This window comes from Manis javanica, chromosome 10 (genome assembly GCF_040802235.1).
Source record: "Manis javanica isolate MJ-LG chromosome 10, MJ_LKY, whole genome shotgun sequence".
In the NCBI taxonomy this organism is placed as follows: Eukaryota; Metazoa; Chordata; class Mammalia; order Pholidota; family Manidae; genus Manis; species Manis javanica.
Genome location: NC_133165.1, coordinates 87,789,503 through 87,927,629, shown reverse-complemented (window position 1 = coordinate 87,927,629; position 138,127 = coordinate 87,789,503). Strand labels below are relative to the sequence as shown.

General features: G+C 49.2%; 8 protein-coding genes and 1 long non-coding RNA gene across 30 annotated transcripts; 7 read left to right on the top strand and 2 right to left on the bottom strand.

Annotated features, from left to right (window-relative positions):
* Positions 1-5,523: 5,523 nt before the first annotated feature.
* Positions 5,524-12,809, top strand: AQP2 (aquaporin 2). Of its 2 annotated transcripts, none has more exons than XM_017678548.3 (4): positions 5,524-5,994; positions 8,723-8,887; positions 9,255-9,315; positions 10,027-12,809. In XM_017678548.3, the coding sequence occupies exons 1-4, from the start codon at positions 5,635-5,637 to the stop codon at positions 10,443-10,445; spliced, it is 1,005 nt and encodes a 334-aa protein (XP_017534037.2). In that variant the 5' UTR covers positions 5,524-5,634; the 3' UTR covers positions 10,446-12,809. The 2 variants fall into 2 exon arrangements, with proteins under 2 accessions (XP_017534037.2, XP_017534038.2); XM_017678549.3 differs by having other exon boundaries at positions 5,525-5,994; positions 9,255-9,335; positions 10,027-10,353.
* Positions 12,810-15,404: 2,595 nt separating this feature from the next.
* AQP5 (aquaporin 5) lies at positions 15,405-20,055 on the top strand. The gene is made up of 4 exons (XM_017678550.3): positions 15,405-16,930; positions 17,928-18,092; positions 18,500-18,583; positions 19,366-20,055. Exons 1-4 carry the CDS (start codon positions 16,166-16,168, stop codon positions 19,549-19,551), a joined length of 1,200 nt encoding a protein of 399 aa, XP_017534039.2. The 5' UTR covers positions 15,405-16,165; the 3' UTR covers positions 19,552-20,055.
* Positions 20,056-26,178: 6,123 nt separating this feature from the next.
* On the top strand, positions 26,179-32,134 carry LOC108408465 (aquaporin-6). 4 transcript variants are annotated; one of them, XM_017678513.3, is made up of 5 exons: positions 26,179-26,748; positions 27,500-27,658; positions 27,914-27,994; positions 28,625-28,879; positions 31,539-32,132. In XM_017678513.3, the coding sequence occupies exons 1-4, from the start codon at positions 26,386-26,388 to the stop codon at positions 28,835-28,837; spliced, it is 816 nt and encodes a 271-aa protein (XP_017534002.1). In that variant the 5' UTR covers positions 26,179-26,385; the 3' UTR covers positions 28,838-28,879; positions 31,539-32,132. The 4 variants fall into 4 exon arrangements, with proteins under 4 accessions (XP_017534002.1, XP_017534004.1, XP_017534001.1 ...); XM_017678515.3 differs by lacking the exon at positions 28,625-28,879 and having other exon boundaries at positions 31,539-32,134; XM_017678512.3 differs by lacking the exon at positions 31,539-32,132 and having other exon boundaries at positions 28,625-29,952.
* A 7,522-nt stretch (positions 32,135-39,656) lies between these two features.
* On the bottom strand, positions 39,657-63,336 carry RACGAP1 (Rac GTPase activating protein 1). 9 transcript variants are annotated; one of them, XM_073213545.1, is made up of 17 exons: positions 62,823-63,336; positions 56,404-56,492; positions 51,249-51,451; positions 50,120-50,256; positions 49,038-49,107; positions 47,364-47,417; positions 46,662-46,742; positions 46,135-46,252; positions 45,648-45,778; positions 44,827-44,991; positions 43,567-43,662; positions 43,284-43,482; positions 41,973-42,078; positions 41,668-41,800; positions 41,404-41,539; positions 40,227-40,335; positions 39,657-39,896 (listed from the first exon to the last, which is right to left on the bottom strand). In XM_073213545.1, exons 2-17 carry the CDS (start codon positions 56,486-56,488, stop codon positions 39,821-39,823), a joined length of 1,899 nt encoding a protein of 632 aa, XP_073069646.1. In that variant the 5' UTR covers positions 56,489-56,492; positions 62,823-63,336; the 3' UTR covers positions 39,657-39,820. The 9 variants fall into 9 exon arrangements, with proteins under 9 accessions (XP_073069646.1, XP_073069652.1, XP_073069645.1 ...); XM_073213551.1 differs by having other exon boundaries at positions 56,404-56,488; positions 62,823-62,926; XM_073213544.1 differs by having other exon boundaries at positions 62,791-62,901.
* An 18,620-nt stretch (positions 63,337-81,956) lies between these two features.
* Positions 81,957-107,095, top strand: ASIC1 (acid sensing ion channel subunit 1). 8 transcript variants are annotated; one of them, XM_017675290.3, is made up of 12 exons: positions 81,957-82,641; positions 83,471-83,848; positions 84,466-84,661; positions 101,056-101,206; positions 101,830-101,957; positions 102,246-102,399; positions 102,777-102,833; positions 103,294-103,447; positions 103,871-103,962; positions 104,473-104,552; positions 104,643-104,747; positions 104,904-107,084. In XM_017675290.3, the coding sequence occupies exons 2-12, from the start codon at positions 83,487-83,489 to the stop codon at positions 105,006-105,008; spliced, it is 1,584 nt and encodes a 527-aa protein (XP_017530779.1). In that variant the 5' UTR covers positions 81,957-82,641; positions 83,471-83,486; the 3' UTR covers positions 105,009-107,084. The 8 variants fall into 8 exon arrangements, with proteins under 8 accessions (XP_017530779.1, XP_017530781.1, XP_073069640.1 ...); XM_017675292.3 differs by having other exon boundaries at positions 81,959-82,641; positions 102,249-102,399; positions 104,904-107,078; XM_073213541.1 differs by lacking the exons at positions 81,957-82,641; positions 83,471-83,848; positions 84,466-84,661 and adding exons at positions 88,673-88,813; positions 89,524-89,588 and having other exon boundaries at positions 104,904-107,082.
* A 640-nt stretch (positions 107,096-107,735) lies between these two features.
* On the top strand, positions 107,736-119,886 carry SMARCD1 (SWI/SNF related BAF chromatin remodeling complex subunit D1). Of its 3 annotated transcripts, XM_017675277.3 has the most exons (13): positions 107,739-108,121; positions 108,730-108,917; positions 109,201-109,243; positions 109,335-109,457; positions 109,925-110,047; positions 111,104-111,220; positions 112,485-112,586; positions 112,870-113,031; positions 113,126-113,223; positions 114,904-115,039; positions 116,613-116,735; positions 118,040-118,141; positions 118,269-119,886. In XM_017675277.3, the coding sequence occupies exons 1-13, from the start codon at positions 107,945-107,947 to the stop codon at positions 118,320-118,322; spliced, it is 1,548 nt and encodes a 515-aa protein (XP_017530766.1). In that variant the 5' UTR covers positions 107,739-107,944; the 3' UTR covers positions 118,323-119,886. The 3 variants fall into 3 exon arrangements, 2 of the variants coding, with proteins under 2 accessions (XP_036848332.1, XP_017530766.1); XR_001855482.3 differs by lacking the exons at positions 118,040-118,141; positions 118,269-119,886 and adding an exon at positions 116,327-116,422 and having other exon boundaries at positions 107,736-108,121; XM_036992437.2 differs by lacking the exon at positions 109,925-110,047 and having other exon boundaries at positions 107,738-108,121.
* On the bottom strand, positions 117,124-130,704 carry LOC118967285 (uncharacterized). Its single transcript, XR_005054195.2, has 2 exons — positions 130,101-130,704; positions 117,124-118,264 (listed from the first exon to the last, which is right to left on the bottom strand). It is a non-coding gene; the product is annotated as an uncharacterized lncRNA (long non-coding RNA).
* Positions 122,547-129,739, top strand: GPD1 (glycerol-3-phosphate dehydrogenase 1). The gene is made up of 8 exons (XM_017675278.3): positions 122,547-122,835; positions 123,320-123,497; positions 124,304-124,444; positions 125,047-125,185; positions 125,415-125,527; positions 126,210-126,443; positions 126,665-126,771; positions 127,815-129,739. Exons 1-8 carry the CDS (start codon positions 122,795-122,797, stop codon positions 127,909-127,911), a joined length of 1,050 nt encoding a protein of 349 aa, XP_017530767.1. The 5' UTR covers positions 122,547-122,794; the 3' UTR covers positions 127,912-129,739.
* Positions 130,705-134,682: 3,978 nt separating the features above from the next.
* On the top strand, positions 134,683-135,092 carry COX14 (cytochrome c oxidase assembly factor COX14). The gene has a single exon (XM_017675279.2). It carries the CDS (start codon positions 134,691-134,693, stop codon positions 134,862-134,864), a length of 174 nt encoding a protein of 57 aa, XP_017530768.1. The 5' UTR covers positions 134,683-134,690; the 3' UTR covers positions 134,865-135,092.
* The last annotated feature ends 3,035 nt before the right edge of the window (positions 135,093-138,127 follow it).

The window sequence follows — 138,127 nt, the reverse complement described above, 5'->3', positions numbered from 1 at the left end:
GCCTTCTCCGCACCATCTGGGCCTTGGCTGGCAGGGCGGCCTGGCCTTTGGGGTGGGGCTTGGAGGATGAAGTCAGCCAGTCACTGGGCGGAAAGCCTGAATTTCTGAGTCAGACAGACCTGTATTCATAGCTTGTCTCTGCTGCTTAGCAGACATGTGATCTTAGGCAACTTTTATAACCTCTTGGGGTCCCCCTGTGTAAAATGGGGTTAATAAGACTCATTCCCCAAAAGTCCTTGTGAGGATTTACCTTGAAACCCAGATGTCCCTAGGCCTTCAGTCCTCTGGGTTCCCCTCTGCTTTCATATAAAATAAAATAGCGTTGCCAGATTTAGCAAATAAAAACACAGGGCACCCAGTTAAATTTCAATTTCAGATAACAAATAATTTTTCAGTGTGAGTATGGCCCAAATATTGCTTGGCATATACTTATGCTAAAAATGTAATTGTTATTTTTCTGAAATTTAAACTTGGGCATCCCTATTTTATCTGTAGAACCCCAACGTATGAGATTCAATAACTTCTACTTGCAACCCTACATAGAAATCCAGTGGCTCACGCTCTGCCCCAGAACTGCATGGATCTGAAACCTCACAATTCTTCTCAGATCTCCTGAAGGGCCAGACCCCGGGTGCCCCACTTTCCCACCAGCTGCTTCCTGGCGCTGCTCCCTGGCGCTGCTCCCTTCACTCTGTCCCACTTCATGTGACTGTGGATCTGCCCTGCCCCTTCTCCCTCATCCCCCAGATTTCCAGCCTCATAGGCTGTGGTGTGTGACCCACTTTTACCAACCTTGTGGGGAGGATGGAGAGCATTTGGCCACTTGACTCAGAGCTGGAAGCACACCTTATGTCAACTCTCAGCATTGGCCCTGAATTCTGTCACTGTGCCCCACATGGGTCATCCTCATTGGCCAGCATAGACACCCAGCTCCTTCCTCCACTTTTCCAGATCTCAGCCCCCTCCTTCGAGCCCCCAGCAAATGACACACAAATCCCTCTTTCTTTATTATTCAGAATCCAGCGTTCTTTCTCACTTCTCTCTGATCATGATTATTTCAGGGTGATGAGGTAGAAATTCCCTTTCACCATCAAAAAAGTCCTCTTAAAGCCAGACTCCTGGGGTTCTATTTCTGCCTTCTGACTTGCTAGCTGTGTGACCTCAGGAAAGTTACTTAACTTCTCTGTCTCATTTTCTTCATCTCTAAAAAATGAGATACTAAAAGGATTATCACAGGATTGCTGTGAGAATTGAGAGTTAATACATATAGGAATGTCTAGAGCAGTGCATGACAGAGTGAGCACTAAATATGTGTTTAATACTATAACTGCTACATTTCATCAATTCTAAGGTGTACCTTTTGTCTCATTTTAATGTTTCTTACAACTGTGGTATTTTACAGCAGCTGGAAGTGGTTGTTTCTACCTGTGCAGACTTAAGCTTGGCCAGGTGAGTTCCATGCCTTCTCACTCCTACATCTGCCCAGTTTAATTACCATTTAAAATGTTCAAAATGGCAGTATGGAAGATCCTCAAAAAATTAAAAATAGAGCTACCGTATTGTCTTGCCAGTGGGTTTCAGCCCCGGCCAAGTTCCCTATGGATTCAATGTGACCAAAGAAATTGATGGCAAAACATTCTTGGGGTGAAAGGGTTTTACCCAACTTTATTTCCAGGTGGCAGGTCAGTCACTAAAATCCCATTCACTCAGAGTGAGTCTGCGTGCAGCAAGCCGATCTCTGCCTCTGGGCCCCTCTGTCTGCACAGCCATCCTCTGGGCCCCTCTGTATGCACAGCTGTCCTCTGGGCCTCTCTGCCTGCACAGCTGTCCCACACAGCCATCCTCTGGGCCTCTCTGCACAGTCATCCCACACAGCCGTCCTTTGGGCCTCTCTGTACAGTCGTCCCACACAGCCATCCTCTGGGCCTCTGTCCTTGGCGTTGCCACCACTCCAGCCTCTGCTCTGCTCTCCTGCAGCCTTGCAGCCCTGCCACAGTGTCACGCACAGAGCCCTGGGCAGAGCTCTTTATATAGAGTCAACAGCCATGTATTGCCCACAGGTGTGCAGTGAGCTAGTCAACCAGGGCCAAGTGAGAATCCTGGCCACAGGAACTCTCATTTTATCCACACGTATGATCCAGCAATTCCACTTCTGGGAATACATCCAAAGGAAATGAAAATACTAGCTCGAAAAGTTATCTGCACCCGTATGTTCACTGCAGCATTATTCACAATAGCCAAGACACAGAAGCAACCTAAATGTCTATCTGTGGATGAATAGATAAAGAAGTCATGGTAGAGATTAGACAATGGAATATTATTCAGCCATAAAAAATAAAGGATTCTTATCATTTTCAAGAACATGAATAGATCTTGAAGGTATTATGCTAAATGAAACAAGTCAGAGGAAAAGAAATGCTGTATGATCTCATTTATATATGTGGAATCAAAAAAACAGAATATCAAACTCAGAAAAAGAGATCAGACTTGTGGTTACCAGAGGGGAAGGGGAATTGGAGGAAGGTCAAAAGGAACAGATTTCCAGTTATAAGATAAAAAAAGTACTAGGGATGTAATATACAGCATGGTGACTACAGCTGACACTGCTGTATGATACATAGGCAAGGTGTTAAGAGGGTAAATCCTGAGAGTTCTCATCACAAGGAGAAACTTTTTCTCTTATTGTATCTATATGAGAAGATGGCTGTTAGCTGAGCCGATTGTGGCCATCATTTCACAGTATATGAAAAATCAAGCCATCCTGCTGTGTGTCTCAAGTTTATGTAGTGATGTATGTCAATTATTTCTAAATAAAACTTGGGGGAAAAGTTTACACTGTGGTTTAGGAGTTGAACTAAGTTACTGTGTATGCAGAAAGACATGGAACTGAGGAGTACCGCAAAAATTTGACATTTAGTGAAGCGAGTAGTTATCATTGAAGAATGACCACAGTTCCATATTTACTTGCAAAACAACAGCCAAGTGTTTTGTGGGATCTAAGAAGAGTCCCACAAGTAGATGAAACTATGTTATGTTTTATTACTGAGAAAAGGGCAAAAAAATTGCCAGTCAGACCCATGACAAAGCTACAGGAGTATCTGAGATTTGGGAAGATATTCTGAAAACAGCAGTGGACAGTCTTGTAAGAATGGCACATCACTACACTCCTGACAGCACAGAGGGTGATACTGTGTAGAAAAATATCAGGAGCTCTGAATCAAAGAGGAATTTAGGAAAGCTGGACTCTGAATGTGATGAAATTTGGGGACTGTTTTAGCCAATTTGTTTTGCCAATGATTTCCTTTTTTATGCATGCACAGGAGTGATTTTGACTTTAAAAATGGATGTCTTAAATAAATCTGAAAGCCTTCCTTTAATACATACAAAACAGAAATTGTTTAAAAAAGAATTTTGGGGGTTGTTTTCCTTCACTGCTTTTAAAAGTTATTTTTAATTATGGTAAAAAACCACATAACATAAAACTTAACCATCCTGACCATTTTTAAGGACACAGTTCAATGGTATTAGGTACATTCATATTGTTGTGCAACCATTGCCACAATCCATCTCCAAGAAAGCATTTCTGCTATACTCCAATTAGTTGTGCATGATACAATTGATGGCACTTGGGACCTCATAAGACATGGCACGGTGGCCACTGCAGACAAAATGCAGCCCTTCCTGGGGAGCTCCAGCCCCCACCAGGAGCCACGGCACGAACCCCACTGGCTTAAACAGGCACACCTTCCTCCCTGGCTCAAATGGAAAACACAGCATAAGTAGGAGTCCATTCATGTTGGTGCCCTCCTCTCCTCCCAGCTCCAGGCCCAAACCAGAATGTGGGCAAGTGGCAATCTCTCTGTAGTTCATGCTCTAATCTGTAAAATGAGATACATAGGCTAGATGACCTCTAAGAGCCCATTGGTTCTAGATTTAGGGCTGTGTGACTGAATGGCCACATATACACATACACACATGTGGACTGGGGTTTAATGAGCCACAGAGAGAAGCCATGACACTTCTTCTGGGTTTATCGGCAGGTAAGAGATTTTCATTTGATGAGGTTAGGAGAGGTCCTGCCCACAATCAAGGTCCTTCTCTCTCTCAAGATCATGAACACCTTGACCAAAGAGGAGAGACGGGAAGGGGTGTGTAGTCCATCCAAGGGCACACAGCAGCACAGGGGGTTCTACTCTGCAGTTTCCAATTCCTCCCAGATTTCTATTCCTGAGACTGTGACTTGCCCAGGGATAGGAGGCAGAGCAGGGTCCAGAAGGGTCCTCATAACTGCACTCTGTGTCTGACCTTGCCTTCGGGTCCCTGGAGAGGAAGCAGGGCTGGAGAGGCCAGGAAACAGCAGTGGAGTGGCACCTGGGGACTCCAGGACCTAAATGTCTCCTAGACCCCAGGCCAGCGCAGCACTGACAGCAGGCAGGGGCATCACCCAGATGCTGGCCTGAGTGGTCGCCGAGGCCGGAGAGTCCCTTCTCGAGCATTGCAGCCTCCCTGAGCCTGCACAGCTCACCACCCGACAGAAATGTCCTCCACCTGTGGCAGGGGTGGCTCGCTCCGAGCCCCGTGGGGGGTGCCTTGAGTCCATCACAGCTTCTGAGAACCTGAACTGTTCTCTGCCTCAGAATATAAATAATGCTATTAATAATAGCTGATATTAATTGACAGCTTACCAAGGGTCAAGCACAGCTCTGAGCACTTTACATACCTGATTTCATTTAATCCAAAAACCAATCCCACATAGGTTTATTATTCTCTTTTTAAGGAGACAGACAAGAAAGGGGCAAGTCACAGAGATGGACCAGGTGATAGTGGAATGGAAGCCCCCAGCTGCCTTAGACAACCCCAGTTTGACTCCATCACCCAGGGCCAGGGTCCCAGGGCCACTGCAACCACCCCTTGCCTTCAGGCTATGGGGGCTGCCATTTGGCTGGAGTTCCAGGGAGGAGGGGAAGCCTGACAACCTATAGGTGACTGCGAGACAGCCAGCACAGAAGAGACACAAACAAATCTTTATGCTTTGGAAGGTTCACATCACAAGCCAACCAGTAGTTTTCCATCCCCTTCAAGAAGGAATAATTGGAGGTCAGACAGTAGGAAGAACTTCCCAATCACTAGATGGCGTAGCATTGACATCCTCTTTCATGGACATTGGGTGAGGTGTTGCCCCTGCATTGGCCAAAAGTTGGAGTAAGAGAGAGGGGGGTTGGCACAATTCCCTTCAGGAACCCCATCCGCAGAACTGGTGGGGGGTGGCGGGAGGTCCAGGAGCAGCAGCTTGGGGTAACTGAGGGAACAAACACGGAAAACCAGGGGACGTCAGTCCTTATCTGGAGCTCATTAATGGGGAGCGTTAGTCAGCTGTGAAGGCCTAGATGGGGTGATAGGCATGCGGGTAGGCAGGGGTGGAGAGTGGGGGCAGGAGGCAGCCATAGGGGAGCAGAGAGCCTGATCTCCACCTCCACCCCACGTGTCCAAATCGAGTATGGAATGACCCTATAAATGCCCATGGCCCAGCCTCCCCAAAGACCCTAAGACAGAGAGAAAGAGAGACAGGGACTGAGAGAGCTGCAAGTTTCCGGGTCCCGAGACCTCTGGGCCAGCCCACGGAAGGCTCGCGGCATGTGGGAACTCCGGTCCATAGCCTTCTCCAGGGCCGTGTTCGCAGAGTTCCTGGCCACACTCCTCTTCGTCTTCTTTGGCCTCGGCTCAGCCCTCAACTGGCCACAGGCCCTGCCCTCTGTGCTGCAGATTGCCATGGCCTTCGGCCTGGCTATTGGCACCCTGGTGCAGGCTCTGGGCCACATCAGCGGGGCCCACATCAATCCTGCTGTGACTGTGGCTTGCTTGGTAGGCTGCCATGTCTCCTTTCTCCGAGCTGCCTTCTACGTAGCTGCCCAGCTGCTGGGGGCCGTGGCAGGGGCTGCTCTGCTCCATGAGATCACACCACCAGACATCCGAGGGGACCTGGCTGTCAATGCAGTGAGTAGCCAGAACTCCATCTTTCCCGCAAGGGGCAGATCCTGGGGTGTCTCTGGTAAAGGATAAGAAGGAACTAGAGCTGGGAGAGAGTCTGGGTGGGGAGAGAGAGAAACAGAGAGGGACAGAGGGAGGGAGGGAGATGCCAGAGCCAGGAACACAGCTGACAGGAGTCGGCACAAGGAGCAATGAAGCCAGAGCAGGGGCAGGATCCTCATGGGCCTGCTGGTGCCTTCTGCTCTGAGCGACGTGCAGGAAGAGCAGCAGCATGGTGTCTGCTGATTCGAGGCCTGCATTACAAGGGCTGGGCAGAACTTGGCAGAGGGCAGGGCTCCCGCACAGACCTGCTTTCTGAGCTAGGAGGAACCTCGGAATGCAGGTCCCAAGGGTATTCGCCAGGGAGGAAGGACCCTCCATTTCTTCATCACCTATTGTGTACGGGCTTCATGGCAGGTCCTCCGCACAAGCCACACTCTGACCCTCACAACCGCCCTGTGAGGTATGGATGGGCATATCTGTTTCTTAAGGGGTTGGAAACTGAGGCTCAGAGAGGGCAAGCACCAGACCAGCCTTCAAAAACAGGCCTGACTACAAACCTGTGACCTTCCCACCTGATCACTGTTCTCTCCCTGAGCCATCATCTAAGCCTTGTTTTGCAAACAAGGAAACTGAGGCTCAGAGAAGGGAAGTGACAGGTGAAAAGTTCTGTAGTTTGTCAATAGCAGAGACAGCACCAGATCCCAGGGTAATGCAGAAGGGACAGGCCTCTCCAGACCGCGGAGAAGGGCCCTGGATCCCATGAGCTAACTGTTGATTATATGAACAGGGGCACCTGGGGAGCTGAGGGGGCTGCTGCAGCCCCTCCCCACCACCACATGCCACCCTCCGCCACTCCTGGGTCGTGGCAAGGCCTGGACATCTGAGGGCATGGGTGGGGACACTGAGGAGTGTGACCATTTCCATTGAGAATGACATTAATTCACTCTGCAGCAAGTAAAGGTCCAGTTAGACTGAAAGAGGGACTTCTTGAGAACATGACCAAGAAAGCCTCAGGGTGTGTGGCTGGGGAATCTCCTCTAATAGCTAGGCAATGGGAGTGCTAAGGGGCCATGGGGACCCTCAGTCCTGCTCCTCTGTCATTTCACAACTGACTGGGCCCTCAGAAGGGAAGGACCGGGGAAGCCTCCCCCAAGTTGTTGCTCGGCATTTACCATCCTGAAGAACTGGGGACAGCCCTGCCTGGGTGGAATGGGGCAGCAGTGGGGAGACTCACCCTGAGCTAGACAGAGCTACATGGCCCCCAAGGCTGTTCTGGGTGTCCTCTGAGGCCATTGGAAAGGCCAGCCTGGCCACCAGGAAGTTACCATTGAAGCATACCTGCTCTGTGCAAGGCCAGATAGCATCTCCTTTTTGGTACAACATTATAAGGTAAATTCTGTGATCCCTCTACCCTTAGTGGTAAATTGAGGCTTAGCATTCAATTGATTCAAATAACAGAATTCAAATTCCAAAAAAAGTGTCAGCACCTGGGAATGGACCCAGAGCTGTCTGACATCAAACTCATGTCCACACTCACCCCCTTAGAGCCACTATCTACCAGTGGGAATGGGGCTCTGGCTCTGCCCTTGTCATTTCCAGTCCTCCAGAATCCATTCGGTCACCCCCATTTTACGGAAGGACAGATTGAGGCTGAAGTAAATAAGATGCCACGGCAGGTCAGAGGCACCCAAAGTGGCTACCTTCAAAGCTCTTTTCACTGACTCCACTAGTGCCTCTGACATTGGATGGCAGGGTGGACTAAGGTTAGACCCTAGAGAGACCCACGGGAGCCAGCCTGATGGCGAGGACCCAGGAGAAGGAGCCTGGGAGCTGAGGGCTGTCACAGCTCTGCCCCGTGTGGTACCTAGCCCCAGGGGGCAGGATGTAGGCACAGATGGCAAAATCCAGGGTTGGATGTGGCCCAGTTGTGAAATCACCTCTTTGCACTGCCCCAAGTTCTTTGTTACCTAAGGCAGGGTCTGCTGGGACCACAGGCACCCCACGTGGGTGTTGAGGCATCAGAGTACAGGGCACAGTGTGCCCACCCCACCCTTCACAGGGTGTGCAGGGAGCAAATCCACAGGGCAAAACTGAGGCCATGTGGGGTGGGCAAGGTCAAGGGGAGCAGGCAAATGTCAGAGGAAAGAGTTGTTCACGGAACCCATGGAGGGTGGGCGCACACTAGGATTAACCCCAGACCCAAGTCCCTAGGCTCTGCCCCTGGGAGCCCTTTGACCATGGGAAGAAAGACCACAGGCCTCTCATTACACCACTATTTGTGGCCTAGAGAGAGAGGAAGGCCTTCCTGTTACCTGGCCTAAAACTTCCTGCTATAATCAAAACCTCTTCCTTTCTTGTCCTTCAGGAAACTGAAGTGCTGGACCTCAGCATCCTTTGCCTCTCACATTGTAGGCACACAACCCCAGCCCCCAAATCTAATGGGCTTTGGAGTCTGTTTTCCTACCTCTGGCCTGGGGACCATGAGCAGTCCTGGGGTCCATCTCTCTGCCTTTGGGCCACAATCCAGGAAGAGACTGTCAGTAGTTTAAACTAATATGGCCAGTGAGCGCAGCTGTTTGACTCCCAGCCTGGAAGTGTCTCTGGAGCTTTGACTGCGGGTGGGCAGGAAGATGGAGCCAGTGTGAGGAGCATGCTCTCAGCGTTCCTCCACCCACCTGCTCTCTGTCCCCAGCTCAGCAACAACACAACAGCTGGCCAAGCCGTTACTGTGGAGCTGTTCCTGACCCTGCAGCTGGTGTTCTGCATTTTCGCCTCTACTGATGAGCGCCGTGGAGACAACCTGGGCACTCCCGCCCTCTCCATTGGTTTCTCCGTGGTCCTGGGCCACCTCCTTGGGGTAGGTCATGGACACTGATTCCAGGCTCCCTGGAGGGACGAGACATAGAGATCTTCTCCCCCGAAAAAGACACATAGATCTCTCTAGAAACTGATACAGAGAACCCCCAAAAGTGACAGACACAAGACCCACAGAGGAACAGATGTTCAGAACTTCCAAGAGGGACAGCCACATGTACACACTTGAAGGGGCTGACTTTCAGACACCCTAAGGGGACAGATATCACTCCAGTGAACACAGAGCCCTGTAAATGTAACAAGAACTTAATTGTCCATCACATGGATTCCCTTCCGACAGAGGTCAGGCACTGGAGAGAGGCCCAGGGACTCTCCCCACTTCCTTCCTTGACCGCCTCCCCCCATTGCAGATCCACTACACGGGCTGCTCCATGAATCCTGCCCGCTCCCTGGCTCCTGCCGTCGTCACCGGCAAGTTTGATGACCACTGGGTAATGGCTGAAACCTCCCTGCCTTCCCCGTCCCCAGAAACCCATCTCTGCAAGGGCTGGAATGAGTGGGGTGGAGGACACGGCAGACCCTTCACGCTCTTCCTCCTGGGGCCCTGGGGGGCTTTGGGCTCCACCCCTCAGGTCTGCTATGGAAGACTCCATTTCCACATCTGTGAGGGAGGATAACAGCATTTGCTGCCTCCTTGGAGTTTTGGAAGGATTAAGTGAAGTTACTGGTATAGGACAGATCACAGTGCGTTAGGGCTCGAAAATTGGTCATATTTGTAGTAGCTAACACATATTTTAACTATTTAGCACTTACCTAGTGCCCAAGATGTGCCAAGACTCACACTAAGAGCTTTGCGAATATCAATCCATTTAGTTGGCACAACAATTGCAGAAGTAGGTAGGACTATAATCAAAGGAAACTGAGGCAGACAGGTAAGTAATTTGCCCAAGTTCACCCAGGCCATCCGCTTGGGAAGTCGCACCCTTAACCCCCAACTGACAGTCTTCCCTAACAGCGAGTGTTGACAATACGAATTGCACGAACACGCGTTTTATTACTTTAGTCGCGTGCGGGTCTCCCTTTCACACCGAGTGCGAGTGCGGAGCGGAGCGCATCTCCAGCCAGGAAGGCGCTGTCCGGCTGGCCCCGTGCCTGCCGCCAGCCGCGCTCTCCACTCCACAGGTGTTCTGGGTCGGACCCCTGGTGGGCGCCATCCTGGGCTCGCTCCTCTACAACTACGTACTGTTCCCGTCCGCCAAGAGCCTGTCGGAGCGCATGGCTGTGCTCAAGGGGCTGGAGCCCGACGCCGACTGGGAGGAGCGCGAGGTGCGGCGGCGGCAGTCGGTGGAGCTACACTCGCCGCAGAGCCTGCCCCGCGGCAGCAAGGCCTGAGTGCCTCCCGCCCGCCCGCCCCAAAGGCCCCTGGCCCGGGCCCAGCGGGGCTCAGAGTGACTGCCTGCGACCCCAGGTCGCGTCCCAGGCTCGGGGCGCCCACCACCCCGGCCAGGCCCGACCCTCCTCTCCTCAGGGCCAAAGGTGGCCCCCAGTGCAGTAGCTGCCTCAGGACCTGCGGGCTGCTGCGGCCAGGGCTGCAGGGGTAGCAGTGAGCCTGTCCTGAGGCTGAGGCAGCAAGTTGTGGACCTCCTGGCCCCTGCAGGGGTGGGGAACTTGGAGACTGAGCTGGGGAGAGAGGGCAAGCAAGCAGGCAGAGGAAGGCTCTGGAGAGCCAGCCCAGTTACTGGGGGTAAGGGGGCCAGGGTCTGCAGACCCCCCACCTTGGAGGAGGGTGGTCTGGGAATGGTGCATCAGGTTTTGCTAGTGTGCAAGTGTGTGTTCACCCATGAGGACCTCTCTGTCCCCAGAAACAGGTGTGTCTGGGGTGGTGCAAGTGTGTACTGGCTGGCAGCCTCTCACTCTCCTCTTGACCCCTTCCTTTCTTCCTACCTGTAATAAATCCACTTCTTCTACAGTAGATGAGTCCCCACTGCCAGTCCTTCCCAGGAGCTCTAAGAGTGTGATCCCAGGAGACGGGGAGGGGAGGGTCTGGAGGCCCCTTGCAGAGGGCTGAAAGGAGGCCCTGATTTCCAACCCCTAACCTGCCCCTCCTGGAAAATTCTCTCAAGCTGCAGCACTGGGCCCCAAAACTTGCCAAGATCCATTGCTAGTAACAGAGAGGTATCAAACCAGAGACTTGCTCCTGCAGAAGGGGCCTCTGGAGAAAAGGAGGGTTGGGTGGCCAAGGACCCGCTTTCTGCCCTGAGGGAGGCCCTCTCCAAAGGAGGAAGAAGGCATGTGTATGTGCATGCCTGTATGTGTGTGTGCATACTGTATATCTCCAGGGGGCTCCAGACCCAAAGATTAGCCTCCCCTTGTTGCAGAGAAAACAACAGCTCTTTGTGGGCCCCTGACCTTTGTCTTGGGAGAGGGGAGATTTGCAACTAGACACTTCTTGAAAGGAGACACTCAGTTTCGTAAGTGAGCCTTCTCACTCAGCGCACACCTATTGCTAGCTGGGCAAGGCACACTCAGTCACGCAACCACAGGCCCCAGGCAACACCCCACCATCACCCATCCCCAGGCAGCAGCTCTTCCCCCCAGGAATCTCTCTCCCCACCACCTCCCCTTTCTGATTCCCACCACAGTAGAGTTATTGGGGAGAGAGCAGCTTAGCACTCTCAGGACCAGAGAAAGGAAATGACTTGTCCAGGCAGAGGCACGTTTGTGTCTAGAGCCTGGGCTTCTAAATTTCCAGGCCAGTGCAATGGTTCTCAAATAACATTACCTGGGATTAAGTGAGATGATGCATGTAAAGATGCTGTGTGAACTGTATTCTTCATATCAATCATGCATTATTGGGATCATTTCATTACTTCTGCTTCCAGTAGAGAAAGGGCCTGATCCTTGGCTTCTTCTACCTCCTTTAATTGGTGGTCAGCACAAAGGAGTGCCCCAGGAACCCCGAGGTGCCGGCAGAAGGAGATGGGGTTGGCCTGGCTCCATCCCGGTCCTCTCCCCACCCCTAGGGTACCCTGGCTGTTCTCACCCTTCCTCCCTCCCACCACTCAGACCACCCATATTCTCCCTCTGCCTCCAGTCTGCTGGAGACTCACTTTGAGCCCCCTTCTGCATGCTGTCTGTTGCCTCCCTGATTTCTAGGCTTTTATCTGTGTCCATCCCACACTGTGTCAACCCACTGTACCTGGAGTCTCCACCCCATTCCTGCCCTCCACAGATGGACTGTGGATGTGGGGCATCTGTGTAATGTGCCCACCTCCTCATCTATTTCTTGACTAAAGCTCCCTTTGAAATCAGGAAAAGCCATCCCTGAGCCACAGATGCTATGGAGATGATTCTCCCAAACCACTGACAGGTGGTGACAGCCCCTGGCCTCACCACTTGGGGAAGGACTGAGTCAGAAACTGAAGTGACCTCTGGGGCTGTAGTCCTGGTAGCTGAGTGTCCTTGCTCTGAAATTTCAAAGGCAGCAAAGCATTGAGGTGTTAGCTAAGCCTTGATGTGTCCCCGGCACCTCATCCCCACCCCACCGAACCCCAACAGCTCCCTCTGGAAGTTGCCAATAATTTCTATGCCTGTTCCACTTCCTGCATTGCACTTCCCCTAAAACTAGATATGAGATCCCTACCACTTCCAATCCTGATTGCCCAGATTGGGGTCATTAAGGTCAGAAGTCAAAGCAGGATTCAAAGTGATGGGACTGGAGGGAAACTGACACCTATTGAGCATCTTTTGTGTCCCAGCTCTGTGCTGGCTGCTTTACATGCATTAGCTCACCTATTCCTCCTAAAACTTCAGGCAGGTTAGGGAAGGACAATGACCTCCCCCACTGTCAACCATGTAGGGTTTTACTATTTTCAAAGCATTCCCTTATCATCTCCTGTGATTTCTCCGAGCTTTGTGAGATAGGCTGAGCAAATATTGTTCTACCCATTTCATAGATTAAGAAACGGAAACTAAGAGACTGTCTAAAGTCACACAGCTGTGTGTGGTGGACTTGAATTCAGGTTTTCCTATTCAAAACCCCATGATCTTGCCACTCAGAACTCAGAGGAGACCAGGTATGGTCTGAGGCAAGTACTAGGCCCCTCTCGGGAGTCCCTGGCAGAAACCGAGCACACAACTGAGACTGTGAAGCCAACCTGCTGTCCTGTGGTAGACACAGACCTTGGGGATAGCCACAGCAGGGTAGGGAGAAAATGACAAAAAACGTGGGACTGATTTCTGCCCTTGTGGAGATCCCAGACTGGAGGAGGGTGGAGGGCAGACACACCCCAAACCAGACAGCGGCAAGGCAGCATAAAGGCAGGTGGACAGGCCTTCACAACCCCAAGCTGGGAACAGAGAAGGCTCTGAGCTGAGGGGTGGAGGTGGGTGACCACTGGGTCCCAGGAGCCAGTCCGACATTCCCACTTTGTGTCAGATGACTTTGCACTGCAAATGTTGCTTTGATGTCGTTTTGTATCTTTAAGCTGTGATTCTGTATGTATGCAATGCCTTCCAGCAAGACTGTCACCCCCATGGGCTGACATTCTCCAATACATCTTCTCTCATCTGTCTTGTCTAGCACAATGCTCTGAAATATTAAGCACTCAATATATGCTCATTTGCCAATAAATGCCATTTCTTCCACAATCTAAAAGTGATCAATACAGTCCAAAGTGCCAGAAGACAGACTGGAGTCCCTGGTACATCCTGAGCTCCTCAGAGCTGCTGTTAGGAATGGTGCAGAGGGGATTTCAATGCTGAACAAGAAGTTCAACTAAGGTAGCCTGTGGTGGCAAATTCCTGCTGCCATCATGGCCAAAGAGGGCATCCCAAGCTTTGTGACCCAGTGGCATGGTGGAGAGGGCACCGAGACATGGGCAGGCTGTGGCCTCTAGAGAGAGCCTCTGGGGCTGGCAGGGTAGGGTGAAGTGCTAAGGGCAAAGACGATTCCAGGACACAGCAGCTCCTGTTGTTTCTTGTGACAACCTGGAGACCAAATGGCCCTGATGATTAGAGAGAGATGGAAGGACCTCAAGCACAGGCTTAGGAAACATACCCAGCTGCTCGCTCTGAGTAACCTTGACAGATCAGACCCACAGGCCACTCCTGGCAATGCCCAGGTCATGGCATGATCCTGGGCCAGGCAGTAACCTCTGAGTCTGACTTCTTGACAGGTAGCTCAGAATCAAATCACACAGTGGAGGCCAAAGCCCTCAATTAGCTGTAAAGGACTGGACTCAAATTCTCAAATAGGAACTTCCCCTGGTGGCCCACTCTCCTGTCCTTCCCACTCTGAGACAATGGAGTTTGAGACCTGTGGATTCATGAAAAAAAAGTTGGATAAAAAACCTAAAAGGATAAAAAGATAAAAGGTTAAAAAAGGATAAAAAAGAAGTTGGGAAAAGTGCAGACTGGAAGTGAGTTCAACATTGAAGGGGCCTGACCCCCAAAGGCCATGGGAGCATCAGAGTCATTGTTCCCATCTGGCCCAGGCCCATGCGGTGCCCTGAACCCCAAGCCCAGATGGAAATCCTGTTCACAGGACCCATGGCACAAAGGACGGACAAACCTCCTGCCTTAAGAGGAGAGACATGGGGGAGGAGCTGCTCCAGCAGGAAACATGGGATAGAGGAACAATAGCGGGGTTTCTTCGGTCCCTGTTTTCTTTGGCCTCTTAGCTGCCACCAGGCACACAGCCTGCCCCTTGGCTTTCCTCCGGGCGCCTCCCCTCAGCGCCTGCCTGAGGGACTGCCTGACGGACTGCCTGAGGAGCACCTGTGCTCTCCCTCTGCTGGACCCTGTGGCTTAGCTCTGCGCACAGCCCTCAGGGGCTTTTTATGATACTGTCACAACACAGAGGAAACTTTACTAAGCCTTATTCTGGGCCAGGCGCTGTGTAAAGTGCTTCCCAAGGACATGTCATTGGCGGGGGTGGGGGGTGAAGGGAGGGATCTCTTTAGTATAACTACTCTCCTGAGATCCTATGGTGCAACCCCCACGTCTCCAAGTCCTGGAGGGCCCTACAGCCTCATTCCCCAAATGCCTAACCAGGGAATGGAAGAGGGCGGGGCAGGAGGGACTGTGGCGAGGAGCTGGGGGCTCTGACAGGAGTGGGAACTGGGAAGAAGTGTTAGCCAGTCCAGCAGCGGGAGGGCTTGACTTCAGGGGGATGGAGGAAGACCACATGTAGGACAGACATGGCAAATGAGGTAGAGACAGACAGAAATGAAGGTCACAGAAATTAAGAGGCGGAGGAAAGGTCAAATAGGAGATAGAAACTGAGAGATGAATAGAGACTGAAACAGAGACTGAGGCTAAGATTGTAAAGGAAAGAAGAGAAAAACAGAACTTGAAAAGAAAGGGAGGGAGAGGCAGAGCCTAAGAGGGACCAGACTGAAATGAGAGAGGTAGGGAGACTGACAGAGAGGACCAGACTGACAGAGGGAGAAGGACAGGGAGACTGAAGAGACAGCCCGAAAGGACTGAAGGAGAAAAAGGAGAGGTGGAGAGACTGCGAGAAGGGGAGAAGACTGGTTTCAAGGAAGAGAAGAGTAAGGAGGCTGAGGGGAGGCAGAGAAGGAGAACCTGAGGTCCAGAGTCGGGGGCTTCTCCCAGGAAGGCCAGAGAGGTCCGGCTGGGAAAAGGGCGGTCGGTGGAGCGCCTGCGCCCTCCCGGCTCCCCACTCCCAGGGCCTCTTGCCTGACCCAAAGCAAAACCGGACCCGGTCATGCCCTCTCCCATCCAAGGGCAAAGTGGACCCCCGGCCCCCACTCCCTCCGGGACTCGCTGGGATCCCACGGTGGAAGAGCGGTGCTGCTGGAGGGGCTGGGACGGCTGTCATGGGGAGGGCGCCGTCCAGGGTCCGCCGCCCGCTCTCGGGCCGCCCCGCCACTGGGCGTCGCGGCTTGACAGGCGCGGGGCCCGCTTTTCCCCATACGCCCCTGCTCCAAGCCCGGAGGCCAGCTTGGCCCCGGCCGCGGAGAGGCCGCGACGGCTGGACCTCCCCGCCCGGCCCAGCCCGGCCGCCCGCCCCCGCCCCCGGCGGGCGGCGAGCTGAGCAGCGCCGTGCTCAGGGAATCGCCTCACTGCCGCCCTGCCCGCCGAGGCCGGGTCAGGATGCCCGGGTCGCCGAGGTGAAGAAGGAGCTGGACCCAGGTCCGAAGGGAGGAAAAGGGCAAGGCCTCGCGCAGAGATGAAGGCCCGGCGGAGGTAGGCGCCCCGAGGTCGGCAGGACCCGGGAGGCTGGACCGGGCAGGACCTCCCGAAGAGCCGGAGCCAAGCCGCGCGGACAGAGCGCGGGAGGCGCAGGGGGCGCACCATGCGCGGGCCCCCGGCCGCGGGCCAGGGCTACACCGCCGCCTGGGTCTCGTGGCCCGCGCGGGTGCGCTGCTGTCCCGGAGGCGGGACGGGCGCCGGGCCGCGGGCGCGCGGAGCCCCGGGCCACGGCGAGCCCGCGCCGGCCGCAAGCTCCCCTCCTGGCGGGCCGCGCCGGCCCCTGGGCGCGGGAACCGCCCTCGCTCCCCCCGCGCCGGTCCCGCTCCGGGGCGCCCGCCCACTATATAGCGCGCCCCTGCCGGGCCCGCGCCAGGCCACCAGCCACGCAGCGGGCGCCGCAGAGCGCGCCGCGCCCCGGAGACAGCCCCCCGCCCCCAGCGACGCCGCCGCCCCGACGGGCGCCCTCCGCCGCCGCCGCCACCGCGGCCTGGCCCCTGCAGCCACCATGAAGAAGGAGGTGTGCTCCGTGGCCTTCCTCAAGGCCGTGTTCGCCGAATTCCTGGCCACCCTCATCTTCGTCTTCTTGGGACTCGGCTCGGCCCTCAAGTGGCCGTCGGCGCTGCCCTCCGTCCTGCAGATCTCTCTGGCCTTTGGCCTGGCCATAGGCACCCTGGCCCAGGCCCTAGGGCCTGTGAGCGGCGGGCACATCAACCCTGCCATCACACTGGCCCTCTTAGTGGGCAACCAGATCTCCCTGCTGCGGGCTGTCTTCTACGTGGTGGCCCAGCTGGTGGGCGCCATTGCCGGGGCGGGCATTCTCTATGGGCTGGCACCGGTCAATGTCCGGGGCAATCTGGCTGTCAACTCGGTGAGTGCCCTCGGGGCTGGGGGTGGGACAGGGACCTCAGGTGGGCTCCAGACCAGGCCCCCTTACCCCATTTCAAGAATGGGTGTCATAGAGTGGACCAGTGCACACCCTTACCAGGAAGGAGACAGCCTCCCAAAGAAGATGAATCCCCTCCTGCTGCCCCTTCTTTTTCTCACAGGAAACCCCTGCCCTTTCTCCTGTCTCACACCTGACTTCTGCTTTCCTCTTGAGCACCTGACTGTACCTGCCTGCTCTTCAGTGGAATGGTTTCATGGAACCATCAAAGAGAGATGGGTTGTAATCTGGGCTTGGCTGACCCTGGCCTCCCTGGGTCTTATTTTTCTCAGCCATTACATGCGTTGGTCATAACCTACCACAGCAGGTGTCAGGGGGATAATATTTAGAAACCATGCATATGAACTCCATAATGTGGTGCCAGTGCATAGGATCTCTGTTGAATATTGGTTTCTGCCCCTGGCCCCCTGCTGCCTCCTTCTCCTACAGCCCCAGATTTAGCCCCCATGTCCCATGCAAACTGGGTTCATTAATCAAACACAGAGGAGGATTTTCTCAGCCATTGTCAATCTGTGAGTCAGCCCCACCGGAGAGACGGGTTTGAGGTTGGCACCGGCAGCGGGTCAGGCATGGGCGGGAGGCAGGCTGGGAGTACAGCAGGCAAACTGGGCATCTGCCCAGAGAAGGGAGTAAATGCCTGCTTGTGGGGTTAGGGACTGGGCAGAACGGTGGACAGGACTGTGTCCAGGAAAAGCTCCCCCCACACTCTGCCCTTTGACCACAGGCCTGTGCTCCGGGCTTTGTGTACACTGTAAAGTACGTAGTCTCTTCGGCAAGTGACCAACTTGATGTGTCATACACGGGGCTTGGTTTCCAGGTGCTCAGGCTATAGGTGTCCTTGGAAACCAAAAGCCTCAACCCCCAAACCCCTGGCCATAGACCCAGAAGGAGGCAGGGGCCCTAACACACCCTCCCCTTGCAGCTCAACAACAACACGACCCCAGGCCAGGCCATGGCGGTGGAGCTGATTCTGACCTTCCAGCTGGCACTCTGCATCTTCTCCTCCACCGACTCCCGCCGCACCAGCCCTATGGGCTCCCCAGCCTTGTCCATAGGCCTCTCTGTCACTCTCGGCCACTTTGTGGGGGTGAGTTGTGCTGCCACTCGCCTGGGGTTGTGGGGAACCCCTTAGGGCAAAAAATGGGGCCTAGATCAGAACCCCTTCAGACCAATGAGCCCTGCAGTTAGGGCCTGGAGTGAGGCTGCTCTACTCTGGTCCAGACTTGATCCCCCAAAACATTCTCTAGCCTGAGGAAAGATGGGAATAAGTGGGAATTGGGGTAGGGCCAGGAAGTAAATCCAAGCCGAGGACAGAGATGAGGGGGGTGGTGCAAAGGGACCCGTGGAGGGAGAGGTCACTGGCCTAGGAACTGGAACACTTGAGTTGGAGACCTGGCTGAGCCCCTGAATTGCTGGATGACCCTGGGAGGGTCGGGACTCTGTGAGAGTGGACAAGCACATCACCCTCCTCACCGCCTCCCTGTCTCTGTGCAGATTTACTTCACCGGCTGCTCCATGAACCCAGCCCGCTCCTTCGGCCCGGCAGTAGTCATGAAGTGGTTCAGCCCTGCACACTGGGTGAGTCTGGACCCTACCTCGGCTCCCTGGCAATTAAGGCCTGGAAACCCAGCCATGCAGCCTAGAGCAAACTGGCCTTTCTGAATGCTGTGCACCCAGCCTTGGGGATAGGCCCCAGGATATGTGGCTGGAGAGAGCAGAGCATATGGTAGGGGATGAAATATGAAACAACCAGAACCAGGGCAGGGGTAGATTTATATGGTAGGTGACCCCGGTTGGCCAGGGTGGGGTGTGTGAATGTCTGTCCCTCTAGGAAAGGGAAGAGGAAATGTACTTCTGTGTTGGTCTCTGAGGATTTTCTGTCTGTCCTTCTGGGGATTTTCTGTCTGTCCTTCTGTGTTTCTATCCTCTCTGATGTTTTGTCCCTGCTGAAGGAGTTAGGAGAGTCTTCCTTTCTGTGGGTCTGTCCCCCTGGACAATCTGTCACCTCCTTTGAGAGCTCATGGTCTCTCTTCTCTCTCTGTTTGTCTCTCTGAGGGTCTACATGTCTCTTCCCTCTGAAGGTTCATTTATCTCTTTTTAGGGTGGGGTTGGAGGGGCCCTGTTCCTCCGGGGGTCTGTCTGTACTCTTTGAGGATCTGGGTGTCTGTTGTCCATGTCCCTGTCGCTGGGGAGTAGGGTGTCAGTATATATATGTCCCTGAGGTGGGAGGAAGTCCTTTCCTCTGGAAGTCTGGACGTCCATGTCTTCTGAGCATCCTTGGGTCTGTCCTCTGGTGGGGGAGAGGTCTTGGTTTCCGAGGCCTGGGGCTCAGCCCCCTGATGCTGCCCTGTCTCCACCAGGTGTTCTGGGTTGGGCCCATTGTGGGGGCTGCCCTGGCTGCCATCCTCTACTTCTACCTGCTCTTCCCCAACTCCCTAAGCCTGAGTGAGCGTGTGGCTGTCATCAAGGGCACGTATGAGCCCGAGGAGGACTGGGAGGAGCAGCGAGAGGAGCGCAAGAAGACCATGGAGCTGACCGCCCACTGACCAGCGTCAGGCAGGGGCCAGCCCCTCAGTGCCTGAACTGCAGGGGAAAAAAGAAAAAAATATGACAGTGAAGCCTCCTTTCTCCACAGCTGGGTCCGCTGGGCTGGGGAGGAGGTTCTGGCTCCCCAGGCCACACGGTTAGAGGTGGAGCAGGAACTCATCATGGGACTGTTGGGATGGGGGCCAGAGGCTTGGGGCTGGTGGGGAGGGGTCTCTCTGAGCCAGGGAAGACTGATGCTGTGAGTCAGTGCCAAGCTCACAGGCAGCCCCAGGGCCAAGCCAGGGGTGGCCTGCAGTCAGCATCCCTCCACTGTCCTCATCCTCTCCTCAGGAGGCAGAGGGATCCCAGCCCCTAGAAGAGCAGAGGCTGACCTTCTTGAGAGCATCTTGGGAGGGAGACGACCAGTCCATTAAATGCTGCCTTATTTATTTCTGTTCAAGAATGCATGGGGTAGAAATGCTGGTGTTTGGGGTGGGGGCTTCCCAATAAACCACTGACACTCATGCTCTGTCTTGTCTTTCCTCAGAAGCCTCGCCTGGGGACACTGGTTCATCACCTCTCCTCTTCGTCATCCCTCTCCCTCCCCCACCATCTCTACACTCCTCTGTAGAAAGACAGGAAAGCTGAGGCCCCGGGGAGGCTTAGAAAGTCAGAGAGATGGGGTTGGGAAGAGAAAGAGACAAAATCGAGAAACAGAGCTAGAGGTCAGGAGGGGGCGGTGGGCGCAGAGAAGGAGGGGTCCTCATCCAGTCGCCTGTCTGCTCACCCCTCCCACCTCAACTATGTCAAGTCCCTGCCACTTGAGGGCCTGGCACCAGCGCCAGGGTGTACCAGGCAGGGTAGAGGAGAATTGAACCAGTCGGCAGCCCCTTGAGATACCAAGGGGGTGACCAGCCAGGTCCGTCATTGGGAGGAGGCACAGATCTGGACTCCCCACAATGCATCTCAGTGTTCCAAGAAAATGCCAGGTTGGGGCCTGTGCTCAGAGGGAGAAACCCCCTGCCCCCTCCCCCATATGCAGAAGCCACTCCCGCCTAGCCCTATGTTCTCCCACCATCTTCCCCTCAGGGCCTCCAGCTCTGCCCTTACCGGTTCTTGTCCCCTTGCCACTGACATGCCTTAGGAAGCCTCCCTAAACTTGCTGAGCCTCCACCCCTTAAGCTCTAAAATGAGGATTAAAAATGCTTTCTTCACAGGGTTATGAGAATATGATGAGAAGAAGGAGGGAGATTCCTGGGATGGGTCTGTTCAGGTGGGGGGTGGGGTGAAGGGCAGGAGTTCCTGCAGATAAGCTACTCAGGACACAACACCGGAGCATAGTTAAGGAGTCTGGTTTGGAGTTCAACTCTTGGGCAACTTTGGTAACATAAGCTCTCTTTGTTTTAATGACCTCATCTGTAAGATAGGGTACTTGTACCCACCTCATGGATTGTTGTATGAATAAAATGAGACAATGGATGGAAGAAAAACGCTTGTGCAAACAGGGCCAGGCACCTCAGAGTAAGCACTCCACAAACTAATGGGAAAGAAGCCAGCACATGCATTTCTGGGGCCCCAGCCACATGCAGTCCAGGGTCTGTGCAGGTGGGGGTTAGTTAGGCCCAGAGGCTGGGGTGAGGTGGGGCACACTCCCTGGCCTTCATCCAAACTCGAGTCTAGTTGCTGTAAATGGAAGCTGCAGCCACCCCTGCCCTGCCTGCCTCATTGGCTTACAGTTAGCACCAGATGGCAGTGTAGGGCGGAGCCTGGGTTCCCCAGTAAAGAGCAGGCCCCCACCAGCCATCTCCACTCTGCCCAGGCCGTAGAGCCAGGCCGCAAGTGCAGCTCCGGCCAGCAGGGGGGGACCTCGACCACCGAATCCACAGCGGCTGGGCTTCCTCCTCAAGTCCGCGGTCTCGGCTCTGGCCAGCTGAGGCGTGGGGGTGGAAGACACAGGGAGTCGCTCAGGCCGGGGCCAGCAACCTCCCGCCCCAACCCCGCTGTCTGGGAGGGCAGGCGGAAGACAAGGGGATCCCTTGCCTACTCAGTCTCCGTAAGACGCTGGTACAGACACAGCCATGACTGGAGGCTGGCCTCTCTCTCCAACCCAGCAACTTGCGTTCCTTCATCTGACGGGCCTCAGAGAGAGCCTGACGGGGTGAACGGTGGGCCTGTGGGGGAAAGACAGTTAACGGTGGGTAGGAACCCCCCAGTGCGAGGGAGTTACAGGCCCAGCCAGAGGGCGAGGGCCCACCTAAGGCTTCGGCTTCACAAGTCGCAGCGGTTCGGGCTGTTTGGCCAGCAGAGGGCGCTGTGCTCCTTGTTGTCTGCTCCTCCCGACGCTGCTCAGCCCAGGCTCACAAAGGCCTGCGCACACAGGAGCACACACACGCTGACCCCGCACGTCTACACCACCCTTGAGTGGTACCCAGAGGATTGGGTCTTCTCGGCAAGGCCTGCGCACTCCGCGTGTGTGCAGAGCCACATTACCAGATCTGGAAGCCTGGCTCCAAGAGTTCTCTCCGAGGCACCTGTGCGTCACACCCAGGCACACACGTGGTCCGTCACCCCGCTGACCCTGTGCTCCACTTGACGATGGAACCCAGGAACAGCCTTGGTTCTTTTATAGGGGGCTTTCTTCTCTTCCTCCCCCTCCCCCTCTGCCCAGGGGCTGCCGGTTTTCACCAGATAGGAGGGTGGACGTGGTGACACGAAGGAGAGTTGAAGGACTAGAGTAAAGACAGAATGGACGGACGGAGGTTGGTTGTCGAAATGGATGGCCAGGAGGAGTTGTAGCGGGGAGGGCCAGCTCTCTCAGCCCCACGTTGCCTCGGCCACTTCCTCAGTCAGGTGTGGGGTAGGATATCAGACCGCCTTACTCTTCCACATTTTGTGGGGTTTGGTGGGATGATGCAAGGGAAGCTACCCGGAATCCTTCTATTTCTGACTTGCTTTCATTTTCACTCTTCTTCTCTCCCAGCACCTTCCTCCTCCCCTCTCGCTCCCCTACATCTCCAAGTGTGAGAGGACCTCAGTTGGGGCTCACGTTACCCTGTGTGCACAGGCACATACACCTCCCCACCGAGACGCCCACCCCAGTGGTCTGGGGAGACAGCCAGGTGTGGAGCCTTGGCAAATACCCCCGAGCATGAGTGGCCTCAGAGCTTGCCACTATAGCCCAGGACTGGCCGGGCACAGGGAGGTGCTGGTGGGAGCTGGAGCAAGCTGGGGCCAGTGCCCACCTGATCTTGGGATGAAGGGCCTTGTCCTAGGTCAGGCAGGGCCTGGGGGCTCTGCTGCAGGCCAGCTGGATACAAGGGCTGCTGCTGCACTTAAATCTCAGCTGCCAGGGCCTGGACAGGGGCTTCTGTACTGCTTGTTCTGGAGCTGCCAAGGCAACCAGGCTCTTCCCACCAGAGCCCAGCTACACACCTGTCTCACTGGAGAAGGGAGGGGCTTATAACCAACATTCCTGACTTGGAGACACTCACTTAGATATCAGCACCTTGACTCCTAATAAAACATGGGGAATTGGGAATTATCTCCAATTTATAAGTGGGGAAACTGAGGTCCAGAAGTTAAGCACGGCTCAGGGGTGCAGTATACCCAGCAACGTTCAAATGCTCTGACGTGTGTTGTCTTATCAAAGGCTCTCAGCAGATAGGTATTGCTGCTCTTTGATGCCTGGTGTGCTGAGAAGCTGAGGCTCAGTAAAATGTAGGCGCTGGTGTCGACCCGAAGCCATTTATGGCCCTGGGAGGCCATACAGGAGTCAAGGAGAGAAAGGTCTTTAAGGTTCCCTGGCGCAGCCCCAAAGCAAGGAAGCTACCATGCCAGGGAGAAATGTCACCCGCACTGCTCCACAGCCACATTCCTTCATCCCTTGAGCATTTATGGAAAGACTCCTTTATACCAGGCATGTATGGGAGTCTGCAGTGAACAGTGGAGGCAGTGAGGAGGCTGAAGCCTTAAGTAGTCATTGGCTTTGCTCAAGCCCAGCTTCTCTACGAAGTTTGCCCTGACTGCTGGAGAGGAAAATCAGGGCAGGCTGCCTAGAGGAACTGTACTTGAGTAGAATCTTGAAAAAGAGAGAACAAGGAAAAGCATTTCAAACCCATGGTCTCTCCGCTGCTCTGTGATTACCCAGGCACCTTATAAAGAAGCCAGTAAAGGGAGAAGTAAAGACCTAAGATGAGACGGGGGCTGGCTAAGAGATGGCCTGAGTCACTCCGGGGGAGCCAGAAGGACAGGGAGGTGGCACTGATTTGGACACAGGAGAAGGGCAGCCTCTTCTTCAGGGCCAGAGGGAAGCTGGTGAGGGCCTGGGGAAGCTGCAGAAGAGTTTGCGGCTGGGGAGGAAGGACTGGAAGACATCTTGGGGCTTGTTTTGCTTTCTAGGTGGGACAGGAGGCAAGTTGATCTTCTGAAAGAAAGCCAGAGGGAGTCAAGCACCAGAAGAGAGTGGGGGAAGATTCAAGCAGGCCTTGGAAGAATGGGAGAGAGGCGACTGGGGGTGGTGGAAGGCTTGCTGAGCAGAGCCGCGACCCCTGCTGAGGCCAAAGACCATGGACTTGTCATGGCAGCAGTCTGCATGGTTGGGCGAGTTTCTCCAGCAGTTCTCAGCAGATCAGATGGGGGCAGTGGGGTGTGGAGGAGAATGAGAAGGGAGAGGTGCAGGCGGGGTGGGGGAAGGAACAGGAGCTAGGACAGTGGGGCACTGATGCCAGGGGACCTGGCTGCAGAGGGAGGGTGAAGCCAGGATGGCTGGGTAGGGAGGGAGTTTTCTGGGACTGAGACAGGGGACAGAGGAAGGACAGGGGCTAGGATGGTTCACTTGAAGATTTCAGAGGGCCCAGTCCCTGGTGAGGACAGATGTAAGGCCCTACAAATAGGCAGCTGAAATGAAGCAGCCATGAAAGTCTCCTGCCTCCAGGAGGTCAACAAGCTTTTATTCATCTATTTCATTAATTGAACAAATATTTAATTATCACCTACTATGGCCAATCCTTGTGCAAGATACTACATGTAGGGTTCCTGCCCCCCAAGGGGCTCGCTGTCTCATTAGGGAGACACATTAGCACCATGACAATACCCTATGGTAACAGTCATGTATGAAAATGCCCAGGTGTGTTGGGAACATACAGAGGGGCCCTCACCCAGGAGAGGAGATGACATGGAAGCTGAGCCTAAGGGATGGGTCAGGAGTTACCAAGCAAAGTGGGGCAAGGGCTCTCCTAGGAGAAGAGGGAACATCCTCCAAGGAGAGCCCAGCAGGCAGTGCTCCAGAACCACTGGCCATTTGGTAAGGCCAGCCAGAGGGTAAAGGGCAAGCCAAGGAGTGGGGAGAGGTAGGTAGGAGGAGCAGGATGGCAGAGGCCCTTGTAGGCCAGTGCAGAGCCTGCAGAAGGGACAGGGAGGCTTTGAAGGGATTTTAGCAGGGGAGCAGCAGGATCAGATTTGCATTTTAGAAAGATCACTGGGGCTGCAGTGTGGATAATTGATTGGAGTGGAGCAAGGGAGCCGACAGAGAAAGCCTGCAGGGCAGCAGGGGTGGTGAGAAGAGGGCACAGTCAAGAAATATTTAGGATTCAAAATCAGCAGGACTTGGTGCCTTATTGGATGGGGCAGGAAGGAGAGAGGGGGTCAAGGATGCTTCTCAGGTGCCACCAGCTGAGCTGGAGAAAACAGGACGAGTGCATTTGGGAGAGTGCAGGGGAAGATGAGGATCTCATTTCCAGATAGCTTGCATTTGAGGAGCCTGAGGACAACCAAAGGGCACCCAGGGGGTGGGAAGATATGGCCAGGGATGAGGTCAGGGCACCTGAGGTGGCTAAGAGGGGGGATTGTATTATTTTAACAGCTGGGCAGATTCTTCTTAGGGAGGGAACACCTTTATCTGAGAAAATACCTTATGCTGCTGTAAGAAGGCAAAGCCCAGGGCATGGGCAACCAGAGGGCCGGCATAGCCACGAAAATGGGTAAGCTGCCCTGTGTGAGGCATGAGGAATTGTTTTGGCACCTGAGCAGGGAGGCAGAGGGAGAGGAAAGCAGGAAGAGGCAAGGAGAAGCTGATGAGGGACAGTGGAAATTCCCAGCTGGCAGGTGGCAGAGGTTCCCACAGCCATGCATGTCATCTGATTAGCTGTGGGACAAACCCCTCCCCCCTCTGGCCCTCTGTACCCACACACACCTGTCCTTAGTAGAGTTGACTATTCACATCTGCTTTCTGTGAGTGGGGTTTTAGGTAGAGGAGAGAGCATTATTTCACATCTAGGTTTATGGGGCACAGCAGTGAGCCCATTTGGAGGCAGAGGAGGCAGAAGAGGGTCCCTGGGAATGCACAGGACCCTCTGAAGCAGGTTCTGGACTTGGGGATCTGAGTGATCTTGCTCTATCTAAGCTGACACTGGGGAACGTGAACGCCCTGGCAACCTGGCCCACCGCTACTCCTGTGCCTGCACCCTCAGGCTGGGCCTCTCAGAGTTAGGCCGGTCCAGCCTGGAATCTTGCTGGGAAGTTCCAGCTCAGCATCTGGGTAGCCCCCGCACCAGATGTCAGGTGAGCTCAGGGTGGAGCAAGCATGTGAGCACCACCCCTCATTCCACCCACACACCTCCACCCACCCAGACACACTGAGCCCTGTCAGCTTGCTTACTGCCATTCTGACCAGTACAGTCCTTGGGGCAGCAGGTGGGGCCAGAGAAGCCTCTACGCAGTGAGACAGCCAGAGACAAGAGACCAGAGGAGACAGGAGATCGGAGGCAAGAGAACAGAGATCCCGGGAACAGAGGAGGTGACAGCCAAGGCACCAGGAGCTGGAAACAGTGGAGCCAAGAGGGCACAGCTTAACCAGGATGCTGATGGGCCCATTGTGGACAGCCATCAGCAAGGCGCTGTTTGCCGAGTTCCTGGCCACGGGGCTTTATGTGTTTTTTGGCGTGGGCTCAGCCCTGCGCTGGCCCTCGGCCCTTCCCTCTGTACTGCAGATCGCCATCACCTTCAACCTGGCCACGGCTATGGCTGTGCAGGTCACCTGGAAGGCCAGTGGGGCCCATGTCAACCCTGCCGTGACTCTGGCCTTCCTCGTGGGCTCCCAAATCTCCCTACCCCGTGCTGTGGCCTATGTGGCTGCCCAGCTGGCAGGGGCCACAGTGGGAGCTGCTCTGCTTTATGGGGTCACACCAGGGGACATCCGAGAGACCCTTGGGGTCAATGTGGTAGGTGCAGGGAGGGGCACCTGGCTGGGTCAGGAAGAGGGTATCCAAAAAGGTAGTAAGGGTAGAGGACTAGGCCCGAGGGGAGGGGACAGGAAGGTAACAACTTGGCCACATGCTCCATGCCAGTCTGGGCTGTACTCTGGCACCCAGGAGAATTGGACTGTGGCCTGAGTGCAGGCAAGACAGGAATGGGATTGTGGTACAAGGAACAGGTGGAGTGGGAAAAAGCCACACTAAGGAACAGGGGTACCAGGTATTCAAGGGTCAAGGTAGCCAGAGGGCTGGGGCTGTGGGTAGTGGCAGGGAACCCTGAGGGCACTCCATTCTCTCCCCAGCCTACCCTGTGTGCCCCACTCCCATTTTCCCATGTTCCTCCTCCCCCCCCCCGGGTTCCCCTCATCATCTCTCCTTCCACCTGCTTCTCTGTCTCTTTCTTCCACTCCTAGCCAGTCTCCTCTTAGTTGGCTTGCAAACACTCATCCCAGCTTCCCTTTCCCATTCCTGAGCCCCTGCCTCTCCACCAAACCAGTGGCCCCAAACAAGCGCTGGTGGGGGTGCCACTCAGTTGCACAGTGAGCAAGTATCCAGGGCTGACCTGAGCCCCCCGTACAGCTCTCCCCAGTCTGTCATCTCTGTAGGTCCTGGGACTGGCAGAGGTAAGGTGTCCCCCTTTACAGTGAGGAAATGAGGCCCAGGGGGTCACCATCCCCTGGCAGAGCCCCACAGGCTCCAGCATACCCCCCTCACCCAGGTCCGGAGCAGCACCTCGACTGGCCAGGCAGTGACAGTGGAGCTGGTGCTCACCTTGCAGCTGGTGCTCTGTGTGTTAGCTTCCACCGACAGTCGTCAGGCATCCGGCTCCCCGGCCACCATGATTGGGATCTCTGTGGCACTGGGCCACCTCATTGGGGTGAGGGACAGATGGAACGCCATGTACACGCACACATTGGTCCCCCCTGGGGAGAATGCAGGGGCTCTGAGGACCAGGAAGTGTCTTTCCCTGAGCCCCTCGTGCCTTGGGGCTGGGGCTGGGCCCCCACGCCCCGGGGATACTGTGCTGTGGTGACGATGCTGGGACCAGGGCTCTGAGGTAGGGCAGAGGGGACTGTCCTTTCCCAGGCCCGTCTTGATCCTCCTCACACCTGAACTCACGCTTGCTCCCCAGATCTACTTCACGGGCTGCTCCATGAACCCAGCTCGCTCCTTCGGTCCTGCTGTCATCATTGGCAAGTTCACAGTTCACTGGGTGAGACCCCCTGCTGGCAGCCATGGGGAAGGGAGAGGGTCTGGGTAGGGGCATAGGGACTGTGGCTGCACCTGTGCTGGGTCCACAGAGATCTGGGGGGACAAGTCTCCCTACCACAGACCATCTTGACCCCCAGAAGACCAGGGCGAGTATCCTAGCCTGTACTTCCTTTCTGCCCAGCTTCAGTAGCACAGGGTACCCAGTCAACTGGCAATAAATAGGCCAGCACGGGAGCTGCAGCCTTGGCCCAAGCCTCAAGTTCTGGCTTTTTCTTTATTCACTTTCTCCAGCTGGACCATTTTCCAAACTTGGGTAAAGAAAAGACAAACAGAAATAGACACACACCCCAGCAGAGACAGGAACAGCAGTAGCCAGGGCTCGTGGATGGGACAGGGTAGGCCAGAGGAGACCGGCAGGAGGGCTGAGGAGGCCGGCCCAACCCCTGCAAGGCAAGGTCCCCTCATCTGTGTGGACATGGGGCCAGAGCTTGTGCTTGTCAGATTTGCCACCTCGTAGAGAGCGCAAGAGCTCCTCAGGCATCAAGTCAACACTAGGGAGGGAGGTAAGGGTCTCGAGCCACCCCATGATCCTGATAGCTCATGGGCAGTGCTCATGTCTCTGCCTCCTCAGATCTTCTGGGTGGGACCCCTGACAGGAGCTGTCCTGGCTTCACTGATCTACAACTTTATCCTGTTCCCGGACACCAAGACCCTGGCCCAGCGACTGGCCATCCTCAAGGGTGCTGCGGAGGTGGACGAAGTGATGGGGGTGGAGCCCCAGAAGGAAGAATCCCAGTCCAGTTCAGGGGACACTGAAATGGGGAATGTGCATCAGATGGCATAGAACGTGGCCCCTGTCCTCAGCCTACTGAGACGAGCCTGGGAGGTGGGCAGCATGTCCTGTATGACTGGACTCTGGATTTTCCTGGGGGAAGGGAAGCTTGCAAGAGGGGATGGGGAGGCTTCGCCGCTTGTCCTAACAGAGTATGTGGGGGATGCCAGCTCCTATCCCTGCATTACATTTCTAGACAAAAAGGATCTGGGGAGCAAATCTGTTCAGTTTCCTCCTCCCACATTTCTTACTTGGACAGAGCAGAGGAAGGCAAGGGAATTCATGACTGCCTTCCCCGTCTCTCATCCATCTGGACTCCAGAATTGGAGCCCAGACAGCACTCTGCTTGGAGACTGAGGGCTATAGGAAGCTCAGGGAACCCTAACTTCTCACCCTACCCTTGGGGAGGAGGGGCCAGACTTCCCAGAAGAATCAGGCCCTGGGAGAGCCTCTGCATCCCTCAGAGGAATAGATCTGCTCCTGGGTATGGTTTGGGGGCTACGGCTTCTCGCTGCAGACTGGGGGCTTCCTGAGGACAGATTGCCCTCCCAATAGATGGTCATTCCCCACTCTTCCAAATTCAAGAGAGGACATCCACTTGAGAAAAGCTGATGGAGAGGAGCCTTTTCTTGGGCTCGCAGAGGGGCAGGATATAGGCAAGGGAGGTTTGGTCCAAACAGGCCTTTCCAGGGCAGGCCCTCCCCAGGCATTTGCCCACTGTCCACCCCACAGGCTCATTCATAGGAACAAGCATTCAGAGGGGGGAGTTCCTAGCCCAGCCCTCGGTCTATGACTTGGGGCCACAGCTGTCCCTAGCATCATTCTGTGCTCCACCAGGATCCCCAAAAATCTGTTAAATCCCAAGGAACTAGGGACTGACCCAGACAATGAAGATTTGCAATTAGGTGCCTCTGAAGGATCACCAGAGTCGCTATCAGTTCATTAATATTGACAAACTGCTGTGAATGTACTCTGCCTATGATTTGGGGTCCTTCTGGACCTCTGCTTCCTCAGCTGTAAAATGGGCACAATTCTCCCCCAGGAAATTGTGAAAGCAAGAGTTTGGAATTGTTTTTCGAAGTTAAAAATGCTAGAAAACAAACTCAATAAATGACGACTATTGTTGCTGTTACTGTACTTATTGAGTCTGAGAACAACTGCTGTTGGTAAGAGGAGGGAGGAGAGAAGAAAGGAGAGGGAGACAATTGAGAGGGAGGGAAAAGAGAGTCTGTTTTCTCATTTCATCTGCCCCACTCACCAGGGTCCTGCCTCCTCCTCTCCTGGGCCTCCTGACCTGGGGGCTTTGTGAGTGTGCGGAGTGCGGGGTTGCGGAGGGACCCTGGAGTGAAGAGACAAGCCAATAAAAGTCAGTTCCTCTCATCTCTATGGTGCCCATCACCATGGTACCCTGAGGTACTGAATCCATAAAAAAGATGGGTCCTTTTCCATGATGTCTCCAAAGGCGCTGGGGATGGGGGAAGGGCTGCCAAAGTCTTTCAAGGGCAGGGTGACAGGGCCCAGCCTGTGACTAGTGCAAGAGCTGAGTCCCCGAGGCCTGTGGCCATGGTAGCCGTCCTCAGTGTTCTGTAACACGGTCGGGGCCCAGCACTATTCACATCTCTCCAGGCTGGGCCCTGCTCATCCATCTCCAATCTCTCAGAGCCCAGGGCTTCTTGTGCCCTTTTAGGAGCAGATCTCTCTGTGTGTGTGGAGGATGTGATTGACTTGCTAAAGGTCACCCTGCTCAGTACCACAGCCACCTAAAGTCTCCCCTGCTCCAAGCTTAGAATTTTCCAAAGTAGAGCTCCAGGGGGCTTATACAAGCTGCAGCCAGGGGAAGGAAGCAGGAACTGGAAAGTTGAAGAGGGCAGTGGGGTGGAGCTCCTGCAATAGGCTAAGCTCCTAGACAAATTATTTCTGCATCCCCAGAGCCATGCACATGCTGGGTGCTCGATGTAAGTTTGACGAATGAATGCTGGGTGGCTGGGGAGGAAGGAGCGGCAGTAATTGATCAAGAGAATTCAGGAGTTACAGCTCCAAAGGAGCCGAGATGACAGCAGCTGAGAAACCTCTGCTCACGGGTAGGGGCTGCTGGGAAGAGGGTGCACAGCCACGCTTGAGCCCCCACCCACTACCCCAGAGCAGATTCTGTGATCTCTGTCCCAGGAACTTCCGGCACTGAAGGGTGTTGCCAGGAGAGAAAACTGGTGGCTCTTTTCACGAACAGTCCTTTTAAGCGGTGCTCCATCAGACTAAGGTTAGACTCTAAAGAGAATCCCAAGTTAGACCCCGGAACGAGTCAGCAAACGTTGGTGTCTGCTCCTCCGGGCCCTGTATAGGTCAGCTGCTGGCTATCTGTTTGGGTGAGGCAAGGGCTGGCCTCCCAGCAGCCACATCTCCGTGATTCTGGCCGGGGCAGGGCAACACACTTCAGTCACAGCCCCTGGGCCTGGGTGCGGGGTGGGAACCTGGGGAGGACAGAGACCCAACCAGGCAGACCCTTGATGTGCCAGCCCTTCCTCCCGTTTGCCAGGGAAAGTTTTTAATTAATGGTGGTTAATCTGATCTGGGCCTTCTCCCTGCTGAGCACTGCCTTCAATCAGGGGAGCCATCTGCAATTGCAATTCATAATTCTCCCCAAAGGGAGGGGGTACTCAGGACGGGTGCCTTGGTGATTAATACTATTAGCCTTTTATGTTGATGATTGTCTTAGCAGGAGCAGATGATGTGAGCACAGGGCCTAGGCTGTTGCTGCCCCATTGGCTGGAAGGAAGCGCCTCTCCACTTCCCACCCCCACTGCCACCTCCAGGGTGTAAAGAGGACACACTGGGACCACACTGCAAGGGGGAGACCCCAGAGAGATTCTGGGACACGCCTGGGCTCCTTGTACTGAGGGGAGAGGCGGACCAAGATGATGATCCAGAGACTTTCACTTTCCAAAGAAAATCACTTTGACCTAAAAGATCTGTGCAAGGTTTAAAGAAAAAAAAAAAGACGGGGGGCCATCAGGTGAGAATTTGGGGATCAACAGAGGTGAGGCTCAGAACCTCACCCCCCCTGCTTTGAGAGAAATCTTCTGCATCCGTGGATGTCTTGCTGCCCTTGTCTAGCCTGGATTAATACTTAGTCCATAGGCACACACCTGATCATCTGATCATCTACATTTGCCTTCTTAGAGCACTAAACTATGTTTTCTATCTTGCATCTACCTACCACTTCAGCATTTTATTAAAAATAAAAATAATAATAATAATAGGAGAAATGTGGGATCAACATATAAATCAAGTACAAAAATCAAACGAATATTCATGTTTGACCTGATTGTTTATAGGTCATAATGCATGATCAAAACCAAAAGTTTCTGTGATGAATGCCCTTGTACTGTTCACCATGTAAGAATTTATTCACTATGTAAGAATTCGTTCACCATGTAAGAACTTGTTCGTTATGCTTCAGAAGATTGGAGACTGACGAGAATTAGGCTTGAGATGGATTAATGATTGTACATTGAGCGTTGACCCCCCATACTGAATTTTATTGTTGTTAACAACCATTTGATCAATAAATATGAGAGATGCCCTCTCAAAAAAAATAAAATAAAAAAATAAAAATAAAAAAGACTACATAAAGGTAGAATAGAGGTTGAAATAGTTTAAAGGCCCAGGCACTTACAGCTGTGTGAACTTGAGCAAGGTACTTAAGGATCCTGAACATCACTTCCCTCAACTGGAAAATGGGGTCGATTCACACGGGGGCTTGGAAGAACTCCATGGGATGCATTCCATGCTGTGCTTGCCACACAGCCAGCTCTCCATCTCTGGAGGAGCCTGCGCCCTCTGCCAATGGGCTCAGCTGTGTTGCCTGCAGTTTCTAACAGACTGGCTATTGCTAAAGAAAGGATCACTTCCTCCCCATAACCAGGCTCAGCTTGAGCAGAGGAGAGAGAATGTGTGTGTTTGAGGAGGAGGATCCCAAGAAAAAGAGAGTCAAGAGTCCAACCCAAGACATATGGGCCTCCTCAGAACAGAGTTGGGCCGCTGCGGTGATCACGCCTGGGAACTGGACCGTGGGAGGCTCGGGGACTGAGGAAAGGAGGCTGGGGGCGTACACCGAGGTGAAGAGCAGCAGGACTCTGAGCCTGTGGGTTTCCTGTGAGAGCTAAGGAAACAAGGGAGCAGCCATCAGAGCTGGGGGTTTAAGAGGCAGCCCAGATCAAATTCTGCGACCTCTGATGTGTAATGAGGTCGAGTGATCTAAAACTAGCTGATTGCAAGAGTCCCCTGGGTCAGGAGAGGAGATCACCTCAGTCCCTCTGGGCCCAGAGGGCTGGAATACAGGACCTGGAGCAGATGGGAGAGCTCCCTTCAAGAGAGAGGCGAACCCACAGCCAATGCTGGGGCCCCAGCCACATCAGGCGGAAGACAGGGAGGGGAGAAGCTAAAGGCTAATCAGGATGAAGCGTTAGGCCAAGTGGTGGCCTCTCAGGGGGTCCTCACAGTCAAGATCTGTAATCACTTCTCAGGGAGGGGCAGCCACACCAAGGGGCAGTTACACTGAGCAAAAGCTGGAAGGCAGACATGGTTAGTGAATGGGCTTTATGAGCGGGGAGTCCAGTGGTATTAATAGGATGCAGTTAATGGGCAGAAAAGGGGGGAGTGAACAACTGTTTCAGACCTCTGGTTAAGTCAGATACAGGGCCAGTTATTGCCAGAGCTGGGGTGAAGAGGGCCAGAGACAGGGACAGGGACCAGCAACCACCCCACCACTCCAGACAGATGGATAAGGCCGGCCTCCGGCCACAGCCACATGAGGCCAGGACAGCAGTCGGGGGTGTCTGGTTATGGAGCACCCCCGGCTAAAAGGGCTTCCTTAGCCCAGAATCTGCTTCTGGCCCTCTCCAGCTGCCTTGTTCATATGGGATCTAACCTTATTGTCATTGCCTAAGACTCTCCTAAGCCTCCAGGTTCCCCCTCCTTTGAGCACCCACTTGCATTCTTGCATCTAACACACGATTTCATAGTTATTTGAACAGCTCTCTCTACCCAAGCAGGAAGACCTTCCTAAACAAAATTATATTTTACCCTACTTCTCATCTCAGGGCAACAGGTTCCTTCACTTGACTGCCCTTTTTCTGTTGGTCCCCAAACCACGGCCTTCCAGTTTCAAGGGAGCAAAGACCTGGTAATTCTGTATCTGGTAAGCAAATTGGACAAAGAATTGCAATAAATACTCCCAACTCCCTATCCAGTCTTTAACACCTCTAACCTCTTATGTGTGAAGTGTTAAGGTGCCCACATGTCTCCGTACTGTACTGTGACTTCAGAGCCGCACCAGGATAGGTACCATTTTGGTCATAGCCTCACTGATTCACAGTGATTTTTGCCCCCTCTGACTCAGGGATCAGATGTAACAGCTCTGGGGGCCATACCTGGACTGATGTCGATACCCCCCTGCAGTGCTCGTCTGCCTTTTCATGCTAGATGTCCTGGGGCTGACCCTTGCTTTTCCTCTGTGCAGCTTCCCTCAGACCCAGAGGAACCCCCTCTTTTAAATCTCTTTGATTACAGCTAAGTGGCAGGTTCCCTGGCCTCCATGTCTGGTCTGGCCCTCAGTCTATCCCAGTAACAGCTAACACTTCTAACCCAAAGAACATGGACAGTAAGATGCATCACTATTTTATGAGCCACTAAGAAATACTGCATTGTATTTTTAAGCTACCATTGATTACAGACATCCCAATTCTCAGAAATCTTAAAATATGTTTTTATGTGCATCTTACTATCAAGAAAATGACCATTCAAATCTTGGCTCACTAAATCAGATTTTAAAGGGGACTGGAAGGCCAAAGCGGGACCCACTCTGGAAGGTCTCAAGTATCCTCCAAGAGTGGGTACCATCGCCCTCACGGGCTCTCAGTACCTCTAGCACACCTGTTGCTCTTCTAGTTTTTAAGTACCCAGGCCACCCCCCATGGTAAACACCTCATCTCCCTCAATGCCAGGGAGTCCACTGAAGATCCCACTTTTTTCATGCAGGCAAAACATGCCAAGCTGGGACCATCATTTCAGAGGAGATAATCACCCAGCACTCCAACACCATTTACCCAACCACTTCCCACCCTACCAGGTTATCTTTCCCAGACCCTCCAGGCCAGTGCCATGAGAAGATGCTGAGATTACTCATTTCCTCTTAATCTGGGCTAAGACAGCTCCCTTAAGCTGCCGACTGCAGGCAGTTCCTGTTAAAGCAAAGCAGCTGGAAAGGGCTTAGCCCTTTAATGCCAGCAGCTGTATTTCCAGTGTGGCTGCTCTGCCGAGGGGCTGGACTCAATCCAGAAGCATCAGGCATTTAGCCCCAGTCAATCTCCTAGGAGGAAAGGGCAGCCAGCTCTCTGGGAGGAAGGGATGTGGTTCATTTAAGTACCCCTCCCCCAGGCTTTGCTTTCCAATGAGGAAGAAAATTCCCAGCCCCTTCATATCTCTCACTCTATTAAAACCTGGACAAACTATATCATCTCACAGGCAGAAAGAGTTTTCTCTGTGGCAGGAGCGACTCCCATTTTAAAAACTCCCCTAGGATAGATCCACTTTTGACAACAAAGACTTTAACCACTAACCACAGATTCATTCTCCTTTGTTTTTTTTGTCTGAAGTCTATTCTTCTGATCCTAGGTGTGCGTATGTGTGGACACAACAGACTGACTACCTCTTCTTAGCACTGGGCCCTAAGGTTGATGAGGGAGAAAGTGAACAGCCCTCAGAAAGCCCTGGCACACAGCAAGCTGCTGAAGAGATCACTCAAAGACTTCTTACTCAAAGCCAGATGGTGAGCACGAGACGGGGTGACAGCTAATGCCACTCACAGGGAAAGCCAATAAGCTAATCCGCTGATGCATTGCTAGAAGCAAGCTGATGGTTTTGGCTCAGAGACTTGCCCGTTCTTGGCTCTAAGCTTCAGAGCACACAAGATGCACATGGGTGGCCTGAGAACAAACTCCCACCAGGAGCGACCTCAAGTGCTCACACCAGGCTCATCCTCCTCCTTCCACACAGAAAACAGCTCTAGATCACCAGGCCCAGGTCTTCGATTCTACCAGACATTAGGACAATGCCCCAACCATTAGGACATTCTCCTGTCCCAAATACTTTTCCCAGCAGTCTGGGCCTCCCTGCTCTTTCTGGGTTACCTGTTGAGAGTATATGAATAAATCCACATACAGCCCTGAGTGGAATCACTTATGTACCCAATAATATATTAACAGGCCCCATGATGCTGAAGAAGTATCACAGCTGACCTCCAAAGTGGGAAATGCAAGCCCCTAGGTTCTCATTCCAGCTAAACTATGTGGCAGTTTGTGGGAATTTGAGCCAAAATGCCTTTCTGAATTTGTCAGTTGGGATGTCACCTATGCTCCCCTGCACATGGGTGTGGTGAGTTCAAGTAAGATGATAAATAAAAGCACTGTTTTTGTAAATCACACTGTACTTCCTAGAGGCTTTATGGGGAATCGGTTCTGAATTCCATCTTCATTCATGACCAGAGAAGATATTGACTGGCAAGTGCTCTATTAGAAGCCTAAATATACATTTACATGTGTCTGAGCTAAGCACACAGATGGTGTCCAACTGTGTGAGATGTGAGAGGAATCTGTATAAAAACAATGCAACTAAATGAAGCCTGGCAAGTTAGAGAGAGAGAAGGCAGACAAAAGGAGAAATTTCTGCTTCCAACTGAGTCCCCAAAGAGTGGCCTCCTTTCCCATCCCACAGGACTGCAGAGGACAAGGTTCCCACACACTACAAGGTCAGGTCTGGTGATGTCAAACTGTCTTCTGCCTGACTTCGTGAATAGAAACCATCAACAAATACAGACTGGGAGAACCAGAGTCTAATAAACTATACAAGTTAAGAACCCCCTGGCCTGGGGCCTTCACTTATTTACAAAATAATATAGCAGCTGCAGGGAGCAGGATCTTTTTAATTACTAAATTCTTCAGTTAAGTAGCCATTTTCCAAACGCTGTTTACACTAAAAGCACAGTGACTAACATGCCCTGACCCTGAAAGCTTAAAAGCTTTTGCACCAGTGGCTAAAACTTGAGTCATGATCAAGACCATCTCCAGAGCATATGGGTGGACAACCTTCCGGGTGAGCTCTGCCGACTTGACCACTGAGCTTCAGCCACCTTGCTTCTTTGCTCTGGACTTCCACAAGTGCTCTCCTGCACACGCTGGGAGTCCAAGAAAAGGGGATGCCTGATTAAACAAACCACTTGGTGTTCCAGGCACAGCAGTGGGTCTCCCAAAAGCTTTTCCAAGAGCAAAATCACATACCATACGGATATGCATATGTATGTGTCTGCCTATTTGACGCTTGAGGTGGGCAGGGAGGTCCTCCTGCAACCAACCAAAAACAGCATCCTAGTATCTCTGCCCCCCGCACTCACTAAGCAGTACTTATCCCTTTGAGTTGCTTGATAATTTAAGTATGAACTTAAAAATACAAGGCTCCTTTCCAGATGCCACAGGTTCGGTTCATAGCCAGGATGACTATTTTTGCCATAGTGAATCAAGTGAATACTCCATAGTCCTCTGATCAAAACTCATATGCCTTCTTGCCTTCTATTCTGCAAGCAATGAATGCACTGTCTCAAGGAAGCAAAGATCTTTAAACACCTAGTAGTAATAAATGCAAATTGGTGTTGCTGAATCAAACCATGTAATGCTTGCTCAGTTAAATAAACATCAAACTTAGTAGTCTTACACAGACTAATGGAAAATGGATTTCAAGATTTAAAGGTTAAAGTTATTAGCAAATGAAATAGTAAAGTTGAACTGCATGAAAGGCAGAGTGAGAGGCAGTCCAGGAGCAGAAATAGGAGATGGGAGTGACAGTCACTCCACTGGACCCTTTCCACAGATCTTACATCAGGTAGTGGTAGTATAATTTAATTAAGAAAGCCCTTGAAGTCAAATTGTTCCACATGAAGTACTGTTAAAGAAGCGAAGGTGGGTACATATTTCCCTTCGCTAACATCAGAATTATTTCCATGGCTAGGTCTCTTGGCCTAGCCCAAAACTGAGCAACTGGCTGCCAACATCTGACACACAGGACCATTTCCTTTTCCGTTAATGGGCCATCAGTTCCTGCATAGGGTAGCCTTGCCTTCCCTAACATTATACAATCCATTTACTTCCCCTACATTAGCGACTTCAAATGCACCTTGGGGAGATACTACTGAACAGCAGATATGGATCCAGGCCAACACGAGGCTTGCAGAGATGTAAGAAAAGTGAAGGCATCAAGAACAAAGTTTAAAAAAATAGAGCCCACAGGCCTGTGAGTGTAAAAGGGGAGCCTGGGGAGATGGGACCCATCCTCTGATGATTTGCTGAGGCAAAATCTCCCTGCTGTGAGAGCAGCCACCTCCTGGGAAAAAAGCCAGTAGGTTGCCTCCTCTCTCCACGGTTACATATTAAGCCTGCAACTGTTTACACTCAATCTCAAATACATTCTGTTCACCAGCTTCAGAGTTCCAAGTGCAGGTGCTCTCAGTTAATCATGCCAACTCACTCCAGAGTCACTTCCAGCCGTGAAGGATGTTTCAGGCAGCCAGGATCATTTTTTTTAAATTCTGCACCATTCTGGTCTCTAAAGACTCATTTTAAAAGTTTGTTTTTTGTTTAAAGTAGTTTCTTCAAACAAGAGGTAAGAGTCATAGGACAAATCTGGGACTTCAATTTGGACAATTAAAGATACTTGATGAGAAACGGAGAAACAAACTCCTGGTGGTGGTAAAGCTGGAATGGGAGAGGGATGGAGATGAACAGACTCAAAACACTCTGAAAAATATTTTCAAAGAAAAGTGTTGAAGATTACCTTTTAGGACAAGAAAGCCGACTGCACATTCATTTTGAAAAAACTATTTACTTTTTTCCAAATGTTATTCCAAATATGTGTTTTATAGACAAGGGTCACTATGGGTGAGAAACATTCTATTGAAGAAAACATTTTTATAATACTGGAAATAGTTTTAATGGAAGAAAAAGCTCATATTTATCCAGATGTGCTATGTTCCATAGGAAGATTTCAGCAACCAAAGTGCAAAGACAAAATGACTGGCTTTTCTGCCACACAAAATATTGACAATCTTCCCTTAGAGCCTACTTACTCTTAATTGTTAGTTGGGATGCCAAATAGGCAGCATACTGACCTTTAGAAGTAGGGCTCCAATGGACAAGGGGGTGGGGAGCCCAGCATCAGAATGAGTTCAGCTTAAGAACAAAATGGCTTTGACCCCAACAAAACCCGAAGTCCAGCCAGAGGCCCGTTAGAGATAAATACAAGTTGTAATATCACTTTGACAAGGTCATGCCACTTAATACTATTAAACCTAATCAATCCAAATTAAAGCTAAGTATATTCCCATTACTAGTTTCGTCTTCACCCCATCCCATTTTTAGGAAGGCTGCAGGTCATAACTCAGTTCATAATGGGGGAAGGGTGCCTCCAAGTTCTCAGAAGGAGCTGTTCAAAACCCTCTGTCCAAACTTTCTTTACCTGCCCTCCCCCGTCCCACTGAGATAAGTCAGTCTTACCAAAGAGGTAAGGCTTCTGCCATTGTCTCATGGATATCTGTTCTAAATAACACCAGAGAAAGGTCATTTCATGAATAGCATTTGGCTTTAAGCCAAAGGGATGCCCACCCCAGCCCCCAAAAAAATCATGATGAATTCTGTATTATCCCTTCCACCCCTGTAAAGATCTCCCATCTAAAAGCTCCCACCAATGACAGCACAAGGTGTTGATATTATGTTACTTGAGAAGCAGAGAGAGATATATATAGTTTTAATAAAACCCCCATGCACAATTAAACTTGATTAAAAGCCTGGAGAATGCTAAAAGTAGTAATGAGTACAGGAGGCTGCCGAACAGAGAGTACAGGTGCCCTTCCTTGCCGTCAGTAAATGCCAGGAAGTAACTGGAGACGTGACTTCACTTGAGCATTGGAGAGGCAAAAAAGTTGCCTTGTCGTCCTAGGTTTGTGGCAGACTTGCTCTTGCTCCCAAATCTAAAACAGAGAACAAATTGGAACAGTACTCTATAAAAAATGGTAAATAAACAACTCTAACATTACTTGATAAAATCAACCAGAAGTTGGAAACCCCCAACAGCTCCTCTGTAAGCTACCCTTTGAAGCCTGAGATGAGAGAGGGGAAACAGTAAATTCCTTTAGGCCCTTTTCAAAAAAGGGGGTCCTTATGGCTCCAGGTTTCCTTTTCAAGTCTAGCCACTATCTAAGATCTAATTAAATTTTTTTTTCAATACGCTTCAGTGTGATGGGAAAGAAGTTGAAGGAAGCAGTCATTTTTTCATTTCTAAGCAAGCCAGTTCCACATACCTGGGAGTGTTCTTGGTGAGGGTGGAGCGGACTCTCTGCGACAGGGAGCTAGATGAAGGAGTCTTGAGAAGCTGATGCTCAGGAGTGGTCACAGGGCCCAGTAAACTCACTTCAGTAAAAGTTAAGACATATTTTTAAAGGAGAGGGGATAAAAGCACCCTGTAGGTGGCTGGTTTTAGCTGAACACACTATGAAGCATTTAAAAAGTTAACGTTAGAGACCTTGCAAAGTCCCAGAGATCATTTTTGTCATCATTTTGTAACACACCAGTATTTCTTTTGAATTATGCAGGCAACTGCTCAATCAACAGTTGACATTCACTTCTTGATTTAGGCCATTCACAAACCCCAAACTTCACAAATCTAACATCTATTTGATTTACACCTACACTAGAAAAAAACAATATGCTCCCTTAAAAAGTAACTTTCAATAATGAAAGAATAGGTCTTTAATGCCACTGAATGAAACCAGCTCATACATTTTTGGTGGCAATACCAATTGGTGAAAGCTTTTTGGTGTAATACATCAAGAAACAAAAGTGTTCAAGCCCTTTGATTTAATTTATATAAATTCCCATCCTGGGAATTCATCATTAGAGGAAAGAAAGATATTACATACATAATGTTGATGGCAGCATTATTTATAATTACGAAAAACTGAAAATAACATTAAGACTTAATAGAACATTTCAGTGATTCTGTAACATCTTTCTATGTTGATAATAGTAACCGCACTAGAGGGGATAAGGATTTAATAATATGGGTAACTGTTGAACCACTGTGTTGTACATTTGAAACCAACATAAGATTGCATACGATACTTCAATAAAAGCAAAAAAATAAATACTTAATAGAACATTTAAGTAAATTACATTTTCTGACCATAAAAATGATAAATAAGATCACATAGTAACAGAAAAAGTTCTCACAATAAGCTAAGTGAAATAAGAACAAATTATATTTTAAAAATATCCTTATGGGTAAAGAAAGAGAATGTGGAAAAGTAGAAAAAGATATTAGAATGGTAGAACCATACAAATTTTCCTTTAAGAGTTCTCCAAAGGAGTTTAATATGTACTGAAGAATATGAATCTCAAATAGCTCTAGCAAGGCAGGAGAGGGCACATAACCCAAACTAGAGAGGGAGTCAGGCCCTTTAAGCATAACCTAGGGCTTACCTTTAATATCTGGTGTCTGTGGCGTAGAAAAGGCATTTGAGTTTTCAATGACATGCATGGGGTCAATGTTCTCTTGTTCCACCATCATGAACTGACTCCAGTATTCCAGGGGCAGTGAGAGCAGGCGTTCCACTACCTACCAGCCACGAGACGTGTTAGCAAACTTCCAAAGGCTCAGGGCCCACTCCTCATCATTCTCATGTTAGACAAATTCATATATATATATATAAATGCACACACACACACACACACACCTCTGCCTACCTTGGGCTGACGTCTGATGTCTTGTAACATTATCATTGGATCTGGATTGGGCACAGCATGGGCAACTATTGTAGGACCAAAGACTTTAGCCAGATTGGCAATGTCCATTTTGGTGCTTGGGCTCTGAGCCACTCTAAGCAAAAGAGCATTCGATTAGAAGACTTGTTCCTCCACTTCAATGAAGACCAACATGCACGATCTTTCAGAAAATAATTCATCCCTCACATTCCCTCCCTAACGTGCAACACGCATCTTCCACTTGGAAAATTCCCTAACTCCCAGAAACAAGTTTCTGCTGTACCCACCTCTGCAGATGAATCATGAGGAAAGCTAATGTGTCTCTGTTGGCCTGGGGCAGTTCACCAACAGCCTGGTACATGGCAGCTATGCTGTTGTCCTCATCTGCGATTTCTGTACATGAAAAGAAAGCACCAAGAGGCCTAGACTTCTTCTCCTTCACGGTGGGCTTCCAAGATATTGACTACAAAGTCTCATCTATACAATAAGCTTCTGAAACTTCTGATTTAGGTTCATGACTACATCAGACTCTAGTTTCATTATGAAGCAGGATACTGGCCAACAGTTCAATATTAGAAATCAGAGCCTTTAAGAAACCAGCTCTTGCAGTTAGAGAAAGCAGCTAGAAAGCCATGTTGCTAGGAAGGCAGACATACAACTGCAGTGAATACAATTATCAAGAAGGTGTTCATTTATAAAACATGTTTAAGGGCCTACTATGTACCAGGTAGTGTTCTATACGCTCAGGATAAAGCGGAATTGAACAAAGACCTTGCCTCATGGAACGTACATTTTTTGGGAGAGTTAATCAAAAAAGCAAGTATCTCTTAGGTAGTGATAGATATAATAAAATGAGGCAGGCAAGAAACTAGAAAGTAATGGGGGATGTTATTTTAGAAAATGTCATTAGGAAAGGAGTTCTGAGGGTTAAGATATTAAAAAAAAAAAAAAAAAAAAAAAGGAAAAAAAACCCCTGAAAGAAATAAAGGAGCAAATCCTGCAAATATCATTCCAGTCAGTGATGAGCCAAATCTTGTAGGATCTTTGGGCCATGTGAAGGGCTACAGGTTTTATCCCGAGTGACAGGAACTCCCTGGTGAATGTTGAGAACAGAAGGGGCATCACCGAATTGAAGTTTAAAAAGGACCATGTTAGCTACTGTGCAAGAAACATTCTCTATAGGGCAAGAGCAGAAACAGGAAAACCAGTGGGTTCTAATCACTGTCGGATGAGAGATGTCAAGAGTATTCGTAGAAGGAGTGACAAATTTCCAATTTAAGGCACATTTTACTAGACCTCTGCTGACCAGATTTGCCAGTGGATTAAGTATGGGGTGTGAGGAAAACGAATCAAAGATGGCTCCAAGTTCAAAAGGACAACCTGAAACTTGATCAAAAACAACAGGAAGCAACAACAAAAAGCCTGTTGGTGTCCTGCTGGTCAGAGGACAGGCAGGCGTGGGGAACACGGCTACAGCTAGTCATCCATCAAAGTACTTGAGCACCCACCATTTCAGGCACCGTACTGTAAACAGCACACAGACAGTCAAGAGTTCCTGCCCTGCCGGCCTCAAGTCAGCCACTGAGATCAGCCCTTACCTGCTGCTTCCATAAAGGTTTTGTTTAGCCGGAAGGTCAGAAGGGGTTCTTTGAGGTTTCGAAGGAAGTCTTTCAGGAGGCTACAGACAGCATGGATGTCATCCACTTTGCTGAGGAGGGGCACAGATTTCACTCTGAGGAATTTCTCTTTTAGCTCTTTTACTGTCCGGTCACAGCCTGAGATCCGATACAGGCCTGTCTGTTATCAAGATGACACTTTCAGTTAAGAACCTCCTAATTATTAACACATAACAAATTCACCCTCCCCCAGGTTGACTCTTACCTCAGTCAGCCCTCTCTGCTCAATCTCATTTACACAGTGGACAACAATGGAGGGGATCATTGGGGAAGTCTGGGACACATAATCTGCCAGCATTCCCTGAAAAGGGAGAATTTTAAATTATTATTTCTACCACTTAGATAAGCAGAGGAAGACCAGTGGGAAGAACCATCTCCAGACAAATACTCACGCTGGGACATCATGTCTATTTTCAAATTCTTATTCCCCAAGCATATATTAGAACAGAGACTCTCAATTACTTTCCCCCCTCCACACCAGGACTGATTTATGGTCACATATTCTTGCAAGAACAAGTAAATAAGACCACTAGCTACAACTCCGCCTCTGCTTCTCTTCTACTCAAGGGCATCAGAGAGCGAGCAATAATGACTTGTATTGCTCTAAAGAAGAAAATCTTTTTTACATTTAAATATTAATTACACTTAATTCTTAGTAAGAAAAATTATTTAACACAACTCACAGGTGACACAAACCTACCTGTAGGGAAGAATCCCATGGTTCTATATTAGAGTACAGAAAATTTGTAAAAAATTGCCTGCATGGATAAGAACTCTTTTAAAGAAAAGTAACATTTGATTTGCTGGGGGTTGGGTAGCAGCATAGTCATTTTGTTTTGATTCTTGCTATGTTGCTCGTACAATAAATTTCTTAATGGATTGACTAAATTTTTAGAAATGAGCAATCTAATCTTAATAGCCTAGTAATGGACTATCTCTAACTTAAGAGAAAGAATGTTCACAGATCAAATTATTTGATGAGTGGGACTTGCTTCAAAACATTCACTGTACAGGGCTGGGAGGAAGAGACCCCAGTATTAATAAATCAAGATTGGACATGAATCAGTATTCATGGAAGTTGAGTGATAGGAACCAAGGATTAGTTATCCTAATCTCTCTACTGCCATATGTTTGAAATTTCCCAATAAGATAGGATGGGGAGGGGAAAGAAAGGAAGAAAAGGAAAGGAACAGAAGAGAAGGAGGGGTAGGAGGAAAGAGGGAAGGGAGAGAGAAAGGAGAAGAGAAGGAGGGGAGGGAAAAGAAAGGAGAGAGTTTGGTTTGGAATGTTTACTAAACAGAGAAACCCAAACAGGACTCTGTTGCAAGTTAATATTTTATAATTTCTATTCATTCTTCATGGAAGGAAATGTACTTGGCATCATTAATTTTGGAACAAAACCTGATGTTAAGCTTTGGAAAAAGCTAAAGAAGCCTAATACACTGCTGGCTCCCACAGGTCATACCTCTCCGATCTTGACAGGTGTTCCTATCAGGGTAGGAATGCAGGGAAGGGGGCAGCGGTCCCGACACTCTGGATGAGAGACCACACGACAGTCTCGACACTTCAGAGACAGCTTGCCAAATTTTATCCGCTTTCCACATGGAACACAAGATTCGGGTTTAATAACCTGAGGATGACACAGAGTGGACTGAATTAGAAGAGCGTCGTCAACATCAACTAACACGGATTAAGTACGTGCCAAACAACTTTCTAATTTATGAATATTTACTTGTGTAGTTCTCAAAATAATCCTACAAATAGGATTCTTTTTTTTTTCTTCATTTTAAGATAAGGAAACAGCAGCAGAAAGAGGTTAAGTAACTTGGGTGTGGTCATCCACCTGAGGGGAGCAGGGCTCAGTAATGGAAAGAACTTGTGGACAAGGAGTCAGAACACCATGTTAACTCTGCCACTTATTTTCATGTGGCTCAAACACGCCAGTTGACTCCTGAGCCTCAGTCAATTTGCTTGGGTTTTTATGAAGAAATCAAATGCGATGAAGTTAAAACGTGCTATATTTAAGCATAAAATGTTAATATGTATCACTAGAAAGCACAAACAACTGCTTCTGAAAACTGCTTTCTTTTAATTCACTCTCATAGAATGTAAAGATAAACAACTGTAACCAGTAGTTACCGCTAGAGAGTGGGATTGGAAAGATAAAGAAAATTCAACATTTAACTTTATAACATAAGATACTTAAATGTGTATCTGGTATATATAACTTTCACACTTAAAATATTAAATGCGCCCCAAAGAAGGAGCAATCGCAGGTTTACATACCGTCTTAGAGACAAAGTCATGCAGGCGCATCCCTCCGTTACTCTGTGGAGTGCTGGGATTGTCTGTTTCACTTCTTGGCTCCAGCTGCTTGCTGCTCAAGGTGGAGTCACTGTTCCAGGGTTGTAAAGCACCTAGAAAACAACCAACTTTCAGCTTTGTGTTTTAAGTATTTTGTTCCTCCTCAATTGACCCCAATTTTGGTATATTTGATAGATAAACAGTAACGTGTAACCATTATGAGAAGTGAATATAATGGCTGTGCAAAAAAACCTTTTCAAGAATTACAAGTATGTATACGGCAGGGCATTGGCCAGGCTAGCCAGCCAGCCAAAAGTAGAGCATGACAAGTGCTCCAGCCCAAGTAAGCAGCAGGAAGAAAACTACCCAAAACATCCAATCCCAGCCTCAGCAAGGGTCTAAGGAACCAATTCTCCCCAGATTTTACCAGTTGTTTAACATAGGCAATTTAGCCACAAATGCAGCAGACCTGTCTTCCTCCGGCTTCTGGTCCAGTATGGCACTGTCTCAATGGTGGACATGGCTTCGATGGGCCCGCCATCGTTGGGAACAGTCACTGTAGTTTTTGCAACTATGGATTCATTCCCCTGAAACACATGTAATCATGAGGGAAGGACAAGCATTTGAATCTAATTTCCCTTCTGCTACAGGGTGCTTTGAAGTGGCTGAAAAAGTCCCTGGTCTGTCAGGATTGAAGGCTCCAGTTCAAAACACTCTTAAGTTGAAATCTCATAATTCAGAACAGAAATATAGGTCATGGGGGCATATATACAAGCAACTAAGAATCAAACATAAGCTAACAGCTGTTTACTTAATCAGAGTAATTTCATTCAAATGGATGCTAAGGATCCTATTACATAGAAAAACTCTCACCAAACAGCTCTATCAAAGTAAAAGGGTTATCATTATGCAAGGTTGACTCAGGGTTTTTAATGCTTGGGGCCCCTAATTTCTGATGTGTTCAAGACACAATGCTCTTGGCCTGACCATTCTTACCTGCTCTACTGTGGAACCAATGGAACGATTCTTCTTTATAGGTCCAGGGGGACCGTCAACAAACTGTCGGCTACTAGAACGCTAGAGATGGGGCAGAGACCAATAATTTTAGTGCCAAATAGAAGATCTGAAGCACAGAAGATAAAATGATTCCACTAGACAACTTGGATACAAGTCCTAGGTACCAGAGCTAAAGTAAATAACAATGTCCTCTCTCTCATTGCCTGTTTCCTATAAAGCTGAAGTTATACCAACACAAAATGCCCTCAGTGCCCTAGAAGAAATGAGCAAGCTTTGAAAAAATTTAGATGACAGCACCAGAAAAAGTAGGACTGTAATCCCATCTCAGGACATGAAGTCTTTGGAAACATATTAAGTACCCTAAACAAGTACATACAATAGATCTATGTATATCCCATTATATACACATTTCATTTGAAAATTGTGTTAAAGTCCTGCATTCTTATGACAACTGAAAACATACTTACGTACATCCCTTCCACTCAATGAACCGAGGGCAGCCCAGACAGTGAAATAGGACAGGATTCTGTCCAGAGTTACTACTTCAAAGAACATCAGTATCATATGTAGTATGTGGTTAACAAAGGCTAGAGAGACATGTCAGAATTGCAGCATCATGGCAAAATTTCTGGAGAAAATTTTTGTTACTTTGTAAAAAAGACTAAACAAACCAATACATACCCTCTTTTCTCTCTTCTTCAGTTTGAAAGTCTTTACCAAAGAAGAATCCCAATCCTGTTGACAATGACACTGTATTAGTTTATTTCTGTGGTTAGGCCTCCCCTAAACCCTGTGCAAATAAATTGACAGAGAACTTTAAAGGCTTTGTGAGCCAGACTACCTAACTTACATGCAGGAAGAGGGGGAAGAGAGGGTCTTAAGTGTTGTAGCTATAGAACTACAGTAAGTTGACATGCTTTCTTTCCAAAATTGAAGCTATTATAATAGAATCAGGAATCAATACCACAGAGGCAAGAAAAGGTTAAAGAATCAACTGCTGTTGTGATTATTTCCAGTGCCTGGTTCTTTATTTTTGATTATTTTTGTAATTAGTTTTAGATTTTACAGAATGTTTGGCACCACACTGATCGTGTTCGATGTGATTCTTGCTCTTAAGGGATTGCTATCGACTCCTCAGATGTTCTATACAATATAGCCACTTTAAAAGTTCTAGTTTAGGTTTGTCTCTCAATCATCCCTCTTCCTTGGGCCCTAAAAAAAGACATTCACCACTGAAGAATTATTTGTCTTATACTGTGGTCTAGTTTTACTTCACTTTACATCATTTGTATTCATTTTTGTAGCCACCTGTGACTTCCTTACTCCTGATAATCCCCGAAAACACAAAATCCAGAAAGAGTTGTACAGAGCAATAGTAGCTTAGTTAAAAAATTTTAGCCTCTCTAATTCATGGTCAAGTAATGTAGCTACTGGTTGTTTGATTCAGTTTTAGTTACAACAGATACCGTATCACAGATTTAGCTCCAAAATCAGCTAATAATATGTTCTAGTTTTATTATATATCCCAACCTATTCTATATCATTCCTTATTTTAAAAATGTGATTACCTAATATTCACATCTATAAAATGGCAATTATCTCCCTAAACACTTAGTTTGGACAGAAAACTCTTAGCCTATGTAATGGGTAGTTGTCACTTATTTTGCTATCATCAGAAGACCAACCACCAATAATCTCCTGATTTCACTGTTTGCTAGCTTTTAGCCAGTAAAACAGAAAAGATAACAAAAATCAATAAACTACCAATCTCCTGAACATCAAAGACTGAGATATCAGGAGATGTCCTTTTATGCAGAAACACAAGAGAAGGGTGCTTCCCTGCAAAAGCAGGGTAACAAAGAATTTAGACACGTTAACCGTTGCTGATCAAAGCATTCATAGTACCTAGAAACATTCATCAGTCTTCTGGCTGGAGATCTAGGGCACTGGTTTCCTTCTAATTGTGAAGTATGACTAAGTTCTACTCAAGAACCAAACTAATTCAGAAATAAGGCACAAGTCTATTCTCCCCTAGGAGCAGCAAATAAACCTTGCCTGGATAGAGCCTGGCTAAATTTTTTATTGCTAGCTGAGGCTTTAATAAGCCAAGATATAACCAATTAGTACACACAGCTCACAGATCCATTAAATAAATTTAACATCAGGCCAAATTCTGAAGTCTATACTCTCACTTCCAGAAACTAAACAAATACATAAGCCAGTCTGTTAATTTATCATTTTAAAAACATCAATTAATAAAATAATACTAAAGGAATTCCAGAAGAGATGACAGAGATTCCTGAGGGAACATGCATAGGAAAAATAAGTACTTATCAGAGATCAAATGTTCATTACCAGAGATTCATCAGTCTTGTCAAAGCTGATATCTGATAAAATGGAACCAGATTCATCAATAGTTGACAGTCTATATGAGTAAAACAACACAGTGTTAGACACAGAAGACTGTGGAAAGTAAAATCCGTCAACACCCAGAACAAAACACATTGGTCAGGTAACATAAGCAATTTCCCAGCAACCCTTCCCTACGAAGACAACTGCAAGTTCAAACCCCAGCTATGCTAGGTTACTTTTTATGTTTTTCATGGGAGAATATGTGCAAGCATGTGTGTACGTGCATGTACATGCACACACATGTACACGTGCAGCACAGCTGCTTTTGCAGCAAAAGCCTTAAACCAGTAGTTGGAAGTTACAGTCAGGGGTATGGATGCTCTTTCCTGCTGACTTTGTATTACAGGCTAGTTTGTATTACAGGCTACTAAAAATTCACAAGGCAGTAGAGGGAAGTTTAATTTGATCCCAATTGTGGTTGCTTTCTACAAAGAGAGTATTACCCAGCATTAGCTTTTTAAGAAATTAAGCCCATACATCTTCTTAGTTATAAAGATTCCCCATAAAACAACCAGGCAACAAAATAAATAGTTGTAAGAGTGCTGACCTTCCTCTATGTATTATATTGGAGGTGTTCAATTCAAAGCCAGGTTGAGACTATTTTAAACAGTGATGCTGTGGAACCAAAATTATCATCTGGCCTTGGCTCACAGAAGGCTTTTCTAAACCAGAGGAGCCACAAGAGCTCTCTAGAGAGTAAACACTGAGAGCACTGCTGAACTGCCACTTTCACTCTTAGGTTTCTCAGCAGTGTGCAGGATTAGTAACTGATGTGCAATTTAGCGCCAACATCAAAATTTTACCCATGGTGAAACAACATCCTAAGGAAAGATAAAAAAGACAAAACAAAACAAAAGAAAAAGGGAGGACCTGTGCCTTTATTTCCCACCCGCCCTTCCTTCAAAGTTGCTTTCTGCTTTATTCAGCACCCATTCCAGCAGCAGTATATTTAAGAGTTCAGATAACAGGAACTTCTGACAGCTGTGCTGCCTGTGGTCCGATAACAACAGATGCAGTTCCCCCACCTTTTGTTTCCAGCATTGCTGCTGGGTGGTTGGCCTCTGTTGAGAAAAGCCAGAGCTGATTTTTGCTCCTCACTTAGTTGAATGCTGCCAGATGTGTCACACATGAGCATCTCTCGTATCAGCTGAATCTGTCTTTCCTACAGACCAAAGCAGAGTAAAACATCCTAACTAACCAGGAGAGAAAGCTTCACCTCAAATTTATGGGCTGGGCAGACCAGAATACATTAAAATACAGCATTATGCAAATGAGCCTTCAGAAAGGCTGCTACACCAACAGCATATTAATTCACGTCAGGCCCAGATTGTGTCTGTGATTTCTGACTGGTAAAATGAACTCCTTCTAGAATAGTGGGCTTTCTGCTACAAGACTGCTTACAAACTGTTAAGCCAAGAGGAGAGTATTGCAAAATGAGAATCCCAAAATAGACTCTATGTAGCAAAAACACTTTAGTGTCATTTTATTGGAACAATTATTGGCTTCTATGGATCAAAGCAGCCCCCACCTTTCTAAATGGTGAAGCAAAATGTATTAAAATGGATACACAAAGCTGTGACACACTGGAACCAGACAATTTGAGCTTACTGAGGCATCTAACACTATACCAAGATAGATGAGTGCCTCCTAGTAAAGGCTTTCCTTTGTACCATGACCCACCCTGGTACATCAAAATGATAGGTTCTTTGTCACATTGCTCAACTGGTTCAATACATCTAGCCCCTTTACCCTGAATTAGGAGCAGTGATGAAGGAAATACTTAGAGCTGTCTGCCTGTATCAATGACAAAGTACTAGCTATTGATGTAAGGATGAGGATATTCTGGGTAGCATGGCAGATTAGACTGTATCTTGTGACAGATCAAGTATACTTGGATTTGCCTGACTTTCCTGATAATTTTAATTCTCTAAATTCTCATTTGAAATCTGCTGATAGTTTCAAGTCTAAAGGAGAAAAATTTTAAATAACAGGATTCCTACACTGCAATTTCAGCTCCAATAACAGACAATGGACAGGTTGCTTTTTGTTCTTTAGTGTGGAAGAAACTGGGTATATCTGGCAAGTGCGGACATTATCAGATGAAGCTTCCACCTGCCCCGCTGGCATGATTCTAGCACAGAAAACAATACACACCAGCTTTTCGCAGTCAGCCTCAGCTCGCTGTCTCCGTTTGATCTCTACATCCACTTGATTGCGGGCATGCTTCAGCTTAACATCCAGAGCACTACGCTCAGTTTCTGCTTTCATCAAGAGATCCTTGTATTTCCCCAGCTCGTGGTCTGTTCTCTGCCACCTTTTTCGGAAATCCTCAAAGTCCTTTGCTAACTGGATGAACTCTAAGGAAAGGGTGGAACTTTAATAAATGCAAGCACCAAACAGAGTATAAAGGCACTAAAAAATGAATCCTCCTGTTAGTTTTCCTCCAAATACATAATTAAGGGACCAGCTAAACATGGGCAAATCCACCTGAAAATAACCAGGAACAGATCCTGGATATATGTTCACCACCCTAGATGAGCTTTGTGGGGAGCAATTCCTTTTCCAATAGGCCACTTACTTTGGCTTAGCCAGTGACATCGACTGTGGAATACAGTAACTCATTAGTCACCTGGCTGGCTCCAGATGTAATACCAAAACTGAAAGGTCCTGAACAGACGGCAATCAAAGGGGAATACCTGTGGGGCAGCTGTCACGCACCAGGACAGTTACAGCTATAAAACAAAAACAGCCTCCTTTACAGTCATGCATTGCTATGCCAGAGAGATGTCAAACAGCAAACTCAAATGTAACTGCTGTAATATGCTCCAGTAGATGTAGATTAATATTATAAATGTCTAGGCCTGCAATTCCATTCAGTTATGTAACTATACAAATATTGATTTGAAAGTAAAGAGCCAATTTGCTTTTGCTGTTTAACACTGCCCTGAAGGGTATGTAAACATTCCAGTTGGAAAGACACAGGAAGAGAAAATTGTACTAGTTTGGGGGGACACACTTATAATGTAATGTGAACTCTTCAAATGTCTGCAAAGAGGGCATCACTTCCAAGGCATGATAACCCTGGTGGCATTCATTCTTACCACCTGTTATTGGAAAAGACGGTTCTTCTATAATGCATTACTATTTTCTACGTAACCTCAATCTATCTCTAAGCATCACTCTCCCAACAGTATCATGGACGAAGTTTCCAGGTGTACATGTGCTGCTGGTCAAACTAACCCAGTTTACAGTGGAAAAGTAGGCCAAATTCAGAGAAAGCTGGTAGATCCGTAAGATCACTTTTCCTATCTGAATTGAACCTAAGAGCATAGAAACAATGCCCTTTCCAAGCAGCTTTAGTAATTTGATTAAATTTCAAATTTACAGATTAGGATACCAATTTGATATAGAGAAACCATGTCTTACACATAAGGAAACCAGTTTTTAGCAAACAACAGGTTTCAGCCAATCAAGATATTATGACCTAGTTATCTTAGACAATGTAAATATCAAGGATCCAAAAAAACAGAAGGTATTATTGCAATTCAAATGGTTTTAAATAATAAGCTGGTTTAGTTAGCAGTTTGAAAGACATTACTAAGCTTTTTTTCCCCTTTATTTAAAGAAAAAGAAAATAATGTGTCCTCCTGCAAATTTAACTATTATGGATTCACAATTAAAAAACTGAAAAACAAAATCTGGTTCTTAGCCATGTTTACTCTGGCAATTCATCAAGTAGTACACTTATAATGTGTATACTTTTCTGATGTATGTAATACTTCAGTTTCAAAAAATAAAGAATAAGAAACACTTTTCAACTACACAGTCTAAAAACTTTCTAGCTCCTCATTGTGGTCAATTAAATGTTTCTAAATATAGTGCTGTATACACACTCCAATTACTGAATTCAAAAACAGTTTGAGAATGAAAAGATTTCCATTTGACCTAATTTTGCTGGTTTGTTTGTTCTTAGAACATTCCTTAAGAAGTCTTATTAAATTTGGGCTTTAATGCTTTTTCATTATTAATTGGCATATATTATAGATCTAACTGTTTGGACAATGGAATTCAAAGCAAATAAAGTATCAGCTCATTTCAAGGAAGGAGTTCCTATTTTAAAAGCACAAATTATTAAATTACTAGTTCAGCTTAGTTTATGGTAGACCAAACCCAGAACATTTCTATACCTAAGATATTACTGTTATGTACAATTCTGTTATGAAGTAAGTTTGCTAGGATGTGTCAAAAAGTCACTTTAGACTACAGACAGGAAAAACCTTGATACTGGAGATCAATAAACATGGCATTTTTTGGTCAGTTTGTGACTCACAATTTGACTTGGTACTAGTCCCTGTCATTAAGTACACATTCAAAAAATTTATTAAAATCAGATTATTCCCTTTAAAAAATTATGTGTATATTAACTTATAAAATACATCAAGATAGAGAAAGGAGAAGGGAAATGTCCTTAAAACAAATTGATAATCTTTGAATCATTAAAAAAAAAATAATAGAGGATTTGGTCCATAGTGCAGCAAACAGATTAAAGCAGTTCCAGAAATCTTGTTTTCTCAGTTCACTCCCCCTGGGACCTTTGCACAGGCTCTTCCCTTTGTCTTCCCCACTATCCTCTAAGTTTCTTAAGGGCAAGAACCCTGTCTCTTTTGCTCTTTTATCTCCAGTGCTTTGTACTCTGCCTAGCACATAACAGGCCCTTAAATATTCATTGAACAAATGAAGAATTGCTGTTCAGATCAAATTAAACTCCAGGCATCTAAGCCCAGCTTTCAAGTCTAATCAAACTTACCTCCCACCACTATGCAAGCCTTCTTTCTGCCTAAACCAGTTCGTCCCTACTCCCAGAAGACCCCCATGCTCATTTCTGCCTTTTCGCTTGTGATCAAGCTATGTACTCCAATGGCATGCCCTACCTACTCTTCTTTATGTACCATTTTCTGGTCTCATCTGCTCTATGGATCCTTTCCTAACCTATTTGCTCCACATTAAATTTGTCTATACTTCTGCTAAGTACATATTTTGACATTTGTAATATCTTTTGGTTTCATGAGAAAGAATCCTGTCTCAAATTTAAATACCATAATCTTGAAGGCACCATTATTAGACACACTTTGGTATCACCTACTGTACATAGCAGAGCACAAGCCTATTACGGTGTTGGTGTACAACAGTCACCTGAAATATTAAGTTACATTCATTCCTAATTTATACAACCAACGTCAAAAAAGTTCAGGCAGTTCATGATAAATAAAAACAGAAGATAAAAACCATGTAGATGGAAAACAAAGATAAAATACCTAAGCTATTAAAGTCATTTTATTTGAATATTGACCTTCACTCTGATCTTTCAGTACTCGGACTTAGCTTAAAAATAAACTATACAAAAAAGAGAAAAAGGAATGAAGTTATGATGATGAAAGGCACGAGTAAGGAGTCAGGATACTCAGGCATAGGAGGAATTCCCAAGACCAAAGAAAAGGACAGACACTGGGGTGGTTGCAGAAAGGAGATTCTAGAGTCTGGAAAATACTGAGCCACTTTAATTCCTCAAAAGCCAACGTTCCAAGATAGAGACTTGAAGAGGGAGGCAAAACACACCTCTATTTTATAACAGAAACCAATGGGAAGACAGAAATTTGCTTATAAAATCAGGGTACCTGTAAAAATTAAAATCTTGGGGTTTTTTTGGCATAATCACTTCCAAAGTATTTTCATAACTAGTATCTTGTTTTATCCCCAAATCCTCACAGCACTCCCACAAAGAAGACACTTAGAGTCCTATTATACAGATGGAGAAACAGACACAGAAGTAACAGCTAGAAGCCTCTTCCTGCCCCCACAGCCTATCAGGTGCCTCCTTCCCGGAGATCTTATCACCACTCTCTCTTCCACCCATTTCCCGGTATTTTCATCTTCACAACCACCATTTTAGTTAGGACCCCTAGTGCCTCCCCCCTGAGCTATGGCAACCATGCCCCACTCAGTCTCCCAGCCTCCACCTCTGCCAGGGTAACCTTCCAAATGCAAGCTCTGCACATGCCACTCCCCCTTAGTCCTATTCTCAAGTCCCCACCCTCTTGCCTCTACTCAGGTTGTTCTTTCACCCTAAATGCCCTCTTTCAGCAATGCCTGTTGGGATCCTACCTTACATCTAAGGCTCAACTCAAACCCTACTTTTCTCCTTGAACCCATTTAATCATCTCTTTCCCTGTTCTCTGAATGTGCAACAAACTGATAGGTTCTCACTAGATATTTGCTAAATGAACCTGAATTTTAAGCTCTCTTATTCAATACTCTTTCCCACTAGACTCCAAAGTAATCCATCTTCTGAGATGATGTGACCTCAAAAAGAAGCCTAATTAGTATGCCATTATGGTTACTGAGCTGGTCCCAGATGACAGGGTCACGCAACAGCTACTAGAGAGAGACAACAGAATATTGTTTTGAAAGGCCTGCAAGTGGGTAAGCTATTAAAAACATTAAATTAAAGAAAATAGTGAATGACATAAGCAAGACACCATACCAAGTACTGTGCATATTTTCTTAAAGTTTAAAACATAGTTCCTAATTACTTTTATGCCAATGAGGCTGACTTAAGAGCAACACTTACTAAATTAGGTATTAATGAAAATCTGATATCTGATATAGGAGAGGATGGCAACACAAAGAAAAGCTGGTAAAGAATAAATTCCAGGGACGGCTGATATCAGTGCTATCAGCCCCACCTTCCTTTCTCAAGAATTTACGTCCTAGACAACTATTGTATCATCACCTCCTTTTTTCCCCAGTTCTCTACCCAATTTCAGCCCTTCATTACTAAGCATCAAATACATAAAGTAGGTAAAAACAGATGAACAGTCCCTCCTTCAAAAATAAATTACACATTTTTCTCCTCTTCAACTGAAAAAGTTACAGAACACAGGGAAAGCACAGAATAAAAATGCAGACAGCCACTAAAGAAGAAAGCAACATCTTTGGAAATTCAGTAGCTTTTGCCCAGTTAGTGATACAAAAATGAAACTGAACTAAGGCCAACTACTCAAGGGAAAGAGAACCTTGATAATGAAAAAGTCTGGGTAAAAACCATTTAAGAGTAACTACAGAAAAAAAGTGACCATTTAGAATGAGTGCCCATTAAGCCTTGACTGTGGATAAGTGTCCATCACTTTCTCTTCAGGGGATGCAAATAAAAAACAACTTTTAAGATAAGATCACACTCCAGATTTAAATAAAATGCAAAAGTGAAGTCAGTTTTTTTTCTCTTCACATAGGCCAGCTCAAAATGACTTACGGAGTTCATTTCCTTCACTGAGAATCTCCACCCGGCGTACAAGCTGCTCAAACAGATTCCGCAAATTCAGCATCGTAGTATCCATCTTTCTGCCAAGAAATCAAATATACATTAAGGGTCCTGCCTTCTCTCAGATAAAAGATTCAGTAGCAATTCAATACAGCCATCAGCAGCTAACATCTGGACTCTTCCATTTGTAGCTACCATTATAAGAATCTTAAGCCAACAATTGATGTTTTGTGTAATCTTTATTATAAAAACAGAGTTGGAATGTTTAACATTCATTTGGAAATTAGAAAAGCATTTCAGAATTCTGAATATAACCCCCCTTTCTGCCTACTCCTTTTCCTTCATTCTACAGTCACTCTGGAGCTGAGAGGAAAGCAATTAGGGACAACCATGTCAGTTGATTAGTTGGTGACCAATTACAAAATGTGGTTGTTAGTCAAGCCTATTGATCAATACACTTTTGCCACTTTAATCCTTCTGGACTTTGAAGACCTTCAACATAACTTAAAACGTTTCTTTTTAATTTCATCTTTTAGCTAGTACCCTGTTGGCAACTGCCTTTTAAAACGCAGGACAGGGTCAGCACATTTCCTACCAACCGCACAGATGACGTCACACAAGTGATTAAGTGGGGAAATCGCCAGCTCAGCAGCACAAGAATTATTTCTGTAATGCAGGGCTCTCTGCTGGACTGCATGCAGGGACTATGCCTAATAAATTTATACTAAGTAGGCAAAGGATTATGTTGTACCACATTCTGGCATCAAGGAGACAATATACCACCTTCACAGTTAGAAGGGCAAAGGAAAAATCATTTGCTACTGGGTCCTGTATAGTGAATCTCAGGCTTCCTATTTCCCCCCAAAGACCTGCTGATATTACATTAAAAATGATGTCATTACAGGCAGTTCTGTTCCAAACAGACTTTAACTGGCAACACACTGAGGAAATAAGATCTTCATCTAACAGTCAAGAAAGGAAGACGTCAACTGTATGGTATGAAAATTATCAAGGAAATGAAATTTAAAAATAAAATTTCATTTGAAAATTGAATGTCATCAGAAATACCATTAAAGAATTCTTATGTTTCTCCTACTCGCTCCTTCAACATTCTAGTCCAGTTCCTTATTTCATGCATCTAAATAAAATTTTAAGAACTCTTTTATGAAGGTTTAGTGATTTTACAATTTTAGGAGATTGTGCCATAAGCTATGAGGGCAAGAAAGAAAAGAAAGAAAAACCCCACAAAGGACAAAGGAATATATAAACATAAAGATATTTTTCTATTAAATGCTACAGAATTATTCATTTGGCTTGTATGATGATTGCTCTAACAGCAAAAAAGCTTTCAATTCCAAGAATGGATGAAATATATACCTGATTCAGGGCCGGAAACCAAGATTTTGAAATGGCAATGTGTCTGTTCCACGCTACATAATCACAGCAAACTGCTAAGCAACCAGACTAACAAATTTATTACAAAGATCTTTCTCTAAACTAAGAACAGAACTAAAAGAATAGCATTAAAACTGGTAGGAAGAGATCTGGAAGTCATGGAGATGCCCGTGGATTTAACAATATGACAAAATAGGCAAATATATCCAAATGCTACAGGGCAGGGGCAGGGAACTCAGTAGATTATTCAAATGATAATATCCTTTGGGTCTCAGTAAAAATGGAAGATCCTGATCAATTTTAATATGGGGTATTGATGTCTATCATATCAGCACTCATCTGTATATCTGACTATATATATATAAGACAGCTCCGTACATAGGAAAACTTTAGTCTGAAATTTTTTTGGCCTAGTCCAAGAATGCTGAAAAGATTTCATAGCACAACTACATTATTAAAAACTGGTGATTTTAAAAACATTTTTTTCAGAGGGATTTTATGTCTTAAATGACAATACAACAACCTGATCCTTGTCCCCTTAAAAAAATCCTCACATCTTCTCAAATTCCTCTAGTCCATTATTCTTTTTTCCCATGTTCTCTCTGCATACCACCCCATGGGGTGAGGGTTGCAGGGTTGGGGGTGGTATTCTCTTGAAAATACAACCTCATTTCTAAAAAGACTAAGGACACAGAGAACCTACCTGGGGACATCTCCTCACCACAGTATCTGTTATCTCATACAACTACCTCAATCTACACTGTTCTCCTAACATGATGCCTGGTACCTAGGAGACAGCTATTTAACTCAACTCCCAGTACTCTATTTTAAAGAGGTGACCCATACCTGTCAGATCATTATAGTCTCCAGATTTAGAGTTTTACAAATAGTTTGATTACAGATTTTTCTCTATACTTCCCTCTCAACACCAGCTATTCCCTAAAGTTCAATCCTCCAACCTCTCGAAGAACTTATCCCACTTTAGTCATTACATCTCTACAAACAACTCACCCACTTATCTCTCCCGTCCTTGTCTCCTCTGAACTCCAACCCTGTAGCCCTTCAATTTGCTTGGGATGCCTGGGTGTTGGGCTTGATTTTGAGACATTGCTCTATCCAACCCCCTCATATATATCAACTACCCTACCCACTGATCTACCTCTACCCCCTACCCTACTGACTCCCAATTTTTATTTTCTTTATTTTTATCATTCTCTCAGTCATTCAGCTTCAAACCTCAGAATTACCGTAAGTTACTACCTTGTATACAAGTATAATCACAAACCTGTGGATTCTTCTCTTATGCATAGCATACCCATCCCCTCATCACTTGCAGGTTGCCATCACTAACTTCAACTGACCTTTCCCCTACTGCTTTGCTCAGCTGGCACTCAGACACATACATCTTGCACTCCAATTATCTTTATCACGTTTCTCCCCTATGCCCCAGGTAGACTGCAAATTTGAGAGAAGCCTTACATTTAGCACTACGGTATTACACACACAATTTAAAAATAAGTATCTGATAATTATATCAAAGAACACACACAGACATACCTACCCACCCATGATTTTATTGTCAATACAATGTCCATTCTACCTGATGGATGTATAATAATGATGAAAACAAAAAGAAAAAGTCTTAAAAAGGGGGTGTTGGAGGACAGAAGCCCTGGATAAAGTTTTAGTTTTTCTATTCAGACCTTGGTTAAGTCACGTAAATTCTGACTCATCTATAAACTGGAATAATAACAACTTGCCCTATGTAACTCACAATACCATCAATTAAAGTAGGTAAAAGTTTCATCATGTATAAATGAACCATACTATTAAATTATAGGGTATTATTATACTGGGTATGAAATTTTTGTGTTTATTTTGGTCTGAGAGCTGTTTCTTACACCCTAGAGCAGAGATTACCAAACCATGGCTGGAACCCAGACGAACAACAATGGAGGAGACAACAAAATTTGACCAGGTCTAGGCTCTTAAACAAGTGGTTCTAAGTGAGGCTTACAGCATCTCAGAAGAGTTATAAAATATGTTTACTTAAGGTAATCCAAAAACAGTACTAGAAAAATATAATTCTCTTCTCTTTATATGACAGGGGGCTGTGGATTTTTATTAATATTCAATAGAAGTGACTCAGGAATTATTTATAGTATGACAAAATATCTTTCTGCATCAGTACTAACTCTGATCTCAGCCAAATTATAACTCAAAAACCTAAAATTTACTCATCCTATTCAATGTCCACTGAGAATGGTCTTAATTTTTCTGCTGGGTCACATTTTCCCCCATATGAAGACTTCCTTATTTCACCCCCTTTATTATTTAGCTCCACAGCTAGCAGATACATTAATGTAACAGGAAACAGAAACAAAGTCATATTGCAGTACACTGCTCTGCAGCTGTAAAACAGCTGTCACTTTTCACTACAGAGGAGATGCCTTTTGAAAAAGCTGAAATGATCCCTGTGTGTAGCAAGAAAATCAGTTTGTGGAGCACTTTAAACGAAAAGGTGCTAGAGAATCTCAGCTGTTATTGATGAGAAAGCCCGAGGTGGAGAAGTCACTATGTTACAGATTCCCAATCTGTGAGTATCCCTAAGGGAGCAATTTCACATCACCAGGAAAGAGTCTCAGCTTGACGTGATTGCTTTGAGTTCCCAATTTAATTTCAATCACCCAGCCACGAGACATAGAGATCGTCCTTCAGAATAACCGACTATTACAGATCTTAACTGCAGAGTATCCTGGGGAAGTCTCTATCCTCTTCTTCCTCCCCCTACAAACATCAAGTGACCTATACATCAGGTTTTAGATGCATCACGGGTGTTAAATATTGTAAGACAAAGTGATGGAAGGTTGTCTGAGTTTTTCAGGAAGAGTTTTAATAAAAAACAATTTCACAAACATTACTAAATCTGGAAAGTCCCAAGAAATTAACAATATAAGTTTTCTGCTGCCAAGGAAAATCATTCCCCAAGACAGTCTCAGTGTTACAAGATTCCTTCACATGAAAGCATTTCAGAGCAATTCTTTTTCCCAAATATCCAGCTTCTGCTTCACCATATCAAAAGGCTCTATGAAACTGGCAGGCAGAAGGAATATCTTGAAACCAAATTTTCTTATGAGCAAATCAATTGCAGAAAGAGTAAACAGACTGTCCTCAGTCCAACATGAATGAAGATTTAAATAAGAAACAGTTATTATTTTTCTGAAAATTACTACCAGTTCAAAATACTGTTGTCCTTTATTTTTCCCCCTTCAGTGAATTCTTCCCATTCTGAAGTGTTTCCATTCTTCAAAGTCTAGTAAAAGTCTTACCAATTTACTAAAGCATTCCCTATCCATTTCAGTCCGAAATTATCTCTATTGTCCACAACACTCATTTGCAGGTATAAAATACTGCTCCATATTGCTAATTTTGTTAAAAAAAAAAAAAGCAAAACACTAAAGTTTTTTAATAGTGAAACTAAAACCTTACCACCCTAAACAATTACATGCACTTTCTTACCTAATCTTTGCCCATTATGCACTCACATTTCATAGAACTGCAATCACAGATTATGTATAATTTTGTATTTTGCCTTTTTCTATCATGTTTTCATTTAAGTTACAAAAAGTTGATTAACAACTATTTTTAATCTTCGGACATTTAGGTACTTTCTAGTTTTTCAGTTATATCCCCCTGGAATCTCTTGCATGGTCATTCCCTCACCTCCTTCAGGTATTTATTCTCAGTGAGGTCCTTCCTAACCATCCTATTTTAAATTGCAGCCTTTCCCCAACATTTCACTGCCTTACTTTGCTCCTAAGTACTTAGCTCCAGCTAACATAGGTACATATATTATTGTCTAACTCCCCAATAGTTAGTTTCAAGAAAGCAGAGATTTTGTCTGTTTTGTTCACTGCTGAGCCCCCTGGTGCCCATAACAGTGCCTGACACTTGGCAAATAATCAATATTCATCGAATGAATGAACATCACTGCGGATAGTGTTTTTCTGCTGGTGGCCCTGTTTCTTAGATAAGATTTCCAAGGCTGGGATTACCATATCAGAGGGTAAAAACCTCTAATGGCTCTTGATAAATACTGCCAAAATATTTTCTAAACAGGCTGTATGAGTGTACAGTGCTCTCAACAGCGTAAAGGTCTACTAGATTCACCAGTTATCTTTTTATAAGTTCTATCACCCCAAATGAACTGCAAGTTCCTTTAGAGCTAAGTAAGATTGTCTTGTACTTACATTTTGCACTTTAACACCTGTTGAGCAATCAAGCTACAGGAAAAGCGCCTTCTCTAAACACTCAACAACTGAAAAGCCGAAAAGCTCACCCCACACATTAAAGATAATGTCATTTCTTTAAAAAGGTGGAGACCTTATCTTCTTACCCACACCACGTTCCTCTACACACCCTCCGCCTACGAATGAAATGCTGTGAAGAAGAATGTACGCCAAAGTTATCTACTGAGGCTAAGAATTAGAATGGGAAGGGCAAGATGTCATTGCCTAGGCCAGCCTACATAGACGAACACAGCCCACAAGGCAGAGGCTCCACTTCAAGCCGCCGACCTTTCAAGCACTGGGGCTCTTCCCATCGAAAAAACTTTGTTCCTCTAAAAATGATGGGGGTATTACAGCACCCGCTCCCAAACTGTATTCAGGTGAAACCCACTTCTTTGGGGTGCATCCTGCCCTATTTAGGCCCCCACCTCAAAAAGACGCTGCCGGCTTTCCACAAAACACAGCGCCAAGAAAGCCCCCCAATCCTGCCACCTCCCATCAGGCTGCTCCCGGCCCCGGCCCTGGCCCGGCGACGGCCGGGCGGAGAGGCTGCCGGTGTCGGCCTTCCCCTCGACCCCCGCGGTGGCCTCGGCTCACCATCTCGCACGCTCCCCCTCCTACCACAAACCTAGCACCAAACGCACTTCTTCTCGGAGCCCCGGGCGCCCCCTGCGCCGGGTCTGCCTGGCCCCACCTGAGCAGTTTCCACTTCCCTCCGCGCCTCACCCAACGGCAGAGCAGCTCCGCGCCTCCAGCTCGGGTTTGAAATCCTGCACCAACCAATCACAGAGAAATTTATTCCTCCCTCGCTGTCCCTCTACGCTGCATCGCACGCACCAGGGTCACGGGGGCGGGGGCAGGACTGGGCATGCGCAAGCTTTTAGAGACGCCGGAGGCAGCCATTTTGACTAAGGTCAATAGTTGGCGGGGGTAGGGGGTTTTTTTTTGTTTTTTGTTTTTGTTTTTTTTGCCGCAGCCCTTTCATGAAACTGTTCAGGATACCATGTTGACTAAGAGCAAGTGGTTCTTCTTGAATGCACATTATTCCTGGCCTCACTGTACCCCCTAGGGTAGGGAAATGAACCTTTTGGAAACTACCAACTGACCAGTGTCAGATCTTGCTGTTGAACAGGAAGGACTGCGGAAGGAGTTAGAAGAGCAATCATTTGCAGCTATATGTAGTGAGCTATATGATGTCTTCATTCATTGATGCATTCATTCCAGGTTTTCATGTGATGCACATTTAATTAAGTGTGTCAAATTCCTAACACGGGCTCTACTAGGAATTGGAAAAATAAAAATGATATGATCCAGGAGCTACAAACGGAGGAGACAGTTTGGAAAAACAAAAATGAATACAAAATGAAAATACTGTAATTCCATTTAATAAATGTTCATTTAGAACTTGGCACTGTGCTAGCATGGGACTTCCATATTTTTTCATTCAGACCCACAGTGAAAAATACATTTTACAACCAAGTAGCACACAACCTGCTTATCCATACTACATGTAATGTACTCAACTTTTCTATTCTCTCCTCTCCACCATATTGGTTGTCCCTATGTCGTTGAATTTATTATTCAATAATGAGTGCTACCTGCAATTTAAAAACAATACTAACGCATGCAAGAAGCAATGTGGTATCATAGAAACATCACAGGTTTTATGACCAGAAAACTTCACTCCATCTAAGCAAATACCAATGGAGCAATTTTGAGTTGCAGCCATACTACTGAACCAGCTGCATTATCACTTTTTAACTCTTCTGTACTTCACTTCCTCCAGCTATAAAACAGAACAAGTACCCTTCTTATCTCACAGGTTTATTTTTCCAGATCAAATGAATGTGTGGTATACTATTATACTTTGTAATACTATTACACTTTGTAAATTGTAATATAGTTTGTTATTAATGTTACTAGGAAAGAGATGAAGAAAGGAAATATTAACTGTACATATATTATCCATTTAATCCTCCCACAAGCCTCAAGTTCAGGAGCACTCACTGATTGCATTAGCTTGTGCCTCCTTAGACACCTATAATACAATTAGATAAGTTTGAGGACAGAACATGAGTAAAGTGCTTTAGAAGCACAGATGAGGAAGCAATTAATCCTATCTGGGGTGTGGGAGTGTTAGAAAAGTCTACAGAGACTTGATATCTGAGCTGGGACTTAAAAACTGAATAGGAATTTACCAGATAGAAGGGGGTGGCAAATTCCTGGCAATGGATCATGTGACCTCTCAGGAATGAGTCACGTGTATATTTAATAACTTGTAAGCAAATTACTTATGGAGGTTTAGGGCCGTGAAGGAAAAGTTACCTCAACATGCAGGTAAAATTGGGTTTCAGGGGGGTGTGATGCCTCTTGGGCAGCTTTGGCCTAAGCTGGGGAAGAAAAACCTGGCAAAATACGTTAGGACCAGCCTAAGAAGGGACGGGACTTTATTCTGTAATAGACTTAATGACAAGACAGTGGGGCTTGGACTGTGATTAGGTTTGCATTTTTTCATAGGTCATACGCTCAGATTGCATGGAGGATTGTCCAGAGAGGGAAAAATCTGAAGGTAGAAAGACTCTTATATCATTAGGGAGAAAGGACTCAAGCTGAATTAGGCCAGTGGCCGTGAGGATGGGAAGGACGGGACAGATAGGAAAGATTTTCAAGAAATGAAAGAGACTTACTAAATGACTGGACTGACGGATGAGGGAGAGATGGGGATGTAAGATGACTCAGCTTTCTCCTTGTCACCCGTAATTACCCACTCATTGAGTGCACCTCTTAAGTATCTTTCGTATGTCTCCCCCTCTCTCCTGACCATCACCACCCTGGTCCAGTTCAGTAATCCAATAGGCCAATGAAACTGGTTACCCCTTACTTGCATTCTTTACACCCTGAGGCTATTCTAATCATGCCTCTCTCTTGTTTAAAACCATGAAGGACTTCAACTTCCTCCTCAATAAAGACTAAAATCCTTAACAAGGCTTCCTTCCTGACCCTCTGGCATTTACACTTACTCTCCCTCACCCCCACAGCCTCTTCCCTTGGCTAAATTCTACTCACCTTCTAAGCAGCTTAAATGTGTTCTGCTTTGCTCAGGAAGGTCTCAGAGGCCTGGAGCCATGCCTTTGCTGTAAGCTCCCCTACTACCCTGTTCCTCCCCTTTCATACATGCCTCATTCGTTTCATCTTTCTGGTTCTTCCAGTTACCAGTTATATGGCCTTCCACAAGTCATGTATGCATTTGCTCACTTGTCTCTAAGTGGAAACCATAGTAATACCTATTTCACAGAGTTTGAGAGGAATAAATGAGATATGCATGTAAAACACTTAGCATAGTTCCTGGCATACAGTAAGTGCTCAATAAATACTCCTTATCTTCCCTACTAGAGGATAAACTTGCAGAGAACAAGAGATGGTACTCCTTCCATTTACTGCTATATCCTCCTGTTTTTGCAGCTCCAGTAAACAGCCATCTGAGGGAGCAGAGGTGAGTTCAATGGGATAGAGGTAGCATTCCAGGCCACCACCCAATCTCTGCCCCAAGGCACCACCACACCCCTCCCATACCACACAACCCCCTTCCTTGTTGCCTGAGACCAGTGAAAAGAAAGCATAGGAAAGAGTGTGTGTGTGTTTAAGTGTGGCCCTTAACCCTCTTTCTTCCCAAACTGTAGTTCTCCGGGTAGGGAGGCATCCTGGGCCAGCACTTGTAACGGGAAAAGCGGGAGAGCTCCTTCCCGAAAGGATGGGTTCAATTCCTGGCTCTCCCACTTAGAGTAGAGATCTTGGCCTGGTTATTTAATTTCCCGCGTCTGATGAGCCCCACTCGCCCAGTGGTTCTGAGGTCCCCGCGAGGTAATGGCTGTCAAAGGGCGTCTGTCTGCTGGAACGCACCCTTGGAGGGCCCGTGGGCCGCCCTCGCTGCCCCGGGGAGCGCAGTGCCCCGCCGCTACGCATCCGCCCGCGCGCCGCCCGCGCCCGGCGCCGCTAATGGATTTATGCTAATGACAGGACGCGGGTGACCGCCAGAGCGTGCTCGCGCTGCACCTGGTGCGCCGGGCCGCCTGCCCCGAAGTCGCGACCCAGGAACTGTCAGCGGCAGTCCCTGGGCGGGGGTGGGGGGACGACTCGGTCCCTCACTGAGGTCCCTCTGTCATCACCAGAGTCCGTCTTCATCCTCTCTTCCACTCTGTTTCTGCTCTGCTCACTCCCTGCCTCCATTTGAGAATTACTGTCCCCTCATTAAACCAAGATGTTTTGAGCATTTCTGCATTCCTAGCAGTGTGCTAAGCACGGAGGTGAGGTGGGGTACAAACAACACAGAGGGCGGAGGCTGAAATTGTGTTCCCGGACTTCAGGGAGAGCCAGACCCCTTCTGGCTGGGAATCAGGAGAGTCTACCTGGGGAAGAGGCCTGTGAGCTGAGCTTCGATGGGCGGATGGGATGCCAGCGCGGAGTGGAGTGGATAGTAAGAAGTCAAGAGTCAATCGCTGGGGCTGTTGTGCAAGGATCTTGATTCCCGGGGGGAGGAGTCAAACTGGAAGGAATTTTGAGCTCAGTGAGAGACCTTGAATACCAAGCCAAGTAAATTAAATTTCATTTTCAAAGCACTAGTGAGCTACTGAAGGTGCTTGAACAAATGACAGGCCTGTACTTCTTCCTAGTGCTCTAAGAGAAGCAGCAAAGCATAGTGGTTAAGAGCATGGGCTCTGGAGTTATACTGGCCCTGGCTCAAGGTCTAGGTCCTTCACCTATGATCTCTGTGATGGGCAGCTTGGCTTCTCTGTGCCTCCATTTCCCAATCTACTAAATGGGGATGATAATTCTAGTGTAAAGGGCTATTGGAAGGATTAAATGAGATAGTGCTTGAAAAACTCTTGGCACATGCCTAGCATGTTGTAAGTGCTCCATAAGTATTAGTATTTTGTCTCTGGTCTTCCTGTTTCTTCCCCCTCTTTCTTATGATGACTCTTCACCCTCACATCAAAGAAGCAAAAAGAAGAAGAAAATCTTCCCAAATCAACGTTTGTCCGCTTCATGCCTAGGACTCACCCTCTCACAATAAATAGTATTGAATAAAATCAGACTTTAGTAAGCAGAGAAAGACAAATACCAAATGATTTCACTCATATGTGGAGTATAAGAACAAAGAAAAACTGAAGGAACAGAACAGCAGCAGACTCACAGAACCCAAGAATGGACTAACAGTTACCAAAGGGAAAGGGACTAGGGAGGATGGGTGGGAAGGGAGGGATAAGGGCGGGGAAAAAGAAAGGGGGCATTACGATTAGCATGTATAATGTGGGGGGGGGCACAGGGAGGGCTGTGCAACACAGAGAAGACAAGTAGTGATTGTACAACATCTTACTACGTTGATGGACAGTTACTGTAATGGGGTTTGTTAGGGGGACTTGGTGAAGGGGGGACCCTAGTAAACATAATGTTCTTCATGTAACTGTAGATTAATGATAACAACAACAACAAAATCAGACTGTAGTAGAACCAAGTCGCCTTCAGAGACATGCCTGTGCCTTTCCCAGATGCCCAGGCTCCGAGGAGCCTTGCTTGGGGGTGGGGGGTGTAATTATTGAAGTATTGAACTCATCTCCACCAGATTCTACCTCTTAACTACAGACTACAGTTCATTCACCCCACCTCTTCCCGTCCCTGACAACACGCCTGACCCTCAGTAGGTTCCTGCTCTATGTCAGTGGTTCTCAAAAGTCAGTGGGCATCAGAACCCCTGAGGCCTCTTGTAAAGCCCATAGTGCTGGCCCACCATTTGCGTTTCTGATTCAGTAGTCTTCAGTGGGGCCTGAAAATTTGCATTTTGACACATTTTCAGGTGACGCTGATGCAGCTGATCTGGGGACCACACTTTGAGAACCACTGCTGTATAATAGCTGTTTAATGGCTACATCCAAGAAGGCGAAATAGCCTCAGCATTCCGTTTCAAGTCCAGCTGGTCATGAGAATCCAAAATACGGATCCAAGGCCAAGAATCATGAAGAGTGAGGTTCAGGGATTTTCTAAAAACCTCCCAGGTGATTCTGATGTGCAAATAGGTTTGGGACCCACAGTCGTCTACTGCCCCCTCGTTTCACCCAACACTTCTGAATTGCCCTCCTGACTGAGCCCACCTCAGCTCCAAGCAAGGACCATTGCCTATCTGCATGTTACTAAGAGGACATAGCTACTCCGTGTTCAAGGGAGACAGGCTGAGAAGAGGCTGAGGAAAGTAGCTAGCTCTTTAAAAAGATCAGAGATTTATAAATTATCACAAATACCACTTCTACTAACTGTTAGCCCTAAAAGTCAAGCCAAGAGCCCATTCTCAGGAGTCAAATACGGAGTCAAATCTGGGTCTCTCCCTCTCCATTCTGCTTCAGTTATCTCCAGTGTACAATGAGAATAATGGGACCTACTTCACAGGGTTGATTTGAGAATTAAAAAGGAGTGCACATTTCCCCTCCCCAATCACTTTGTTATTCATCCAAAACTTCCACACACATCTCATTAGATTTTCCCAACAGGGCTGTGGGGTAAAAAATGCATTGTTCACACAGAGAAGGAAATGTTCAACTGCTAGCTCCCTCCCATTTCACAGATGAGAAAGCTGAGTCTCAGACTTAAATGGCTTGCCTAGACTCTGTCCAGTTTGGGCAAATAGGGGAAAGGTCTGGAGGAGAGCTGGCTCCTCCTTTCCACTCATGCCTCTGTTCTTTTACTGTCTCCTTCCCTGAAGTTCCTTTTGCAGCTCCCTTAGGCATTTTTTTACCTGAATCTGAATGGTAAGAAGACAGGGTGGTGCTGTCTGTCTGCACTTCTTGGAGATGCTCCTGTTCTCCTGCCAACTCCTAACCCTCTCCCTGTAACTTCCTCCCTAGTTAGGCACCTGTAGAAATGATACCGACAGTTTTTGTGGCAAATATCTACCCTGAATTCAAATTCTGGTGCAACCCAGAATTTCACTAGCTAAACAGATCTCTTCCCCTTCTAGGCTTGTTTCCTCATCTGGGAGGTGAGGACTGGTCTAAATAGGTGGTGTCCAACTGTAGAGGCCGGGAAGTGCTCACAGGAGAGTCAGCCCCCACCTCCGTAAAAACTGTGAGTAACCCATCTGGGTGTAACTGATTGACTGTATGTGCAACTATGCGATTGTTGGGAGATGAATAAATACAAATGAGTTTTAATGATGTAATCAATAACTGTTATGTATCTTCTCAATCAATAGATACAAAAAAAAATACAACTACTCTTAAGGAAAACCTGGACTGGATCACTGACAGAAGAACCAAGCGGCACTCCAAGGGTGGAGATTTATTTTTTACACCAGCAGGCTCAGAGGAGAGTGATCTCCAAAGGTCTGAGCCCCGAGCACAGCAGGGCCATGCCTTTTATACATTTACTACAAAGCTAGGGGGGAGTCAGCCCCCAGGAACCGTTGCAGTGGGAGCCATTAGGTCACTATAGGTGTATTCAGGATGCTAGTTATATCTTAATCCATTTCTGTAAAGGTTACCTGGATACTATATTATAAACTTAAGGACTTTCACTACTATGATCAACAAGCTGTTCCATACCACTTAGTCCTGTTGGGAGGGGAATACATTGTTACATTGTTTCAGTCTCAAGCATCCAAGCACCTTGTGATTCCTCTACATTCCGGGAGCCTTTACAGAAACCCTGTTTCCTTGGCTTCCCACCACACCTGCCAAGACTCAGGCTTGATTTTGGCAAAAAAAATGAAGGACACAGGGCCTCCAGCCCCATCCTGCTGAGCACTGTACCCTCCCCCATGGCTGCCTCCCCCTGCTGAAGATGGGCCACCCGTTCCACCCTGGGCGTCCCTGGTCAGCAGTCACCTGCTGCTCCCTTCTCGTGGACCCTGGCTCTGAGCAGGGACTTTCTTCCCACAATCACGCCGCCCAACTAGCCCCATTCGCCCTTTGCCCGGACTCTGGGAATCCCCAGGCTGAGTCTCTCTAGGCCCTATTCCTCCCGCCCTCCTACACCCTTCCATGACTCCAGTACTCATCTAAGCGGGAAAGACCAGGAGGGGCAGCCAGAGGAGCAGAGGCATTCATATTGGGAGGCTTCTCTGGGCAGCAGAGTGGACAGCAAGCAGGACAGGCGGGCCATTCTGGAGAGGGTGGGCACACCCTGCCTCTCCCCATCTCAGCAGGACCATCTCCCAAGCTTCGAATTTTGGCTCCAGCTCCACGGATGCGCACACGCGCGTGCGCACACACACACACACACACACACACACACACACACAGAGAGGCCCGTCAGCTCTGCAGAAGTCTGTTTCCCTGGGGTGCCGGGTCTGCTTCTTCATTGCCCACAAAGCCCCTCCCATCTGCTTTCACAGGGGAACCCTCAGTCATGGCTGCCCCAGAGACCTCCAAATTTTCAAGTGTTGTTCAGCCTTCTAGAGACAAGGCCATCTGAAATCTGGGATCGCTGCAGCCGCACCCAACCCAGCCCCTGCTCCTCCCTCCGCCCTCAGTGTGCCCCTCCCACCTCTGAGATGCCTTCTGGGTTGGGAGGGAGGTCAGAGTGAAACCCATCCTGGCAAAATGAAGGAAGATTAAAGCAATACATTTGCTGTCAATGGCAATAAGGCTGCCTGAACAGGGTAGGAGGAATATTTGATTTTGGGCTCTCCAGGGGTCTTGATGGAGGAACACTGGCAGCCTGCAGCCCGAGGCCTGACAGTGGGGAGGGCTGGTCCCAGTGCTCGCCAAATGGGGAACCTGGTGTCCCAGCCCTCTCATCTCCAGATGGACCACATCCTCTGCAGTCAGCCGCAGAGTTCCAGCGCCCTCGTCTCTCCCTTCCCATCATTTTTCCCTTTCCACTGCCAAACTTGTTTCCCTTATGCAGTTTTTCTACCCTGTGCAGCGTGATGGAGCAGAAAGAACACTGCTCTAGGGGGTTGCAATGTAGACCGGGTTCTAACCCCCTTACTGCACCCAAGCAGGGACTTCGTGCAAGTCACTGAGTGTCTCTGAGCCATGGGGCGGTGCAGAGTTGTGAGGGCAACATGGCATTGCTCCATATGAGCTCTGTGAGCTAAGGTCAGCTGAGCCATTCACCGCTTCAGTGGTCTTGGGCAACATCACTTAACCTCTCTGAGCTCCCATTTATTCATCTATAAAGTGGAGGTGAATCAAATCATAAGGACTGTCTATGTCCTAGGGCGGTGGTAAACATCAGCAAAGCTGTGGATATGAAAGCTGTAAACAACTGTGAGGACAGCATTGTCTTGTTACATGGGTGGGATTTGGGGTGTGTCCCTGGCTGAAGGATGGGCCTGAGCTTCATCCAGAAGCTCCAGAGGGTTTCCTCTGGCCTTAGGGTCCTCCCTCTGGACCCCAGCCTCCCCAGTGGGTGGAGGATATAGCCTCTGGGAAAGGCAGATGAGGTGATGTCTTGGTCAAACAGGTCTCAACCAAGGAGTCAACCAATGGTGAAAGACATTGTTGGGTGGGGGGTTGGGGTGTGGAGGGGTGTTTAAGAAGCAGCTGGCCAATAGAGTCTCTTTATCCTCCTACCTCCTCCTACCCTCATGTCCACATAGGAACAGTGTCTCTGTGCATTGTGGCAGGTCTGCTTGGATGCGAGTTAGACACTTCTGCCTAGCCTCAGGTGAATGGACGAGGTGCTATGCAGGAGAGGGTGCAGTGAACTCAGGTGATGGAATTAGCATTTATTTCCAGGCTGCCTGGAAACACATGCAGTGTTCTTCTTATGACCTCTGGTCTATACACAGCCTGAGAGATAGGTATAATTGACACAGAGGTTGAATGACTTGCTTATTACAATAAGCTGGAAGGAGCTGTGACTCAGGTCAGCCGGATCCATCAGTCCACACTGCCTCCCACTGGAGCAGAAGGCTCAGAGCTTCAGTGCAGGCCTGGCTCCATGTGGCTGAGCAAGGAAACTGGGCCTATCTTTAAGAGGATGGCACTACTTAACCAACTTAGCAAAGAGAGTGCTTTGGGAAGAGTAGGGCACCACGCAAATGCGGTATACCTCCATGTGCTTCCTTCCTGGTTCCAACTGCAGTTCCCACCACTCCCCAGTGTGATCCTCCCCTGTGGCCCAATCTCCTCACTTCATTTTCCATCTGACGCAGCAAGCTGATTCATGTCTTCTCCTCTCTCTCTCCCTATCCAGATCTGACCCATCCTTTAAGGCCTAGATTAGGGGCCCCCACCTCCATGAAGCCTGAAGGATGGGCCTGAGCTTCGTCCAGAAGCTCCAGACAGTGGCAATAAGCATAGGCTTCTTTGACTTACTGTTCACTTTTTATGAATGTGTCCTGATTTCCCAGGAGGCCCCAGCTGTCTGAGGTCACAGCTATTATCTCCTATCACTTTGTAATCTTGGGGATTGCAGACAGTCTGGTACATATTGGGTGTTAGAAAGACTTTTGCAGGTGGAGATGATGGTTGTGGTGATGGTGCTCATGATGGGACCCATTTTTTAGTTTAAAGTGGAGGTGGGGATGGTGGTGACAGTGGTGATGGTTATGATGGCAGTGATGATGGTGAATTTGAGCGCATGGTGCTGTTGATAGCGATGGTGGTGATACTGACGATGTGAGTTTGAAGATCATGGTGAAGGGAGCTGTATCAATTACCTATTGCTGTACAATGAATTACTCCTAAAACTTAAAGGCTTAAAACAACATACATTTATTATTACATGCTTTCTATGGGTCAGAATTCTGACTATGACTTAGCTGGGTGCTTCTGGCTCAAAGTCTCACAAGACTGCCACCAAGGTGTCTCATCTGTAGTCTCCACTGGGGGAAGATCTGCTGCCAAGCTCACTCACATGATCGTTGGCAGGATCCAGTTCCTCTTGGGCTCTTGGACCTGGATGGATATTGGCCTAAGGCCTCCCTCAGTTCCTTGCCACGTGGGTCTCTCCTTAGGGTAGCTAACGACATGACAGCTGGCTTTCCTCAGTGCTGGTGAGAAGGTGCCCAGGATGGAAGCCATAGTCTTTCTGTAGCTTAATCATGAAGTAACATCCCGTCACCTCTGCTGATTCTACTCACCAGAAGTGAGTCATTAAATACAGTACACACTTGGGATAGAATTACCCAATGGCATGAATCTAGGAGGCGAGGCAGGGTCACTGAGTCACCTTAGAGGCTGCCTATGACGATGGTGGTGGTGGTGATGATGAAGGGAAGGTGGAGAGTGCTGGTGGATTAGGGATGCTAGGTTATCTGGGAGGGAAAGTGTCAGTGTCCATATTAGAGTTGTAAAGTGGTTCCCCTAAACTAGATCTGGGCAGAGGAATCCAGCTGACTAGAGCCAGATATACAAGACCCACCCTCCTCCACTACACTCCAGCCCTCCTGAGGCCCAGGTCCACATCCATTCCCCCAGAGTCCTCCCTCCCCATCATTTCTTTGTCAGTCACCCCACCCTAGGCTGGTACTCTCCTTTAGGCAATTAATGAGCTAAGTAATTGCCAAATGGAGAGCAATTACCACCAGCAATCAAAGGGAGGAAGAGAACAGAGTGGTCAGAAGCCCAGGGGTGACAGAGAGGCTGCCAATTTGGGGGCTGGGTGGTGGTCCTTGCAAGTTGTATAAAGCCATCATCCACCCTGTCCTATGCCCAGTCCTCATGTCCTTGGTCTCCAGCTCCACCCACAGGACACAGCCCACCACCACCACTGCTTTATCTTCCTCCTCTCAATTTTTCGCATAGGCTTTAGGCCAGAGCTTCACTGAGCCCAGGGGATTCCATCCTCTTGGGTCCCCCTGCCTCCATCTCCTGCCTCTAATCTCTCCCCACTTCTGACTACTTGCTATTTCTTAAAATCCCCCCAGTATTACCCCTGTTCTCTGATAAACACAGAAGGGGGCTCATCTTTTCCAAAGAGGGCCTCATACCTTCAAGGACCACTACCAATCCTAATCCTACCGCAATACCAAAGCCTATTGGTGATATTGGGTGTCATGAGCCAAGTCCTCGTACAGGTTGAGTGACAGGGGTAAAATATATTAGATTGGGAGTCAGGAGACCAGGATTCTAATCCCAGATTTGTCACTCACTAATCAAGCTACTTTTGCTCTCTGGCCTCAGTGTCCTCAACTGTTTAATGGTGGTAGTTGAAAGTGGAGAGTGGCTTAGATGACCTCAAAAGACCCTGCTAGGCCTAAACTCCTCTGATTCTGATTCCCTTGAGAAAGCTGGAGGTTGAGTGGAGAGTTATAGCTCCTGGGAGGCTTTATCCAATGTGAATTAGAAGTCACATGGCTGAGAGAATAGTTTCAGTTTGCAAAGGATAGTCAAATCTGGTCACAATGGGGAGCCTTTATTCTGTGCATTGTAGGAACCCAGGGCCTCCCCAGCCTTCCTTTCCTGCACCTCCACCCCCAGGTGGTCACCATCTACCAATTCTGTCTCTGAGATATCATTAACTTCTTGTTTCCTTTCTCCCTCCCAACACACCCATCCTGTCCCACCCTAGTTCAGACCTTGGCCTCTTCTTTCCTGCACCTTCATAAAACACACCCTAACTGGCCTCATGCCTCCCACCCCCTTGGTCTACCTGAGGCCTCTCCCTTTGGGTTTTTCCCTCTGACCAGTCCTTCTTAGTCCCCTTTGTCTTTCAGCCTCCTTTCCTGCCTCCTCTCCTTGTGTTTACCCCTTAGATGTGGGCGAACAGCTATGTCTTTGTCCTTGGCCATCTCATAATGGCAACATAATAACAAAAGCAAAAATTACTAGGATTTAGTGGTGCTTAGACAGTACAGAGGGCCTTTACATGTTTTCCTTAGATTCCATAAGGCAAACTATTCTCTCCCATTTAATAGAAGTCAATTTTGCATTCATGGAGTCTCTGAAAACTGTCCTTTCCTTTTTATTTCCATCGCCACTGCCCTATTTCAAGCCCTTAATGCCTCGTCTTAGACCTTGCTTCAGTGCCCTAGCTGACATAGTGCAGGTCTTAGCTGCCGGTGAGAAGGGAAGGATGTAGTTACAGTTAACCAACTGACCAAGGGCTTTAGGTTTAACTGAACCAGACCAGACCCCACTCAGAACACAGTGGGCTGGACTGTAAAGATAAGGCACTCAGAACCAAAATCATTTTAGGGAAAAGATTAGGGTCACACATAAAAATTCAGAATATGTGATTGTCCAAGCACAAAGAGGAGAGTTCCTGATGAAATAGGCAAAGGGCTACACAATGCAGTCCAGGAGAATCTCCCTGGAAGCCCCATCCACCAGGACCTTTGTGCCTGGTCCCTAATTATCTCCACTCAAGCCAATCTACAGCCTCTGTCTGCTGCTGCAGGTACACCCTGACTCTAGTTTAAGTCAGGAAAATCCTGCCCCAGGAAGAAAAAAGAATAAGGATAAGGAAAATAATATTAGAAATACTGAAAAAATAAATTTAAATTCATGATATTGTTTGTATAATAGGCCTTTTGTGCAATCATTGTAATATTGTTTTGTCTGCTTTTAAAGATGTGTATGGCTTTGAAGAAAACCTGATTTATGAAGAGTTTAATTGATTTCATTTGCAATCAATGTTTAGGCATTTGAGGAAATATAATTTGCTGAAGTCATAACTTTTTGATTTATTGGTTCTATAAGTGGTATGAGAATATTTAAGGGAGTGTTAATAATTGAATAAAGATTAATGAATTGGATACAAAGTAGAAAAGAAGTGAGTACTCCTTTCCATGCCCCAAAGTGCCTGACACATTGAAGAATTTATCACCCTAAACTTCCCATCTGTGATTTCTGCTGCCGTCAATTAACTCCCATTCTGTTGCCAATACCTCTGTGATTCCATTTCCTCATCTATAAAATGGGGTGGTATTACTGAACTACAAAAGGGTGGTTGTGAGGATTTCAGGAGAGAATTCCTTTCATGTTCTTCCCAGCACACAAATGCTTGATAATGTTGGCCATCTTTATCTTCCTCCAGTACCACTTTGAACATGCCACCTCCTGCTCAAAACCCTTCAATTGCTTGCTTCCCAATGACCCCAGACAAATGCAAGCTCCCCCCACAGTGTCAGGAACCTTCCTGTCCTGTCTCTGCCTGCTCCCGGCAGTGGCCCTCACTCCCCCGCCACCCCTCAGTCGAAGTCACTATCACATCGCCTCATCGTGGTCCTCTATCATTTCTTCCGTACTGTTCCTCCTCTTGAAATGCCCTGTCTCCCATGCCACGAGGGCCTATTTAAGCCCCTACCCATCCTCCAAAACCCATCTCAAGTGCTGTATAGTCCACACTTTCTGGGTCATCAACTTGTCCCTCCTTGGAGCACTTTATTAGCAGCCCTTTCCTGGCAAGCATCCCATTCTGTCATGTATCAGAGGCAATTACTTATGTATCTGGTCATCCCAGTTGGGCCATAAGCTCCTTGAAGGCAATACTCACTTCTAATAGATTTTGGAGAACGCATGGCTGCCCTGCCCAGGTCCTGGTGCATAATTAGTGCTCAGCTAACAGGTGGTAGATTTTTCTGTCTCTGGATATCTGTGTTATCTAAGCAGAAGCAGCAGGTACCAGAACACCTCAGACCAGCATCTCCACCCTCATGGTCTAGGCAGACCATAGTGGCACAGGAAACTGAGGGAGCCAGCAGCCTCCATGTGCCAGGGCCTGTGGGACAGACGGACAGACGGCAGAGCCAGATCCCAGGAGCATGTGGAGCTGTGTCTGCTCAACTCATCCGCATACCCCCAGACACTCAGCCCCTCAGTCAGTCGTTTGTTTTCTCAGATGCTTCTGTGCCAAGCCCTGTGTGAGGCGGAGCAGACACTGCTGGTGCCACTTCCTTGAGAGGCGCATCCATGTGCCCGGAGCTCCTGTGTGTACACATACATGTGCCCACATGTGTCCCACACAGCTGAAGTCCCCTCTCTGACAAGCCAAGCCGTCTGTGAGCCCAGGCTGAAAGGGCTGCCTTTTACCCTGTTTCCAAACAACTCCCCTTTCTGGGCCAGCACCACTGCTTCTCCCGCCTGTTTGCCCCTCACCGCCTCCTCCCTCTGTTGGGGCTGCCGCTGATGATGCAATTTGGCTTGCAACACCCTCTTCCTCCCCTTCCTGCAGGCCTGGGAGAGGATTAAGCCGCTGGAGTCTGAAATCGGAAAGATCCCAGCTTCTGCTCCCCAGCACCTCCCCACGCCTCCTCCCCCTCCCCGCCCATGCAAAACCAGAAAATTAATCTCCCCTTCTGCCTGTGATATGGCGGGCTGCGTTACAAGCTGGGAGTCGAGATAAAACGGGGAGCCGCGGGACAGCGGCCCAGCGCAGGGGCCTCGGGTGGGGCCGGCCTGGGAGATAAGGGCCTCCCAGCTCCATGAATTATTCACCCGCACTGCCTCCTCCAGCTCAGAGGCCGCCCTGGGCGCTGAGATTGCGCCTTCCTAAGGGGCCTGGGTAAAGTGGGAGGAGGGTCCCTGGGGAAGGCTGGGGCTATGGAGGGGTCCTCCTATGGGAGGGAGAGGGGAGGATGTGCTTAGCTGGGGGACAGCTCGAAGACACAAACACCCTGCAGGACCACCTGATGCAGAGGAAGGAAGGTGTCCCCAGTCCTACGGGACCCCCAGACCCCACCATGGCCCCCAGGGATGCTCCTCATGTCTGCAACTCACTAAACACTATTGAAAGGCTGCAGTTGCCAGGCTCAGGCCAGGTCCTGGCCTCTGGAGAGCTGGAGATGAAATCCCTGCCCTTGAGGTGCCCAGATTCCAGTGCACCTGCTGAGCATGTGTGGAGCACCGCCCACTCCCCCAGGGTCTGCCTTGCCCACAACCCTGCTGCCCAACCCACCTTGGGGAGCGGGTAGGACGGGAAGACAGAGGACAGACCTGCTTCCAGGACAGCCAGAGTCCACAAAACAGAGACCAGGACAGCTAGTGCAGGAGAGAATTGAGGGCAGTGGTAAGGGATTAACCAGGGAAGTTTCTCCGAAGAGGAAAAGCCCCAGGCACTCTGGGGGTCTTTTGTTTCTCTTTCCTTCACTGTTCTTTTCAAAGACTCAGAATTTTAAAGCAGAGAGGGACCTTAGCAGTCTCTTCCCTATCTCAGAGTCTCTATTTCTACGTCTCCTCACCCTTTCTCTCTCATCTCAATCCCTCTCCTCCTCCTTCCTCCCCTGCACTTGCCCTTTTAATCTCTGCCTTGTGCCAATTTCTCCACCTCTCATTTGCTCTCTGCCTTTCTGTGTCTCTCAATCCCTGTTTTCTCTTTAATCAGCCCTTCCTTCTGAAGGCATGACTCCCCAAATGACATGATCACATACAAATTGGGACATGTGATGGAAGAAAGGTGGTCATCTGCTGGTTCCCCAGGGAGGAAGGGAGGAAAGGGGTCCAGCATGTTTCTGGATGTGCAGATGAACTCCCAAGACCCCCAGTAAAATATCAGTGTGGGAAGAGAGCCCCCACCAGAGACCCACTGGCACAGGAAAGAGACTGAGATACGCAGAGCGCAGGAGTGAAAGGTGCTAGCAGAGGGTGAGGACCAACAGAGATCCCATCAGGATTGCATTGGAGGGGACTCAGCCTGGCAGGCAACCTTGGACCTGCTGGCTTCTGTAGCAGGTATGGACCCCACACTCATGAACTGGTAAACAAGGCACTTTTTTTGAGATCCATATTCAAGTTGGAGAGGGAGGACCAAGGAGGGAAGAGAGAGAAGGGGTGGAGAGTGAAGAGGGGCCAGCAATGAAAGTAAGACGGGGGCAGGAGGAAATGGTGAGCCCCTGAAAGATGGAGAAGGCAGTGACTTGGGTGGGAAAGAGGGGAAAAGCCAAGTGGGGGTGGAGAGAGATTAGAGAGAGGAATGGGGAAGAAATGGGGAGCACAGTGAGGTGGGGGAAAGGCAAGGGCAGCAGGGAAATGAGGGAGGAGGGTAAGAGGAGCACCTGTACCAGAAAGAGAAAACAGGTGGAGAAGATGAGGATCACGGGGACCAGGTGGAACACAGAAGGGTGGAGGGAGGGGTGTGTTGATGCGCCCCTCAGCCTCTCTGTCTGCAGCCCCTTTCCGCCCGCCCACTAATTAACTCCTTAATTGTCTCTGCATTTGCTGAGCTAGCAAATGAAGTGGATGCAGACAGATGGGGGCGAGTGTGATTTCACGCATGGGAGAGCGGAGAAGAGCTGCCTGAGAGTCCCAGGGGGCCTTGCCTCCCTTTGCCGCCCCCCCACAGTTCCTGAGAGATTGAAGGGTGCTTGCACACCCGGAGCAGAGGGGACCATCTGCAGGGGAAGTGTCCATGGGGAATTTACCCCATCAGACTGTCAGGGATGAAAATAATACTTGCCACTATTGAAGGAACACTTACTGTTTATCGGGCACACATTGTTTCTTCACTGTGGGTGTTAGCCTGATTTTATGGTTTGTGGAGAAAGTGAGGCTCAGGCAGGTTAAGTAATTTGCCCAAGATCACACAGCATTGATGTGACAGAGGTAGGGTTTGAATCCAGGCCAGCATGTTGCCAAAGTCCTGGGTGGGTCCTGGCCACATGCCTTGTGCTGGTGCCTCATCCTCCATTTCACTCCTGGCCTTTACACTAGAAACAACTGTCAACGTGTTCTTCTCCTTTGACTGGGAGATTTCGAAGGCAGGGACTATGCCAGGCCTTGCCCTCTTGCCAGGGCCAATTCTGAGGTTTGACACAGGAAAAGCCTCAGTGGAGGTTTGCTGAAATTTATAGGACAGGGATGGGAGTGCCTGTGCAGGGATCTATCTCACCTCAAATGAAGAGGAAACAATAGCATGAGGAACTTAGGTTGTGCACAAAAAAGGACTTCCAAGGCTGGGGCCAGTCATGCAAGGAATAATACTGAAGACCTGATTCAGACCCATGCATTCTGAAGACCAAGATTTCTCAAGACTGGATGCTGTATTTTAGAGGTCTTGAATAGTTGGGAAACCCGGGCCCCACCCCCCAGATATTCTGATTCAATTGGTCTAAGGTGGGGGTCACAGCATCAACATTCTGAAAAACTCCCCAGGTGATTCAAACGTGCATCCTAGGTTGAGAACCACTGAGATTCTTCTCTGACCTGGCTGCACTGGTGGTTTTACCACTGGATCCAAACACTAATGCTAATAACAACTTATTAAGGATATTCTAAGTACAAACTAATGTGCTAAGCACTTTCTATGCATTAGCCCACGTAATCCTCAGAAATTCCTGTGATACAAATATTATCCCCATCTTACAGATGAGGAAACAGCTCAGAGAAGTCTAGAGACCTGCCCATGCTAAGGAATAGCAGGACCAGCTCTGGAAGCTGAGATTGCCTGATTCACATCTCCTATCTTCCCCCAGACTCCTCCTGAGGCTCCTCATTGGCCTCAATCAGTCCCTGCCTGCCTCCACCTCACCTCATCACCACCTTCCTTCCACCCCCGCTGCTGCCTCAGTAATATCCCGGGTGACTGAAGCAATTTGCAGCCATTTGAAGAAGCTCCATGTGTCACTCAGTCTGCGAGGGTGGGGAGTTAGGGGCATTACCGATGCTCCGAAATGGCCCTCTTCTCTGCCTGAGGACACTTGGAATTCAAGAATCAGACTCTGCCCAGTGCTTCCTCTGGTTCTTTTTTGGGGCCCTCCCAGGCAGAATTCCCATTCCGAACTGCCCCCTTGGGTTGATTCTAAGTATCTGGGAGAGTGCTGCCACCTAGTGGCTACCCAGGGACATGGCAGCCCTCCAGCACCTGGTGCTGCTGGACAGCTCCCCAGCCTAAGACCAGAACTCAGGATCTCCACCCTTCCTTCTGTCTGCTTCACGCCCAGGCCCCTAGTAAACGGATCTCACTCTCTCCTCCACATGCTCCTCCTAAGCCCGTACTCTCCTTAGGGATGTCCAGTTCCCTCTCTGGCTTTCCACGTGTCTCCTGCCCCCAACCACTTACAACTTTTCATCCAACTTCTTTCCACTATGCCAGTCCCTTCTCATTGCAGGTTCTTTCTTCTATCCTAGAGCCCTGGGAAAATACTTCTCACCTTCTTTCTTCCAGAGCTGCACCAGCCTGCAAGTGGAGTGAAGAAGCTAGAGATAGAATTCTGGTCCCCCACACCCACCTCCTTGTCATCTGACACCATCAGATCTCAACAGTCTAGGTGCTAAGAGCCCCTAATGAGCATCAGCAAATTAACAACTTCCTTTGATTGCTCCTTCTCTGTTAATTGAATAGGGAGGGCCCCCCAAGGCCTCTCAGAGAGGAGGAGGAAGAGAGACAAGGAGAGAGGTGAGAGCTACAGGAGCAGCCCCCAGGCCTGGGCTCAATGACCCAGAATTGTGATCCATCTCTGAGAAGCTCCCCCTTCCAGCTCTTGCTCTCCTGTCCATCCCCATCCCCCTGAACCTCCACCCTCCCAACCCCATCTCCCTTCCTTTTCCCTGTTTCTTGACTCCTGTCCAAATCCCCTTGACCTCTGACTATTTATCCTTCCTACTCTCTGCTCTTTTTTTTTTTTTTTTTTTTAGCGGTTTGGCAGTAAGGGGCTGCAAATATGCACCACTGCCTCCGAAAGGCAAGCGGAAGGCTACAGGGATGGAGTTTGGATGGCCAAGGCTGTGTGTTTGTTTACACATGTGCATGTGTGTAGGTATAGGCGGGGAGCAGGAATAAGAACAGGTGCATACATGTAAGCTACTGAGTGCCTGCCCTGTGGTCCAGGCCTGTGGGTTGTGTGGGTATCTAGGGGTGTTTGTGGCTGTGAATGGCCTGGTGCTACTCTGGTCTGCATGTATGTCTGTGTCTCCACACGGGCCAGTGCTTGAATCAGTCAAGTGTGACTCGGAGCTTGCGTGTGTATGTGTGTGTGCACGCGTGTGTGTGCCACCAGAGGAAGCAGCAGCAAGAAGCAGGACATCGATCCGAAGGAGACAGCTCGGGGAGGGGGACGCTGGGGGCAGACACCCTCTCTCCCGCGCGCGCGCGCGCGCACACACACACACACACACACACACACACCGCACAGTCACACACACAAGCCATAGGGCCTCGCAGGCAGGGAGACGGCTCCGGGACCGGAGGGAGGCAGCGCCGCCGCGAGCGGTCCGGAGGAGAGGGCGAGGCAGCGGGGGGAGACCTTGGTCCGGCTCCCGGGTCCGGGGCCCCCGCGCGCACACCGGCCCTGAGACACCCTCGCAGACACTCGTAGGCGCGCACGCGCACCCTCTCCCTTCCCCCTCCGCCTCCCCTCCTGCCGCCTCCCGGCCGGACGATGGATCCCTGCAGATCCCGGGGCTGAGAGGACCGCGCACCGCGCACCGCGCCGAGCCCGGGCGGACCCAGCCGAGGCAAGCAAACGAGTGAGCGCGCGCGGGCGGGCGAACAGAGCCGAGTCGAGCCGGGCCGGGCGGGCCGCTCCCTGCAGGGCTCTGCGCGGCGTGCCGCGGCGGCCGCCGGCTCCCGCTCCGGGCCATGAGCCCTTCCGCGGCTCGGCGTTGAACCCGCGTCCGGCCCCGCGCCCCAGGACCTGCCGCCAGTTGCCGGGTGCCCGAAGCCCCCTCAGGTGGGTCTCCGATCCCTTGCCTTTGGCTGCAGGACTCCCCAGTGCCCCGAAGCCGGGACTTTGCTCCCCTCTCGCTTTCCCCAGCTGCTGGGGCAGCTCGGTGGCTGGGGAGGGGGGCGGGGGCCGAGTCAGGGATCTGGCTGCGTCGAGAAGCTGGACTGACGGTGGGGGGAGGTTGCGTCCGGGGTGGGGACAGCTCGCAGTCATAGGTAAAACCCCACCCCCCGCCATGCCTGCTCCTCGGGCTGCCCTCCACCTCCAACCCCAACATACACACATCCAGCCTGCGCCGTCAAGAGACCTGGAGACGTCCGCAGGTGAGGACTCAGACTGGGCCCCTCCCCAACCCCCTGGGCGCTCTCTGGTTCAGGTTTAGCTCATCTGGGGGAAAGCCCAGTCCTGGGGACACCCTTGACCCGGAGCTCCTGTCCTCCGGTTCTGCTCATCTTGGGGAGTTTTCCTCTCCAGGATGGGGTGGACATTCCTGTCCCAGAGTGACCTCACATCTGGAGGGAATTCCTGCGTCTGCCTGTGGGAACACTGGGACTTCCCTCTCATCCTGGGATGACTACATCTGGGGTCTCCCCTGGCCTGGGAAGCTTCCCTAGGAGAGCTTTCTCCTGGCCTGATATAACTCCTGAGCCCCTGCATTTGGAGAAACCCTCTTCTGGGAGTGTGTCCCTCTGCCAGCCACCTCTGGGCTTGCATACCAGGGAAATCTGCCCCAGGGGCAGCGAACTCTGGAGACGGGGATTCTGGGATGGACACATTTGGAGGAACCCCATGTGCACTCTCATCCCAGGACAATGACAGACTCCTCCTCCCCCAGGATCCCCTTGGCCAGGATGGAACTGAAGGCTGAGGAGGAGGAGGTGGGTGGCGTCCAGCCTGTGAGCATCCAGGCCTTTGCCAGCAGCTCCACGCTGCATGGCCTGGCCCACATCTTCTCCTACGAGCGGCTGTCTCTGAAGCGGGCACTCTGGGCCCTGTGCTTCCTGGGCTCCCTGGCTGTGCTGCTGTGTGTGTGCACCGAGCGGGTGCAGTATTACTTCCACTACCACCACGTCACGAAGCTCGACGAGGTGGCTGCCTCCCAGCTCACCTTCCCTGCCGTCACGCTGTGCAACCTCAACGAGTTCCGCTTTAGCCAAGTCTCCAAGAATGACCTGTACCACGCTGGGGAGCTGCTGGCCCTGCTCAACAACAGGTGGGTGGTTCCCCCCAGCCCCTAGCCAGGCTCCTGGAGTTGCATGCATTCTAAACACCCCACTAGGGTGCTTGTCTCTCTAACCCACCATAAAGCCCGCACTCCCCTGCTGACAGCACCCCAAACTGGACACTCACAGCAAAGGAATTGGGATACTGCTGAGCACTCAATTAAGGGCACCCAATCTCTGATCCCAGCATAGTCCAAAACAGCTCTATCCTTACCCAGCTTGGGCTATGAGGCATCATCACTCTCAGTGGAGTGACCTTTGCCCACCCTCCTGTTCCTTTGTCTTGATTTCCTCACTTGGTAAACGGGGGCAGAGACTATAGTGGAGAAGCCCTAGCTTCTGCCTTGATCTCTGCCCCACCATGTGCTGAGATGCCCAGCCCCTGGCTGGCCACTGCAGATCACTGTCCTCTCAGACCCCATAGGGCAGGTCCTCTGGACATGCCTGGTTCTCCCATTGTGCCTATGCCCACCCTGATTCCCAGGGCTGGATGCTGCCCTGTCACCCTTTCCCCTGACTGTGAAATTGGATATGGGACACTGGAGGCCAACAGAGGCAGGAACTGAAAGTCATGCTGATACATGCACTGCTCACCCCTGGGCTCCAGATATGAGATACCAGACACCCAGATGGCAGATGAAAAGCAGCTGGAGATACTGCAGGACAAGGCTAACTTCCGCAGCTTCAAGCCCAAGCCCTTCAACATGCGTGAGTTCTACGACCGTGCAGGGCATGACATTCGAGACATGTTGCTCTCCTGCCACTTTCGGGGGGAGGTCTGCAGCGCCGAAGACTTCAAGGTGGTAAGTGAGTCCCTGGTGTGGGGCTTAAGTAAGCCTGTCCCCCAGAGGAGGAGACTAACCTTTCATAGTGCTTGCTACTCTGGGAGATGACTCTGGGTGTCCCTGGGGTCTGCTTCTGGCAGGAGGGGACTTTGTTCAGCACAGGGGCACATTTGCTGTGTATGTAGACCTAAGCCTCAGCTTTATGTCCACGATGGCAGGGAGAAGAGCCCACAGTGCACGACACAGAGCCCAGTAAGGCCTGGACCCCATTAGTGTGCCTTTCTGGCCACAGGTGTCAGAGCTGGTGGAGTGGGGAGAGGGGGTAACCTGCAGCCTGTTACTTGAAATTAGGTCTGAGGATCATCATCTGGGAACTTGGCAGGACTTTGCCGTCCCACTTCCCAGACCTACTGAATCAGAATTTGCATTTTAACAAGATCCCTAGATATTTTGAATTAAAGTTTGTGAAGCACCGTTAAACATGGGAAGAAAGCTTTCCTAAATAGTGGCACAGGTAATTTTCTCTGTGCCACTCTCCCCCACTCTGCCCCCAGCACACACATGCACTCTATCTGGTTGGGTTTCCCCTTTGCCAGGAAGAGCCACAGAGCAAAGGGCTGATGAAAGAGAGATGATCTGGGGTACACAGTCACAGCCCAACCGGATGCTTTTTTTGCTTCTTAAACTGGAGATGCCCCACAGACACACCACTCTCCACAGTTGGGGCTGCCTCAAAGCCAGCACCCCAGGGAGGGTTAGGGGAACTGACTGGCAGGTCATGTGCCAGGTGATCCTGGGCATACAGCTTCCTGAGGGGTTAGAATCAGACAGAGGCTGGAAAGGGACCAAAGGGCCTGGAGCCCATGTATGAAAAATAACTCCAGATGAGAGGACAATGCTTGTAATTCTTCAGAATGCTTTCTAGACGCTCCTTCAATCCCCCTGAGTAAATAGCCATGTAATCTCTATTTTACAATGCACAAACCAAGACACAGAGAGGTAGATGAGTTGCCCAAGCTCACATAGCTAGCTAGTGACAGATTCAGGATTAGAACTTAAGTCTCCTTAAGTCCCAGTGCAGTGTGCTCTTTTTGTTAGTATTGCTGACACTAGAGTTATTGTGTCCACTTCAAATTTTGGCCATTGCTCTTTGAAAACCCAGTCTCCCCTAGACATTCTTGGTCTCCATGCCTGTTCCCAATTCTCCACTCTCAAATCCTCCCTTTTCTCCCTGCCTATTTTCTCCCCTACTTGCTCGCTTCCTTCTAGCATTATCGGAGCATGGACTGTGTTTTTTTTTCTTTTTTGTATGTAGAAAGGCTGGAGCTATGGTAATGCTTATTTTTTTTCCTGAGGTTACACAAGACTTTCCAATCTCTTTAAGCCTTGCTCTGCAGACTGGTTTCATGGGCCTTTCTTTTTTTTTTCAGTTCATTAATTAATTTTATTAAGGTATTATTGATATACACCCTTATAAAGGTTTCACATGAGAAAACAATGTTACTACATTCACCCCTCTTATCTTGTCCCTCCCATACCCCATTGCAATCACTGTCCATCAGTGTAGTAAGATGCCACAGAGTCACTATTTGCCTTCTTAGTGCTACACTGTCTTCCCCCTGATCCCCCCTACACCATGTGTGCCAGTCATAATGCCCCTGAATACCCTTCTCCCTCCCTCTCCATCCATCCACCCCCACCTCTCCCCTTTGGTAACTACCAGTCCCTTCTTAGAGTCTGTGAGTTTGTTGCTGTTTTGTTCCTTCAGTTTTGCTTTGTGGCTATATTCCACAAATGAGGGAAATCATTTGGTATTTGCCTTTTTCTGCCTGGCTTATTTCACTGAGTATAATATCCTCCAGCTCCATCCATGTTGTTGCAAATTGTAGAATTTGTTTTTTTCTTATGGCCGAGTAGTATTCCATTGTGTATATGTATCACATCTTCATTATCCATTCATCTACTGATGGACACTTAGGTTGCTTCCATATTTTAGCTATTATAAATAGTGCTGCAATAAACAGGGGTGCTTATGTCTTTTTGAATCTGAGAAATTATATTCTTTGAGTAAATTCCTAGGAGTGGAATTCATGGGTCAAATGGTATTTCTATTTTTAGTTTTTTGAGGAACCTCCATATTGCTTTCCACAATGATTGAATTAGTTTACATTTCATGGGCCTTTCTTTAGTCCTGTTAGGCAAAGATTCCATGATCACACTCCTTGCTGACCAAGCTGATGGGAATTTAAAATGATGCAAGAACCACTTTCTTTCCTCTTTTCCTTTCTCAGTACAGGAGAGTCCTGGATTCCCCAGAGCCCAAGACTAAAGGGTTCCCAGGCTTGCCAACTATGTTCCCAACAGTAGTAGCACCATAGGTGAAGGTGGAAGTGAAAGTCAGAACCCTCCTGCTCTGCAATATACACAACACACAAGCAGAAGGGCCACCAAGAAAGAGAAAAATCCATTCGTTTGGATGGTTTTTAGTGTTGGGTGAGAGAGCATATTGCTTGGCAACCTGAGAAGGTGCTAAGGTATAAAATGGGGGCATAGTCCACAGAGAGTGTTCAGTTGAGGCTCCATTTGTCCGTGCATCCAGAGAAGTTCCAAGTGGTGATGCTAAGACATGTTTGGTTCACAGAAATGGAGATGCTGAAATGTGACTGGTCCATGTTATCTGAGGGGACAATTCTAAGCAGTAAGACGGGTGTATGACTGGTTCACAAAGTCCTGGAGCAATCCAGGCTCTTTCTCTTGCTGGGGGTAGAGATACATGAACTAGGAGCCTGCTGGCCCAAAACTGCCACATCTTGGTTCAAGACGTCAGGGAAGACCAGATTTTTTCTGTTTCTGAGCCCTGACCCTGAATCTAGCTGGACCTAAACCTCTCAGCCCCACATTCTACCCTCTCCTGTTGACCACACTGCCAGCCCCTTTCCATGTCAGGAACTCCTCCACTTCTGCCACCAGGATGTTCCTGCACTGCTGGGAGGTTGGTTGAGTCGTGTCTGACACACGTGTGGTGGAGAAGGAGGGCCCTGGCACCTGTCTGCAGCCTCCCACTCCTAAGGAGCACTGCAACTCCTTGCCTGATGCCCCACCTTCCCTTTCCTCTCCTTGGTCTCATGGTTAACATCTGCCTCTCCACCCTTGCCATTCGCTACTGGGTCACAGGGCGTGTATCTAGCCCCTGGACAGAAGTGGCACTGGCAGAACATGTCTGTCTATTGGGTCCGACTTAGGAGAGAATATTTTGAGAGCACCACCTTGAGAGCAGAGGTTCTTAACTGTGGGGCAGGGTGTCGGGGAGGGTCCAAGCCCTGGGTTAACGTGTTTAAATATAGTGTGCCTGGGCACATGTAAACTCTTCTGTGGGTTTCCAAGGGCAGCCTCATCCAGCCATAAGTATCCTGTTCCTGGAGCACAGGTCAGGGGGCATAGGAAGGGCATACTCTGGCCCCTCAAAGACCCCTGTTTCCCTGGTGGGGATCTGCAGCAACAAGTATTTCCCCCCAGATACACTACTGAATCCAGTTCAACTTCAGGGGATGGACTGGTGGTCACGGAGTGTTTGACCCAGTTCATCCCCCAGCTGTGGCTGAGTCAGCTTGGGACAGTGAAGTGAACAAGCGGAACCTGGGCTAAGTCTGAGAGAAACTGATTTGAAACTCACTGGGACAGAAGAGGCAGAGGGTGGTGGGAGCAGTACCCCCCATGGCAGCCTGGTTGGGTAGAGGCCTCCCAGCTCTCTCCTGAGGCACCAAAAGATCAACCAAAGATCCCCCACCCCCCACCCCCCACCAGGGCCCCTCTTCCCTGGCCACCTCTGTTCCATTGTGGTGGGGGTGCTTGGTTGCCAGGGCAACAGTGTCTGAGGCTCCACTCTCCTGCCCCACCTCGAGGCCAGCCAGGCCAAGGCAGGAGTTCCATGGAGGGGGCCCAGGGGCGCAGCTGTGTGCCGGTGTCTGGGAGGGGGCTGGGGAGCAAGCACAGTGGCAGCTGGTGCCAGCCTCCAGCTGCACCTTATCTGTCCCTGGCAGCGGGAGCTCCGATGTGGCTGGAATGCTGAACAGCACCAAGAGGAGGGGGCTGGCAGATGATTGCCTCGTCTGCCCTATGCCACCTCCTCCTCCAGCTGAGACCCAGAGCTTTTGCCTGGGGCACAGAGAAGTAGGAATTTATTTCTGGACCCTGGAAGAGAGGGAAGGGGAGGGCAGTGAATGGAAGTGGGTCCACCCCCATGACAGGCAGTGCCTTCTAAGTGCCAGCCCCAGGCTGCTGCCGGAGAGTGGTGGTGAACAGGCAGACCCTGTCCCTGCCCGCAGGGAGCCCAGAGTTCAGTAGAGTACCCTAGGAGGCTTGGAACTGAGAGGAGGGGATGCTACAGGAAGCCACAAGGCTTTGGAGCAAGGAGTAATGTGCGAGGGACCAGAGGATCCTCATGAATGGGGATAGTATTCTCTCTTGGTTGGGGGTGAAACTGGGGGACATGGAGTAGGGAGGAGGACCCCCACCCAGAGGGTTGGTGGAGTAAGGGAGGTGGGCACAGAAATTCCCACAAGGTTCTGGAGGAGACAGGAATCTTCTGGAGCACCTCCAGAGGTGAGATGCTGATATAAGAAGTGGATGTAAGTGAGTGATCCTGGGGCTAGAAGTGGGAGGAGAGGTCATCTTACTACAGGGAGAGCCAGGCGATGACAGGTCCCATGGAGATCCAGGACTAGCACAGCAGCGTCCTTATCCCCAGGGCTGGCTCTGTCCTTTCACTGACACCCCTCATACCCTAGTTTGCCTCACTGCCCACCCCACCCCATGGCAGCCCAGCCAGGAGCCCCTGGGCAGGGCCCAACCTTACACCTGGGTTTGTTCTCTCCAGCTAGGCAGGGAGCAAAGGAGCTTTTGAAGGGAAATGCTGCCTTGGGCTGCTTGCTGTGCAGAGAGGAAGGTGGGCCATGGGCGACCCCACCCAGAGCCAGAAGCCCGGTGGAAGGTGCTGGCATGGGGGCACACACAGGCTGCAGAGCGAGGGGGAGTTTGGAATGAAGAGGCTAACTTTGGAAGAGCCACTCTCCTGCCCTCCCCGTTCTTGAACACCTCCTCTGTCCCTCCCTCCTTCCGAGTGCCTGAATTGGAGGAAAGACACTGGAGTAGGGCCAGTTGCTGGAATCCGCAGGACCCTGGGGTGGCGTCTCCCTCTCCCTCATACACCGATACATGCAGACATCCTTTGGGTAACTCGGTCTCCCCTCTCCCCTCTCCCTCCCCTATCCCTTGCTATTTCTGACTCCACCCTTCTCCAGACTGCTGTCAGCTAGGAGGCTACTCTAAGTTAATAGATCTTCCAGCTGCTGGCTAAAGTAATAGGGAATTGATGTCGTAACTAAGTGCCCCTGGGAGCAGAGCTAAAAGTGCAGGGGTGGAGAGGCAGGGCCTCTAAGCTTTGGGCCTTTCTCTGACACAGCCTCTGAAGAACCAAAGGTATGGCCGCTGCAGCACCTGGTGTGGGCCCAGGCGGCCCAGAGGGGAGGTCTGCTGAGGGGCTGGGTGCCTCTGCTGTGGGTGGCTCTGCTGTGGGGTCTCTGAATAGCAGTCCCAATTCTGGGGGGCACAGTGAGGGAGACTGAATATTAGGTCAGGCCCTGGGGTTGGAGAGCATTAAGTGCCACTTAATCCACCCCTGTGACAGGTAGCCCCTTCTAAATGCTAGCCCCAGGCTGGTGCCAGAGAGCTGTGGTAAACAGACAGATCCTGTCCCTGCCTGCAGGGATTCAGGGCAGTACCCTAGGAGGCTTGGAGCTGAGAGGAAGGAGAACTACAGGAAGCCACAGGGCTTTGGAGCAAGGAGTAATGTGCCAGGGCTAAGAGGACCCTGGACATGTAGGTGGAGTCTTCCAATCTCCCCCAGCCCAGCTCAGCTATTCAGAAACTCCAGTTTTATAGCATGTGGGGGTCTCTCCCACCCCAGTTGATGAGTAAACCAGTTCTCTAGGACAAGGGTCATGGCTGCCTTGGGCCAGGCCCCTGGGCACAGCCTCCCCTCACGATGTTGGAGGTGGCCGCTCCAGGAGACTCCAACATCTGGCTGAGAACCTTCCCCTCACAACCCCATGTGGGGATTCTGGGAGGCAAAACCGGGAAGGAGACGGCAAGAATGAAAAGAGGTGCCAGGTGTCTGGTCCGGTGGAGGGTGAGGCTGAGTGTTGGACCCTGGAGTTTCTCTTTGTACATAGTTTCATCTGGCCCCATTCTAGGCCCAATTTCCTGTGAGGAAAGGGGGTGCCAAATAGATTGTTAAATTATCCTTTGCCAAGGGGCAGCTGCTCTTCAGCCTCTGGGATCTCTGGCTAAGTCCACGCTGGCCTATGTGTAGACTAGGTATGCAGCATGAACATATGGATCAGACATTTTCCCAGTGGAAAATGAGCATGAAACTGTTGTGTATTTGCCTTGTGGGAAGGTTCCCTTAAGAAACTGTAAAGACAGAGACTCCACCACTCCAGGCCCTTCAAGGCCACTCCCAAGGGAGAGGGAGGGCAAGCTGTGATTTTTCTGAGTTCCAGTGAGTTCTTGGAAAGAAAACCCTTTCTCACCCCTCTCACCTGTGCCCCCTTGATGCGAGTGACAGTCCTGGGGGCCTGCAAGGTTGGGCTGTGTGGCTTTGGGTTGTGTGTATCTAGTTGGTGTGTGGCATCATTGTGCTGAGCTGGGAGCATCCCTAGGGGAGAGACTGCTGCAGTGGCCTTGATCACAGACAGCAGCCAACCCAGACTTGCTCATGACACTCACTGCAGGTGTGCTCCACATGTGCAAGCACAAATGTGCACTCACAAACGTGTATGTCTGAAAGTGGGAGAATGTGGACATAGACTGGGGTGTGGAGTGGAGGGTGGATGTTCATGGAGGCACACACAGCTCTGTGTGACTGTGGGAGAGAGCTTGTGTGCAGGCAAACCTCTGGATGCATGCGGAGTACACACTAGCAAAATTAATCATCTCTATCAGTCGCACTTTGCAATTTACATATTCCCTTTACTTGAGCTCATTTGATCCTCATAATTCTGGGAGGCAGGAAGATGTTAATATCTTCATTTGAAAGGTAAGGAAACTGAGGCTCACAGATGTTAGGTGATTTTCCTGAGGTCATGCAGCCAGTGAATGACAGTGGGACCCCCTGATTTCAGGTATTCTAGGTTCAGGTTCTTTGTGTGTGACTGTAGGAACAGTAGTGTGTGTGGTGGAGGATGCTGCACCGGGCTGACAGCTGCCCATGCTTGGTAGAGAAGCAGTGTGGAGAAGAAGGAAGGGAAAGAAAGGGTGCACAGGAGAAGGAATCCCAGCCTCAGGTTGAGTACACTAAGGCTTTTGGCTCCTCTGCCTTCTCACTGCACCATGTGGCCAAGTCCCAAGCTGAGATAGACCCCTGACTGGCTTTCCTCAGGGTGGCTGCAGGGCAGCCAGCCTCTACCAGATGAAGTCACACAATGGGCCAGCTTGGAATCACATTACGTTCATGATCAACATCCTTAAATGGGCCTGCAGTGCTGCTTGGCAGCACCCCTCTGTTGTCCTGGTCAACTTGCTGTACCCATTGATTAGTGCAAACTTCTCTACTCTTCTCATTTACCTTTCCCAGCCTCCTCTCACCCTCAGCAGATGACCTTGCTTCCCTCTTCATAGAGAAGATGGAAGCTTCAGACAAGATCTACCCTTCCTCTAGGCACCAAGCCCCAGAGGGAAGCATACATGCTATCTAGGCGGAAGTCTCAGTCTATTCTTTCCATCTGATCTCCTTCTACCTTTATAGGAATTTTACTTTAAAGAGTCCATACAAGCCATACAGCCTGTACAGTTGGCTCTCTTTCCTTTACAGTCAGTCTCTCTCTCTCTCCAGTGGAACCTTCTCACTGGCATTGAAATATGCCTAAGATTCTCCCATCTTAAAATGTATAACTTATAATAGCAGCTAACATTTATTGAGCACTTACTATGTATCAGGCTTCGGGTTAAGATAAAAAAACAAAGAAAAGAAACAAATGTCTGTCAACTCCACAGCCCCTTCCAGCTCCCACAATATGTCTCTACTTCCTTTCACAGACAAAATTCTTAGAAGAGATATATACATTCCACTGTCTTCATTTTCTCATCTCTAACCCGCTCTCAGATCCACGCTAGGCTGCCTTCTTCCCCCGCCCCCAGCACTCCAGAATGGTCCTACCTAAGGCCACCAATGCTCTCCATGCGTCCAAATCCCGCAAGCATTTTTTATCCTTGAACTTCTCAAAAATATTCAAAACGGTTGACCACCACCTTTCTTTCGAACTAGTCTCTTTCCTGACAACCATACTCTCTGGATTTTTCTCCTTTATGTAGCCACTCCTTTGTCTTTTTGCCAGTTAATTTTCCTCTACTTGACCATTGAATGTTGGGCCTACTCAAGTCTAAATTCCAAGCTTTCCTCCTCTATTTAATTATGACATTACAATTTAATGGTACAACTTGATGAATTTTTCATCAGTGTATTTTTATGTTGGCATACCTTACAATGTAATATTTTACAGATTACGTTAGTATTTACATGTGTATTTACATTGGTATGAAAGTGTAAAACATTTCCAGCACTCCAGAAAGTTCCCTCAGGCCCTTTTTTAGTCAGTACTACTGCATAAGATTTTACCATTATTCTGACTTATGTCAGTATAGATAAATTTTACTTGTTCTTGAATTTCCTAGAGTATATGTATCCTCAATATAGTCTACACACTTTTGTGTCTGTCTTCTTTTACTCATGATTATGTCTGTGAGATTCAGATTCAGTCTCATTGTGTGTAGCAGTAGTTAGTTCTTCAATGCTGGGTAATATCTCAGGACATAAATATACCATGTTTTATCCATTCTCTTGCTAGACATTTGGGTTCTTGCTAGTTTGGGGCTATTATAAATAAAATTACATGAACATTCTAGTTCACGTCTTCCGGTTGACATGTGCACTCATTTCTCTTGGGTCTTTTGACAAGGAGCTATGGTTAAGTCATAGGTTAGGATTCTGTGTAGCTGTAGTGGATACTGCTAAATCAGGCCTTTCATCTTTCTTTTTTTGTTTTTGTTTTTTTACATTATATTCTATTCTTGGGCAGTCTTATCTTCACTTGTGACTTCAATTACTATCTACTCTTCAACAACTGCCAGTGTATGTCTCAGCCCAGCTCTCTCAGCATCAGCCCCAATGGCCAATTTCCCACTTAACATCACCATTGGATATCCCCAGGGTTCAAAAAAACCAGTATGTAGCAAGCCAAATTCATCATCTTACCTCCTGAGCTAGTCCTTTACTTGTGTTCCTGAACCAGTGAGCCCCCACCCCATTCACCCACTGTGAAAACCAGGAATCATCCGTGATGCTCCATCTCCTTCACCTCCCTTAACAGGATCTGCCAGTATTGCCTCTTAAACACCTCCACTGTATGATCCTGTACTAGGCCACCACACCAGCCCATGTCTCACCTAGAACTATTGCAATGGCTTCGTAAGAGGTCTTCCAGCAGCCACTTGGAATCTTCCAGAATGGTCTCTTCAAAACACTGCTATGATCACTTAAAATCCTCCACTTAGGAGCCTCCCACTGTCCTTGGACAAGAACCCTTACTGTGGCCTTCAAGGCCCTGAGGAGTCTGGGTCCTGCCTGCTTCTTCAGCCTGTTCTTATCCTGCTCTCCAGCAACCTCATTCTCTTAGCTCTGTCCCTTTGGGACCTTTGCACTGACTCTGTTCATTGAATTACACTCCCTCCCCAGTACAGACCTTTTCTTAAATACTCCTTCCTATTCTTTAGATGGCAATTCAAATAGCACTTCCAAAGCCAAACCCTCCTTGATTCCCCAGTCTGGGCCAGATCTCTCTGTCATTCACCCCCATAAATCCATATACTTTTTTTCAAAGTACTTATCATACTTTGTAATTAAACATTAATTTTTGCGATGTTTAAAAATTTTTGTCTTTCTCCCCTGTTAGACAGTAAGCTCCATGAAGCCAGGATCCTGGACCTTCATCTGTTCTTCGTGTGTCCCCAGCACATAGACACTCAGTAAATATTTGATGAGTAAATGAATGAATGAAGAAGAAGGAAGGGATTTGGAGAGATGAGCTAATCTAGTCTGAAGCCTACTACTTGCTCTCCATGAGACTTGAACAGGTCACGTGCCTCAGTTTCCTCATTGGTCAAATGGGGGTGGTTACTCAAACCCGCATATTTTGCTGGGCTATATAAGGATCCCATGGGATATCAATTGAGAAACATGAAGCATTCCACAGATGTGAGGGGTGGTTAGAGTCCAGAAAGAGATGGAGAGAAAGTCAGAAACCCCTGAATTGTCACATTCAGCTTCAGAGAGGTACTGGGTAGGGAGTGACATGGGGAAAGGGAGCATCCTGGGACAGAGAGTTCAGAATTGTGTTGTTCTGCATGTGTGTGTGGTTGGGCACTTCTGGACTGTGTATGCTTAGGGGTCTGTGTGTGCTGCTTGACACTGAGAGAGGAAGTGCAGTTGGGGTTTGTGTGTGTGTGTGTGCGCGTGTGTGTGCACGCACATGCCCTTCTCCCTAGTGAGGCCCCAGACTAGAATGGACCCCTGCCTTAGTTTCCTCCTTTGGGAAGCCCAATCTACTTCCTCTTCCAGGAAGTCTGAAGGAGGGGAACAGTGCCCTCTAGTGGGTGTGGAGTGCATGGGCAGCTGCAGCCGCCCCCACCCAAGCCTCAATCTAGGCTGGCCCCACCCCCACCATACGTCTGGAACCCACCTCAGAAACACCTCCTGAGAACATGCAAAGCCCTCAGAACTGAGGTCTGGTAGGCAGGAAAAAAATGAACATGGGACAGGAAACAGAAAAGGAACCCATGAATTCACACAGGAGATGCCTGAGGATAAGAGCTGAAGGTGGGGTCTCTCTCTCTCCTTGTCTCTGGAGGGACTTCTTTCTGGTTGCCCTGGGTGTTCCTGGTCTTTCTTAGTTCCTGTTTTTCCACATGGTCCCCGAGTTCTGCTTTTCATTCTCACAGCCCCTTCCTCAAGGAGCCACTGGCTGGGCCTTGAGCAGAACTGGACCCTTTAGGCTGTTCCTTGCATAGACACTAACTATGCCCTGTGCACTCAGGGAACACTTCTTGGAGGAGGCAACGTGTGAGTAGGGCCTTGAAAGATGAGTAGAAACTCTCGAGATGGCATGGAGCTGTGGATGAAACTCGTGTGTCTGTGGAGTGGGATAAGGGCATGATGGCTAGACACTGAATTGGGGTGGAGAGGCGGGGAGGGGAGGCTGGGAGGTAAATTGCAGAGGCCTTGTAGGTTTTCCTAAGGGGAGCGGGATTTTACCAAAAGGCCTTGGGGAATGAAAGAGGGTCTTTAATCAGAATGGTCAGAATTTTACATAAGGTGGGGAGAAACTGCGGGATTAGACAGAGATGAGGAGTCAGGGTGAGCAGTTGGAAAGCCGTTCTTTAGGCAAAAGAGGAGGCCAGTCTGAGGGCAGTGGTGTAAGGATGGACAGCGGCCAGATCTCAAAGGCAGCTCTTCTCCTGGGGCCTCTGTGTTCCTGGCAGCAAAACTGAGGCCAAAGGTCCCATGTCAATCAGTTCTGCGGGAATCTGGCACCCTGCCTCCCATCCCCAACACGCTGCAGGGTCTCTGCAAGCAGGGTAAAAGGAAGATGGGTGGAGCTGGGAGGGAGGGAGAGAAAGAGGGGAGTGGGGCTTAGGGTTGTGTGGTGCTTAAGGAATGGGAAGGCCCTAGGAGACTTGTCTGACCCTATTGCTCCTCTTCTGGCCCTGCAGAGGAAGGGTTAATATGCCTCACCTCCCTCCCTCCCTTCCCCTTCTCCCTTCAGGTCACCTTCTAGGCCCTAGAGACTTGGCTGGTGGCTCAAATTCCTCAACTTGTGGCCCTGACTAATCAGAGCGCAGAGGGCCAGGAGCCTGGGGGCAGGGAATGACAACCTGGGCGTCTGTGAGGCTGAGGGCTTGGTGGGGGCACCCCAAGTTGGTTCCCAGTACTTTCCACCTGACCCAGGACTCTGTCTTTGTTCTGATCTCCGCTCTTCCACCCACAAAAAGAGAATTCCTCGAATTCCTCTCCTGACTGTTAGGGGGTGGGAAAGCTGGGCTGGGCTGGACAGTGGTCATCTGCCAGGAAGCTTTTCAGCAGCAAGAAACCGGTCCCTCCCTCCAGTGCCAGGAACTGGCCTTAAATGAGTCTGTGGTCAGTGAGAGACCTTTGCTAATGGAACCTGGGCCACCCCCCAAGCCACAGAAGGGAGTGGAGGAAGGGAAAGTGACCCCGCCACCGCTCAGCATGGGGGATGGTGCTGACTTAAGGAGGATATAGGTCAGGGACTGAGAAGAGCATAAATGGGGCCACAGACTGGCTGGACGGAAATTGGAGGTCAAGGGAGTGATTGCAGGGGACTTAAGGGTTCAGAGTAAATTGGAGTCAGGATAGTGATTGGGAGGGAACTAAAGATCAAGGGACTAATTAGAGAGACCTGGGGTCTAGGGGTATATTGGGAGAATTTGGGGGTCCATGAAATGATTGGGGGTGGGGGGATTTATGCACTGGGGGAATCACAGAGGAATTTGAAGTCTGAGAGAGTGCTGAGAGGATGTGGGGGCTCAGGTATGGAGGAATGACTGGCTCAGGTAAGAATGAGGAAGAGGACCCAGAATCGGACTGGGAAGGCTGACGATGTGCTGAGGCCAGCGGATGCTGGGAACTTGAGTGTGTGTGTCCTGGGGGAGGGTCAGGCACTGCTGCTGGCTGAAGTGGCAGCAGAGGGCTCTGCTAGGTCCCATCTCACCTGGAGACCCTGGGTTTTCCCAGGGTTTCCACTCTGTCTTCAATCCTCTCTGCCCTGCTGGAGCTGGTGGCAGGAAAGGGGCTCTGGCCCCCCTCCTCTCCATCAGCCTCCCTTTCCCACTGCCATCAATTATTCATCAGTGTAGACACCCGCCCTCCCTGGCAGGGAGGCTGGTCCTCCACTCCTCGCCCCGCCCCACCTCAGCCACACTGGCTCTGAGGCCCTGAGAGGACAGACAGACAGCCAGGTGGCCGAGACCTGGCAGAAGGGCTGGGTAGCTGGCCCCGCTGGCCCCTGCCTGGGATCACACCTCCTTCTCCCTTCTGCCAATCCACCTGGTGCCAGGAAGCCCCTGGAGAAGATGCCCATCCAGATCTTCTGTTCTGTGTCACTTTCCTCTGGGGAGGAGGCCTCAGGGCCCTTGGGAGATGTTTGGGGTCCCCACCACCAGGAGCAACGGGACAACTCAGAATCAGAAGAAGAAGAGAAGGAGAAGGAGGCAATGAGGAAGGAGGCCAGACAGGGGGACTCACCCACGGATTTGGTGGCCTTTGCCAACAGCTGCACCCTCCATGGCGCCAGCCACGTCTTTGTGGAGGGGGGCCCAGGGCCGCGGCAGGCCCTGTGGGCAGTGGCCTTTGTCCTGGCACTGGGCGCCTTCCTTTGCCAGGTAGGGGACCGTGTTGCCTATTACCTCAGCTACCCACATTCGACTCTGCTAGATGAGGTGGCCACCACAGAGTTGGCCTTCCCGGCAGTCACCCTCTGCAACACCAACGTCGTGCGGCTGTCCCAGCTCAGCTATCCTGACTTGCTCTACCTGGCCCCCATGCTGGGGCTGGATGAGAGTGATGACCCCGGGGTGCCCCTCGCCCCACCAGGGCCTGAGGCCTTCTCTGGAGAGCCCTTTAACCTGCACCGCTTCTACAATCGCTCCTGCCACCGGCTGGAGGACATGCTGCTTTATTGCTCCTACTGCGGGGGGCCCTGTGGCCCTCACAACTTCTCGGTGGTGAGTGGGGGCCCATGCCTGGCACACCCCAAGGGTGTCTGCCATGGCTCACCTGACTGTCCCTTGCCTACTTCCTCTGTGGAGACCAAGCTTCCGAGAGAGCTGGCCAGATTGCATCCAGGATCCTGAGGGTCAGAGCCGGGCCGCTATTCCCTGGTCTGTGCCAAGACTCCTCTTCCTGTTAGAATCTTGATATACATGCATGCTAGCTGGTAGTTAGTTGCTGCCCTGAGGCCCCTGGTGTCTCCCTGAATATCCTCCAGCGTCTCCAGCCCTTCCCCAGGTCTCCCAGTGACCCAGCAGGGCTCAAGACCTTACTGCATCTCTGAGGTCAATCTTTGATGTGATGGTGGGTACCTATGCCTGGCCTTAATAATTTTGACTATCAACCCTGGACTGGAACTGGGGCAGGTGCCACCTGGTGTTTGGAGGTGCAGAAGCTGTGGATGGGAGACAGAGGGGTGGGGACAACCCCTGCCTCCCCCCCACCCCCATGCCCCTTGTCAGCAGCTCCCATGGTGGGAATCTCATTGCATCCTCACTTTGTCTTCCTGTGCTCTTCCTACAATGTGTATGTGTCTGAGGGAGAATAACAAGCCTCCTCTAAATCCTCTCTACCTTCCCTCCACCCCTACCCCTGGCCAAGCTCTAAGTGCCCAGGGGCCCTCTTCCCTGGGGAAGTCCTCACTGGGAGAGCTGGTTTCCTGCTTGCCCTCCCACTCCAGTCTAGAGCCTTCCCTGCTGAGGGACCAAGTGGCTCCCTACCCTCCTCCCAGTTCAGCTTCCAGGCCCGTCTGCCCTGATTCCCCTCCTGCCACCTCCAATTGCCAGATGACAGGCCTTCCCTTCCCACAAACCAATCCCTCAGTCCCCCACCTCCTCCATAGTGCAAGAGCAGGTGGGTGTCATCAGTGCAGTATGGCCGACTTCAGACAGACATGGATCTGGCGGTTTTGGCCACTGGGCCTCAGACAAGCCAGGAGATAGAAGAACAAGCAAGAAAGTAAGGGGTCAACCTGGCTTCCTCTGGACCCAAGTGTAGAGCAGACACTTCTCATACAGAACCACTAGGTGGCAGCAGCTGCCCACCGATCCGGAGCCCAGCCCTCTGAGCCTGTGCCAGGCTGGAGCTCCCAGTGGGCCCGGGACGCCCAGAGTCCCTCACATCCCCAGATGGAGGGTAGGCACGGATGTGTCCAGCCTGGAGCCTGTGGTTGAATGCCACAAAACCTGGAAGTGGGGCTGGAGGATTAGGAGTCGGAGTGTCCTCTCTAACTCACCCACTAAATGGGGGCGAGCACATGTTTTCTTTCCTGGAAGGGTAGGAGGAGGTGTTCTAGGATGGGGGAAGGGGGCAAGGACTTTGTTTCCTACTAACCCCCACTTCCCCGGCTGCTCAGTCTGGCCTGACACTGCCCATCTTTCCTGGGCTGTGTCTGTGCTCGCTTTCTGGCTCACTTGATGAACTTCATCACCATCCAGCTGTGGTAAAACCACACTCAACCACACAGGGAGGCTGCAGGGAAGGGGCCGTAAAGGACTGGTTCACTCGTCTCTGTGGATGAGGGCTGCTCTGGGGCTCTGAGTGGGGAGACTGCCCAGGGCAGAGGGCACCGTGAGGCCCTCACAGCTCTGCACAAGCACCGCCAACGGGCCACGGCCCCACTCTCGGTACCAGATCTGGGGAAGAGGTGCTGTTGCTTGGGCAATGCGGCGCTGGGTGCAGCAACTGTATCTGCTTTCAGGTTCTGGTGTAATGGGACAATGATGAACCTGAGGGGCTACTGGCTGGAGGAAATGACAAAGCTGAGCTTGGTTTGGGGGAAGGTCTTGGGGAGAGCAGGATTTTAGATGCCTGAGGTGAAATCCAGAAGAAGAGAACCTGTGACTCAGAGGGCCCTGGGAGAGTGAGCCTGAGGAGAGGTCCCAAGGAGGGACCAGGCAACAGCTCCTGGCCTGCCGGAGGCCCAGTGGCAGTGATGGGTTTCTGGTGACAGAGGTGTGTATGTCAAGGTCCCAGCAGGAAAGAGATTGCCACTCAGTTTAATGGAAAAGTCCTTAACAAAGGGACTGTTGACAGAGTTCTGGACAGAGTTAAAGTAACCAATGAGGGGTGTGAAGGCACCTACCAGTAGTGGGAAGTTGTCACATACAGGCTGAAGGGGCACAAGGAGGCAAGGGTGCTATGGAGGAAGCCCTCCGGCAGGATCTGTAATCACAGGGCCCCTAAGCCACTGCCGAAGCACTCAGACAGGTTGGGGTGGTGAGGAGAAATACCCTGATCTCTCCCTCCTTCTGCCCTCTGATCTCTTACTGCTTCGTCCCATTGGCCAGATGCAACCTGAAGCCCATCTAGGTGGCCAAGGGGCACAGGCAGCTTAGCTCTCCAGGACAGAGAGGAGCTGAGAATGGGTGGGAAGGAGGAGGTAGAATGGGGCGCATAGGAACAGTCATTTCTGTAGGGTGTCTAGCTTCTGGCAGCTGGGCGGCCTGGGGACAGCCCTTGGTGTGTCAGGGCATTGGCAGAACTCTCAGGCTCTCCACTCTGTCCCCACCAGGTCTTCACACGGTACGGAAAGTGTTACACGTTCAACTCGGGCCGAGATGGGCGTCCGCGGCTGAAGACCATGAAGGGTGGGACAGGCAATGGGCTGGAGATCATGCTGGACATCCAGCAGGATGAGTACCTGCCTGTATGGGGGGAGACCGGTATGTCACGTCTCCCAGGGCCCCCTCCCCACAGCCTTGGGCCTCAGCCTTTGCTAGGGGTCTCCCAAGCTCTACTGTGGGACCTGAGGCAGGGCTTGGGCTCTCCTACCTTCCTCCCAGCATCACCAGCTCCATCTCTGATTCGACCTGCCTACCACACTCACGATTCTCGGGCTCCCCCTTCCTGGCTCAGTTACTCTCCAAGGTGACCAGCCATACCTCTCCATCAGTGGCTGCCACTCACTCTATAAGTAACTCCTTCTCTTCTTGGGCTGGTGCCTGGTCTCGGGGGCCTTGGGGCTGAGAGACATGGGGAGATGGGAGAAAAGGAGGGCAAGAAATGGAGAGCATCTAAGACAGTGAGAAATATTTTGAACACCAAGATGTATAACTGGAGCCAGGTACGAAGAGTGCAGGATGCAGGAGCCATAAGGGCAGCAAGGGGCTGGCAAACCCAAGGAGGCTGGGCATGGGCGAGGGCACCATAGACTCCCCTGCTCCCATCTGTGCGGCTAAGCATAGCATATGCTGCGCTTATTCCCAGGAGAGGTAGGAAGCCAGCTTAGAAGGAGGTCAGGGAGTCAGAAGTCTTCCCAACCACCATCTCCTCCCCATTCTCATAGATGAGACGTCCTTCGAAGCCGGCATCAAAGTGCAGATCCATAGTCAGGACGAACCTCCCTTCATTGACCAGCTGGGCTTTGGTGTGGCCCCAGGGTTCCAGACCTTTGTGGCCTGCCAGGAGCAGCGGGTGAGAGGGCTACCAAAGGCCGGTCTGGGGTGGGGTGTTGAAGAGTCAGGATGGAGTGGTGGGTAATCAATAACAGGAAGGGCAGGTGAGCTAAGGCCTGGGTTGCAATCTGACCAGTTGGAAGCATGAGTAACCTAATGAATGGGAATGCTCTGTAAACTCAGAGACCCTCAGAGGCTGTGGAGGGAGAGGGGGCAGGACTCCTGGGGTCTATGTCTTGCCAGAGAAGTCCATCACGGTGACTTGGGGAGAAGTCTCCACACCCTCCCAGCTCTCCTGCTCTCCCAGCAGCTCATCTACCTGCCCCCACCATGGGGTACCTGCAAAGCTGTTACCATGGACTTGGATTTCTTCGACTCCTACAGCATTACCGCCTGCCGCATTGACTGTGAGACACGCTACCTGGTGGAGAACTGTAACTGCCGCATGGTGCACATGCCAGGTCAGGTCCCAGAGCCCCAAACACAGTCCTGGGACCCCTCAGCCTGCTCTGCCCCTCACCAGCTCCCCATGCATATCAACCTTCTGTCACCATGGAAGCAAGACCTGCTGGCTTCTCCCCACCCCTGTTCCAGCCCTATTCCATACCCATATGGCTCTGGTTCTCTGCCTCCAGTTCCTGGCTCAATCTCATCCATAGGGGTAGGTGGGAAGTGTCCAGGAGGGATGGACTGTGGGGTGGTCACCTCTGGGACAGACTGGGAGTTGTCTAGTCCTGCTCATCCTCTACCAGCTTCCATCTTCTAGGCCTTTAGTACCACCACCATCACAGGACCCCTTTAATCTCCATTCCACACCCCTGTGTTTTCTCCTCTGTAGGGGATGCCCCGTACTGCACTCCAGAGCAGTACAAGGAGTGTGCGGATCCTGCTCTGGGTGAGCGCCCCTGTCCTGTGGAAGTCTGGGGGAAGGGAAGGAGGTGCTGCCAGCCCCTACATAGGGGTTTCAGACCAAGTTCCCAGAAGCTTCAAATAACTCCTGGATCAGGCTTCACCTGAAGCCTCCTGTGTCTGACTTGAGCAAGGCTGGGAAGAGCATCTCTGGAGGCCCTTATAGAAAATGAACCGGGGTCACCAGGGAGAGGCCCTCACCCTCTCTCATCAGCGCATCAGCTGGTTGACCCTCAAGGGCCCTGAGGAGATGAAATATAGGATTAAAAAATATCCGTGGGGACGCTGGGTGAGGATCAGCACAGGGTGGGCACAGACCTGGGGTGAAAAGTCAGAGAAAGAGAAGGGGCCCAGAGGCCCTTTGGATAGGGCCAGGATGTGCATGTTGGGAAGGTGCTGGCAGAAGGGCACCACTCAACTGGCACCTCTCACCTGGCTGGGTGCAGACTTCCTGGTGGAGAAGGACCAGGAGTACTGTGTGTGTGAAATGCCCTGCAACCTGACCCGCTATGGCAAGGAGCTGTCCATGGTCAAGATCCCCAGCAAAGCATCAGCCAAGTACCTGGCCAAGAAGTTCAATAAATCTGAGCAGTACATAGGGTAAGGGCTCTGACTGTCAAGGGTGGGTGTGAGCGGGCTTTGGTAGGGGCGGGCAGCAGACAGGAGGAAGTTGAGAGAACATGGGGAAGGCAACCAAAGAGTCTGGGCTGGGCACAGAGGGAAGAGCAAGCTGGAACAAGCACGGGAATTCCCTCTTTCTCTTTCCTCATTGTTTCATCCTCTGTCTTCGTCCTCTCTGTTGTGACTGGGATCATCTCACATTTGCCAGGGTGCAGTGTCTTTTCATATATGCCATCACATTTAAGCCTCAGAACAATCCTAAAAGGCAGATATCCCCATCAGCATCTCATTTTATGGATACGCAGTCTGAGACTCAGAGAGGATAACTCGCGCAGGTCACCTAGCTAGTAAGGGACAGAGATGTGACTTGAACCTAGGTCTCCTCCCCCAACCCCTTTGCAGGGAGAACATCCTGGTGCTGGACATATTCTTTGAAGTCCTCAACTATGAGACCATTGAGCAGAAGAAGGCCTATGAGATTGCAGGGCTCCTGGGTGAGCTGCTGATGGCATCTGTCCTTTTCCCATGCCATGGGCATGGTGCGACACCCTACTACCCAGTGCAGGCTGCTCACCTCTCCTATGAGCTCTTCCTTCCCTGCCAGCCCCCCAGGGCCTTTCCCCAAACTCTGTTGTCTCTGTATGTTGGTGGGGAGGGGGATGAGTCCTTTATTAGGGCAAAGTGGTAGAGACAGGCCGGTGGGCATGAAAGCAGGACTTATTTCATATGCCCTTGAAAATCTGCCCAGAGAATAAGAGTGTTGGGACATTTTGTAAGCAATTATTTTTTTCCAAATAATTACCTATTCATTTTAGAAAAGTAGAGAAATGCACGAAAGCATAGAGAAGAAGAAGAAAACAAAAACCCTCCAGAATCATTTTGTGCTCCTTCTGTACCAAGGCTGTCCATTCTTTCGCAAATAGGACTTGCCTGCCCCTGTCCCAGGGAGCTCCGCCGCTCCCACGGTGTCCTGATCCCACTGACCTTGCTGTGCCCCCCTGCAGGTGACATTGGGGGCCAGATGGGGCTGTTCATCGGGGCCAGCATCCTCACGGTGCTGGAGCTCTTTGACTACGCCTACGAGGTGAGCTGAGCGGGGGCGCGGCGCCGGGGTGGGCCCCGGGGGGCGGGGTTCCAGCTGGGCCACCCACTTACCGCCCCACCTCCGGCCCAGGTCATTAAGCACAAACTGTGCAGACGAGGGAAGTGCCAGAAGGAGGCCAAAAGGAGCAGCGCGGACAAAGGCGTGGCCCTCAGCCTGGATGACGTCAAAAGACATGTGAGGGAGCGAGAGAGGGGCACCCTCCGGCCCCGCCCCCTCCCCCGCCACCCCAGGGCCACCCCCCTTGCTGCCTTTCCTTCTTTGCCTTCCCCACACCCCAGCGCCACCTGTGGCCCTTCCAGTAACCAGTCCCGTCCCGTGCCATCTCCTCAGAACCCGTGTGAGAGCCTCCGGGGCCATCCTGCTGGGATGACGTACGCTGCCAACATCCTACCTCACCATCCGGCCCGAGGCACTTTCGAGGACTTTACCTGCTGAGCTCCGCAGGCCACTGTACCAAAGGCCAAGATGGGGAGGGCTAGGAGTGCAAGGGGCCCAGCTGCCCCCCCAACATCTGGGTGGCTTACTCCCCCCTCCCAAGGCAGCCCCCCACTCCCGGGCAGTCCCTTCCTCTTGTCTGTGGTGAGGAAGGTGTCTTACCATAGAGTCTTCTCCCCGCCTCTGTCCCTCTTTTTATTTTTAACAAAACTAATCTAAAAAAAATTAAAAAGAGAGAATGGGGCAAGTGACCTCAGGCTGCCCCTGTCTGCTCCATGCTGCCTCCCCCAGCTCCCGGCCTGAATTCTGTCTGTCTGGCTGTCTGTCATCTGAGTGTCCGCCTACATTCTGTTGTCACCAGTCATCAAAGCCCCCCTCAGCGGGGCATGGAGGAGATCTTCAGGGCTTGGAATTTGGCCCCAAATCAGAGAATGTACCTTCAAGGGGAGGGTTAGTTGGGGGAGGGGCTTCCCCAGCCTTAAGAAACCCTCTGGCCCAGTGACTCCCCCCAGTCCCAAGTTTCCAGGTAGGAACTAAGAACCTATCTCTCCCTACACACCAAGTGCAGTGTCTAGGGAGGTGGGGGTGGGGGATCCCTTGAAGAAGTGGAGATGGGGACAAGACCTGGCCCTGGTGCTGTAGGCCACCTCCAGACACCTACAAGTCCACCCCCCACCCTAGAACTACTGGAGAGAAATCCCAAGAGGCAGTCCTCCTCTACCATCCCATCAAAGATCCAGTGGGTTGACTTCCAGCTCAGGGAGAGGGGCACTGGTGCCTAACCTCACTGGTCCTTCTCCCAGGGTCCCCTGTAGAGGGCCACATCCATAAATTTTCTTATGGAACTCTCCCAAGTCCTCTTACCCAACTTCATTTGCTTCTCTCAACAGCCTCATCTGCATTTTCTATTTCTATATGATACAGACTCTATATTGCTATATCTCTGTATATACTTTCCCCTAACTCTGTCCATCTCTACCCCATTCCCTCTTGTCTCTAAGAACCATCCTTGCACCCCAAGTTCCCCTTTCTGTGTTTCTGCCTTCCCCCCGATCTCTGAATGCCTTCGCCTGTATAAAGAATTGGACTCTCTCCCCTGGTGTCTGTACTGTGTACACACATCCCTCTGAGAAGCACAAGGAGACGACACGCGCATTGTAACCTTCGCACTGTCTCGGTGGCGACATAAAGGAAGCTGTGAATCACAAGCTCTGCCTCTTACTGGCCTCACCCTCTTTCTCCAACCTGGGCACCTTCTGCCCTCCCTGTAGCCTTAACATTCCCTTCCCTGCTCCAGCCTACCCCAGTGCTCATTGCCTGGTTCACTGTGGCCTCCTTAGGGAAGGGGTTGCTACCGAAAGAACCCCTACCCAGGGGATGGAGATCTGTTCTTCACATTAAGCCCAGGATGTCAGAGACAGATGGAGCTATGGATTGGTGACTTTTGCACTTGGAGAAGTGGGGTGTTGACAGGCAGAAGGTGAGGTCCTGAGTCTGTGGCTTTCCCCCTCTTCTGGGTGCCCAGTCCCCTTCCCTCACCTGATACCCAAGCCCACCACTTATATTTTCTGGTGAGGTACTATTTGGTAGTGGGAGGAAAGAGAGGCAGAGAGGGGAAGTTGAAAGCTCTGCTGTTCTGTCCCTCCCTTCCTACCTTAGTGAGAAAAGAGTGAGGTAGAGGATCTGCTGCGCCCCCTCCACCAGGCACTCTTCTCAGGCCAGCTCAAGCCCTGACCCTTCCCGGGTCTGCCCAGCTGCCTCTTGGTCTCCAACCCCAGAATAGAACCTGTGGCAGGTCACCTGTGCATTGGCCTGGAGCTGGAGAGTGACGCTTAGCATCTTTGGGAACTCTTGGTTCCTAGGAGTTCCTTAGAGATTTGACCTCTCCGGAGGGAAAAAGAAGCCAGTCCAAGGGGTGTGCACCAGTTAGGGAATAGCAAGGCAGGGCTGTGGATGACGCATGCCTCTGGTCTAATAAACTGGGTTTCAACCACCTCCTCTTCAGTGTCATTCTTCTCTTATTTGAATAGTATTTAGGCCTTCCCACTAAGTGCCTAGAGCTGTTTGGCTTGGGACCAATTAGAGGAGGAGTAAGGAGGTTTGTGCAGAGAGACCTGGTGGTCCTGGGAATGGGACAGGCTGACCATATCACCAGGAATGGGTTGAACCACTGGGCAGGGAAGGAGGGAGGGGTCAAAGTCAACAAAGATCCCCAAAAGAAGTCTAGCTCAGAGATTTCTTTGGAGAGGGTACAGGGTCAAAATTAAAAATAAAATCAGGAAGGTTATGTTGAAGGTCTGGGACAAAGTTGGGTTGAAGTTCTAGCGTGAGGTAGTTATTGATGCACTCTATCTGTGGAATGAGACCCAGGGTATGAGCCAGAAATCTGGATTCTAGGCTTTGGCTTTACTGCTAACTTGTTGGTTGACATTTGCTAAGTCATTTACACTCGAGTTCAGTTTTCCTGTTTGTAAAATGGAATAAACAATGTGTTCTCTTAAGACTCCCATGGGCTTATTGCAGTAAGAGAAGGATAGTAAAAACAAAGGTCTCTGAAAAGTTAAGTGCGCTGCACCAAGATGCCGCAGAAGCTGTTACTCCATCACCCTCGTCATCAAGAGCGTTGGGACCGAGGCTGTGGTCCCCCTTCTCCAGGTCCTTGTCTTCCTCCGTCGGCCTGGGGGCGCCCGCTCACAAGGCCTCTCTACCTCAGAGCTCGTCTCTATGGTTTTCCCTCCCAGACCGTGAAGGCTGGAGGGAGTGGTCAGCATGTCTTTTCCGCTAGTCTCCCCCCGCCTCTAGCCCACACTCTCGCTGCCTTGAGCCTCCCGGGCCGCCCGGCCGGGAGGACAGGCGGGCGCGCGGGGGGCGCGCGGGGGGCGGGGGGAGTTCCGGTTCCGGTTCTTTGTGCAGCTGCGGCAGCGGCTCCGGGGAAGATGGCGGCTCGGGCGGGTTTCCAGTCTGTGGCTCCAAGCGGCGGCACTGGGGCCTCTGGAGGGGCTGGCACGGCAGCTGCCTTGGGCCCGGGCGGGACTCCGGGGCCTCCCGTGCGAATGGGCCCGGCGCCGGGTCAAGGTCTATACCGCTCCCCGATGCCCGGAGCGGCCTATCCGGTGAGTGGGGGCAGGAGGAGGGGCGCGCGGGCCGGGGGCGGGGCCGAGCGCGGGTATTGGGAGTGACAGGGCTGCGGGAAGAAGTTGGCGGGACTTCCCTGCGAGGGATTGGGACTCCGAGATAGCATCCACCTGCTCCTGGGGTATTGTTTGTGTGGGGAGTCAGGGTATAGAATGAGGTGAAGTGGAGCCAAGGGCGCGCATGTGAAGGCTGAGGCGCAAAAGGGCTTGGGCTGCTACAGTGCCCAGAAGGACACAGAAGGTGTAGCTGGCAAATTGAGGTCAGCTTTTAAAACAGTAGCTGGCAGGACTATCTGAATAAATGTGGGACTAGAGAAGATGCCCAATGTGTCAGATACAAAATAGACTGGGGAGATTTAGTATAATCCGGCTGCTCTTAGCTTTTGGACAGTCATCTATGGAGTCACGACTGGAGTAGAGGAAGCTGCAGTTATCTATATTTCAGAGAGGCATTGGGCTTTTCTATTGTGCATCCCATCCCTGCCTAGCCTTGTTTCATTTAAAGTATGCAGGCATCTCCCACCTTCTCTTTCTTACTGGGGTTAGTAGAGGAAGTCATGGTCTCTCTGGTCCTCTCCCCTCTACAGAGACCAGGTATACTGCCAGGCAGCCGAATGACACCTCAGGGACCTTCCATGGGACCCCCTGGCTATGGGGGGAACCCTTCAGTCCGGCCTGGCCTGGCCCAATCAGGGATGGACCAGTCCCGCAAGAGACCTGCGCCTCAGCAGATCCAGCAGGTCCAGCAGCAGGCGGTCCAGAATCGAAACCACAAGTAAGTTGATCTGGGGGAGGGTAGAGGGAGGGAGGAGGGGGAGCCTGTGTGGACCGAGGTGGTGGGAGTACCTGAACTAAGAAATGGTGGTGCTGTGACAGCAGGTGCTCATTCTTGAGAATGCATCCTGTTGGTTGTGGTTGGGAGTGGGGAGTAGAGGGGGATTGTCTTTGAGAGAAACATTGTAGTCCCTTCACGTTACTATAAATGGGAGTGCTGACAGCCTGTCGTCGTGTTCTGGGTAGTTCCATCCCAACCTGATAATAGAATTTATTTCGAACAGTGCAAAGAAAAAGAAGATGGCTGACAAAATTCTACCTCAGAGGGTGAGTCCAGGCTGTAGGTTTTCTTGAGGGTGTGAGTTTGAGAAAAGGGATGGTCAGCTCTAGATCCCAATGATATCTTTGTGTTTCTAAGATTCGTGAACTGGTCCCAGAATCCCAGGCCTATATGGATCTCTTGGCTTTTGAAAGGAAACTGGACCAGACTATCATGAGGAAACGGCTAGATATCCAGGAGGCCTTGAAACGTCCCATCAAGGTAACACAGAAGGCAGAGAGCCAAAGGAGAGGACTTGAGAACTCTCAACAAGCTTAGGATGAGAAATCAAAGGCACAGCACAGCTCTCCTTGGCATTTAAATTACATCTCTCTCTTCTGCCTACAACTGGGAATTACATTAGCATGAGAACACAACAGCCAAGGGGGAGGGTCTTTGGATACCTCTTGCACCAGAAGTGTACCCTGTCTGTTTTTGCTGTTAACTGTTCTGCCACCTTGGGAACTTGGCACCTTGCATGAGTTTGTCCACGGCATCCCCATGTATTCACTTGCACCCAGGCCAATGGCTTGTACTCCTCTTCTAGATGAACTCTCCATCCACCCACCCCAGGAACTGGGTAGACAATAAGCCAGTCTGATAGGAGTAATTTGGGGTTTGGGGACACCCTTGTCTTCAATATCAAACCACTGAAGCCCCACCTTCAATCCTGTTTCTGCCTTTCTCAGCAAAAACGGAAGCTGCGAATTTTCATTTCTAACACTTTCAATCCGGCTAAGTCAGATGCTGAGGATGGGGAAGGGACAGTGGCTTCCTGGGAACTTCGGGTAGAAGGACGGCTCCTGGAGGATGTGAGTTCAAGGCCCACCGTGATCGGCATCTAGGGTGGGAGGTGCTGGAACAAGCAGTATTGTCTGGTTGGCAGGGAGCCTGAATGGTGCTCACAGCTCCTGCTGGGAACATCAGGGAGAGGGTCACTATGTTCCCTGCCCTAAAAGACAATGCTTCTTTATGTCTGGCTCCCACAACTTCCCACACCCTCACTGTGGTATCATATTGGGAACCTGTTGTCCAGGGATTTGATTTGTTTACCTTCCTCCTGATGCTGCTGACCATTGGACTTAGCAGTGTCTGCAGATTATTCAGTTAGGGTTTTCTTTCCTTTTTTTAAATCAAGTGAGTTTTCACTTAGCATTTGAGGCCATGCTTTCCTCTTTGAGTCTTTGAGGTCCTTGATTCCCACTGTGGCATCTCCATCTTCCTAACTTTCTTTCACTGGCGACATCTCAAAGTTTAAGTGAGATTTCTCTTACAGGCTCTTTGTTGCTTCATGGGGAGCATCAGCTGACATGTGTTAGCCCCCAAACTTCCCACCCCAGAAGCTCCTTAGGGAAGCTCACCTTTCATTCCCTTAACACTCTCTGGCTATTGTTAGCTGTTCACAGGCAAGCTAATTTGAATGCCACTTTTGCAGGAGAACCAAGGCAGTGTCAGAGTGCCCTTCTTCCCTCTATAGGTCCAGTCTATCTGCTGGTGGTATCATTCCATCAAAATAAAGCTGTTTTTGTCCTGGCTGCTTATTGCCTGTGATTCATTTCACTCTAGAGTCAGATTTTCTTCTGTGCAGACTCCCTTTGTTAGGTGCAGTGGTTTGGCTTCACTTGCCTCATTTCACAAAGGAAATGGTTGGGCAGGTAAATGACTACATACTACAGGCTGCTTTTTCAGGGTTGTGTTGCTGTCATGACTTGTTCAGACCCACAGACACCTACCTTGCCATCTCCTGAAAGATATTCAGAAGATATTTCTGAGTTTTTTCCATTGTTGTTGTGGGTTCTCTTGTAATGGGACTTTGTCATGGGGAATTTCTCCTGGCCTTTTCTAACGACCTCTCCTCTCTGCTCTAGTCAGCCTTGTCCAAATATGATGCCACCAAACAAAAAAGGAAGTTCTCTTCCTTTTTCAAGTCCTTGGTGATTGAACTGGACAAAGACCTCTATGGGCCAGACAACCATCTGGTGGAAGTGAGTAGTTCTGTCCTCTGGGCTTTGACTGTGTGACTGGAAAATGTTGGGCTTGGGAGCTAAACTTGAATGTTTAGGGAGAGGGGGAGTTATAAATAAAGGTTTACCCCAGGTGTACCCTGCTATTATCACAGTTTGCACATTGACCTCCAGGTGGCACTAGTTGTTTAGTTCTGGTAGTGTTGGGACCTAAGAATTCTTGCAGTCTGACTTGTCCCATCTTTTTTAATGTTACTATTCTGGTTGCTGCCCCCACTCTCAAAGGAAATTCTAATGAGGGCCTCATACCTGCCAGGCCATTTCTGCATCTTGCTTATTAATAATGGTGAGATTAGTCATCCATACACTATTCGTACTTTTTTCTAGTAGCAGGAACTGTAATTAAAGGGGTTAACTGATAGGGTTCTAGTCCTTGCCAAAGTTACCTTTATAAATCTGGGACTTCCTTTTGTTCCCTGCTCTGTTTAGATTTGCATTTCACATAATCAGAAATCCTTTATTATAATGCCTGATAACACAGTGTTTTGAAGACCATGTTAGCAACCGTATTCTTTGGGATACTGTCCAAACCAGAATGAGACAGTCCAGCACTCTAAATGAACTTAACCTGCTCCTTTCTTTGCCAGTGTAGCTGTAGCCCCTTAACCTCAACCACTAAGAGACATGGGAAGGTCTTTACTGTCTAATAAGGGAAGTAAGTCATAGAATAAATAGAAACTTGTCAATATCTTTAACTTTATAATGGTAGAGCATAGTGGCTAAAAATGTAGACTGTAGAATCAGACAGACAGGATCTCAAATCGCAGCTTCACTACTTATTGGCTGTTTGACCTTTGGCAGATTAATTTACTCTTCTAAGCATTAGTTTTCTCATCTGTAAAATAGGTTTAATCGTGCCTATCTTGTATATATGTTGTGGGAATTAAATGAGACAATCCAAGGAAATGTCTTAGAGTAGGCTCACACATACTAGGTATATTATTTTACTCTGCACATGTGTGTTATCCATTTTGTGGATAAAATTATCACTGGAAATTCAGGCTAATTTAAATGTGACCCTGAACAGTCAGAATTAAAAGGTTAATCTACATAAACACAGATAGTAATCACAAAGCCATATGCAATTTTAAAAAATGTCTCATGCCATTGTTCTTCTCCAGTAGTCTCACTAATTAAAGTTGAATATCAGTCATTACAGAAGCTCTTCCCTCCCACTCCAGCTCTTCCTCTGGGAGAGCACCCCCTGACATCTTCCTCTCTGTAGTGGCACAGGACCGCCACTACCCAGGAGACAGATGGCTTCCAGGTGAAGCGACCAGGAGATGTGAATGTACGGTGTACTGTCCTACTGATGCTGGATTACCAGGTATTCCATAGTGAGGTTGGGGGTCCAGCTTTCACAGCCATAGCCCATCAGCAGTCTGACATTTAAAGGTTTAAGTCTAAGTTGTGGGTTATTTGCCACCGACAATAAGTTCCCTAAATATAGGGATAGGGTCTTAGTCATCCCTGAGCTCCTCCTAGTGTTTTGTTGCCCCAAAGAAAGCACTGCATTAATGCTGTTGAGTGTATGGCCACATTAAACACCTCGAAACACACGGAGACCCAGGTCACTAGCTTCATTGCTGTGTTCTTTGGTTCTGTTGCAGCCTCCCCAGTTTAAATTAGACCCTCGTCTCGCTCGGCTCCTGGGCATCCACACCCAGACCCGTCCAGTGATCATCCAAGCACTGTGGCAATATATTAAGACACATAAGCTCCAGGACCCTCATGAGCGGGAGTTTGTCATCTGTGACAAGTACCTCCAGCAGGTAGGAAAAGGACCTGCTCTTCTGCTACAGTCTGCTGGAGCCCTAGTTGTGCTCAGAATGGCATCTACTTAGTTGCTGCTCCTCTTTCCCACAGATCTTTGAGTCTCAACGTATGAAGTTTTCAGAGATCCCCCAACGGCTCCACGCCTTGCTTATGCCACCGGAGCCCATCATCATTAACCACGTCATCAGGTAAGCTTGTGTATGGGAGTCAGTGGTGTGCTGCAGCTGGCTTGTACAGCTTGCACAAGGCAATGTCAGATTGTTAGGAATTTAGCAAGCAGGTTGTTAAACACAGCCATTAGTTAAAATTAAATCATATACACTTAAGTGTTTTTTTAAAATGAGGGTACTATATATATATACTTAAGAACTCATTATTTCTAACTGCCTTATTATTCCTAAAAACACTTATATAATATCTTACATATTATAAATGCTAGTATTTGTGTTTTTGATGTCTACTATGTCTGTTTGGTGAAATATGACACAGGTTTCCCCTGTTGTCTGAAAGTAGAACACTTCTATGAAAGCTTTCATAAGCTGAAATGCATTTAACAAAGAAGCAATTTATATGGAAAATTTTTTGAGTGTTCCTAGACCCAAAAAATAACATCTCAGTCTTTTCTGATACCTTGGGACACATCTTGTTTATGGATGCACAAAATAGATCAAGATAAAGCACAGGTGCTCACAGACACAGTTCAAAACCCTGGTGGCTTGAGGTTGGGATGCTGAGGGTGGTTCCTGGGGAAGGAGCCTGGCAGGGCTGCTCTTGCTGCTGGGGTGCGTGCTGCCTCTATAATGGCTCACTGCAGAACAAATACTGAACACTATTTGCACTTTTTACTTTTTGTTTATAAAAGTGAAAATCCTCTTCAGATTTCTTTTAGTTAGGAAAAACATGCTAATGTAGGTCTTTCATAAAAGTGAAGTGGCATAAGGCAGACTTTCAGAAAGTGGGGGATACCTTCTAATGACTGCACATCTCTTCTCAACTTCTTGATCAGTGGTGTGATGTTGGCAACTTCAAGTCAACCATATTGGGAATATTTAAACCACAGAAATCGGCAAATGCTACAAATCAGGGCTTTTTTCCTCATTTGGAGAACAAGTTGTTACACATTTGCTGGCTCATCACTGATGGGCTGCCATCTTTCTCTGGATGGCAGGACATTCCAGTCTGAGATTCTAATTCCATTATCTCTGTCCACTTATTTGTTCAGAAAATGGATGAGCAAGGCATTTCTAGGCAGATAGGAAGTGAAGAAAGGCACTTTTCAAAGCAGCATGTCTCTGGTTAGATAGAGTCCTTTGCCTTTTTTCCCTTACTTCATATTAATTCCAGTAAAGGCCTTTTTTTCTTTAGACCTTGAACCATCAATCAGCAATTAGTAACCCCTACAACCCATACATTGGATCAGTAGAAGCTAGTCTGTACTGTATTCTTATGCTTAAAGTTAGGTCATTTTTTTCTTTATTTTGTGTGGTGTGTGTTTTACTTGAATTTATTTTCAGGGTCAGTTTTAATTTAACAGGGAGAAAGATACACAAGATACTGTAGTATCCTTTGGGAAGGGAGAAACATACTGTCACTGTGTATCTTTTGTACCATTTGAGTTTTTACTACTGACTTTTAAAAAAGCAACTTTATTGGGGGTTATATATAATAGGTTGCACCATTTAAAGTAGTTTGATGACTTTTGACAAACATATACACCGTATAGCTAGAACTTTCATATCACACCCCAGGTTTTCTTGTGCCCATTGCAGTCAACCCCTTTCTCTTAATTCTTGAGCCATCTTTTTGACCCTGTGTAATTAGGTCTTGGTGGATAAGGCCTTTACTGGACCCTTTGGTTTCCTCCCCAGTGTTGATCCAAATGATCAGAAGAAGACTGCTTGTTACGACATTGATGTGGAAGTGGATGATACCTTGAAGACCCAGATGAATTCTTTTCTGCTGTCTACTGCCAGCCAGCAGGAGATCGCTACTCTAGACAACAAGGTAAGGGCCTCTGCCCTTGGCAGTATGGGTGCCACCAGTCCTCTATCACAGCTTCTAGGCTGCCTTTTGATTTTTGATGTTCATTCAAAGCATATTGATACCTAGTAGATGCCAGGCCCTGTGCTTGGTGCTGGTTGGAGCCAGACACACATAAATTCTGATTCTGGCTATACCTTTTGATAGCTCTGAGCCTCAGCTTCTGATCTGTGACAGACCATGATACCTATTTTTATAAGGTTGTTAGGATTAAATGAGACTGTATATAAAGACATGACATTGTGTCTGGCACATAAAACAAATGGTAACTGCTGTTGCTGTTATTGTCAGGTACAGTCCATGCACGTAAAGCCAGCAATGCTCTGGGTACACTGTGGAGAACAGGGAGGCTTCCCTGGAAGAGTTGGTGCCCCAACTAAATCTTGAAGGACACAGTAGGAGTTAATAAAAGGGGAGAAAGATAGTGGTGCCTACAGGTCTGGGAGGCAGAGGACATTCCAGAAAGAGGGAGCAGGGTATGTAAAGGTCCAAAAATGAGGAAGAGAGCCTGGCATGTTCAAGAAGTACAAGCTATTTAGTGTGCTAGATACAGGTCAGGGTGCCAGGGATGGGAAATTTGGGGAAAGGACACTGGGTAGGGAAGCAGGAGCCTAGTCTTGAAGAAGCTTTGGTGCAGGGAAGCTGTTAAACTTCATCCTGAAGATCGGAGGGACTGATGCTGTTTACATTTAAAATGATCACTGACAGGAAAGCAGAGAGTGAATTGTAAGAGGTGCAGATCTGGAGACAGGAAGCCCAGTTAGACCAGTGCAGTAATGCATGTGGGATGTGTTGAGGGCCTAAAATTAACAGTACTGACAGCAAGAATGGAAATAAATAGGTTTGAGAGGTGTCAGAGTGGAACTGAAGGGATTTGGACATCGTTTGGATGGGGATGGTGGCGTGCGGCAGAGGGGGAAGGAGGCATGGTGATGATGCCCAGGTTTTTAGGATGGGTGCATGGTAGTATTCATACTGGGAACAGGAGGAGAAGCAAGTGATGGGGGAAAGAAAGGTGGTGAATTTAGTGCTGGAGAATTGAAGGGGCCTTCAGGTGTCAAGCAGTTGGAGTTTAGAAAATGGACTGTGGACTTCAGATTGGGGGGCTTGTTACCCTGTCAGTGGTAGTAGAAGACACACAAGTAGATGTATGGTCAGGAGGAGTATGGAAAATGAGAAAAGGGCAGGAACAGAACCCACAGACCGTAACTTTTGAGACCTTCCTTTTATACCACTTCTTTTCTACCTTAGCATGTTTTTGGACCCACTCGGGATTAAGTATTCACCACGCAGCCTTACCCACAGTGGACACTGTGGAGACTGAAAGGAAAACTTCCCTCATGTCAGGTATATAGACATTGCACACATTACCTGCTGAAAGAACTTTGAGTCCTGGAGCAGCTGGGGCACTGGACAGTAGTGCCACCTCCGGGCAGCACCCGGACCTAGGTTGGGAGTGGTATCTGGAGATGTGTCTGCCATTTAATTTTGCATTTCTCTAGTTTGAAAATATTCTGAGCTTCCTTCTTCCTTTCAGATTCATGAGACTATAGAAACTATCAATCAGCTGAAGACCCAGCGGGAGTTCATGCTGAGCTTTGCCAGAGATCCTCAGGGTTTCATCAATGATTGGCTTCAGTCCCAGTGCCGGGACCTCAAGGTACAGAACCTAGGAAAGATGCAGAGGGACTTAGGTTGGGGGGCACACATTGGCTTTATTTCTGCTGCATCTGGTAGAAGAGCCAAAGAGGGAAGTGAGGGACCAGTTTCTTTAGCACCTTCTAGGGTCCCTTTTACAATTAAGTGGGGAAATGGTAGAACCATCAGGTGTTTACCTAGTACTTACCCTGTGTGGTCATTGTGCACCATACTGTAGGAGATACAGAGTAGGAACTTGGTCTCTGCTTTCAAAGTATCATGCATTTTGTTCAGAGAAACTAGGTTCGTATGATTTGTTTGTTATTTTAATTTGAAGATCTAATTGGCTTTATTCAACAGTTCATGAATTGGGCAACATCCCTTCTAGTAAACAGGCAGACACTCTGAAGAGCCGTACAGAATGGAAGATTTTTATAGGTAGAAGGAGGGTGGGGCAAGGAAGTTAATAGCAAAAGAAAATGTCTCAGGCCAGGTCGTTTTTTTGGATGAAGGACATGGGCTAATTTGATTTAAACGTAGTAAAACATGTAAAATGTTAACAGAAATCATCAGAACCAATATGGTAATTGAAAGGAGACGTATTAGGCTAGAACAGCTGGGGAACTTGGGGTTTGAGGTATTTCCCAGTGAAGGGAGCACCGTAAGCTCAGGCAAGAAGGTAGGAATGAGCACAGAATGAGTGCGATGTGCCTTCAATTCTCACCTGTCATGTGGCTGACTACAATGACAGTGGCAGAGCAGAGAAGCAAGGAACGGGGGGTGCCAGGTAGGACCCCAAGTGAGGCAGTGTAAAATGACCTCTTAATATCAGGGTGTGACTGGGTGTTGTATCAGTAGTTTGCTAGGGCTGCTGTAGTAAAGCACCATAAACTGGGTGGCTTAAACAAAAGACGTGTATTGTTTCACAGCTCTGGATGCTAGAAGCCTGAAGCCAAGGTGTCAGCAGGGGTTGGTTCCTTCTGAGGGCTGTGAGGGAGAATGTTTCCTGCCTCTCTCCTAGCTTGTGATAGTCTTAGACATTTCTTGGTTTGCAGAGGGTGCTTTCCATGTGTCTTCACATTATCTTCCCTCTGTTCATGGCTGTCTTTGTGTCCCAAGTTTCCCCTTTTTATAAGGATACCAGTCATAATGGATTAGACCCACCCTAATGACCTCATGTTAACTAGATGATCTGCAGAGATCCTATTTCCAAATAAGGTCACATGCACAGGTAGTGAGGGGTTAGGATTTTGACATTTTTGCAGGGGATACAATTCAATCCATAATAGCTGTGAAGGAAGGAAACAAGTCTGTTTTCTTCCTCAGACCATGACTGATGTGGTGGGCAACCCAGAAGAAGAGCGCCGAGCTGAGTTCTACTTCCAGCCTTGGGCTCAGGAGGCTGTATGCCGATACTTTTACTCCAAGGTAGGTTCCTGGGGTGCATGGGGAAAGTGACCAAAGGCGAGGGTCTGCACCCCATGATGTGGGTCACTGGTGTCAGGTATCCACTTCTTTGTCTCATCTTCCATTCCCTCCATTATTTTCTCCCTAGGTGCAGCAGAGACGACAAGAATTAGAGCAAGCCCTGGGGATCCGAAATACATAGGGCCTCTCCCACAGCCGATCTGGCTGCGCCGATTCTTTATCTGGGCCCTGTGCCATCTGCCTCTCAGCACCGGCCTTGGTCTTGCTTGGGGCCTTCCAGGGGATGCTGCCGGTTCAAGGACAACACCAGAATGAAGAGGGTCTCACAAGACACCTATTACCCTCTTCTCCCACCCCATCCCCTTTTACCCCCAGCTTCCCTTTGTCCTACTAGGCTCCCATGTGCCTCTACCCTCCCCTGGTCTACACAGGACCTCCAGATAGTGTTAGAGAACCTATAGGGGTAATCAGTGCATTGAGTGGATTGGGCCGAAGGCCACGTGGTCTTCAAGGGGACCGGTTACACTGATCCTGCCCTTCAGAGACCAAGGAGTTGGGAGCTTTAGCCCCTTCTCTGTGACTCAGGCCTGGGGGCACTGTATAAGCTAGTTGATCTTGGCTCTCGTAATAGCAGAATCCAATTTCCTTCCTTCCCTCCACAAGTTTGGAGCAAACTCTCCCTTCACTTGTTGGATCCCTGGCTCTTGGGCTCCACTGAGCCCCAGGTCAGCCTGCAGCCCTCTGCATTGGCCTGCTGTCTATTAGTTCTCTTACTCCCTGGTAGGGGGTCCACATCAGTATTGGAGTTGGTTCTTTAACTGTTGCTCCCTTCCAGCACACTCCTTGTAGCTGCTCTTTTTAGGATTCCCTCCTGTCCTAATGCACAGCACTGGGGTGGGATGATCTTGCATATCCCTGTCAGAGCCCCAGGGACCTGGTGTGCTGTCACTGCCAGCAGAGGCTGTTCCTTCCTGCTGTTGCCTGGAGGTGTGACTATTCATTCACTCCACCCTGCTCCCAAATTCCTTCATGGAGAATCAGGCCTAAAATCAAACGGGTAAAAGCCCTGGGCCTTCCCTTTCTCCCTGTCCCTTGCCTACCCATTGGACACCCACTGGTGACTTCTAGGGCACTGAGGAGTGAATGCGCCTAGGGCTGGAGAATAGCTCTGAGTTGGATTGTGACTTTCCTCCCTGCCTCACAGGATGTGACTCCCTAGCCCCTGCCCTCAAAGCTTCAGACCCCTCAGGTAGCAGCAGGACCTCGTGATCTCGGCCCCTTGGAACCAAGATGATTTTGCATCTTACCAGGAGAGCCTCAGATTCTTCCTCCAGGTTGTATCACCCCCAAGTTAGTATATCCCAGACTCGCAGACTCAACACAGCAGGGTGGGAGACAGCCGGGCAGAGAGAGCAATTATGTTCAGCATGGGCTCTAAGCCCACAAAACTGACAAAGCCCCTGCTTCCCCACCCCACCTCAGGCTCCTGCGAGCACATTCCCCCAGCCCCGTCTCCCTGCCTGGGGACTGCAGAATTTTCTCCCCATCTTCCCCTTGCCGTTATTCCAGCCCCTCTCTTGAAAGGTTCTCCCCCAGAGGCTGGAACCGTGAGAAGGAAGCTCAGCAATCCTGCAGTGTCCCTGTTCAAGATAACTGTTTTTATTAACAATTTTTTTTTCATGGACCAAAATTTTTTTTTGTACTGTCACCAATGTCACCCCATTTTAATAAAACAATCTTCTGAAGGATGGGTTCTCCTACCTACTGAGGGAGTGCTCTTCCCAGAGCTATTTCTCCTCCAGTACCATTAGCCATGCTCACGGTGTTTGTTCATTTTAGTTGATAAACATTTATTGAGTACCTGCTGTATACCAGCTCAGAGTAGGCTCTGGGGATACGGTGGAAAACACTTTATTTCTTGTGGGCCTCAGTTTCTCACCTTCAAGCTCAGAGGTCCAAGCAGGCCAGGTGCTGGTGGGGATTATTGGCCATGGTCACCAGGTCTCCAGCCTTGCCCCCAGTTGGTGTGAAGAAGGTAATAACAAGGCAGTAGCAGTGCCATCTTCTCCTTTGGCCTTCTAAGCTCCCCAGGGAGTACCTGCTGGCTCAAGTGCGTAGTTCTTAGGGACCTGTGATCCCTCAGGCTTGATGTACCTGAGTGTCTGGAGGATTACCACTTCTCAGGGCTCTTCTAGATATGTGCCAGTGTCTGCACAGCTGGCGACATTTGTGTTCTCTGTGCCTGTCATTTAAGGTTCTGCTTTCACAGCCCTGAGTCTGGTTTCAGTTCTTAAGACCAGCATGGAAGTGCTGTGTTTTCATCCTCATACATAGACAACTAACCCCTTGTGGGCAGAGTTGGGAAGGCTGCTCAGGATTGATATTCTCATTAGCAGAAGCATGAAATTCTGCAGTTAGAATGTGCCAGCTTCCCACCTGGCAGCTTATTACTTTCCTTTGTGCCATTAACTAGCTTGGTTGTACCCAAGAAGGGAGTCAGCACATAGGAAAAGTGCAGCCACATTTCAGAGTGGTAGTTAAAAAATTACCCTTTACCGTGGATGGAACTCAAGTGCTGCCTGTACAGTCACACCTGCCAAGGATACAACCACTGTGCCCAGGCTAAAACATGGGGTTTATCAAACTTGAGCAGGGAAGAGGAGAGTGTGTGGGGTGATAACCTGGAGTGCAAAAAATTTGATGTCAAGGACACTGAAATGGCATCTGTTTTTACCCAGGCTAATTACATGTGTAGTGAATGGCTGATGAACCATTATAAATTTCAAGCAAATAATCTACAGTTTGCTCTTGGGAAAAGAGCACTGGTGTACAGATAACAGCCTGTGACAAGCCAACTGTGAATCTGCACACTCTTTATTCCTATAAAAATGAATAAATTCATTGTCTCCACACTACTTAAAATGATGGTAGGGGCAAAATAAGTGATAGAAGCATTTAGGCAAAAACAAAGGGGTTGTTTAGTGCATAAACATCCTTTCTTTGGGGTTCTCATCATGTGACAGGAACAGAAGCATTGTTTCTGCCACCCATCATCAGTGCTCCCAGCTGGCAGCCTGGCACTGGTGCCTTTGTCCCAGTGCCAGTGCAATAGCCAAACAATCTGTGGGAGGCTGGCTCTGTAGTAGGTGCAACTTTGCTCCTAAGGGAAACAATCTACTGATTTTGTGTAAGTTGTCCTATGGGAACTCCCATGGGCCATGGGAGAATATGGTAGGCTTTTCCTGGGCAGCCCCTAAAACTTAGAAAGCCATTTCTCCCTAGTCCTGACCTCCTGCCCACTTACCCTTACCCAGTGGTTGTACAGAGACTCCCTCTGGCCCAGTACTTATCACTGCCTGCCAGCCAGCAGTGGCCCAGGGGAATGGAAACACCCACAGAGCAGTCCACCAAGCCAGGAGGTCAGCACATGAGCATGCAGTGGTGTGTGCCCTCTAGGCCAAGGTGCACAGATGGCTGGAAGGTTAGAAGCCTTTGCTCCACTCTCCAGACGAGCCTAGAAACCAAAGCTTCCCGACTTCATAAACAGATAGCTGTGGGCAAGGTATAGCCATGAGCTGCTGAAAATGTGCTCCATTCAACCCCCTTCCTCCCAAATAAGACCCACACTAAATCTCAATTACAGGATCTGAGACCACAAAGCTCCAGAGTTCATAGCTGCCCCAGGTCCTGCTTCCCTTCTCCCTCAGGCTTCTACAAACTAGCCAGTAACGTGAAGGGCCCCCAGTATGGTGGCTTGGAAACTCAAGAACTGAAGGAAGCCCAAAACCTCTCAAGGACAGTGAACACTTTGGCTGCCTCCTTTCCTCTCTGGTCCCCCTCTTAAGCCGAGTCTGCAAAAGGAGAGCTGTGGGCCACTTGGCATCAGAGCTGCTAATGCTGACCCCCCTTCCCCCCCTGGAAGACATTCAGGTGGGGATGCTCTGCGTGAGAAGCCCACTGGTGGGGAGTCCCCGAGATGATCACTGGGTAACCAAGACCATCTTGTCTCTTGGGGCTTCTGGGGTCTCTAATTCTTGGGCTGGGTTGCCCCCAAAGCAGGCCCTGACCTTTTATGTGGTCATCTTTAAAAGTGGGCCCACACCCACTCACTTCACTCACCCACAGCCCTGCAGAGTGGAGCTAGTATGGGGCCAGTGACATGTGGTCCTTGTTACTTCTAGAGGACAAACCTATAGAGAAGTTCCTGGGTCCTGGGAGGATATGTAGGGCAATTCCTTCCTTGCAAAAGCAAGCATTCCTGTCTCTGCTAACAGGCTGAATACAGTTTATTCCAGAGCAGGGGGACAGAAGGGAGTGAGGGGGGCCAGTCACTTCTTATCTGTTCTACTTCTTGGCAGACCTCAAAATGAGACCACTGTGGGAAGGGGGGTGATGCAGGAAACTGGGCTGGGGCCAAGGGAAGAAGCTTCAGCATGGTCAGCTGGCAAACCTGAGCCACAGTGGGGCCTGGTCTCTACCCTTTTCTCCCCTTTCCCTGGCTCTGCCAGACTGTCTCCCTGGGTGCCCGCCTCCCCACCCACCCCTGGAGGGCGGGGCTTGGCTGCACCCACATGTGGCGGAGTTATATGCTTCTAGCCGGCAGAGGAGCTGGGGAGTGTGGCACTGAGCTGGTTCAGGCAGAGAAGCGGCACCATGGCTGGCAAGAAAGTATGTATTGTAGGCTCCGGCAACTGGTAAGTGGCTCTGTCAAGAGGTGTTGGGGGGAGTGAGGGTTCACAGGGGCCTAGGGAGGGGGGCTTGGTGGGCAGGACGTAGACAGTGGGTAGGAAACACCCTCTGGTTCCTGTTCCACCCGTGGCTATCTCCTCCTGTGCCTACCACCGCAGGACAAATGACACGCAGACCTCTCCTGGCCCTTGCCTGCGCGGGCAGCTGCCCCTGTCACAGGAAGGGAGCCTCCACAGGGCTCCCTGTTCGAAAAGCTGCTTGGGTTTGCGGGGTGGAGAGATCAGGAGGCTGGCCCCCTTCTCTAGCAGTGAAGTGTGAGGTCACCCTTCTCCTGCTAGGTCACTAGGGACACACGTCATGGAGGTGGGGCAACAAGGAAGGGGTAAGTAATTGGTGGGCTGCCATGATATCCTGAGGTGGAGCATTGCCCCTCCCCTGCTACCGTTTGTCCTTACACCACTCTTGCATCTTCTGTGCTCCTCCTGCCAGGGGCTCAGCCATCGCAAAGATTGTGGGGGGCAATGCAGCCCAGCTGGCACGCTTTGACCCACGGGTGACCATGTGGGTGTTTGAGGAAGACATTGGGGGCAGAAAGCTGACAGAGATCATCAACACGCAGCATGAGAATGTCAAATACCTACCAGGGCACAAGCTGCCCCCCAATGTGGTGAGCCCAACACCTTGCAAAGAAGGGAAAGGGAAGTGGAGGGGTGCCTCCCGCTGAGATAGGCCATTTCAGGTGAAGTTAGTTTGGAGCAGCGGCCAGGACAGGGAAACATCTCAGAGGGCTGCTCCAGGCATAGGTGCCCCAATGCACAGCCTTCAGAGTGCTCCCCTGGGCACTTCCTGGGCCTAGGAGAGCCTGAATGAACCCCTCCACCCACACACCTTATGGGCTCCCAGGCAGGAAAAGGAGGGGGAAAGCGTAAGGGTTGGTTCCCATGACAGCCAAAGACAGGTTCTCTGGTTCCCAGACTTGGGGTCCAGGTAGTGCCTGCCTCAGGCTCCAATCCTGTTACTCATTCACTGGGTTGTTAGCAGACTTGCAGGCTGCTCCTTGGACTTAAGGTCTTTGGTCAAATCCATGTGGTTTGCTCCCCACCTGGAAAGGGGGAGCAGGGAAGATAGTAGGAAGACTGGGGATCTCCCTTCCCAGTTGGGGGCCCTAAGGAGCAGGGTGATGAAATCTTACTTGGCCTCTTCTTCCTGCCAAGTGCAGGCCTCCTTTGGCCTCCCTCACTGTCCCACAGCCAAGGGCTAGGAGAGTGCTGGGAGGAGGTTTCCAGGAATCCTCAGCCTGGGACAGCTGGAGATGCAAGGGGATGGCTGGGGGAGGGAACAGAGTATCGTATTGCTCCAAGCTCAGCCCTTCCTTCTCCCCCACCAGCCTCTTTGGCCTCTGGATCTCCTGAATGGGGTTCCACAGAGGCTGGGAGAAGTCTGTCAGGCCATGAGCACTGGTCACTCCCGCAGGTGGCTGTCCCAGATGTGGTGCAGGCTGCAGTGGATGCTGACATCCTGATATTTGTGGTGCCTCACCAGTTCATTGGCAAGATCTGTGATCAGCTCAAGGGCCACCTGAAGGCAAACGCGATTGGCATATCTCTTATTAAGGTATTACGGACACCTTCATATGGATGGGGGTGCAGCTAACTTGTGAGGCCCAGGATGGGTGAAGTAAGGAGAACAGAAAATGACATAAGTAGGCCAAGAGTCTTCTGGAGAGAGGAGTTGGCTTTGGGGAGGCTTGAGAAACAGATGCTGGGGGCCGTTGGGAAGTAGAGGTTGGTCGGGGAGTAGATAAGAAATCGGTCTAGAGGCAGATGTCTTGGGGAGTTTAGAGGGTGTACAGGGATGCCTGGGGGATATCAGAAGCGGGCGGGTTTAATGAGTGGTGAAAGAAGGGTTGGTTTGGAGCAGTGGTCAGGACAGGACTTAGTCTGGGGTACTCAGGAGCAGGTTGTTCAGGGATGTGGAGAGGATACACTGCCTTGGAGAGGGAGGTCGGTGGAAGGCATGTGGAAGGAGAGTTTTCAGGTGGATTCATTTCACATGCTATCTACCCTCCTCACAGCAAGCTTTGGCTGGGTTGGAGTGGGGCAGGCCTTTGGGGATGGACAGTGATGGACAATGGATTTGAAAGAGGCAGGATTTCTGGGTGGGAAGCCCTCAATAGGCATAAAAGGCACTCTGCCTGTGCTCCATCCTGTGTACAGGGGGTAGATGAAGGCCCTGACGGGCTGAAGCTCATCTCTGAAGTGATTGGGGAGTGCCTTGGCATCCCCATGAGTGTGCTGATGGGGGCCAACATTGCCAATGAGGTGGCTGATGAGAAGTTCTGTGAGACAACCATTGGTGAGAACCCTATCACCACCCACATGCCCAATGCAGCTCATTTCATTCCCTCCCCACTCTCCCCCCAAACTCCGTTAGCCATCATCTCCCCATAAGACAGGCAAAGAAAGAAGACCCAAGCATCAGAGGTTGGATACCCCCAGGGAAAGGGATGCAGGTCCTGCTCTGGGCAGGTGTGGGAAGAAGAGTCAAGAGACCCTCTTAAGGCCTTGCTTCCTCCCCACTTCAGGCTGCAAGGACCCAGCCCGGGGACAGCTTCTGAAAGAGCTAATGCAGACACCCAACTTCCGCATCACAGTGGTGCCAGAGGTGGACACAGTAGAGATCTGTGGAGCCTTAAAGGTAAAAGGGGCACAGAAGCAGCTGTGGGTAGGGAGAGAGTCCTGAAAGTGGGTCCAGCTTAGCTATACAAGGTCACTGGTACTCTAGGCTGTCATTCTTGGGCAGCTGTTCCCCTTCCCCTGCAAATCCCATACACACAGGAAGAACTGCAGAAACAAGGCCAGGGTCATTCAAGCCTGCTGACTGGTCACCATCAGATACTGGATCCCCTTTGTCCTTTCTCCCTGTAGCTCCCTGTGGGCCATTCCTATTCCTGGCTCCAGGGGGTGTCCCAGGGGGAAGAGGAGATGACCTGGGGGAGCACCCAGGTTAAGAGCACACTCAGATAGATTTGATGACCAGAACTCTGGATCCTGGACAGAACTGTGGGCATCAGAGATAGAGAAGGGAACCGTCATGGACGGGAGGGCTAGCTGGAGAGAAGACTGAAAAGGAAGTGTGCTCAGGGATGGAGTATGGGGCAGAGTTGGGGAGCAGGATGTTAAGCCCAGGCTAAAAAGAGGGGGTACAGCAAATGGGAAAACCAAGAGGTGGAAATAGTTGAGAAGCCCACCCACTAGACGTTGCTTATTCAGTGGGTGAGTCATGGGTGATAGAAGGAGCATGAGGCACGTGCTGAGGGCCCCAAGTGGGGCCTACAGGAGGGGCTCCTTTCTCACCCATGGCCTCCACTCTGCCATAGAATGTAGTGGCTGTGGGAGCTGGCTTCTGTGACGGCCTGGGCTTTGGCGACAATACCAAGGCGGCTGTGATCCGACTGGGGCTCATGGAGATGATTGCCTTTGCCAAGCTATTCTGCAGTGGCCCTGTGTCCTCTGCCACCTTCTTGGAAAGCTGCGGGGTTGCTGACCTTATCACTACCTGCTATGGAGGGCGGAACCGCAAGGTGGCTGAGGCCTTTGCCCGCACAGGAAAGGTGGGCCCCGGGGAGAATGGAGAGTGGAGGGTGGGCCTTGTAGGTGTCAAGGTAGAGGAACCTGGCTTGAGGCATCTCTTGAGTACAAACATTAGTATTATTGTGAACCTTTCCAGCCACCTTTCCTCCTATAACCCCACCTCCCATCTGAGCCCCAGACTCTGCATGGCACACTGACGGCCCTCCTCTCCCACTTCCATCCACCCATCCTGTTTTCACAGTCCATTGAGCAGCTGGAGAAAGAGATGCTGAATGGGCAGAAGCTGCAGGGGCCCCAGACAGCCCGGGAGCTACACAGCATCCTCCAGCGGAAGGGCCTGGTGGACAAGTAAGTGCCTACTGCGGCCAGAAGTGCTCTTCCTGCTCATCACCTGTCTGGACCCCCCTCAGTCTGAGAAGCAGGCAGAGGGAAGTGTCATCTTATGTTTACGAAGAGACGAGAGCTTGGAGAGAGTCTGGTTTTCCCATTGTCCCCAGCTCATTTGAGGTCTTGGAACTCCTTCCAGTCTCATGCCCTTTGTATCACATTGCTTTGACCCTTCTCTGTAGCCTCCTCTCTCTCCAGAAATGGAGTTGCCTTGTCCCTCTTCAGATGTGGGGCTTTCTCCCTCTCCTCTGGGAGGGGCAGAATCAAGCCCCAGTGTTGCTTGTCCTTTCCTCCTTGTCTGTCCTCTGCTCTGGGAGCTGGAGCTCTGGGGCAGCAGGATAAGCTCTGACTGTCCCACCTCTCCATCACCCCTAGTCTGATCTGCTCCCCCAAGGGCAACTCCTTCTGCCCCCTGAATCCTGTTCTAGGTGCCGAGGTGTGAGAAGGATGGTCTCTGCTTTGGAGTACTCCTTTTCAGGGAGCACAAAGTGGGATGACAGACTGATCAGAGCAGAGCTCTGTGCGTCTGAGAAAGACTCCTCACATAAGAGAGTGTAAGGGAGGTTCAGGTCAGTTCATGGCTGGTCAGGATAAAGCCTCCTGGTAAAGGAAGCAACCTGGGCAAGAGGATGGGAAGAAGGAAACTGGCATTTGTTGAGCATCTTCACATAATATGTAATCAGTTCTTCACTGTTTTGCTATATTGGCCCCTATCTTACAGATGATGATTACTGAGACTCAGAGAGGTTAAGTGGGTAGCCCCAAAATTCAAGCCAAGGAATCATGTAGGCAAGTTCAGTATAATACAGAGCAGAGCAATTAACAACCTAACCCTAAAACCCAGGGCTAGGAAGTTCAAATTCTCAGCAACTGTAAACTGAGAATCAGAGTCTGCCTGAGCTCAGAGGTGGGAGTAGAGGAACAGAGGGTTAGGAGGTGGTTGGGGTATGGGGGGTAGGGAATCTAGTAGGAGGCTAAGCTGGGTCTCTCCTTCCCCATTCTAGGTTTCCTTTGTTCATGGCTGTGTACAGAGTATGCTATGAGAGTCAGCCAGTGAGTGAATTCATCCGTTGCCTGCAGAATCATCCAGAACATATATGAGCAGGGCTGGGGCCCAGGCCAGGTAGCTTCTCTACTCCACTTGAGACCGGCAGAAGCTTGAGGTGCCTGGTCACTAGGCTCTACAAGACTCCCCACAAAGTAGCCTCTTCTCAACTTTCCACTGGAGGGCAGGAGGCTGTGGGGCCCATCTGCCTGCCTGGAGATCCTGAACCACCAAGCAGCCTAGAGCTTCTAGCTACCACACCCCACCAGAAACAGAGTTGCCTTGCCCCTTCCAGATGCAGCGTTTCCTCCCCATCTTCTGGGAGGGGTAGAATCAAGCCCCAGTGTTGTGTGCTTTGGGTGTGTGTGATGAGGGGAGGAGAAAGGGGGGAGGGAGGGGGTGGCAAGGCAAGGGCTGCCCACTGCTGCCTCACACAGACCAGGAATCATGTCCCCAAGCCTAGTTAAGTGGCTGAACAAGTACCTCAGCCGCAAGAGGGATGAGGCAAGTCTGCCAGAGAGGGCTCTGGGCTTTTGAGCTGACATAGGCCCCAGGAACCTTCCCTTTTGCTCTGACATCTGCCAGGTCCCACACAGCATCAATGGATCTTGGTGTTTCTTAACATAATACAAAGATCTCAAACAACCCCCTTCTAGCTTCTCCTAGCAACATCTGCGTCCTCAGAAACCTCTGGTTGTCCCCTTTCCTCCTCCCCCAGGCTGCCCTGGCACCACAGTTGCTGCCACACTGGCATCTCTGGCTCTGGAGCTTGTCATTCTCCCCAGGGACTTTCTGGTTCCTAGTTCTTTGCCAGCTCCTCCCTACCATGCATGACCTTTCCAAGCCTTCCCTTTCCCTCCCTGCCAGCACCCTCTTTGGGAGCAGGAACTTATTCTGCTGACAAAGCTACACCTTTTCATTGCAGGCTCAGATCACTCAGCTCCCTGTGACCTTTGTGTTTGCCCTGCCTCCCTTCTCAGGAGCTCTGTGGAGGGGGAGGTGTCAACTGGGTCCCTCCTGCTGGGATCTCTCCAGGACATCGTTTGCTCCATCCCTTTCCTCCTTCCAAACCCTGTACCTATTTCTCAACTGCCCCTGGAGCAACCAGGGCAACTAACCAGCACCTGTATCTGGAGGCCAGGGAACCAGGGTGCCCCAAGGCTCTTCAGGGGTAGGGAAGGGTGAGCAGGTTCCCAGGTTGGGTCTTGACATTCCAAGGCCAGCTCCCCTTTGTCATGTGAAAGCTTTCTCATTTGATATATCAGCACCTCAGGCGCTGGGAAACTCAAGGAGGAGGAAAAAATCAAAACAATTCTAACCCTGGGGTAAGGGAAGAATGGGAGGGGAGGACGGGAACGAGTGTGCTTTGCACTGGCCTGGCTCCAAGATGGGGTGGCAGCTGGAGAATGTCACAGTTCAGCAGCCTGGGCCCCTGGCTATAAATAGTCCCCGAGGGCTGACAGGCTCTTGCCACGTCCAGAAGGGAGTCTCAGCTTCCTGTGTGGCAGCCCCTGGCACACTGACTCTGGCCAGCATTACCTTAACCCTTCCTTACTCCCAGGCAAGCGAGGTAGACAAGCTCCTCTCACTCTTAGCTCTTGAGAATTCACTGTCTTAAAGGGCAGAGCTGCCTGCATCAGGCAGCAGGAGTGAGGGGCAAAGACATCTCAGATGTGGCCGGGCCCAGGTCAGGGCACTTGACTAAATCCACAACCGCCTCCCCAGGAGGTCAAAGGGGGGCGGCAGAAAAACAGTTCCCTTTCCTGAGCTGCAACCTTGTTGGATAGTCGAACACCTTTGCCCACTTTTGTTCGCACCACAGCGAATGGCTTCTGAGTCAGGCCTGCTTGTCTACTCAATAAAGCGTGTTTTTTCCAGAAACGAGTTGGGGAAGGGCACTTCAGTGCATATGGCAGTGCGTATGCTGTGCTGTACGACCGCAGGTTTATGTTTTCACTCACACCGTAGGAGAAATGGAGGAAGAAAAGAAATCCCTCCTCAATAATAATCAGCCACTCCGGGGCCCTAGCAGGAGTGGGTGTCCGCGAGGTCCCGCATCCCACAAAGGGCACCTCCCAGCCCCTTCCCGGCGCGTTTTGGGGAATTTAGCAAGTCGCCGGCAAGTGCGGAGGGCGCACACGAAGCAGAAACGCTACGGTTTCGTCCCTCGTTCCCACTCCGTAGCCACGGCCAAACCTGCCGCATCCTCGGCGGTCCAGACCTCGAGGTGCGGGTGGGTTCCTACCTGAACTCGGCCGAAGCCTGGCCAGGGGATGAGCGCAGCTCTAGGGGGCGCGCGGCTTACTCTACGAGTCTACTTAGCTTCCGGAGACGTCACTGGGCCGTAGGCTGGGGATTGGCTGACACTGAGTCGGACAGAACTTTTCTAGCGTGACGGTATATACTAGAAGTTCTGGTTCCAGGTCACAAAAGACCCTCTCTCAACGGAGAGTGACTACAACCCCCATAATCCAACGGGCCTCTGCGAGAGAAAGGATCGTCTGAGGATGCGTAGTAAGGGTGATTGGCCCGGAAGCCGGAAGTTCGAAGGCGGTCGCCCCCGGAGCCCTGGTACGCACATGGCCCCGCCCCAGTGGGCGGAGCTGTGCTGTGCGGGGCGCGCGGGGCGCTCTCTAACGCTAGGAGACCAATCCTGGAGAGTAATCGCGGCGGGTGGGTGGGAGGAAAGGTGACTCTCCGCACCAATAGAGCCCCAGTAATAGACCGCTGCCCTCACGTGTCTGGTCCTGGGGGCTGCCTCTCGCCGCGCTAAGAAGTTGCGCAGGCTGTGGCCGCCAGACGCTGCCTTCGGAGGCCTCGGTAGGACGCGAGGGAGCTGCAGCATCCAGGTACGCGTTCGCTAGGGCCCAGCTGGTCCCGCCTGTCCGCCGCAACATGCCAACTTGGGCCGGCCTTTGCTCAAGGCATCCTCCCGTGCCCATCTTCAGGCCTCGGTGTCCTTGAGGTCACCGACGAAGCCTGCGTCACGGACCGTGAGCCGCGGTCTGCACTGCTCCCACCCCAGCAAGCTCTTTGTATCCGTCAGTTGTTGTCAAACCTTGACTCCAGCCGGGCGTCTTGGCGCTTTACGCCCTGTCTCTGGTAGCTTTAACCCATCTTTGCCGTACAGCCCTCAGCGCTCTGATGTGTGGCTTTCCCCGGTACCCTACATGCTTGGTCGATTTAAACAGCTCCATTCCTTTGCTGCTTTTAACTCCTGGAATGCTCTCCTACAACTCTACTAGTATAAATCCTGCCCATCTTTCGAAAAAGCGCCTTCCCTTCACCCCGGCCTCCTGCCCTTGTCGTAACTTTTCTTGAGCCCTCATCTCGTCTCTGAACTCTTACAATGCCTCTTCTCTTCTGGTCACCGCCTTTTTTTTTTCTACTCGAACAGAATTTGAAACACATAGCTTATCCCCATTAGACCACAAGTTCCTTTGAGACAGAAGCCATGTTCTCTTCCCTGCGGCCTTCATAGCATGGATAAAAGGTAGACAGATGAATGAGTAAATCCAAGCGTATGTGGATGGACCCACTGAGAGAATGAGTTCTCCAGAGGAGAAACTAGAGCCTTGAGATCCTCTCATGTTTAGGGGGCAGAAAAAGAAGAGCCACAGAACCTTTGCAGATTGTACTGTCCGGGCTTTTTTTATAATGGTTCCTCTCACTTTTCTGTTTTCCTGAAGTCTTTAGTCAACCCTCACCCCACAACAGACCCAGCTTTGAGCTTTATTGAGAAAATGGTGTTCCTCGGATGAGAGGTTCTGCTAACTTCAGAAGTTTCCTTCCATCTCCAAGGTTAATCCTTCTACGTTGGCTTCTAATTTCATCTTATCCTGGGCCTTCCTGGATCTTACTACATCCCGCCACCTCACTTTTATCTTCAGTTTAGCCACTAGTTTCTTCCCCTCTTAAACATATTCAAACCTTCCTTATCAATAAGCAAAACAAAACTAGAATTTCCTTGATTTTGTTACCTTCTCTAGCTGCTATCCTATTATTCCCATTCCCTTTAACAAGCACATCACAGGAATATCGATTCTTATCTTTGGGGTGAGAGGGTTATGATCCTTTAAAAATCTTTGTGTCCCAGAAAAGTGCACAGGCACATGAACCTTGTGGGTGGAGTTCATGGACCTGCTGGGGCCTTGACTAAGAATCTGTTTTTACTTAATGCCTGTTCCAATTCATTCCACCAAATGGGCTTCTGCATTAGGTTTACCAGTGACCTAGTCACCCGTTCCCATCCAGGGAGGCCATCTGACCAGTCTTCATTGCAGTTAACTTTGCAGTAGTCATTCCCAATGTTCATTTTCACCCAACACACCTGAAAGATATAGCACAGCTCTCTCAGTGGCAGTGACTTGATACAGCAGTGAATTCCCCACCCCACTCCAAACCCAAGGGGAATTGGACTTTGGATTTTTTCTTGTGAGCTCTTATTTGCTCTTGATACATATGTTCAAAACTATAGGAAATTATAATCCAGTACTATCATTACTTATATATTTTTATTAAGGTATCATTGATATACATTCTTATGAAGGTTTCACATGAAAAACAATGCGGTAACAACATTCACCCATATTATCGAGTCACCCCTCCCATACCCCATTGCAGTCAGTCACTGTCCATCAGTGTAGTAAGATGCCACAGAGTCACTACTTGTCTTCTCTGAGCTACACTGTCTTCCCCATGATGCCCCCCACACCATGTGTACTAATATAATACCCCTCAATCCCCTTCTCACTCCCTCACCGCTCCCTCTTGGTTAACTGCTAGTCCCTTATTGGAGTTTGTGAGTCCCGCAGTGATTTTTTTAATCAGGAAGTGGGGGGAGGGCTAGTTAAATGAAAAAGCCCCCCCATACGTTATTGCTGTTTCCTACCTGCCTTCTTTGTTTTCCTGCTTCAAACTGGCACTCCCTTGGCCTCTCTCTGCTCTTACCTTCTGCTTTGGTGTCATTCACTACTTTGATCTCTATCTGTAACCTAGCCTCTCTCCTGGGATCTGTCCAGATTTGAATACCCATCTGCTTGGTAGACATCCTCACATGAATGTGATGTTGAACATCTTACTTTTAAATGTCCAAAATCCAGCTCATGATCTTTACTGACACTCACTGCCCCCACCATCCCCATACACACAGTGACAAACATGTGTTTCTTCTCACTTCTTGTATCTATTATCAGTATCCCAATCCACGAAGTTTCCTAACTTACTACCTTGGAGATATTTTCAGCTTTGCCCTAATCAATTCAGTTAATCTTTTTCCACTTCCAAAATAACTTATGCATCTGTCCTCTCCTTTTAAACTGCCCTGCCTTAGCTCAGGGCCTGTGAAAAGTTGATTAGAAAATAGGAGAAATCTCAGGTTGAATTAGACAAGAGAAGGAAGTGAGGTTCTACACACCAAAATGATGTCTGTTAGTAGGTCTTCTGTCACTCTTCTAGCCAACCTGTACCAACCTGCTTGTTTGTTGGTTGATGAGCCTCCTTCCTCTAGCCTCTCAAAGACGTGGCGCTATAGCTGGTTGGCATCTGGCCAGTGCAATGGGGAACAGGAGAATGAGGTGGGGGTGGGGGATTGAAGTTGCAGGTTTCTTTGCTGGGAGCTTGTTGACTACGTTAGTGTCCTGCTCTATGTGTGTGTGTTTACCGTCTCACAGCTTGGGGTCCTTTCAAGCCTCAGATAACCTGAACACAGCCCTTTCACATCTTGAACCAGTGCCATTTGGTTTTCTTCCTTTCACCTATTTCATGTCACTTTCCATAGTCACTTGGAATTATAATTGAAAGAAGCTGTGCTTCAGCTCAGCTTCAGGTCCACCCTCAGGACTTGCTCAAAGGCAATGCTCTTAAGACTCACTCTGAGAAGCACTTCTATGTCTCACCCTACTCCCAACCCCCTAAATAGCTAATCATGAGCTTTTCTTCTTCCAAGTTTATGACTTTTAAGAAACTTATTCTTACTAATTTCAGTCTTTTAATTTCAAACCCCTCAACAGAGATGGGCCAAATAACACATTCATAGCCGCAAATTGAAGGACATTTTGTTCAGGTTGGGAGATTCCCGTGCTAAACTTTCCCATGTTCCCTAGTTCAGAATATCCAGGGAACAGTTAAGTTAGAAGTAATTTACCTGTGCAAATGTGAATTGACAATTTGCTGGAGACTTTCTTCTTAGCCCTTGGGATAGTTTCTTTGGTGATATATTTGGAACTTAAGAATTAATGCTGTAGAAGGTTAAGTATAATTGAAGTAATATAAATGTATTCTTGGCACTATTTCGGATATATTGTGGCTTAAACAGATGCTTGAGGGCTAACCTGGGAACCAAACCACCATGAAAAAGATTGTTTTTATGGGAAAACAAATTGCATATTGCCTAAAAGGTTCCCATTTGTTCCTTCTAGAGAATAATTCACTGCTAATGCTTAATCCCTGGCTACCTCTGTTAATGCCCTACTAGCCAGAAAAACTCACATGTGCTTTAATGTATCAATTAAGGACATTTCTGGGTGGTCCATGCCAGTCACTTCTCACCACAAACATGGAGGGCCAGGCGTTAGCTGTGATGACATTCAGATGTACCTGATTCCAGCTGTGTTTCTGTATTTTGTATGCAGGCTTTATTTGCCGCTTTGAATCTTAGAGTTCCCAAACAGTACCTTCCAGCTTAGGAGCCTGCATACATGTAGGGGCCATTCAGAATAGCGTGCAGACAGATTAAGCAGGATGCAGAAGTTAAGGAATGGCCTTAAGGAAGTGGGCTGCACAGATGAGGCCCCATCCTCAGGTCTTAATCTCATCTGTCTTTGTAGGGGACAACATGCCAACTGCCAAGCAGCTAGCTGACATTGGCTATAAGACCTTCTCTGCCTCCATGATGCTTCTCACTGTGTATGGGGGATACCTCTGCAGTGCCCGAGTCTACCACTATTTCCAGTGGCGCAGCTCCCAGCGCCAGGCTGCAGAAGAACAGAAGACATCAGGAGTCCTGTAGAACTGGGGGACTTTTTTCTTTGAGCAGTGAGGCCTGAGACGTGCTGTGTGAAGACCTCACCTACAATGATTTCCAAGTCAAGTTAATAGGGCCTCGTTATTTTCAAACCATGCTGGGGAAAAATGCCCATGTTTTCTCTGATTCTGCCAGTTTGGGGAGGTTATTGAATTGTTAACAGGAATGGGGAGGGTTAGGCACACCTACAGACAATAAATACTTTGCCATGTCTGTGTCTTGGTGTTTTTGTTTACTTAAATGGTAAAAGTCAAAATGAGTCATTGATCCATGGGCTGCAGGATGAATGCTGTGTTTGTGGGCATGAAAAACATGCATCTCATACTTCACTGTCAGAGCTCTTGGGTGACCAGGTGTGTTGTCAGTGAGCTACGTTTTGAAAGGAATCTTTTTTCTGAGCAGTAGGTTTTAACAATGGGCTTAAAATGTTTAGTAAACCATGTTATAAACAGATGTGCTATCACCCAGGCTTTGTTGTTCCATTTATAGAGCATAGGAAGAGTAGATGTAACATAATCCTTAGGGCCCTGGGATTTCTGAAATGGTAAATGAGCATGGGCTTCAATTCAGTCAGCTGCATTAGCCCCTTACAGGAGAGTTGGCCTGTCCCTTCAAGCTTTAAAGCAAAACCAGACATTGACTTCTCCAGCTATGGAAGTCCAAGACAGCATCTTCTTCCAATAGAAGGTAGTTTTGTCTACATTGAAAATTTGTTGGTTGGTGTAGCTAACTTCATTGTCTTAACTGGATCTTCTGGATAACTTGCTGCGGCTTCTCTGTCAGCACTTGCTTCACTTGGCACTTTATGTTATGTAGATGGCTTCTTTCCTTAAATCTCATGAACCAACCTCTGCTAGCTTCAAACTTTTCTTCTGCAGCCTCCTCACCTCTCTCAGCCTTCAGAGTTGGGTGCCTTGTGCTGGACTGGGGTTTGGCTGAAGGGAATGATGTCGCTGGTTTGATCTATCCAGACCACTAAAATTTTCTATCAGCAAGGCTGGTTCACTTTCTTATCACTCATGCATTCACTGGAATAGCACTTCTCATTTCCTTTAGAGAACATTTCTTTTGCATTCCCAACTTGGTTGTTTGGCAAAAGCCTAGCTGTTGGCCATCTTATCTTTTGACATACCTTCCTCACTAAGCTTCATCATTTCTAGCTTTTGATTTAAATGAGAGACGTGGGACTCTTCACTTGAACACTAAGAGGTCACTGGGGGGTTATTAATTGGCTTAATTTCCATGTTGTGTCTCCAGGAGGGAGTCCCGAGGAGAGGGAGGGAGATAGAATGGCCAGGGTGCGGAGCAGAATAAACACATTTATTGATTTAAATTCATTGTCTTACGTGGGCATGTTTGTAGTGTCCCCAATTACAATAGTAACATCAAAGATGAGTGATCATGGGTCATAACATAATAATGAAAGAGCTTGAAATACTGCTAATTAACACTGTATCACAGAGACATGAAGTGAGGAAAAGCTGTTGGAAAAACGGCACCAATAGACTTGCTCAAATCGGTTGCCACAAACCTTAAATTTGTTAAAAAGAAAAAACAGTATCCTTGAAGTACAATAAAATGAGGTGTGCATATAAACATTATCCATTCTTCAGTTGCTGTATCTGTACTTTTATTATATAAGTACCCTTAATATTATTTTTGGGTTAATTGTGTTAAATGGGACATATTCTTTTGCATCTTGCCTTTTTCACTCAACTTTGTTTTTGGTATCTGTTGTGCAGGTTAATTTCATGTGTCAAGTTAATTGGGCTGAGTGCCCAAATACTGGGTTAAACAGTATTCCTGCTGCATCAGTGAGGGTGTTTCTGAATGAGATTGACATTTGAAGCAGACTGAATAAAGCAGATGGGCCTCCCCAGTGTGGTTGGGCCTCATCCAATCCATTGACAACCTGAATAAAACAAAAAAAAGTGGAGCAAGAGAAAATTCCTTCTCTTCACTTGACTGTCTTCAAACTGGGACATTGGTCTTCCCCTGCCTTTGGACTCAGATTGGAACTATACTATTAGCTTTCCTAGGTCATCAGCCTGCTGACTACAGATCCTGATATTTCTTGGCCTCCATAGCCATGCAAGCCAATTCCTTACAATTAATCTTTTAGTAAAGGAATATAGCTATGTAAATATCCTATTGGTTCAGGCTAGTGTATCTATATTGACAGGTAAACATTCATTTTAATTGCTATATAATCTGTTTGCATGAGTAAATCAATTTATTCAGTTCCTCTAGTGAAAGATCATTGGGTCATTTCTACTTTTTCCCTCATAAATAGCAGTGTAGTAAGTATCCTGGTATGTTTTCTTGGGCCTATGTGCTAGTTTCTCCAAGAGTAATTATTACTAATACTTAGCTTTATTAACAATTGTTAAATTGCTTTTCCAAAGTAGTCAATTTCACTGTCACCAACATTTCCCCATTCTGTTGGTATGGTTTCTTTTTAATATACACACCGATTTCCTGGAAAGCTGAGCACCTTTTGATTGATTTATTATCCATTAGCATATTTATTCTCTAGGAATTGCTTGTTCATATCCTTTGTTCCCGCAACCTTTTTTTCTTACTATTGGGTTGTCTTTGTTGTTTCTTTAATTATATATATTCTGAATACTGGTATTTTGTTACATGTGTTACAGGTTTGACTGAGATAATCTGTAGCTTTTTTATTTGGGGGAGTGATAGTGATATAAATCCCACATTGTCTGTGTCATCATGCACGTCTCTCCAGAGCAGTCCCAGGGATAATGATCTAAGTTTTCATGCAAGTTCTTACCCAGGGATGGGTGTGATGACATTTTCCAGACTATACAGGAAGTATATACATAGGATCTCAAATTCACATGAAGTGTGAGCCCAGAATTTTGAGGAGATTCTCAAGTCACCTGACACCACAAGCCCAAGCATTCAAATGTTATTGCTTTTTTTTGCCAACAGGGCTAATTTTTGATAGTTTATTCCCTTTCACAAGGCTGTTGCTCTTTCAGGGTCCCAGCTTTAACTGGAGGCCTTAGTTCTAGGATTTCTGCATGGGGCCATAGTTTTATCTCCTGTTGTCAGCATTAAAACCCAAGTCCTTATGTTCTGTTCCCCTTGCCCCTTCAGTAATTCCATCAACTGTGTTGTCTTCTGGTCTAGTTTTCAATTCCTTGTGCCCTAAAATGTGGGTACTCATACCAGCATGCACAGAAAGGAACTGGGTTTGGGTACCCAAATAAAGTTATACTGTTATT

Bases quoted from the DNA above. Each gene is read 5' to 3' on its own strand.
- COX14 (XM_017675279.2), top strand. From the start codon at position 134,691: ATGCCAACTGCCAAGCAGCTAGCTGACATTGGCTATAAGACCTTCTCT.
- RACGAP1 (XM_073213545.1), bottom strand. From the start codon at position 56,488: ATGGATACTACGATGCTGAATTTGCGGAATCTGTTTGAGCAGCTTGTA. The intron at 50,257-51,248 runs GTGTGTATTGTT...TTTGGTCTGTAG, and splicing joins AGGCTGACTGCGAAAAGCTG to GAAAGACAGATTCAGCTGAT. The intron at 43,483-43,566 runs GTAAGAGTCAAC...TCTTGATAACAG, and splicing joins AGCAGAGAGGGCTGACTGAG to ACAGGCCTGTATCGGATCTC.
- ASIC1 (XM_017675288.3), top strand. From the start codon at position 97,847: ATGCCCATCCAGATCTTCTGTTCTGTGTCACTTTCCTCTGGGGAGGAG. The intron at 101,958-102,245 runs GTGAGAGGGCTA...CTGCTCTCCCAG, and splicing joins TGGCCTGCCAGGAGCAGCGG to CAGCTCATCTACCTGCCCCC. The intron at 102,834-103,293 runs GTGAGCGCCCCT...GGCTGGGTGCAG, and splicing joins GTGTGCGGATCCTGCTCTGG to ACTTCCTGGTGGAGAAGGAC.
- LOC108408465 (XM_017678513.3), top strand. From the start codon at position 26,386: ATGCTGATGGGCCCATTGTGGACAGCCATCAGCAAGGCGCTGTTTGCC. The intron at 27,659-27,913 runs GTGAGGGACAGA...CTTGCTCCCCAG, and splicing joins CACTGGGCCACCTCATTGGG to ATCTACTTCACGGGCTGCTC. The intron at 27,995-28,624 runs GTGAGACCCCCT...CTGCCTCCTCAG, and splicing joins GCAAGTTCACAGTTCACTGG to ATCTTCTGGGTGGGACCCCT.
- AQP2 (XM_017678548.3), top strand. From the start codon at position 5,635: ATGTGGGAACTCCGGTCCATAGCCTTCTCCAGGGCCGTGTTCGCAGAG. The intron at 5,995-8,722 runs GTGAGTAGCCAG...CTCTGTCCCCAG, and splicing joins GGGACCTGGCTGTCAATGCA to CTCAGCAACAACACAACAGC. The intron at 9,316-10,026 runs GCAAGTTTGATG...TCCACTCCACAG, and splicing joins GGCTCCTGCCGTCGTCACCG to GTGTTCTGGGTCGGACCCCT.
- AQP5 (XM_017678550.3), top strand. From the start codon at position 16,166: ATGCGCGGGCCCCCGGCCGCGGGCCAGGGCTACACCGCCGCCTGGGTC. The intron at 16,931-17,927 runs GTGAGTGCCCTC...CTCCCCTTGCAG, and splicing joins GCAATCTGGCTGTCAACTCG to CTCAACAACAACACGACCCC. The intron at 18,093-18,499 runs GTGAGTTGTGCT...GTCTCTGTGCAG, and splicing joins CTCTCGGCCACTTTGTGGGG to ATTTACTTCACCGGCTGCTC.
- GPD1 (XM_017675278.3), top strand. From the start codon at position 122,795: ATGGCTGGCAAGAAAGTATGTATTGTAGGCTCCGGCAACTG. The intron at 124,445-125,046 runs GTATTACGGACA...TCCTGTGTACAG, and splicing joins TTGGCATATCTCTTATTAAG to GGGGTAGATGAAGGCCCTGA. The intron at 126,444-126,664 runs GTGGGCCCCGGG...CTGTTTTCACAG, and splicing joins CCTTTGCCCGCACAGGAAAG to TCCATTGAGCAGCTGGAGAA.
- SMARCD1 (XM_017675277.3), top strand. From the start codon at position 107,945: ATGGCGGCTCGGGCGGGTTTCCAGTCTGTGGCTCCAAGCGGCGGCACT. The intron at 109,244-109,334 runs GTGAGTCCAGGC...TGTGTTTCTAAG, and splicing joins ACAAAATTCTACCTCAGAGG to ATTCGTGAACTGGTCCCAGA. The intron at 116,736-118,039 runs GTACAGAACCTA...TTTCTTCCTCAG, and splicing joins CCCAGTGCCGGGACCTCAAG to ACCATGACTGATGTGGTGGG.